We start from the raw sequence: 144,179 nt of genomic DNA, 5'->3' as shown, positions 1-144,179 counted from the left end.
TTTAGATAAAAAGAAATGAATCAAAAAATGAAGCTCAAAAAGTAAATAACAATTTTTTGAAAAAAAATTTTAAATATTCGGAATTAATTAGAAAAAAACAAATAAATCTTGAATTATAGCATATTTGATGCAAATATAAATTTGAATTATAGCTGAATTATAGATAAACGATTATATCTACAAATTAATAGGCATCGATTGCAAAATCAAAGATTTTAGAAAATTTAAAATTGGACACTGTTATTTCAGAGATTTTTTTTTCCAAATTGTTATTAATTTAATTACAGTAAAGAGTTAAAATTTTATGATTCAGTGAATTGAAATTTAAAAAAAAAAAAGTATTACTAAACCTGTAGTGGGAAGAAATGGTGATATCTTGGTGGAAAATTGAAAATTGAAATAACTTGACAGTGACGATGCAACTGTTGTTAATTCCAGTTCTTCGATATTTGAATTTGTAATTCTATTATCGGTAAAAGTATTAGTATCAGTTGTTAGTGCTATTCCACCATTTGCTGCTATCAAACACTACAATTATTATTTAACGAAATTTTGAAACTATTCAAAAAAAAGAAGAAAATATAATTTCGTCCATTTTCTTCTTTTTTTTTTTTTAAAAAAAAAAAGAAGGAATGAAATAATTTTTCTTGAAAAGAATGTAAAGTTTTATTCAAGTATACAAGTCAAAAATATTACAAAAAATATAATTCCTTCAAATTTATTTAAACAAATTATTATTTGTTTGCTTCCTAAAATAATTAATAGTATTATTTCCTTTCAAATAGTATTGCAAATTTCGAAAGTTTTTGATACAAATATTTTTTATTATTGTTTATTTAAAAAAAAAAAAAACTACAACAAAAGAGAAATTACATTCTCAGGTATTCTAGAGCATCTATTACTTGTCACATCCTGATATTTTGCTGCAGGTCGTCTGCAAATTTCACGTGGAAAGTTGCATACGTATGGTTTACAATCTCGTAAAGCAACTGCAGACCATTTATTATCTGAGAGAAAATCTTCACCTATAATTTGAATTAGATTATTATTATTATTATTATTATTACATTTCTAATGTTAAAAGATAAAAAAGTAATTGATACATGCAAACGCAACAGGCATGCATTTGCACTACAGTTGATATGCATGCAAGGATGCATGCAATCTAAGTTGCATAAGAATGCATTCAACGATATGTTTTATTTTGCAGTGTTTTTCAATCTTTAAGTTATCACATTTAAATTATTATATTTAAGTTTTTTTTAAATTATCATATTAGTCTATTACAAATAAATAAAAAAGAAATTTAGAAAATTTGTTAATTCCAGAAAGAAACAAAATAAAAAATGAAACAAATAATTATAAGTGAGAAAAAAATTTTTTATTAGTAAACAACAAATAAACTAACATTCTACATGTTCAAATAACATTTCGAGAAATGAGTCAAAATCATTTGGAAATGGTAATGCATCAATTGTGTTCTGAGAATTCATCGATCCAATCATCATTATCATCATCACCATCATCATCATCATCATCATCATCATTACTATTATTATCGCTATCATTAATATTGTTTTTAATACAGTTATGAGTAATATTATTCGTTTGTATTACCAATGTTAAATATCATATTATCATTTATTTCATTATTTAGGAAATACAACTCTAATAATAACTATCAGTAATAATAACAATAATAATAACAATAAATAAATAAATAAGAATAAATAAGTAATTTTTTTTATTTATTATTATATTATTATTGTTTTACTAATGTTTAATTTGTAAATAAACTACAATAAATAATAAGTAAATAAACAAATAATAAATAAGGAAAAAATAAACAAATAAATGAATACACGGTAAATAATAAATAATTTCATGTATAAATTCGACATGATTAGTTAGCAAAGATGGCTACATCACGAAATATAAACAGAATTTTTGACTACCTTTGTTGGAAAAATGTAGTTTGAAATAAAATCTTCTCTCCCTCTCTCTCCCTCTCTCTCTCTCTGTCTCTCCCTCTCTCTCTCTTATCTAACTGACATATGTGTATGCATACACATACGTACGTACGTCATAAAATCCTGTTTTGAAAGATGATTATTGAGCAATTCATTCATTAATTACACCTTTATTAACATTGCACAGGTAGACGACGATATTTTGTTGTATGCTTGGTTAATTATATACTTTTCAATTCATTTCATTGTGTATTTTATAGCAAAAAAAGATAAAAATTTGAAAAAAAAAAGGAAAATAACAATAAAGTAGAGAAGACAAAGAAGAAGAGAAAAGAAGGAAGAATAGAATAATGAGAGAGAAAAAGAGTGAAAAGGAAAAGAAAAATTGAAAAAGAAAAAAAAAACGAAATTTGCAAAAAAAAGATACAATTTTATTTAAAGCAAATTTCCTTTCGTAATTGTATCACTTCGTTTTTTTCTCTTTTTTATTCTTTCATTTAGATCATTTCTTCATTTCTTTGCTATTATTTATCTTTTCCTTCCCTCTCTCTCCCTCTCCCTCTCTCTCTCTCTCTCTCTCTCTCTTCACCTTCACCTCATTTATCATTTCCCTTAAATTTTATTTTTGCAATGTAATTAATCTATAATTATTTAATTAATTTCATTTATTTTAAAATAAAAATACTATTATTAGAATCAATTAAATATTAAAATTTCCTTTTCTTTTTCCTCTTTTTTGTCTCTTTTTTTCCATCTTTATAAGTTATCAATTTTCATTTCATAACATAAATAATCAGAATTTTTTTTTTTTTTGTTTAAATTGAAATGAATGGAAATGAATTGAAATGAATGGAAATGAATTGAAATGAATTATTGAAATGAATTATCAATGAAAATTTCACACAATCAAAGCGATTATAACAAATGGGAACAATGGAGAAAATTCACGAAAATATATTTATTAATTTCTGTAAACATAATAATGTCCTCTTTACCCTTTATTACTTCATTCCTCTTTCCTTCTTCCTTCCTCTCCTCCTCCTCCTTTTCCTTCTTCCTTCCTCTCCTCCTCCTCCTTTTCTTCTTCATCCTCTTTCCTCCTCCTTTTCTTCTTCCTTCCTCTCCTCCTCCTCCTTTCCTTCTTCCTTCCTCTTTCCTCCTCCTTTTCTTCTTCCTTCCTCTCCTCCTCCTCCTCCTTTTCCTCTTTCTTCTTCCCTTCCTCTTTCTCTTTCCATTCTTTTTCTTACAGATACAAAACAGATTCACAGATTAATTCTATTGATATTTCATTTTTCTAAAATTTATCGAATCATTTAAATTACTCATTTATAAAAACCTTCTTTTTTTCTTTCTCTCTCTCTCTCTCTCTCCCCTTTTTTATATTTTACTCTAACTTATAAAATGATTTATTAAAATATTAAATTCTTGTTTATTCATTAATTTTTTCTTTTCAGAACAAAAGTTCAACTTTAAACATGACACTTAATTTCTTGAAAAAATTAATTCGTTATTTTTTTTTTTTGAAAATTCTATTTCTTAAAAATTCTTTTCTCATTTTTTAATCGCTAAATTTTTATGTATTTGATTGATTACGGATTCAATATCGTGAAAGATTGATTTAATATTGTTTTCGAGAATAAAAATCAAATCAAATTGATCCCATTTCCCTGCTTACCTCTTTCTTATCTTTCATGTTTTTTTTCTTTTTTTTTTTTAAATTTATTGAATTTCTTGGCCGTTTCTTTTTTATTTTTTTATTTTTTCTAATTTTTGTGTCATAAATTCATTTCCAAGCATTCCGGACATTTTCTTTTTTATGCTATTTTAAATTTGTCCAATTTCTTTTCTTTTTTTTTTCAAACTTTCATAATGATTTGCGTTAAAATTGTAAATGATTATAAGGCAATTATTTAAAGATTTGTTTGAAACGACAGAATTATAGAAAAAATTATTATCAATTTAAAAATCTTCGAAATACTCTCATTTAAATTATCCATTCCTCTATACTCAAATTTAATAATACTAATAATATTGGCAATGAATTTAATATAAAAACTTTGAATTTAATTTGAAACTTTGTTTGAAATTAATAATATCAAAAAAAAAAAACAACTAGAAAAAGAAGGAAAGAAGCACTGTTAATAATACAAATATTAAAAGATAGAATTTATAATTTGTCATATTTTCATTTCAAAGAGAAAAAAAAAAACAAAATCAACTTTTTCTCTCTAAAAATTTTATTATATATAAAGAAAATAAAAAAATATATATATAAATAAAGTGTTCTCACTCATGATGAACAACTGAAAAAGGGAAATATTGAAAATTAAATGAGAGCAGTAAAATGTTCGATGACATTGACATGTACCCTTAAAATGTTATTGAAAAAAAGAAGGAAAAAATTTTTGGAAAGAAAATTAAACAAAAATTTATGTTTTCTTAAATAATTCCACTAATTGTATCAGTAATATATCGTTTCATTTGATTGACAATCATTTCATTTCATTTGCAAATTAAATAAAACGAAATAATAAAAAAGAGAAAAAAGAAGGAAAAGAAAAATATTATGATTGATATTTTTCTCGAAAAAAATTATAATTTGAAAAATGAAAGTAACTCATTCAATACTTCAAGAGAACTTCTATCTTAATGATACATTTATAAAATTTAGAAAACCAATTTAATAAAATATCATTCTATTGCAAAATTAAAAATAGCATTTATTTTATATATAAACGAGTAAATATAAACGAATAAACAAAAAGGAGAAAAATTAGGTCAGTAAATTTGGAAGATCAAAATTCAAAAGTTCAAATTTGGCATTTATTTCATTTAAAATTCGTTTAGTCAGAAAAAAACAAAACAAAACAAAACGAAAAGGAAAAACCATAATTTAATCATACTTGTAAAAATCATTATTAAATTACTTTTCATCATTTTCTTTTGCACATAACTCTAAATTCTATTTTGAACAAAAATTTATTGTAAACATTATGTTCTTCCAACTACAAAAAATTTAAATTTATCAATTTAAAAAAAAAAAAAAAAAAGAAAAAAACTTTTCCTGTTTCTTCAAAGTATGACACCATCATCCTTTTTTTTTGTCTTTCATTTTTTCTCATTTTTTAAAACAAAATAAAAGTGATTTCACGAAAAAAAAATTGCGCCAAATACAACAGTGGTCAAAGAATGATCCCGAAAAATTCAAAATATAATCCAAGATTAATTTGTTTTCAATTTATATAAAATTAATTAATCAGCTTGAACTTTAATGATTTTAAATCAAATAAATTAAAACAATAGCAAAAGAAAAAAAAACGAAATATGATTATAATCACTAGAAAAAAAAATTGTTTTAGCATTAGAAAATAAAAAATGAAACTAATAACAAATATTCTCTTATTTGAATTTGAATAATTTACTTTCAGCTTGTGTTTATTTCACTCTCTTAAATGCTTAATAAGTGACCATTCGTCGATTTTAAAGATATCTTATTAAGCAAAAATTAATTTGAAAAATTTAAATGCTTATAATATGAAACATTTCCATCAGTCCAGCAAAATGTATATTAATCGTATGAATGCATTTAAGAATGAATTTAAAAAAGTAAAAAGCAAAACTGAAATAACTTTAAAAGAAATAAAATTATACCAAATAGTTTTGCCAAAAGTGTAACATCTCTATCAAGAATAAAATTAAGGATTAAACGAAAACATTCAAATATATTTTAAATTCAAAAATAAAAGTTTACAAGCAGTTAAGTTTTATAAACAACAAACTATTGAAAAAAAAAAAAATGAAGAATAAACTGCTAATATATTTAAGCCTGTTATTTGAGAGAAAACAACAGATTTTATAATAAAAGAACTAATTAATAGTAAATTTATGTTTTAAAATTCATTCTTAAATGCATTCATACGACTAATGTTGATTTTGCTGGACTGATGGAAATGTTTCGTATTGTACAAAAATTAATTTGAAAAATTTAAATTGAAAAATTTAATGATTGTTTCAACGACTCGAAGACCCAAAACTGCATCCTGTCCACTTTTTTCTTTTATATTTACTTTCATTTCTGGAGTTTTCTGCGCTTCAGCTGCCACTTCCAGTTCTTTCTCCTCAGTACATGGCAAATGATACCCTTTTCCCGTTAATATACTCTTTCGAGTAATCAACCTGAAAACAATTTATTGAATAAATCCTTAAGCCACAGTTTTAAGAGTTTACTGAGTCACTGTCTAAGAAAAAAGTCTATATGTTAACTATAAAGTGTTTTATTCGGTTAGTTTATAAATTAATTCTGAGTGGGAATTTCTGAAAATCATCATCAACCCAACCATTTGACATGATCTAATTCCAGGTGAACAAAATTCGTCCATAAACTGCATTCTGTAGGATTCAACCGAATCCCCTCTTGCATTATACAACGTGCGCACTCTATTCTATGTTCGACTGAATATTCAAATCGAGCCGCTTGAATTCGTAAAGCAGAATTCCTTGGAAAGAGCTGGAACATATAATTTCATAAACTGGAACATATAATTTATTTGACGTTATATTCTGATCAGTCTAATTAAGACCACGTAATAAAAGTAATCATTTCTGACGCCGTGAGTAATTATTTACTTTCACGAAGGCCTAATTTTAATTCGCGCTTTACAAATTTACTAACCCTTGATTCTGCCCTTACAAAAAGAGATTCCTTTCAGAAACTTACCTGCATTGCGCGGAAATACGCTTTACTGCATCGGATATACATTTTCTCTTCCTTCAAAAATCCGATCAAATCAAACCAAAGCTCTGCCCGCCCCTGCAATCAAATGATCAGAGAAACCTAACAAGTTAATATGTTTTCATATTAACTTGTTAGGTTTCTCTGAACATAAACTGCACGTCATTTGAAAATATGAAGTTAAGTTAATATCAAAATATCAGCTATCATTTCAACAAATTATCGAATTTTTTCAGTTTTCAAAATTTGGCAGACATACCTATATTATAAAAAAGACTACACCAAAGTATACTCCTATTAAACAAAAAATGAAAAACCTGAAATCGTTCACAAACTGTCGCAGCAGATTGGCAACTTTGATGATGATTTTGCCTTCAATTTCATCTTCTCTCAACCTGTAATTCAATCGTTTCCGCCGCATTCGAACAAGCTTCATAATCGATCCCAAATAATCGGTATATCCTTTGAACGACGATGGATCTTTCCGCTGAAAATAATACGCATTGATTGGTACTTTCACCAAACACTAAATGATGCTAATGTTATAAAATTCCAATGAGTACCCAAAAATCAACTCTCTCTCTCTTGGACATTTGACGGACATACAGCATCAACTTATAGTAATACTTCAGGCTTTACACTGCGACATTTAAGCACTTCCACTGCGAAATCCAAACTAATTTAACAAATCCTGACAAATTCAGCAAGAAAGTCATTGTGATTAATAGTATAGCATAAGTTAAGTTGTCGAAGAAAAAGTTCTTACAGGCTTTTGAAGAAGATATTCGAAGAACTGGCAACGTTTGACAAATGCATCAATTTCAGTAGGTGATAATAACTGAACATCTTTTAATGTCTCGAAAACAGGAAGCAAACCTTCGATATATTCTTCCACAAATTCACTCATTCTTCACCCAGTGATCGGCACAAAAAAATAATTTCGTATTATTCTCGAAAGAACTACCATTGAAATTACCTCATATAAGATAATAGAAAAAGTAAAGATGATCCTACAAGTTACTGGTTATGCATAGAGTAAGATTAGTCCTATTTGAATCATCTTGATAATTTCAATCATTATCTAAGCAATTCTGGATTATCAACTAAAATAAAGGCAATATTTTAATAACATTTACTAGATTATATTTATGACGTTCCCGTGGAAAGAATTTCTCGGACAAATTCATTTATTTCTCAATAAAATATATATTAATGAATGAATCTAGACATTACCACACAATACAAACACCCCACCGAACAATATACGACCAAAACCAACAAAACACTACCACACCATTAACCCCTCAATTCCAACATTAAGCTAAAATTCCTCAAATGCAATATTTTTGAATTTAACGCGGTCCATTATGCTCTGAAAGCATCTCCGAAACTCTTCAATTTTATATAATTCTTCCGATCACTAGTGTAAAGGGTTTATTAGGGTTTATTATAGGAAGGAACTGCATAATTGAAGAGTATATAAGTAAATAGTATAACGGAAAATATCATGCCAAAATTATGAATTTGTTTGCGTCATTACGAGAGATCACGGATATATTACGTGATTATAAGCTGACGTAAGTGGTTTTTTTAACACAAGTATTTATTTCTCTTTTAAATCATTTCAGTTTCTTAATATTGTGATTTCAATGTGTTGAGAATGACTTCTAGTAGTACAGTATCAGTAACAATTTAGCGCTATGTGAACTATACGTGATAATTTCATGAAATTCGGATTCAAAATTTTTATGAACAAATGTAACTTAGATTAACGCTGTTAATATTGTAATAGGAATTCTGGATTTTAGCATAAGTTTATTTCAGTTCACACATTCATTGATTGCATTATCACAAGTAAAATTGTAAGTTGGTTAGAAAATCATATGGTATATCAAGTACATCAGCAATTATTAAAATTATCATTATTATTTGGTATATAGAAGTGATCTGTTAGCTAGAGTGATGATGTGTTAGTATCAGTCTTTGATATTCCCGCTTTACCAGAATTTCATTTCGTCTTTGTCATAAATTCTGCAACTTTATCGGCGATATGTAATTCCTTGATTACGCTTCATTCCTCTTCTTCGTCTGTAATTATCGCGAAATATCGCTTGGTGGAATTTTTGCTCAGAATCTGTTTCATCTGATTCGTTACAATCATCATCATCATCCTCACCATCATCACTGTCATCGTCATCGTCGTCGTCGTCCAATACATCAAAATTTGTCCCTATATATTAATGATGTATAAGTAAATTCGATATTTTTGTTCCTATTCTAGCTTTAGTTATAATTTCTTGTCTGTTTTTTAATGAAGAAATATTAATTTCGTATATTTGTACGTTCTCATCGACGTATATTTCATCTACGTATAGCACGCAAACGTAAAATATTAGGTAGAATGATTTCTTATTTCTGTATTAAAATTTTTAATTTTTTAAGAGTTGTAATCTTATTATCAAAATATTATAGTTTGTTAATTTTCGTCTATATGATAACTTGCCGCCAGTATTTTCGACTGTTATTTCGTTGCTATCATCATAATCATCACTAGTTGCATCACTTGTTGAATATAATTCACTCTTTTCATTACTATAGTCTCTTGATTCACTTTCCGTATCCGAATCACCATAAGCATCTTGAATAAGCGTTGATTCGGAATTTCTAATTTTGCTGCATCCAGTTTCTATTTTCATATTACCTTGCTCCAAACATCCGCTTAGATGACATTTCGATACATCAGTCTCATTCTTTAATTGTCTTGAACTACTACTACCAGCTTCTTCTGAACGTGAAACATTTAAATTTGTTTGTCCTACAAAATGCTGTGCATTTTCTGGTTTGTTTTCGCAGAATGGACAAAACCGGTCATTTTCCGGGATTCGCTCCAGTTTCTCCGGTAAGCAATAGCAATGATAGGCGACATTACAGCAAATCGTAGAACCATCAGCATTTTGACCAATGTTTCCGTCGCAGAGTAGCAGTAAATGTTCATTATCTGAACTTCTGCATGATCGGCAGTTTGCATATTCAATGGTAATATCTTCATTTGAAGGGCCGCCTTGATCATTTTCCAGTTGTTCTTGGGCAAGAAGCTTGAAAATTCAAAAATTTTGCAAAATTTTAAGCAAAAATGAAAAAAGATTTCAAAATAATTAACAACAAATAACATTGTTAATTCTTTATAGAATATGTTGCAACAAATGATTGTAATATTTCTTTTTTCTGAAAATTTAGAACAGAATTATGTCAAAAGGGATAAGACTCTAAAGGATAGATTTGAAATTCAAATTTTTTAAAAAATTACAATGAAGCTTGAAAGACTTCTGTTTATACAGAATAACATTATGAATTTTCACCTTTCCTCCAATTCAATCAAATTTCTTCTGATTTAAAAGCTTAATTTTAACTGCTTGGTAAATTCTAGGTTAAAAATTTCATATATGGTCCTAGACTAGAATCTTTATATAAAGACAGGTAAAGTGGAATATTTTCATGACCGTGTCCGGAAAAATTGTTTAAAATATTGAATTAATCAAACAAAGGACCATTTCACTATAATAATAACAATCATCATGTTAAATAAGTTTAAAAAAATTAATGATATAGACAATCAAATTAAAATATTTCATAGTGATGATATATTAATGATAACACTGATAACCTCATTTTTAAATTGTTCCTTTGTTCTTTTTTTTACTGGCACTTTTCTTTCATTTTTTGTTTCTTCAATTTTAATTAGATATTTTGGCTCTCCACCACAAAGTGGGCATTGTGATCGCTTTTTTAACCAATCGCGAATACATTTAAAACAGAATTTGTGCTTACAATTATCTGGTCTTCCAAGCGGATATTTTAATTGTTCCAAACATATGGCACAATTTGATTCCATTTTTTTTTTTTCTTTTTTTAAAAAAGTCTTGTTAGAATAACACTCCTTTTAATCGTCTGCAAAACTAACACTTCCAGTGGTTATGCGAACTCTTCACTAACAGATCCTGTAGCTAATACTAACTGATAAAATAATAAAATGATTATTTATAGTAAAGAAAATTTTTGAAAAATTTGCATATGCAAAAAATGTATTTAAAAAAATGGGAAAATTTATTGTGTTGAGAGGCATTTTAAAAAAGATGAAAGGACATAATTTCAATGAAAATTTATGAACTAAAAAAATTTCTTTCAACACAAGCAATAATTATAGCAATAAATTACTAAAGCAAATAGAACTAACTTTTAAAAAAAGATGAAAAAAAAGCAGGCAATAAGCAAAATAATATCACTCAAATAAAATTAATAGTTTAACAATGAGTTTTATATCAAAATGTGCAATAAATATGCTCAATAAAAAAAGCATGCAGTTGCGCGTAGTTAGCAAAAAAAGCATGCAGCAAAGAAAGCTAACCACCTGCTATTTTTTTTGCATGACCGATTAGAAATTAATTGCTGCTACAAAAAATAAATGATTTTGTGATACTAATTTTTACTTTCACAATAAATAATTGCTTTTTTTTTTCCTTATAATAATAAATAAATAAAACAAATATAATATGCCACAGATTATATAAACTTTTTTCTTTCATTCAAAGTAATTTTTCCAAGCGCAACTAAATTTGATAAAAATGAATACTTTTTCAAACTGCAATTAAATTTTATAAAATCTTGGAAAAGAAAAACTTTCAGGATGTAATTTTTTCAGGATGTGATTTCATCAAAATTGTCAATTAATCAAATCATTGGCTACTTTTTTTATATTTAGTAATAAATACAAAATTATTAGAAATAATTACTAAAACCGCACTTAAATTGTTTAATTTGTTAAATATTTGATTTAAGTTTTGTCGTTTTGACTTTCAAATTAGCTAAGTTTGATAGTTAATTAGATTAGATAATTAAATTATTTCCAATAAAAAACGAGGTAAAATATATCAAATGCTTCTGATTTGTTATTTCTGTTTGTTTGTTTGTTTTAGATGTTAAATCTGTGTATTTTGCAATTATTTATTCAATTACATGCAATGTAAACACATATAAAATTTACTAATTATTCGTAACATTGAAGAAAAAATTTGATAATTATTGAAATAATCGTCATCGATAATTATTAAAATTATTCATTAAAATAATCATTGAGATCATTCGATAACTATTAATTAAATAATTATTTAGTAATTACTGAAATATTTATTTAGTATTATTCATTGAAATTCAATAATTTTTGTCTAATTATTGGAATGAAGTTTAACATAAATAACGATTAATATGATTTGAGATTTTCAAATCCATTGGTTCACCAATCATGAAATAAATCGATTTCTTCTTATGATGGTATCTAAAAATTAACATTTTGAGAATGAGTTCAACATCTTATCAGTAACATTCATTACCATGTATCACATACTTATCCAAAATAGCATTTTTTTTCCTCCATAAAAAATTTTTTCTCATTATTGTCTCATTTTTATATACTGAACAATTGTAATTAAAAATTTGCGAGTGATAATAAGTTAGTTAATTATATCTTAATATGTTTATTTTGAGCTAAAAATTTTAAAGATTAATTGAAATGTAAGCATAAGATAATTCCCAAATGAAATAAAGTGATAGATTTAATTTTTTACTAGCTAGTGTTAACACACTATAGCTTGTTTATTTTTCTTTTCTTTTAGCAATAAAAGTGAATTTTATTGTTACATGAAGTTCTGGAATATTTTACAATCTCTTTAATTAATGGTGAGATAAATGATTCATTAATCGATGATAATTGTTCAAAGATTTCATGAAGCTCTATTTTTTTCTTTTAATATATGTATATATTTTTTCAACATTTCCAATGAGAGCATATTATTTTTTACTTCAAATTTTTGATTACAGAAGGGACATTATAACAATCCAGCAGTTATCAGGCGAACTTATCGAATAACCGGTCGTATTACTAATGGTGATATTGAAAATTTGCAGTCACCGATGATCATTCATCACTGTCAACATCGAACTGTTTTTGAACTTAATGAAGCTTCCAGATCTATGGAACGAGAACAATGGCATAGATACAAACGAGGTTAGACGTTACTTAAGATTGAATAGCTGATATTTTTAATAGAAGAAAGTTGAAAATGCACAGTCAGTTATTAAAAGAACTTTGCACTTCAAAGTTTGTTCTAAAAATTGTTCATGAAGGACAAAGTATTACCGTATAATTGAAATGACTGGAAATTTGTAAATTTAATCAATTTCATGCTAATTCTTTTTTTTCTCATTACTTGAAATCTCAAAATTCCAAAACATTCATTTTAAAACTTACTTGCGGTAAGCCTATTATATTACTAATGATGCGTAATTTCTTTCTAAGTAAATTTCACTTCTAGAAGTGTTTGAATCACTACAATTTGCCGTTCTCAGTGGTCAAGCAGTTGAAATGGATAAAATTATAATTAAGTGAAAGGAATACTATGTGTCTGAATCTGCTCTGAAAAATGATCGAAAATCATGACATTTGATTCGTTAAACCTTGTTGTGCATTCTTGTTTCATTTCTCGAGCTTCTTTTTCTAACTTTAAAGAGAAGATGGATCAAAGATTGTCATCCTAATGCACATATTAAATATGGCAGCAATAACAATAGTTATTGAATTGAGTGATATTTGTTCTGATAGTTTTTTTATAATATTACAAGCTTTGAATTATAGCATAAATAACGGCTCTTCTGGAATATTTTTAATTTTAACCAAAGTGAATGAAATTACGAAAATGAAAAAAAAATTATGTTTGCTTTGTGATTTTAAAATAAGTTTTGAAAAGAAATATAGGAAAATGAATTTTCTCACTGAATGTTCACATTTTCATGCAACGTAATTGATGCTATGATTTCATTATATCAAAATATTTAATTTATTTTTTGAGTTATAGCATGAATAACAGCTCATCTGGAATTTTTTTTAATTTTAACCGAAGTGAATGAAATTAGGAGAATTTAAAAAAAAAGAATCATACTTATTTATCTAAATGTTACGTATATGCTAATAGTAATAGTAAAAATTATACAACAGAAGAAGTTCTTTCAACAGATTTATTAAAAAAAAAAAAAAAAAACTTCAAATTTTCATATTCTTTCATGCAATCGAATGATAATGATAAAGGTCAATTTAATTGACGAAAGAAACTAATTATTATTTAAATTCTGGCTTACAAGTTTTGTTGTACTGATTTATATTATCTGCGGATAATATTTGAAATGTTTTATGCTTCTCAGTCCATTTGGTAAACATACAAATGAATCATAACAAGAATTTAACAGTCAATTCACTTCTATAATCTGACACTGTGAATTAATCATTATAACAAATTTTATGTGATGCAAGTAACTACTTCTGATTTAGCAGTAAATATCTCAAGTAATTGGTGCGGAGTTGTTGGTGGGGAAGATGAAATTTTAATTTCATAGAAAATAATGAAATTGAAATTATATTTTTAGATTGCAGGAAGTGCTTTATTTAAATGCAATTAGATAAAGAAATTCTCCTGTTTAAGTGAATCACTCTAGGTTTCTGCATAAAACAAATCAGTGCGAAGCATATTCAGTCACATCGTAAAATTAATTAGATCATATTCAAGTTCCAAGTCAAATTGATGTTGTCTATATCACATTTAGATTAAATAAGATAGTAATGAATTTTTATATAATGAATTTTTCTAGTGGATATTTGTAAAATTCCACAATATTCGGCTGTTGTTTCATTATTTTTTTAATATCAACGTAACCATTGGAATTAACCCAGTAATTGTTCGAATTGATTCATTTAACTAAAAAACGAATTTAAATTCATGACATCAGATATAGCACCATTCTTCTCTTTTAAACGCAGTATCTGTTTTTCATAACTGCTCAACTTTATCACTCGTTCCATCTCAAATTACATTAATTCTCGATGCAGAAAGGACGCAGAATCGTTGCAACATAATTCCAGTCAAAATTTTGTCAAAATTTTCATTTGCCTTGAGACTATTAATTATTCTGCAGCATAGTTTTCCCTGTTAATGTTTATTTTCCCTTTTGGAGTGTTACTTTATTCGATTCAAAATAAATGCCTCAGTAATAACTATTAAATATTGGCCTCGTGGAATGAAATTTTTATGATGAGTGATATTTTGGTGTTATTTTCTTTCTAATCTAGAAAAGCAGTGACATCAACTCAGCAGATGGAATGCAATTGTTAGATATTGTCCATGGTACTTCTGGTACCAGAAGTACCATGGACAAAAAAAATAAAAAAATTTAAATTTTATAAATTTAAAAAAAAATTTAAAAAATAAAAAATTTTTTAAAAAAAAAAAAAATTAAAAAAAAAAAAAAAAATTTAAAAAAATAAAAAAATTTAAATTTTTCAAATTAATTTTTGCTTAATCAGATATCTTTGAAGATGACGAATGATCACTTACTAAGCATTTAAGGGAATGAAATAAAGATAAACTAAAAGTAAATTATTCAAATTCAAATAAGAGAATATTTGATAATGATTAATTAATTTCATATTAAATGAAAGCCAGAAGTCAGTTGTAAATTAATCTTGGATGATATCTTCAATTATTCGGGAACATTCTTTGATCAATGTTATATTTTTTCAATTTTTTGTAAATGGAAATTTTCAAATAATTTAGCTCGGAAAATTAGGTACAAATGATAGTGCTATGAAGCGGAGTATTCCTTATTACGGAGAACCAACTAAAGTATTACTTATGATAAGTTATCATAAATGATTAGTAGAAAGGAAAAGAATTAAAAAGTGAAAAATCCAAAAAGAAATTTGATATTTATTGCTAATTGCTAAAAAGTAGTTTTGTAAGTTCAATAAAAATTGACCTAAACAACAAAAGATAAGAATTATATCATAAAAATTTAATAGATAGTGCTGCATTCCTATTTAATATATATTTAAAAATTAAATGAAAACTTCAGATATGCTTTTTTGAATTCAAATGAAAAGAAAAATTATTCAATAAATTGGAAAGTTAAAAAAATCAGTTTCTGTAATTAATATATTAATTATAGCAATTTAACCAATTTTAAAATATTTCAAACAATGTGCTGAATTTTATTTTTCTAATAATTTTACTAATTTGTTAATTTTAAAATAACAGAATATTGATAAAATTAATTCATATATAAAAAACTAATAAGTATGCAGTAAACGACATCTTCTTATCTTATCAATTATCATCACAGATAACACTTCATCTCTTTATCATTTATCAATGACGAGTTCAAAATTATCAAATTTTTAAAATATCAAATTATCAAAAATTTCCAAAATTAGGCAGAGCTAAAAAAGACACTTTGAACCTTTTCGATTTATCACTTATCAATGATAAGCTCAAATTTATAAATTCTGACGAAAGAAATAGAGCTGCAAAAGATAATTTACATCCTACAGCTAAGTCCATTTGTAGTTTTTCCTGAATTGCATGGAATAAATAGCCAAAACATTGAGAGAAAGAGAGAAAAAAGGGAGTACGAAATAGGAAGAAGGACAGAGAGTGCGAGTGTGTGCATAAAAAGCATTGCAAAAAGAATATTAGACAAAAAAGATATCATTTGAATTTTTTAAACAAATTTGATTTATGAAAAGTATTTTTAATAATAGTGAAAAATATTTGTAGCATAAAGATAACAGAGTGAGAGGAAAAACAGGTATGAATAGACAAGACAACAAAAATGAGTGGCGTAAAAGGGCTGTAAAAGGGATGAGATTAGACGAAATGCAAAAATGAAATAGTGTGGTGCGGGCATAAGGATGAATGATAAGATAGTCTACGAATAGTTTATTGGTTTTTGGCATTGCGCCCCTGAAACCTTGTGAAATGGAATTTGAGTGAATTTCTAGGTGGCAACGATGAATATCAGTGTATTTGTATTTGGTGCAGGATGATGTACGGGTTGTTTGGGTAAGTTGGTTTCCCGGTGAGTGGCGGTTAAGCAGATTGTTTGGGTAAGTTGGTTTCCCGGTGAGTGGCGGTTAAGCAGATTGTTTGGGTCGGTAAGTTGGTTTCCCGGTGAGTGAAGGGTAGGCAGGTTGTTTGAGCAGTTTGGTTTTCCGGTTAGTGGTGGGTGAGCGAATTGTTTGGGCAGGTTGGTTTCCTGTAGGTGACGGTTAAGTGGATTGTTTGGGTGAGTTGGTTTGCATGAGAAATCTGTAAAACGAATGAATTGCGAGTTTGATTTGCAAGAAATTGTTGCACTGTTTATAGCCAGTATGCCCAAATGTTTGATTAAATGAGACTATGAGTTTTTTTTTTTTTTTTTGAGGGGGCGGGGGGTAACACTTTTTTGTTATGTTACTGAACAATAGGAAATTGGGTAAATAGGCGTTTTGGTTCTCAAGAAGCATCTTTTATCTCTTTCTTCATACTCTCTTTCTTCGAACTAGCAAATATTAAAGAAATGCCGAAAGTTCTGGTTTTCTGCTTTTCTAAAATTAAAAACTTGTAGTCTTGGATTTTTTTGCGAATTTTTTATTGATGAAGGTTTGTTTTACACTGCATTTTTTTTTTTTTTTTTCAGAGCTCATTTTAATGGACCATTTACAAGCGTTAATTGATCCAAGCAAACAATTCGCGAAAGATTCAATTCGATTGGTGAAAAGGTGCACAAAACCAGATCGAAAAGGTAATATACTTAGATAGACTTAGATTTAATTGATCACATTTCTCATCCAGATCTTTGAGGTGTATGTGTCAGTTTGATTTAATTTACTGTTTTGGGGATTGTTTGTTGGCATTTTTTACACAGTGCTAACTCCTGTGCATTTACATTATAGTCTTTGTTGATTAATGATGACGTGGCATAACATTGCTAAGGCCTTAAATTATACAGTTTTTTTTTTGGTGATGCTGGGAAATTTTTATTTTAATCATAAACTATAGTATTAAATGTGAATGCGTTGAATAAGGCGGTTGAAATTCGTTAATGATACCGTAAAATTGAATTACTGATATCTAATTTTATTTCAAATGGCTGCAAATGAGTGTTTCAGAATATCAAAAAATTGCGGTAGCAACAGCAGTTGGTTTTGCCATAATGGGTTTTATCGGTTTCTTCGTCAAGCTTATCCACATTCCAATTAATAATATCATCGTTGGCGGATAATATAAATTTTTTGATAGGTTTATTAAACACACATATAATGAAGTAGTGTGATTAAAATGATATTCTATGCGAGAGTTACCAATAATTTATGTTATACAATGTGTTTGACAGTTGTATCATATCTTTGTTTCTTTTTTTATTTATTTTCTCACAGTGTTTGTGTTATATAATGATGAATTGATTAAAATAGATGTTTGAAATTTCAAATAAATTATTTCGAATCAGTAAAGTTAGTCGTTTTGTCTACTTTTTTAATTAATGAATTTTAAATAATGTTTTTTTTTTTTTACACCGAAATTCTGAGAGGTATAACTTGCTGCTTTCCCAAAATAAAAAATGGGAGATTTATTGATAAAGATGATGATTTATGATTGAAGAATTAAGACCTTCCTTTTTCCTTCATGTTATTTTTCCTCTGAAACAAATGAAATGATGCGGTTATTTCCTTGATTGGTGGAGGATTGCAACATTTTTTGTAGTTGAAGTATTTTGAACAACAAAAGCGGTAACTTAGCTTTCCTTACTTTTGGTATTTAACTGTCGTAGTAGTTGAATGCTACGTAAATAGTGTCATTATTTCAACTTTCCCATTCAACTCTTCCAGGAAAAGCTATATGATCCTATCTTATATACATATACAATCCGGTCACTACCGAAAGGTATACAACATTTTTGGACCGGATAAACCTGGTGAGTAGTAATGCTGTGATGGTCGAATTATTTGTTAAATATTATAAGAATTGCTGTTAATACATGAGAGGAGAGTTTTATAATTTTTTTTTTTTTTGAAAATCTAATCAAAATTATTGTAGGAAAATGACGCCTGTGGTCATTTGCCTTTCTGGTAAACGAAAATGTGGTAAAGATTTTGTTGGAAGTTTGTTGGCTAATCGGTTAGAAAGAATTGGTTATAAAGTTATCATTTGTGGTATAAGTTATCCACTAAAAGAGGAATATGCCCAGTTGAATGGTATTGATGCTGAACGATTGAAATATGATGCACAGTACAAGGAGATATATCGTCAAGATATGATTTCATGGGGTGAAGGGATACGAAGCAATGATTCTGGATATTTTTGCAGGTTAATCGGAATGGAAAATTACTTCCGTATATTGTTTAACAATTAATAAAATAGAAAATAAAATAGAAAATCCTAGATTTTACTTCTATTTTTATGTGATAAAAACAAAAACAAAAAAAAACATATAATTCTGATGGATGAAATTTTTCTGGAATTAAACTTCAAATATTTACGAAAGATTGAATAACTGAATCATTTTCAGGAAAGTTTTAGCAAAAGCAAATTCAGTTGATGTATTAATTGTGACTGATTGTCGACGACTTTCTGATGTTGAATTTTTTAAGATACATTGTGGTCCTCGTTTAAGGTTATATAATCTTATATAATCATCTATTATTATTTCTCATTAGAATATGATTTATATCATTAATTTATATGTTGAACAAAATGTTATTTTTTTCAGATTAGCTTAATTGGCATTGTTTTCTTTTTTTTTTTTTTTTTTGATTAATTAGGTTAAATTTATCCTAGAAATTTTCTTTTATTTTTATGCAAGCAAAAAACATTTTTCGTAGGTCTAATAATTTACAGATTGTTACGTATCGAAACAACTTTACCAGTCCGGGAAATGCGTGGTTTTGTATTTATCAAGGGAATTGATGATCAAATGACTGAGTGTGGTCTCGACGATTATACTGATTGGGATATTGTAATTACCAATGATGTTCAAATTGTAAATGGAATATTACCAACTAATTTAGAAGAATGCTTAACTGATCTTTCTTTTGAGATAAGTCAATTATTGTTGAGTCGAAAATGATTTCCTGCTTATTGATATCATTCCTGAAGTTTTGAAAAATTAAAAAATGAAAAAGAGAGAAGTTACATTAAGTACCTTTCATTTATATTTCATATAGATTATTTATTATTTTTTTGTTAACTTTTAATATTGCTTTAAATGAAACTAGTTGTTATCTAGTCTACATAATATTTCATTGTTGAATTTTTTTTTGTTTGATTCATGAATTATGCTCCATTCTTGATTTGATGTTGTAGATTCTGCTAGGATTGCTACCAAATTCAAATAAAATCTAAACAAGCTGTACAATTGAGCTAATGAGCTATGAGTGTTATTTACATCATCAAAGATATCACAGAGAAATTAATGTGTTTTATTTATTGCGATAAAAGCAAAAAATCTTCGAATTATATTTTAGAAAATATATGAATTTCTAAAATCAATAATTCTTTGATGTATTTCAATAGCAGAATGATTTAATTTTTAATTTTTTGGTATTGTGTATGTGCGTCAATCAGCAATAAAAATTAGTTTAATTAAAAGTGTTTATTCTATTTTTCCTAATTATCTATCAGTTAAGATTAAACTTTCTGCTGTATCTCATATTTTTGAATGAAAAGCAAATTCTTTAAATAAAAAAAAGTATGAAACAGTTGCAGAATGAACACAAAGAAATGTTTCTAAAAATAAGCAAAATAGAAAAATGAAATAGGTCATTAGAAAATATTATGTAATTTCTTGAATGAATTATTAATGAAGAATTTATCATTTTTTCAATTCATTTTTTTTTTTAATATTAAATTCTAAAAGAGAAAAAATTATACCGTAAATCAGTGATTTATGAGCTAATCATTTGCACACTTTTGAATATTTAAAGAAAAAACCAAAGAAAATTGAGCAATTAAACAGAAAATTTTATGTCAAAATCATTCATAGTTACATTTTTCAAATTTTTAAATACTAATATTTCTTCTAAAAATGATAATTTAGTAGCTGATGAAATCAGTTAAAGTTTTTTGCATAATTTCATTCATTTAACAAACTGGATTTTAAATAATCATAGATGGTTTACTTTTAGATGAATACCATATTGATTGATTTAATTGATTCTAGCAAATTCTTTAAATTATCACCAATGAAATAATTGCTTGATGATAATGTTGATTAGATTGATAACTGATAATAAAGCGATATTAATGGTTAGTAAGTGAACAGAATATTTTATGTCTAGTTATAATAGCAGTATGATAATTATTTAACTTTGCACTTAACTTTCAATATTTATCATTCATTACCTATAAATTAAAGTTTGTTCATATTTAATTTATATATGAAATATTGCATAAAAAAATATTTTATTAGTAGAACGTGAATTGCGTGAAATGCGAGCAAAAAATATGTAAAATAAATTTCAAAAAAAAAAGTCAAGATGCTAAGCATTTAGCTTATTTCCACTGTAATAATAAAAATGTTTAAAAAAATAAAAATAAAAATGAAAAGATTAATTCTTGAAAATATATGTGTAACTTTTTACTCATTTGTATGCATTATAAAACAAAAATTTTGGAATATTACAAACAAAAAAATTCTCTAATATTGAATTGTAATTTTGGGCAGCGTAAAATATTAATTTAAGTGTAAATTTCTTTCATACTATGATAAATTCCAAAATTTAAAATATATGTCAAAACTTAAAATATGTCAAAATTCCCTTTACAAGTCAAGAAAATTGATTAACTCATCCTTTTCCCACTTTTTTTCCCTTCTCTCTCTCTCTCTCTCTCTCTCTTCTTCCTCTCCTTTAAAACTCATAAAATGGTATGGCTTTGCTCACTTATTTCGAAAATTATTTTCTTCAGTTTCACATCTTTCTCTGTGTTACTTTTAAATATATTAAATTTAGCAAATGTGCATAAGTAATTAACACTATTATTATGATTGTTATCCTCATCAATATTATTATTATTATTTTATCATCATTATTGTTTTCATTATTATGTATTATCATTACCATTATTGTTATTATTAACACTATTATTATTATTTTCATTATTATACTTATTTATTATTATTATTATTACCACTATTATTATTATTATTATTGTTATTATTATTATTATTATTATTATTATGTTTTCTTTTTCTTCTTCTTCTTATTATTATTATTATGTTATTGTTTAATTTATGTTTTTAGAAAATATTTTAGGCAAAGACTGATTAGAAACGGAAACAAGAACAAAAAACGAATAATTTACGTTTCTCAAAAAAGTTACTTATATTGAATGAACAATTTTTATAATTTTGAAATGAAACGTAAAAAAAAAATGGAATAGAAATGAAAGCATTGAAGCAAAAGGAAAATAAAAAAGTTGTACTGAGATTTATATTATTATCACTGTTATTATTATTATTATTATTATTATTACTATTATTATAATTAATAATATATGCTTTTATTTATATTATTATCAGTGTTATTATCATTATTATTATTATTACTATTGTTATAATTAATAATATATGCTTTTATTTATATTATTATCATCGTTATTATCATTATTATTATTACTATTATTATTGTTCTTATTAATCATTAAATTGTCACTATTTACTAATTTTTTTTTAGAAAATATTTAAGGAAAAGATTGATTAGAAACGGAAGTAAAAACAAAGAAAAAAAAAAACAAATAATTTGCATTTCTCAAGAAAGTTACTTACATTTTTCATAATTTTGAAATGAAACATGCAGAAAAAAGAAAAAAAAAAGAATTGAAGTAAAAGCGTTAATGCAAAAAGAAAATAAAAAAATTTTACTTATAAGATTAATAATTAATATTATATATTTTTATTTATAATATTCAAATCTTTTGTTTTTCTTTTTCATTTATTTATTTGACCTTAAAATTTTACATTTACCATTAAATATAATTTATTTTGTTACATGGAATACATTTGGGGATAATTTCATTTCATTTTATTGTTATGGCAAATATATGGATGAGCAATAATGATTGTAAAGTTAATAGTATGAAAAGATTAGTAATATTAAAGTAAAGGAGAGAGAGAGAGAGGGACAGACGAAGAGAGAGAGGGAGAGAGAGAGGTTAATGGACGTAAGAAGGGTGAGAGAGAAATAGATGAGAAGAAAGGAAGAGTCAGTGAAAGGAAAGGAAAGAGAGGAAAAAAAGATTGTCAATACTGATAAAATATATTTTGTTCAAATATTTCTTTTCATTCATTTTAAAATCCCTTTTAGAGCATACTTCAAATGCATTATTATTGTTTTTCTCAAACTATCACTCTTTTTTTTTAAGAAAAAAAAAAGAGAAAAAAACTAAAACCAAAAACTCATCGTTTTTTGTTTTTTTTTAGTTTTTAGTTTTTTTTTTTTTTTTTTCATTTTTGTTTGGTTTTTTTTTTTTTTTACATCTTTCTTTCTATGTTTGAATAATAAAAAGATGATGAAGAAGAAATGGTTAAAGTGGAAGCTTAAAGCTTTACTAAATGGTAAAAAAAAAAAAAATTTCTCTTTTTTTTTTTTTGAAATATTTTCTAATCTATCAAATATAACTTACTTGTACACATTTATTTGACATTTTTCCAATTCAATTTTTTTTCCTTTTCTCTCTCCCTCTCTCTCTGTCTCTCTCTTTTTGTTTTAACTATAATTATTTTTAATTTTTGAAATTAAATTATTGTATTAAGAACAGTAATTTTGATCGGTTATTGTAATACGAACAACAACGATTTTAATCAATTATTGATAAGAGAAATTGTGATTTTAACTAATTATTGTGATAAGAGAAATTGTGATTTTAACTAATTATTGTGATAAGAGAAATTGTGATTTTAACTAATTATTGTGATAAGAGAAATTGTGATTTTAACTAATTATTGTGATAAGAGAAATTGTGATTTTAACTAATTATTGTGATAAGAGAAATTGTGATTTTAATGGATTATTTTTGATAAGAACTATAATGCAGATATTTGACTATTGTGATCAAAAAAGCGGTGACTTTGAAACGAATATTGCTGATAAGGACAATTATTCAAATCAATTATTGTGATAAGAAGTGATAATCACAAATCGATTATATCATTTCGTTTGGTGAAATATTATCAAAAGAGAATAACGAAAGGTATATGTGTATGAGTGTATGAAAAGTTATTTTGTTTGAAATATGTCACATACACCCATTTCAGGTTTGTTTGTTTACTTTTTTTCATTAATTAAAGGTTAATAATGAGTTCAATAAGTTTAATTTGAATGATTTTAATCGATAAAAGTATCTGTGATAAATTTGATATAATTAAACTAATTGTACGATTTAAAAAAAAAAATCAAAGTAAATAAAGGAATATGAAATATAATGAATCAATTTCTAATAATACTATAAATTAAAATTAAAAATATCAGTGAAATAATAAAAAAAAAAAAAAGGAATAAATGAAAAAAGTTAAAAACAAAGACAAAAACAATAAGATAAATTGAAATGCAAATGTTTTTTTTTTTTGCATTTAAAAAATTGTTATTATTATGATTTTTCTATTTTTCGTTTTCTCTTCTTTTCCTTTTAATAGAAGTGAAATTATAAGTTTTAATGTTTTGCTAAAAAACTTTACTTTAAAAAAAAGAGAAAAAGTTTTTTTTTCTTTTATCTAACTTATAATTTTATGTGGTGGAAAATTATTTATCATGAAAGACGTATGATGACAATTATGAAAAATTTATTAAATTTTAAAGTTTCATGATGCCGCAATTGTTTGGATTAATTTAATTAAAAATTTTCTGACCAAAATAATTTTAATCATAATTAGCAACATCGGATGCATTAAATGAAGTCATTATTAAGGAATAAAATCAATTTAAAAGTATTAATATTAATATTAATTATTTTAATTTAAGAATGAAAAAGTTTGAGTTTGAAAAAAAAAATAGTGTCTAATTGTTTGCATAATTATTTACTAGAATTTTCAATAAATGATGCATTATTTCAATATTTTGTTTTCAATTTTTATTACTTTTCAATAAGCAAATTTCTCTAACGAAATATTTGTTCAAAAATTTATTAATTTACTAACATTTATATTAATTTAACTTTGAAATGTTTCATCCGCTGGTCAACATTCAATGACCTCTATGATTGGTCAAAATTTGAAATTGTTTGGTTAATATTGAACTGACCCCTATGTTGATCAAAAATTTGAAATGTTTACCCAAGAATGATTATTATATTAGTTTCATAGCATCATTTATGCTTCACATTTTATTATCATAAAATAATTCCCATTCCTTTCCCGTGGGGAAAAATGGTAAAGACGGAAGTAGAAATTAGTCAGTTTTTTCTTCTTTTTTTTTGCCATTTGGAAAATTTTCATAAAATTTATAAATATTTTATAATTTATAAAATTCTATAAAATGCTTCTTGTTTCGTTTTTTTTTTTTTTTTTCTTGAAATGCATGACAAAAGGTTTTTATTTATAAAAGAAGGATGAAAAGTTGAAAATATTATATTAGTAGTCATCGCAACAACTTATTATTATTTATTAATATTAATTATTAATATCTTTATTATTACTGTTATCAATATTTTATTATTATTATTATATTGATTTAATTTTTTAATTAATAAATACTTTTCCTTTTATTTGCAATCTATAGGTATTTCTCTTTTTTTTTTTTTTTCTGTTTAATGCTGATAAGTTTTATTAGCAAATTTTACAGTTCTATTTCAAATCTTTTTAATTTTACTAATTCTGTATCATTCGATTTTTTTTTTTCATAAATTTACTTTTTTTTTCTAATTTATTTTTTTGTTATTGTTTATTTTTAAAGTATAAATTCAAATGCTATACAAACAAAAAAAAAAAAAAAAACTGTTGCGATTTCTGTTGTTGTTAAATTTAATTTTAAATTACTTTTGCACATCTTATAGTTTTAATAATTATTTATATCATTAATTAATTTATTTGTTTATTTTTTATATGCATGTCGAGAAATTACAAATTATTTCAAAAAAAAAAAAAAAAAAAATCAGAATGTATAATATAAAATGAAATATTTTTAAGTAAATTTGATAGGTATAAATTTGTTTTCTTTTTTTTTTGATTAGCTATTTTTATATTTTAGTTATAAAAGTAAAAATAAAAATGATGAAATTCAATTTTTTTTTTTCTTTTATAAAAATTTGATATATTCACAAAGTAATAAAAACAAAAATGAAATTTAATAGTATGTTGGTATCATTTACAAATCACATAAAACGATGTGAGAACAAATGAAACAAAATTGACGTAAATTAACAAAGAGAGAGAGAGAGAGAGAGAGGGAGAGGGAGAGAGGGAAAGAAAGAAGGGAAAAATTGGTTTCTTTTTTTGCTTTTATTTTTGTCATTTTCAAAGCAAAAAGAAAAAATATTTATTATAAGAAAATAATGAGCTTGAAGAGTGAATTTTATATGACTTTAATATAAAATATAATAAATAACTATTTTAAAAAAGAACAAAAAAAAAATTTTATAATGAAATTTTAATATTTTAGTTATATGTTATAGAAATTTTAATAAATATATTTTTGCTCTTTTCTTTTCTTTCGAAGATATTTTTGAAAATATTGAATTTTTCTCATAAATATTTTTTTAGAATGGATTAAACCGATAATTAATTAATATTTACTGCAAATGAAAACAAAAACTTTTTGCTTGCTGTTAAAATTTTTAATTCATAATTAATAAAAAAATAATCATTACATTTAAAAACTACTAATATATATGAAAAAAATATTTGAGATAAAAATCTTTACTAAATTATTGTAAAATTTTTGTAATTTTAAATTTTAAGTTAAAAAATTAATTTTTTAAATTAATTTATTTACATTTATTTATATTTAAATTAATTAATTAAATCAAAAAATTTTGAATTAACCAAGAAAAAAAAAAGAAAAATACTATCTGAACATTTTAATATTATTATGAATTGTTTTCTTTTTTTTTTTGACTAAAATTTTAAGCATAAATTTTCTTTTTTGTATAACATTTTTGCTTACAATCAGAAATGTCTTACTTATGCATTTTAAATAATTTTTTTTTTTTGGCTAAAATTTCAAACATACATTTTTTTATATAAAATTTTTGCATATTATATAATCAAATTATGATTTCAATTTTTGATAGTACTAGCAATTTAATTTTTTATTAAATTTTTCATCCTTTAATGAAATTATGATTATATTTTAGGAGTGCATAATCCATCGCCATATCTTCGTCGTTATCGCTTACCAGCAATTAATTCAAGTGCGACAGTTGCCGCTTACGATGATCTATTAAGCCCTATTGATAATTGCGCCAAATTAGCATTCATTTCGACGCTTAATTTTCAAAATAAGGTTTAGCAAAAGGATAAAATTCTTTTTAAATAATTTAAATTAAAAAATTAAATTTTTGATATGAAAATATTGAAAATTTGCGTACCATGTATGTGTAAGTTAAGAAATTATTTGATGAAAACTAATTTAAAATGATAATAATAAATAAAGGAAAAAAAATAAAAGTGTTAAAGAATAAAATTTGATATTTTTGAGAGGAAAAAATAAAACTGAAGATTAACAGTTTAAAATTTAACTTATGATTATGATTTTTATAATTTAATGAAAAGAATTTATAGAATATGACTGCGAGATCTGAGTGATTTTTTATAACTTTTATTTATATCAAAAAAGTGTGATAATAATTTTACATTAACTATAATTTAGATATTTTATTTGTTTACTATCCTAGTGTGATGCAGTAATTTGTAATTTTAATGCAAAAGTTAAATCCATTCTCTATTAATTCCTCTCAACTTTTCAAAAATTTTGTTTACGAAAAAATAGTTTTATTTTGTTTTTAATACTCGAAAATGACTATTATAATAAATATTGCATAAAATTACTGTTCAAATAGAATTGAAATTGGCAGTGTGAAAACACATTCCTTGCACATATTTTATTTTAATAATATATGAATTAACTCATATGTGAATTAATTTAAACAATTCATACATATGTGTATTTTTCATTTCTAATTTAAATTTCTTTAAATTTTCTGCCGATCACAGCTGATAATCCATATTCTAAATTATTATATTCTTATGCATTACTTAAAACTTCACTTTATTTATTCATAATTTGTTATTTATTCAGGCTATTTAAAAAGCAAGTAAGGTTATTTATTATCAATTTTTCAGTATTCAATAAAAAAAATTAGAAAATAATAAAAAAAATGAAAAAAATTTTTTGTGTTATTTTTATTTATATTTTATTTTTTGCTTTCTCAAAGCATATATTAAATAAAAATTAGAAGAAAAAATTATTCTTATAAAAATAAATAATGAAAGCAATTTTAAGAAATAGAATAAGATTTAGCAAAGTTTTGAAATATTGCAAATACTAAGTGCTAATGCATCTTATGAATAATCGCATATAACATTCATATTTTAATTCTATTATACTAATTAATTGTAATTAAAACTTTCAATTAATTATTTATACAAAAAATGATCTGTAATTGATCAAAATAATTTCTCTACTAATTTTTTTTTTTTTTTTTTAAGCAATTTTGTATTTCGAAACCAAATATACCACCAAATACCAGAATGATTGATGATAATAACATGGAGTTAAATTGCGACAAAACAAATTCTACTAGGACATCTGCCATTTCATATATGTTAGTCGTTTTTTCCTAAAACAATGGTATACTGTAATACAGTGAACAAGGGTGTACTGTAACTTACAGTAAAATGTTTAGCTTTATTATTATTCGTTCAATTCTTTCATATCTGAATTACGTATATTTGGTGAAGTTATACTACTTTATTCTACTTATTAATAGCTTCAAATAATAGCACCGTATGCAGCAATTTGATAAAGTTGTAATTGATTTATTAAATAGCAGTAGTAAATATATTAATTAAAATAAATACAACAATGAAAATAAGATATGTAAAAAAAGAGAAATATCGAATAGTTAGTTGGCATATTCTCGGTGAAATTTATTAAAAATTCACTCTTCTGCTTCTCATTGTACTTTTTATTTTCGGTATCGTAATCTTGTTTGGATACGGTAACTTCATTTTACTTTTTGCTACCGTAATTTGGTATCGTAACCACATTCTGTATTTATCATTGGTAAATGATAAAAATAAAATGAGAATGGTATATTTTGTTTAGTGATGACTGAAAAAAATGAAACTAATATTTTTTTTTTCTTCTTTTTCGTCATTTTATTTTTGGGATAAGCAATTGTAATAAATTAGAATAAGCACTTAATGGCTAATCATAATTAAAATCTTTGCACAAAAATTTTTTTTATTTTTATGTTTTTTGTTGCATGAAATAAAAAAGAAAAGAAGAAAAGTATATTAGTAAAAAGCTAAAAAAATTTTTTTTATTTTGTTTTCACAGTAAAAATATTTTGAAATATTATAGTAGCATATATCAAAGCATTTATTTTATCTCCTTTTTTGTCCTTTTTTTCTTTCTCCTAAAAAATTTTTTAAGCATAAATTTTAAATTTGAGCATAATAAATCCAAATGAGGAAAGAAATAAATGGAGATGAAATTTTGCTTGATGAAATTTTCATTCCATATGAAATTTATATAGGAAAATGAATGAATAGATGAGGGAGAAGGAAAGAGAAAGAAAGGAAACAATTTCATATTTTTTTAAAGTAATAGAATTTCAATACAATCAATATTTTGAAACTGGTAGTAGCTAAGTTGCTAACTTTTAGTTCTACTTTTAGTGATTCTTCATCACCCGATCAAGGTAATCCATTGACTAAATCAGCGATTGATTTTGAATTTCGATTTGTTGCAACGGAACTGGAAAAGAAATGTCATGAATACGATCGGATTGCCCAAATGACAAGTATGACAATAGGTAATACTACTAATGGAACACGGAAAAGTGATGAGAAAATGTTGTAAATATTTTGCGAATAAATATTGCTAAAATATGAAATAAAATTTATATTACTGGTAATTTACAAAGAGAGAATGATATAAATGATAAAAAATACAAATTGATTTGCATAAATTCTGATAATGGATATAAATTCTTCATTTTTATCACTTTTTTAATATTTCAAATCCGATATGGATTTATAAACATATTTGCAGTGCAAAAAAAGAACAAATTTTATATGATAGAAAAAAATAATAAAAAAAAAACAAAGAGGAAAAGACAAGGGAAAGAGGAATTGCATTAATTTAAAATGTTCACATTTATTTTTGTTTTTATTTTTTCAAAATAATAAATAAATGAACATAAAAAGAAAAAAAATTTTCCTGAATACAAAATGATAACTTCCTCTATTTCATGATTCTAAAATTGAAATTTTGGATGGAAATAAATCTTTGATAAGAATGGTTAAAGTAAAATTAGGGTTTGCTTCATTTTGAAATTATCATCAAATTTCATACTTCTTTATTTCCATTAAATCGTAAAAAATGCAATTATCATAAACAACATACATTTATCATTCGAAAATACCTAATAAGAGAAGAAAAAAAAATACTCGAATAATTTGTTTGTTTTCATTTACTTCATTATTTACAGAATTACTTATCAGTAATACTTTTTTAATGGTACAATTTTGCTCATTATGTCTTTTTTACCATTGTCTGATTAATGCATTGATAAAATTTAACTCAAATGCTTCATGATGAAGTGATAAGCAAATTTAGTGAAATTACATATGTAACAATCTTGACAAAATAATAGCAGTGTATGATAATCCTGATAATTTCAATCAAAATGATGCTTTAATATGGTTATCCTGATATATTATGATATCCTGATAAGTTTAAACTTTAAATGTTAAAATTTAATTTAATATCTAAAAATGATATCATCGTAATTTATCATTTTCAGCAATCATTTGACCAATATTACTGCTTATATTATATGTTGAAAAATATCTTTCCTTCAAATCAGTAGTTTTTTGTGCAGTAGCAGTGGAAAGTGGTTGATGTAAGGGTGATTTTCTAATTTTTGATTCAATATTTGTTGAAATGAATGATGCTCGAGTTGGTACTGGCGCTATTGTCGTTGGACAATGATCACGTTCATAGCATTCACGTGATTCATAACTTTTTCCTTGACATCCTTTTACAAGAAATGACGTTTCATAGTGACATACTCGTGTACGAATTTGTTTTCCACAAAAACATCGTTGCCAATTTGTCCATTCTGACCAATTTGATGCTAAAAAATTTGGAAAAAATAAATTTTAATTAAAAAAACAAACAAACAAACACATAAAAACAAAAGGAAAAAAAAAATATGAAATTTAATTATTTTATTGCGCTGAAAAATAAGAAAAAACATTTATTTATTTTTAAAAAAGAAAAAAATTTATTTTTTCAAAAATACGAATTGCATGATATTTAAATTATTTGATATTTATATAAGCTATTTCTATCATTGTTGTTAATACTTGTTATTATCATCTTATTATTAACCTACTGTTAATATTAACATTAAATACCTTATTATAACATATTACTCCTAATCATATTATGAAAAATATATAGATAAAATCATATAAATAAAAAAAAATATGAAATATGATAAAAAATATATGATTTGAAAATTTTAAGAAATAAAATTATTGTTGACATAAAATTTGCATTAGTTTAATTGTTGACATTTTAATGTTTTGTTGTCATTTATGAATGAAATAATCGAATTTTGATTTTTTCTTGTGATATCAGTATATTTAGCAGCTTATCAAATGTTAAAATTATTCAATGAATAGATGAATAAACTTTATTCATTTCATTTATTCCTTTGGGTTAATTTGAATTTTCCCAAATGTATTTGTAAGCAATCATTTGTTTATTATGCAAAATGTTAAATTATAATGAATCTCAAACATTTTAGCATAAAACATTCAAAAACATATATCAGACAAAAAAAATCAATAATTTTAAATTAAAAATATTTAGAAACTAACTAGCATTTTCATTCATTGAAACTAAAAATATTCGAGATTGATCAATAACCGTAGGCGCTGTTGTCGGCGTAAAAGTTGACGTTAATGGTCCTCTGGGTACTAAATTCAGATTCATCGCTTTCCAGTGTGATTCCATTTTATTATTATTTTCCTTATTTAACTCCTATAATTTAATTTTATTTATGTTTTTTTTTTTTTTTTTTTATTTTTAATTTTAATTTTCAAAATAACTTTTGTTTAAACATTCGTTTTTCGAATTTGCAAAAAAAAAAAAAATTGCAAATATTTGTGAAAAAAGAATGATTGACAAATAAAAAAAGAATATATTTTTATATTTTTCATCAATATTACATTTTTGTGAAACATTTATTAGTCAGTGAAATGCATAAACATTAATTTATTCAATTTTCCATTACTTCGGTAGTTTTTTTCAAACTTTTTGAGCTTTCCACATTTTTGTTTATTTCCTCCAATTCTATTTCAGTATTGCTTGATTCCTTAACGTATAAATTCTGAAATAAAAACAAAAACAAAAAAAGGAAGAAAGAAAGAAAGAAAAAAGGAAGAATTGAAATGAAGCTAATAATTGATATTATATAATTTTTCAGCACTTATATCTTATTAAATTAATTTATAATTTCACTAAATTAATTTAATTTCTTCCAGAAACTTTATATTAAAGGATGGATTACTTCAAAGCTAATAATCAGTGTACAAAAGTAAGTAATATAATGCTGTAGTAAGTGAGAAATATTTTTACATTCTGAATAAAGTAAAAGTAATTATAGCAGAAATAATAATAAACAATAATAATGAAAGCAATGATAACGATAATAGTAATAATAACAATAATATTAGTAATAATCATATGGATAGTAATAATGCCAATAATAATAACAGTGATAATTTCCCAATAATAATAGTAGTAGTAATAGTAATAATAATAATAGCATTGATAAATATTGCAGTAATAATTATTAAACGTTAGAATTTTGAAATTTAATCATATGCAAATTAACAATTACTTTTGATTAAATAGCAAAATTTGCTATGCTAAAACTAAATTATGGAAGAATGTGAAATGATAATTTGTATCAAAAATGAAAATACAATAATATCGGTGTAATTGTTATCATTGTTCAATTCTCATTATTTTTAGATAATATTGCTGATAATAATATGATTAACTATGATAAAATAGTACCATAGAATATGATAGATTTAATTAAGTATAAATATTGCTAAATATACAAATTAAAATTTCTATTTCTAATCAATACTGCAATTATTATTTATACCTTTTCCTCTTTTAATTTTGAGTTTGAATATTCAAATATAAATAATTCGAAGAAATATTAATATTCGAAAATTACTTAATTATTGGATAACTAGTAACTTTATTAGGTAATGATTTCTTTGTCGGTTGATCGATATTATCATTATTATTTCCATCATCATCATCGTCATCAGAGGACATCGCTTTCAATAATAAATCCAATGCTTTATCAGCAGCAGCTCTATCATTATCACTTGCCTATCACAAAATATTTTCATTTTTGTATACCATATTTTTAAAAATTTTTTAAAAAAATTTTTCACCAAAAAAATGAAGTTTTAAAAAAAAAAATTTACGCATGCAACAACAATGCTAATAGTTTATTTATTAACTTAATCGGAATTCAATACTGCAATACTTGTATTTGATATTATAATGTCTTGAAAAAAGAAATCATTGAATAATTGCTTATCTCTTCAACAAATTAAATTTTGATTTCCTTTCATAAATTTTTACTAAAAATAGTTGTTTAAACATGAAATTTAGTACTGCAATATTTTAAATAATTTAACTATTAAACTTTAAATATTTAATATATAATAATTAAACTCAAATTATGTCTTTGAAATTTTGTAACAATTATTATAAAAGAAAAAAAAAGTTCATATATCATTTTTATTCATACATTCATCCAAGAAATTGAAAATTATTTCAAAAATAGGAATCAAAATTTTAGAAATGAAAAAGTAATAATTATATTTACATTTTATAGTAATTCAAAAAAAAAAAATGATAAGATAATAAATGATAAGAGTGATTTACCTGATGAAAATTACCATTTTGTAATATTTTGCGTGATTGATCGGCAACGTATGTTTTTGATGCTGATGCTAATGCGTCTGATATTTTACGTGGCGCATATTTCAAATTGTTATTATCAGTGATAACATGTTCAGGTAGAATATCAAATGATGATAATCCTTGTTGATCTTCTTCTCTATTTCATGTTTCTTTGATGAATTATTTGATTTTTTATTTTTTTAAAACAATTTTTAAACAAACAATTTAAACAATTTTTTTTTTTTGTTCGTATTTTCGAAAAAAAAAATTTTTTTTTTATTTTTGTGAACATTTTTTTTTATTTTTTATAACAAAAATGATAACAAATAAAAGCAAAATAAAACAAACAAAAAAATTTTTTTTAAAAATGAATATTTAAATATACATCATTTTAAATAAAAATAAAACAAAAGTAAAATCCAAAAAATAAAGAATTAGGAAAATGGATATATATATATTACTTAGATAAATAAAAATACTAATAATTAATTATACTATTTCATCGTGATAATTAAAATATTAATTTAATAAAAGTAAATAATGAAAAAATTAACTTACAGTTGGTCGAATTTCTTTAATGATATTCCATAATTGGAAATTTTTGGTTTGATATTTACAGGATTTGAGTGAATTTTTAAACTTTTTAATCTTAACGTATTCGATTCCGGAAATGCAGATTGTGTTTTATCATCAGTAAATTCATTACGACGTATCATTGCTTCGCTCTTATCAATTGGTGTTAATGCTTTAGCAATTGGTATTGATATGGACGAATGATAATTTGATGGAATTTTCGCTTCAACTTTTGACATTTTCATTGTATTCGTTGTTGTTATTGGTATTGTTGTTGATAATGATGATATTTTATTCATTTCTGATATAAATGTTTTAGATTTAATCGAATTTAATAAATTATTACTAGTTGTTGTTGTTGTTGTGATAATATTAGGAAAGTTATCATTAGCATTGGTTGTCTCATGTGAAATCCATGTAGTAATACCAGGTGGCATCCATACTAAAACTTTTGATGGTATTGCTGCTGTGTTCATTTCATTATCATTAACTGATAAAATTGGTTCATTTTCATGTTCATCAATTAAAATTCGTTCTGTTGCTGTAAAAAGCACTGATCGTTCATTCTGATCAAATTGTGCTGATTTTGATCCATCCGACAAATGTGAAATTTGCGGTGACCGATGGACTGATTGCATAAGTGATGACTCAGATGCAACTGGTGATTGTCGTCTGATCGATGCTGGTACAGGTATTTGATCAAGTGATTCAGAAGGATGTTGCTTTTGTTGTTGTTGTTTATTAGTATTAGATGATAATGGCATATCAGTGGTAATTATAGCATTTGATAATGATGGTGATAATGATTGTCCTATTGTTTTAGTATTGAAATCTCGAGTAGTAGCTAATGTTGATGCTGAAATTTGTAGGAAAATTTATTTATTTTCTTTTTTTTAAATTCATTAATTTATTTACATTGTTTATGCATTTGCGTTCAAATTTGTTTAATTTTTCTGTTACTGCTATTTGTTATTGTTTTACTAAATTGGAAAAGCAAACATTTGCGAATAGTTAATAAAATAATTAATTGAAATAGACAAAATTTTTCATTTTAATTTTTAATTTTTTAAGAAATTTAAGTTTGTAATCAAAATTATGGCTTGAAAAACTGATCAAATTTTTAATAAAAGAACCAAAAAGACAAATTAATGAAAAAAGCTAAACAAAACAACAATAATTAATTTGTTGCCATACTAAAATTCTAAAATACACAATTCAAATCATTTCGTATTTGAATTAATAAATTAAACTGACTATAAATAAATAAATTAATCTCTCTGTTTTATTCTCTTATTATTTAATTTATAAATTAATAGCATAAAATTAATAATTAAAATAGTTTAAAAAATTTTTTCTTTGAAAAAAAAACGAATTTTATCTCTTAAATGAAATAAAAATTGAAAATAAATATTTTTGGCTAAAAAAAGATAAAATTAAAGTTTCTTTTTTTTTTTAAATGATTAACAATTGACATCGTAAATTAATAGCAAATAGGAGAAAAATTTTTAGAAATATTGTCAAACTAACTGATTTGTTTATCATTTAACACTGCTTCTTGCGTCATCGACTGATAATCATTATGAGATTCTTTTGTTGTTACTCTCACTAAAAAAAATAATTATCATTATCATTTATCACTTCAAACAATCATATTAATTGTGATCTAAATTTTTTTTTGTTTTACAAATTGCTAAATGTTTAAGTAAACCTTTTTGTTCTTTTCGTTCAAATTATTCTTTTTTATCTTTCCATTTTCATTTTATCATTCTCGAAAAAAAAACTTTTTTTTTTTAAAAACATAAATATTTTATGTCTATCATTTTTAATCAAATTTAAATAATTTTGATTAGAATTTGTAAACTTAAAAAATTCTATTAATATAATTTTGAGATAAAAGAAATTGATCATTTCTTTAATAATTATTTATATCACTTATAATTTTAGCCAATTAAATAGAATAAATATTTTTTTTTTCTCATTTCTTTTTCTTTTCTGTTTTTAACGAAAAGTTTTTGTTTTTGTTTTCTTTCTATCTTATTTTTAGATAATAAATTTTTTTTTGAAAAAATATTTTTTAGATTTATTTTAATGTAAAAACTAAAAAATAAATAAATTTAACTCTTATCTTTCTTTCTAATAATAATAAATAATTTTTGAAAATATATTTTTTCTAGATTTAATTTTGATGTAAAATTTATAGAAAATAATGAAACCTCGTTCACGTCGACGTATTTCTGATTCACGTGGAATAAATTTATTTTTATTCTCATCTGAATTCACTTTTTCTGATTGATCTGATGAATATTTATGAGAATAAAGTTGCTTCATAGCTTCTTTTCGATCTTCTTCCCATGGATCAACTGCCGTATAGTCGGATTCTTGTACTGCTGGTTGCATATAATCTAAGTCACATTCCATGAATTCCTTTAAAAAACAAAAAACCAAAAAATTATGCTAATTTAATTTTATATTGTAAATTATAAAATTAAAAAAAAAATTTTTTCAAAATAAAGTTTAAATTTCAAAAAAAAAAAAAATTATATTTGAAAACAGAAAACAAAGAAATTACATATGCAGACTGGATGAAAATTTTGGATTTTTTTTCTTTAAATTGATAATGTAGCATACAAATTACCTGCTTTTTACCAAGACATGAAAATCCTCGTACTGTATTACACGCACGTACACGTACACGTACCTTGTTCACGCAAAATGACCATGCTGACCATGATGCCCACACCGAACCATATACTAGAATTTGACTTATCTTTTACTAATTTATCCTTCACTGTTAACTATTTTTTTAAATGGAAATAAAATAAAAAATCGAAAAAAAAAAGGCTATTATCATTTTAAAATAAAATCTTTAAAGTAAAATTAGAACAGTAACTTTTAAAAATCAGAAAATTGATATATTCTGCTGTTAGATTATCCAGTATTAAATTTAGTTTAATAAATTATAAAAGAATAAAATCTGCAAATTTTTTATTTACAAACTAAAATAGTGTAATGCAATTATGTCTCTTGAATGATTGATTAAATTCTTGAATGACTAAACTCTTGAATGATGATTAAACTCTCGAACACAATAAAATTTTAATTTTTGGTTATCGTAATTTTCATAGAATATTTCAATCAATTAATTATTGTTTCAATTAGTAGCATAATTATTTGCCATTAATAAAGCGATGTTCAATTTGAATTCTGTTTTTTTACAGTTTAAAATTTTAAAATGTAAGAAAAGGATGTAAAAACACAGTTTACATCAATGCAAACATTTTGTTGCTAAAAATGAAATTTTTTAAAAAAAAAAACAAGAAAATAGGTCAAATTGTCGTTCCACTATTTTTGGCATAATGTATGTTTGCATGTGTGTAAATAAATATGTGTGGTGTGCGTGTACGTGTATATATGCCCAGGCGTGCGTGGACTACGTACGTACGTGTGTATGCGTATGTGTGTCCATTGTGCATCAATGCAAAACAATTTGTTGCTAAAAATTAAGCCAAAAAAAAGTGAATAAAATATTAATTAAATTTTTTTCCACTTATTGATTATTCGTAACAAATATTTGAATTTGGTCAAAAAAATAAAAAATGTTGCTAAATTTTTTTCAAAAAAATAAATAAAAAAAAAGGAAATAATAAATGAATAAAAATTTTTATATGAATCTTTTAAAACTTTCTTATAAGTATACACTTTTGTTTTTTGTTTTTTTCTTTCTACAATTTAAGTTTCTTTTTTCAAAAAAAGTTTTTCCAAAAAAAAAAAAAAATTTTTTTTGAAAAAGAATTTAAAAAAATTTTTGAAATCATTGTTTATTTTTTGCTCCAATGGAAAAAAGATATTAATTTATTAGTTCATATTATTAATTAATACTAAGTAACTGTGCATTTTCTTCTAAAATTAATTTACATTAGGTACTTACTAAATGGACCATTAGTTGGTGGTGGAGAATGTGGTGTTGCAAATCCGACAAACTGATTTAATTTACCGGTCCGATAATTAAACGGAAATTCTGTTACTTCATTGCCAAATACTACTAAAATTTACGTTTGACTAAAAAAGAAAAGAACGAAAGATAGAAAAAATTATTGTTTTTTGTTTTTTTAAGTAAAATATTAAAATTAAATTAAAATATTAAAATTAACAAAGTAACAAAATTAAATGAAATTATTATTATCCAAAAAAAAAAAATTTGGCAAACAAATAAGAAAAGAAAAACCATTTAAATAAGTGAAATTTTAAAAGAATAAAAAAATAAATTGCGAAAATATTACAAATTTTATAATTCCTTATTTTATACTTCAAAATTAATTATGTTTTGTTTTTCTTCAAAAATAATTTTTTAAGCTAAAATAGTATAACAGATATGATTAAAATATATTTTAATATTATTTGAGAATTATTAATTTTAGTCTACCTATAATAATTCGATCATAATTCAACGGTTGGATTAAATTTTAACTCATTTTTTTCAAAAAAACAAAAAAAATTTTCTTTTTGTAGAATTTCTTCTAATTTCATTTTAAAAAATTGTTTCAAATTAGGAGGCTATTTGTTAAGTTCCAATCAAAAAAAAAAATTTTTTTTGAAAGCTGATAATTATTTAAAACAAATGCAAAATTTAATAATAATAAAATAATAGTAGGAATATGATAATCATAATTTGAATCATTAAATTATATCTATTTTCTTTGTGATAAAGAATTTGTTTCAATGATTACAATGATATTAACATTGAATAATGAGTAAAAACTGCAGTAATTTAATCATAATATTATTAAAATATTTGTGAACATAATCACAATAATACAGTGAATGATATATGATATAAATAATCAAAAAAAAAAATTAATTCAATTTCAAATATATTTTAAATTTTAAATATTTTTAATTTCAGTACGTTTAAATCAAATGTTATTCAATGTTTTTTATTTTATCAATGATAAGATGTTTTTTTTTTTCACAATATTTAAAATTTATTAATTCAATTATTTGCAAATGTGATATAAAATTTTATAATACAAAATGATATGATATAAAATTTTATAATAAAAAATGATATGATATAAAATTTTATAATACAAAATGATATGATATAAAATTTTATAATAAAAAATGATATGATATAAAATTTTATAATACAAAATGATATGTATAAAAAAAAAACATTAGTTGAATGAATTTTATATTTCACTTTTCTTTATAAAACTCTTACAAATCATTTAAAAAAAAATGAAAATTTAAATACTTTCTAATCATATTGTGATAGCATTGATATTTGATAATTAGAAATATTTTATCAAAGCAAACCTTTAGCAAGTGATAAAAGAGTAAGCAATAATAATTGCTTAATTAAGAACGATATCATTCGATGTGATTTTTATTTACTTTTTTTTTCAAATCTGTTTATGTTCAATTATACTATCCAATCGTTCACGTTGATAACAAATACCTGATCAAAATAAATTTAAAAAACAACAAAAAAAAGAAACTATTTCAGATTACAAAACAAAAAAAAAAAAAAGAAACGAATCTTTAGCGACAATTGTGACAGCAATACTAATATAAAATAATAATGATAATAATGTAACTTTTTGATATTAATAAAATAAATGACAATTGAAGTGATGATTAAAAGTGGAAAATGAAATGCTTTTAGATGGTTAGGATTGAAAGATTAAAATTTATCAAGAATTTTCGAAAAGACAATTGGGTCACAGTTCACAATCATTAGGACAAAAGGAAGTCAATCATTATTATTTCAGTTTTGGGGGGGGGGGGGGGGGGGAACATAAAAAAATACCACTGTAAGTAATGAGAATGAGATGATGAAGAAATGAAAAGAGAGAGAGAGAGAGAGAGGGAGAGATAAAATTGAAATAAATTTTGATACAAAATTTTCGAAATAGAAAGATTAAAATTTTTGAAGTGGTAAAGTTAAATTGGATAGAAATTTGAACCATTTTCATTCAATCATCATTATCTCTTCTCTTCTTTTATTAATTCATTCTCTTCAACAATCTATCATATAACATAATTTTATTTTATCTTTTAAATCCTCTTATTTCCTCTTTCTCCTCTCTCTCTCTCCCTCTCTCTGTCTTTTTTCTTTTTTACTCTTTCTATCTCTTTCTTTTTACATTTTAAATTATTTCTCAAATCTTTCATACTTATCATTTTCTTTTGCCTCTTTTTATTTTCCTCTCATATCTAATAATTGATAATAATGATTTGATAATTATCACAATTAACGATAATTAGTAATTTCTAACAACAGAAAAAAACTTATTTACCTTATGAAATTGCATATTAACTTGTTTTTTTTTTTTTTCAATCGTTTTATTCTATATTTATGTCATTAAATTTATTCTCTAAAAAAAAAATTTCTTTTCTCTCTCTCTCTCTGTCTGTCTCTTTTCCCTTTCTTTTTGCATTCTTTCTTCCTATTCCTCTTTCATATCCTAAATCAATTCAAATACAAAGTTCTCATTTCAGTAAAATGAATGAAAAGAAATTTCGATGTGTATTTATCGATGATTTTGAAATTTTATCGAAGGATTTTACCATTTTATCATTCCTTTTTGAATTCCATAAATTTAACCGAAAAACTAATACAATTTAATCCATTTCGTTCAATAAATTTGTGCCAATTACTTAGTTTTAAAGAAATAAAATTAACAAATTATATTATATGTAAAAAATGTAAATTGTTTGTATTAGTTTTAATATTTTCATATTAAAATTTCAAGAAAAAAAATGAATAAATAAATTAAAATGATTGGTAAATAATTTAAAATTAAAAAAAAGAATCGCAAAATGTTGTGTAAATTTGAAGACTAAAATCAAATGTGAAAATTTTCATGTCAATATGTCAACAAGATGAAAAAAGAAAAAAAAAACATACATATTTATGCAAAATTTATTTAATATTTAAAATTTGAAAATTTGTTTATTGAAATTAAAAAGAAAATATTCATTTCAGTATTTCAGTAATATGCAATTATTTACAAAAATAAATTTACTAAGTACAAATTACAAAAATGCTTATATATCAAATAATATCAAATTTTTCTTCCTATCTTTTTAATTCTGTTAATTAGTATTTCGTTATTACTTTTTTTAAAAATATCATCAAAATAACAAAAAAATACTTTCTACAGACAATGAAATTAACAATTTGAATAAATAAAATCATAAATGAAAAAAATTTTTAAAATTTAATTAATTAAAACAAAATTGGTTTAAAGAAAAAAAAACTCTTTTTTTAAACAAAAATCATTTCCTTTTTATGTTTTATTCATTTATATTTCTACGCCTTTTTTTCTTTTATACTCATTTTTTAAAAAAAAAAAAAAAAAAAAAAAAATCACTTGTAAAATTGAAAAAAAAATTTTTTCAATTACGTTGAATTTTGACTATTTTAATTGGTTCAGGATTAATCTTCGGTCGTTTCAAATATGTCGCAGTAATTTCTTCTTCAATCATAAATGGATTTAAATTAACTAACTTTTCATTTTTATTTGCTTTAAAACAAATTTGCTTTTCAGTTTCAATTTTGTTTAATTCACAAATTGTTAACAAATTCATTTCAATTGTTGCATTATTATTATTATTATTATTATTGAAATTAGTACTATTAATAATCATTGTATCATTAGTAAATTGTGATGTTGATGATGATGATGATGATACTGCTGATGATAATGTTGATAACGGTGATAATGGTGATAATGGTGATACACACAAACGAAATCTTGTACGTTCATCATTCCTACATTTACTCCAATTACTCCATTCTTGCCAATTTGTTGACAACATTGAATCTGTAATTTAATCAGTAAAAGATTATTTATTAATTTTAGAATTAAAAAAAAAAAAAAAAAACAGAAAAATTGTTAATGAAATTTAATATGAATAAACTTCAAAAATAAGCATCAAAGTTTGAAAAAAAAATCATCAAGAAAACATAATAGATTTTAAAATTAAAAAAAAAAGTCATTAATGAAACTTAATAAACCTTCAAACTTTAAGATTTTAATTAAAGTAAACACAATACATTCAATACATTTTAATTATAGAAATTTGTGAATGCATTATTTAAAAAAAAAAAAAAAAACTGAAAACATTTATGTAATATGTAAAATGCAAATTTAAGAGAAACATAAAAAAAAAACAAAAATGGAATGAATGAATTAATAAATAGTAAATAGTCATCAATACTTAATGAAAAGTGCAAAAATTAGCAAAAAATAAAATTTGATAAAAATATCAAAATTTAAACAATCAGAAAAAAAATAGAGAAAATGAATTTAAACAACGATTAAATTTTCCCAAAAAAACAAAATTATATTTACCGTAAACAAGAAAATGCTCAAGAAAATTTAAAAACAAATATTATCACTGATATTTTCATTAATTCTAATTCCAAAATTATTTAATCATCCAATTAAAAAAAAAAGACAAAGTTCTTTAATACTTTAAAAAATTTATATTTGGTGCTATTATTATAATCAAATTTTTTTTTTTTTTTTTTTGAAATTATCTCATCGTTGTAAAACTTAAATTTTAAAATTTATAGTTTTTCTTTTTTTTAATCATACAAAGCTAAAAAAAAAGTTTAATAAATTCTCTTTCACATTTCTTTTTTTGCGTTTTTTCTGGCTTATTTTTTTTAAAATTTAATTTAAAAAATATATTACAAAATATATATTAAGTTAATGAACGATTGTTAAAAGAAAAAATAAAGAATTTTAAAAGAAATTAGAGACTTAGAAGAGATTATTTGACTATAATTAATATCTAATGATAAGAAAATTGAAACAGACAAAGCTTGAAAAGAACATTTTAAAATTTCTTACTTTAATATTAAAATCTTTTCTCTCCAATTTTTTTTTCTTTTTTCATTAATCTATAAGCCTTCGCCTATATTATTGAAAATTTTATTAAAATTCTAGCTATTATCAAAAATTTAAAAAACAAAAAAAGAAAAAACGAAATACTAATAAAAAACTTTTTTTTGTTACTTTAAATTAGATACTACAAATTTAGTATCATTAATGAGTTAAACTATTTTAAAATTAATTTCAAAAATCATTTCAATATTTTCAGAACACCATATCGAATAGTCAGTGATTATTTTCGTTTACTTTTATATTTACATATTTTTTAAAAATAAAGCATAGCATTTTCAATTTATTGCTATCGTTTTTAAAAAATAAATTATCAAATTAAAAATTTTTTATGATTATCATTTTTTATTAAAATTAAATAAATAAAGAAAAATTTTGCAACAATTCGGTTTATGTTTTTAATTAATTGATATTTTCTTAATTATTAAACCACCGATTAATTTATCTTTGTTATTTTAAACAAAAAAAATTTCGTCAGTCAATTCAAAAAAAAAATTTTCCTGAATGAAAAATAAAAAAATATAATATTTAAAAGTATGATAACAAACATTCTCATTTTTTTTTCTTTTAAAATCAAACAGATATAGGCTTAAATAAAAGCTCACTATCATATTTAATTTTGAGATTAAAATTTTTTAATTTAAAATTTAGTTTTTCAAGATTAGATTTAATTAATTAAAATGGATGCAATTATATCAGAAATGGAAATAATAAAATTTTGATTTAATTTTTTTCTTATATCTATAAAAATGAAAAATTGTTTGATTTTACTTAAAAAATTGATAAAATAATTTATTTCTAAATTAGTATTATTTCTATATTATACCATAGGATCGGAATGAGAATCAATCAATTCCTGAAATAATTTGTGATCCGGTTTTCCTGTAGAAATTTGTTCTTTTATGATAGAAAATTAATTTAACCTTTTTTATTTTTCTTTTGAAGTCAAATTTTCCTTTTCGCTGGAATAAATAACTTAAAAACAACTTAACAAATTGTTACTTATAATTTAAAAAACAAAATTTTTTTTATTTTATAAATATATTTTTAAAAAAAATAAAATATTTCTTATTTATTTAAAATGAATAAATAAATTGCATATAAAAATTAATTAATTAATTTTATCATTTATAATTTATTCTCGCCATCTTGTTTTCTTCTTCTTTTTTCTTTTGATGCAAAATTTTTCGAAATGAAATTTAATTGACTTGTTATTCGATTGTTGTTGTTGTTGTTTATGACAAAGAAATGAAATGTGCTTTAATCATATTATCAACATTTTAATGAATTTAATTTTTTTATTGCTGCAACAATTTCTTTAATTTTATCTTTTTTCCCTTCCTAATTGTTTTTTTCAACTTTTAAATTTTGATATTTCATTTTTTTTTTTTAAAAAAAAGATTTTTTCCTTCAATTTACATTGAAATTAGAATGATTTTTTGTGACAATGATTGAAATGAAAATTAAAATTTGTTACATCCAAAAAAAAAACAATTGCCAAAAATTTGAATGAATAATATTGAATATATGACAATCATTTTTCACATTTCACTTTTTTTTTTTCATAAAGTGCGAAAGAGATATTTTTAAATTAGTAAATTTGAAAATTTTTTTTGTTTAAAATTTTATTATCCTTTGCGCATCGCTTTTTCATATTTTTCGAAGAAAAAAAAACCAAAATTTCTCTTTCCATCATTATATTTAGGACATTTGGTAATTTTTTTAATTTTTATTCATTTCTAAATTTTTTTTTTCCTTAAATTTTACAAACAAACAAAAAAACGAAAAAAAGATTTGTAATTTTTAAACATTAATTATTTTTTTTTGCCATTTTATGTTTTCATAACTTTTCTCAAAACATTCATTTTAATTTCTGCAAAATTTCTTCTCAACAAATTTTATAAAACATTTAAATTTATTTCGGTAATTATATATGTTTACACAATTAAAATGCATATAACAAAGGATTATTGAAATATTTAATTAATTTCACAAAGAATTAAAATTATTTTAAATTGTTAGCAACGATTTAAATTATATGTTAATAATTAAAATGATAATAACATTAATAAAAAGAATTAAATATAATTGAATAATCTTAATGATTCAAATCTGCATGCATGCAAACACGCATGCATGCATTTGTGCATGCAAGAAAAGATAATCTATTTTTTTTTCCTTTTCAGTTGTTGAAAATATTTTTTTAAAAAAAAATTCGCACTATTAAATTTTTTTTTCTCGATTAAAATTGTCAAATTATTTCGTGAAAAAGCAAAATATCATTTTTGAACAAAAAAAATTTTATTAAATACATTTTAGTTATATAATATTATTAAATATGCTTAAATATTTAAATAAGTTTATAATAAAATGAAATTTAATAAATTACAATTATGCTTTTAAATTTTTTTTTAAAAACAATTTAAAACTTTTCTTTATTTTTTGATGTTAAATTTTAACAAATGCAAAATATTCACGAATGTTTTCCATTTTTCTTTTCTCAATTATATTTTCCCTTAAAAAAAAAAAAAAAAAAAAAATAAATAAATAAAAATATTTGAAGTGTTGTTTACATAAACAATTTGCCAAAGAATAGCAAAATTTGTTTTCTTATTTTGAATTGTATTATTTAATTATTTCGTTGCTTTTACTGCAAATCAATTTCATTCGATACACATTTATATTTTCAAGTTTTTATTAAATTAAGGCTATCCGATATTTTCTGATTTATTTCATTGCAATAAATTTCATTCAGTAAATATTTTAAGTATAATAATAAAGAAAAAAATTATTCATTTTATTGTTTTATTGACATTTTATCAACTATTTCACTTTTTCTTTTTTTATTTACATCATAACTTTTCTTTTTAATTTCAATTTTATTCTTTCTCTCTTTATCGTTTTTTCATCCTTTTCTTTTGTTTTCTCTTTTTTTTTTCTCTCTTTAATTTCATTTTTTATTAAAATAACATAATATTTTAAAATAAATAATAATAAAATTTAAATAATTTTACTGATTCAAAATGTATAATAAAAAACAAAATTTAAATTTTACTGGCAAAAAAATAAAAATTTACTGATTCAATCAAAGATAATTTTATTTTCTGAAATAAATGTAAAAATTTATTTATAAAAATTCAAAATCCATACTAATATTTGAAATTATATTAATTATTGTATATTAAAATTAAAAATTTTTTGCTAAAAATTAGTAAATTATGAAATCGCATTAACATTGAAAGTTTTTAAATATTTTTAGACATTTAAATATTTCAAAATATAAATTAAATTTAATAAATAGCAATGCTAAAAATAGAAAAAAGAAGAAAAGTTTTTTTAATTTTTCTTATATTTTTATGTTTATTTGTTTGTTTGTTTGTTTTTTAAATCATTTCTAACATTACTTTTTATTATCGTTAAAAGCATAAAAATGTAAAAATATGAATTATAACAATGATAATTTCTTTTATCTCTAATCACTCCTGATAATTCTTATCAGCAAAACTTCTCTTATTCATTTTTACGACTAATTTTTATTGTTACTGTTTGTTTTGCTACTATTGATTTATCATTGCTATAATTATCAGTGGTGTTATTCTTATCACTAACGTTATCAGTGGTTAAAATTATATTTTTGAGTGTTCGCTATTTATTTCTTCAATATTTTAAAATATATTTTTAATTCTTATTTTTTTCTTCTTATTTTATTTATCATTTTTTTGAACATTTCACTATATATAACATTTATTTATTTACTTATTAACCTACTTTTTCATTTCCCCTCTCTCCCTCCCTCTATCCCTCTCTCTCTCTCCCTCTCTCCATATTTTTCTCTTTCTCAAATTTGAAAATAAAAATATTTAAATCATAATTTTTAGCATTTTTTTTTGTTTTTTTTTTATATAAGATACAAAAATATTGTATAGTAAATGTGAAAAAAAAAACGAAAAGAAATTTTTTAAATTTTCATTTTAATAAAATTTTCTCACAAAATATTTTTGTAAATTTTAGAAAATAATTATGTTTCCATTATTTGCATAAACTTTGCTAAATATTTGAATATATTTATAATTGTTTTTTTTCCATTCTCTATATTAGTTTTTTTAAACTCTTATTACACTCATTAGACGCAACACTAATTAATTAATTTAAAACATTTAATTTCTACAAAAATAGAAAATAGAAATTTTAATAGATTGATATGATAAAGATGTGACAAATGTTCCAATCATGGTGATATAATTAATTGTAAATATACTTCTGATAAATGTTTTGTGATAACCATTTCTTAATTTCGAATTTCAGCAATTTCAATAATTCAATAATTGATAATTTCAGTAATTGCAATTAAGAAACGATTAAAATAATTGTGAATACTCTTTGATAATGATAATGATTTTTTTAATTTCATGATAATGATTTTTAATTTCAATAATTAATTAATGAATAGTAATTAAATAATTATTTGTAGAAATGATAAGTATGATAAATTTTAAAATATAATCAAAATAACAAAAAGAAAGAAGAAAAAACAGAACAAAAAATCAATATAAACGTTAAAAAAGAAAGAAAAATTATTGGAATAAAATGATTTGTTTAATTTTAGACATTTTTCTTTCTTTTTCTTTCTTTTTTTTTTTTTTTGTATTACTTTAAAATTTGAAATTTAATATGAAAATAGCATACGAAAATTTCCACTGATTTGTTGAAGTGATTTTGCACTTGCAATAGGCGAATATATTTCCATTTGATGAATTTGCGTCTCATTTTTGTCACTTTCCTAAAATTAAAAATAAACAAACAAATAAAATTTCATACATTTTACAAACATTTCTTCTTATAAGTATTTTATTTTATGTAAATTCATTACATGTATTTAATTTATATTAAATTAATTCAAAATATTATTAGTTTAAAATTATTACTGTGAAAAAAAAAAATAAATTTTTTTTTTTTGAAAGAAATAAATATGAGTGCAACTTTAAGTAAGTAAAAAATAAAAAAACTTATTATGAAGTTGAAATATAAGATAAAACATAATAATATATACAATTAGCTAATTAACATTTTCTTTCAAAAAAAAAAAAAAAAAAAAGGAAAAAAGAAAGAAATTCTTTTAATGCAATTAAAAAATTCAAAATATTATTAAAACTAAAATTATTACTGAAAAAAAAAATTAAATATAAACATATTATAGAATTAAAAAGATAAGATAAAATACGATAATCTGAGTTAATTAAGATTTTCATTCAACAAAAAAATTAATAAATAAAATGAAAAAAAAAAATTCTTTTAAACTAATTGTTTTAACAAAATAATTCATTTTAATATGCAAATTACTTTACATTCTTTATTCATAATTTTTTTTTTTTAATTTAAAAAAAAAATTTTTTTTTTCATTGATTATTTTTTAATCTTTTTTTTTTCATTTTTTTTTTAAAAAAAAAAAAACTAAATGCATTGATGTTATATTTGTTAGCTAATGCTTGCATTTACGGATGAATAATTCTCTAATTTTTTTTTTTTTCTTCTATTTCACTAAAAATGTTTTAAAAATTTGAAAAAAGAAAGAGAAGAGAGGGGAAGGGAAGAGAAGAAGAGAGATGAAAGAAATAAAATGTATTTATTTAGAATGAAAATGGAAAGAAAGAAAAAAAGGAAACAAAAATAGAACTTTTTTCTTTTTTTGTTGAAAAAAAAAAGTGCAAAAATAAAAATGAAAATTTCAGCTTTTAACAATTTGTTATTCACTAATAACTATTTCCTTTCATTCGTTTTTTTTTTTTTTTTCCTAAGTTAAAATTGTTAAAGAGCAAATAAAAAAAAAAAGAAAAATTTTAAAAAATATATAAGTTTTTCAGTTTTATATTTTTCATTGTTTTTTAAAATTTAAATACTTTGTAGAAGAAAAAAAAAACAAAGATGAAAAAATGATTTAAGATAATTTTGATGAAAATGATGATAAGTGATAATGATAAAGCTAATTTAAAATTGATTATTTGTTTAAATGTAACAAATTCATATATGTCTAATTATGGTTTATTATAATTAAGTTTTGAATATTATAATGATTAAGCATAAATTACAATTAAACAAAAAAGTTCAAATATGAGACGTTAAATTGAAATCAATTACTTAAATGTAGATAGCATTTAAAGAATAAACAATTAATTAATTAAAAGCAACATATATGCAAATTTAATTCTACAAATGAATTTCATTATAAGAGCAACTACTAATCATAATTAAATATTAATTAATGCAGTACATTAATTATTATTAATTGGAAATGTATTAATAGAATAATAATTATTTTTTCTAATTAATATATTAAGAAAACGATTAAAACCTGCTAACTAAATAATCTTTATGCTATCAATTAAATTTGAAAAAACGAAAAATGAAATTAAAAGTTAATTAAGTTTATTTTATTAATACTTTAATACTTTTTATCGATTGTGCGAATATGTATAATTGGCAAACTAATAAAATATGTTATTTTTAAGAAATTATTAGTGTAATTTGAAAATTTAATTAATATCATAAAATGGTAATTTTAATCAAATTATTGACATAATTTGAAAACTTAATTAATATTAGAAGAACTGTTTAAAAAATCTTTAAAAAATGTAGGTAATTGAACGAGTAGCTAAGGAAAAGAAAGAAAAAATGAAAAGTAGAAATGATGAAAGAAAAAAAATGAATAAATTTATTCAACAAATTGATTATTTAGTAAATTTCTGTTATTTTTCAAAAATTAATAAATTTATAATTTAAAAAAAAAAATCTAAAAATTCAAATAACAATTTAATAAAACTTACATTTGTATCAATAATAATTTCTATTGATGACTTTTTTGTTGGTGATCCATGTGCTGTAATTATGAAAATTTTTTTACTAAATTTTTTTTACTAAAAAAAGCTTTTAAAAACCAAAATATATGTTAAAATGATAATTTATAAAACATTTAAATGTTTAATAAATTTTTTGCTCAGCAAAGTTCAATTGTTTATAATTTTCAGATTGTTATCATAAATTTGATAATTGTTAAGACAACTAAAATAAAAGAAAAAAAAATAAATATAAATAAACTAAAAGAAAAAAAGAATGATTTATCAGCAATATAAACTGTGAAAAATTATCAGTAAAACGTAGTCATTATCATTTGTCCATTGTATTCTATACTATTCCTTTATCACTGATAACACTGTTTATACGTGATCCTTATCACTAGCATTAATTGATTGTTACGAATAGCAGTATTATCAGTAATCTGTCATTGCTTATCATTGTCATAGTCAATTTCCTACTATTATCATTATTATTACTATTATTACCGTGAAGTATAAATGTTATCATTAATAACTTAATTCTTATCAATTATTACTTTAATTGTTACTCTTTTTATCTTTCCCTTTTTTTCGTGAATTTTGGTTTCGTTTTTTTTTAAAATTCAAATACGATGGTTAATAGGAAAAATAAAATTGATTTTTGCTTTTCATTTGGAAGAATATCGGAACAAAAAATTCTATACTAGTTGTAAAATTTAAAAAATAAAAAAAAAAAAAATAACGAAAATAAAATCTAAACACATCCGTTTTCCGGAGAAGAAAAACGGTTGTAAAATATTAATTCGCTCTCATAAATAATTACGTCGATCATAAAATATTTTCAATATAAATCTTTTCTGAAGCTAACAAAAAAATAAAACCAAAAATTGAAAGACTGGCAGAGAGGAATAAATGCAATTACTTTCTTATCTTTTCTTTTATTTTGCTTATTTATTTTTTTATTTAGTTAATAATTTCTTATTTAATTATTTTTAATTAAAAATAATTAAATTTGAAAAAGTGCGAAAAAAAATTTTAATCATAAAATCAACAAAACAAACAAAAAATTAGCATATCGATTATTTATTCTTTCTTTCTCACTTTCCCTTTTCAATTACTATTATTATTATATTAATTACTACTACTCTTAATATTTTTATTAAAAATACCAGGAAAAATTCATTAAAATCTGTTAAAATTAATTTGCTAAACGAGAAAAAAAATTTTTTTTTTTTTAATTAAAAAATAAAAAAATTGACAAATATGCTATCAAATATTATATAATATTTCATTAATTTTCACATTTTAGAAATTAATTCCATTTGATGAAATAAATTTCATTCGCTTCATTCATCTGAAAAATTTATAAAAAAGAAAAAAGAAAAAAAAAATTTTTTATTTCTAATATTTTCTTTTAGGTATTTAGTGCAAAGATGCATTTTCATATTTTAATGACTCACTTTAGGCCTAAATATCTTTCATCATTTTGCGCCGCGCTGCTCTATTTACCGCCTACTTTTAACTTTTTTCTTTTAGCATCATACAATCAAATTTTGAATGTTTCTTTTATTATATAATATATTCCAATTTTCATTTCATCTATTTTAACTGTGTGAATATAAAATCTATTAGTATTTATATTTATGATTAATTGAGTTCTGTTCTAAAATTTTCAATATCTATCACATTTTTATCTCATTTAAATTTAATTATTAATCATTTAGCAATTAAATTTGTCCTTGTTTTCTTTTTTTTTTTGTTAAAAATTTAAAAAAAAAAATTATTTTTTTTTTCATTTGCTTTACGCATATTATGTATTTCATAAAAAAAAAAAAGAAGAATATCTAATTCGTATTTAATTACTATTTTAAATATTTAATTAATATTTGACGTAATAAACGAATTCCATTTTCATACGCTCATATTATTATTATTATTATTTTAGTTATAGTTTAACTTTTCCTTTTCCATACTTTTCATTTCATTTCCGAATTTCACATCCGTTTTAGCTACTATATTTAAAAAATTTTCCGAATTTATAGGAGAATTTTATTTGTAGCAGTAAAACAAAACAAAAAAAGTTTTTCTAATAAATAATTATAGTAATTCAAATATTTTAATTTCTAATTTCTAATATTATTTCTTCATAGCATACATGTATATTTGTTAAAATTAATGTGAAATTTATCATTTTTTTTAATCAAAAATTCTTTTATTTAATTATTAATTGAAATGTTGAAAAGATTTTACACTTTTCATTCAAAAGTTAAAAAATGAATGTTAGAAATAATTTAAAATTTTTTTAGCTAAAAAATGAAAAAAATGAAAAAAAAAACAGAAATTAATTAATTTATAGCACTCTTTGCAGACAATAATTAATGACATCCAATTATTATCATTTTTTTATTATTATTTTTTCATTCTTATATTGGATTATCATTCAATTTCATTATTATTTATTAATTAAAACTAAAAGCTTTTAAAATAATTAAAAAAAAAAAAAATTCATAAATGGACAATCTAAAAGTTTTATAAGAAAAATTTCTTTTTCTTCTATTTTTTTTTTTTGATAATAATAATAAAGAAATAAATTCAAAAGATGAAAAATAATTTCATTTTATGGAAAGTTTTTTTCCATTTTTTTTTTTTTTTTTTTAAAATAAGAATTTAAATTTATTACATAAAAAGAAAACGAAAAAAAAAGAATTATGAAAAGAAGCAAATGTGTTGATTTTCTAGAAATTACCATAAAAAGCATTCAAAATACCACCCAAATAATTTCTTCTCACATTGTTTTGATTTAAAAATTATTAATTAATAAATTTAATTCATCAAAATTCTTTAAGTAATTCGAATAAATTAAAGAAAAAAGAAACGATTTATCAGTTTCTTAAGATTTTGAAAAGAAAAAAAAAATAAAAGTTTAAAATTTGATAAATATTTAGCAAATTTGATTTACCAAAATGATAAATAACTTTTTTACTTTCTTTTTTTTTGTTTTTTTTCTTGTTTATTTAGTAAAATAATAATTAAAATGGACGATTTTAATTTATTTTATTTCATTCTTTCCAATTTGTTATTTATTAATTTCTATTTTACTACAATTTCAGTTCGTATTTCATACATTCCTATTCCAAATTATTACTCTCTCTTTCTCTCTTTCTCCCTCTCTCCCTCTCTCCCTCTCTCTCTCTCTTTAATTTTTATCAATTAATGTATATTTGAATATTCAATTTTTCTAAATTTAAATTGATTTCAACTTTTTTCATTTGAGCAGAAATTATTTCCTTTTTACAAATAAAACTTATTTTTCTGCTTGAACAAGAATATTCTTCGGTTTTTTAATTTATAATTTTTTTTTATTTTTTATTTTCTATCAATGTAACAATTTTTATTTTTATAAATTTATGATAAAATACTTTATTTTACACTTTTTTTCGATTTATTTTTTTCTTTTTTGAAATCAACAATTTATCAAAGCCTAAAATTGCTTTTTTTTTCGTGAAAAAATTGATATTTTATAAAAAAGTTTCTACCATTTTTCAATTATTATGTAATAGAACCAAAGTCTATGATTTTTTTGAAAGAAAAATAATAATTTAAAAATGCTATCAGAATTTTCTTATCATTTTATAGCACTAAATAATATTATTTTAAAATGTTTTATATTGAAAGAGAAAAATAAGTAATATAGATTGATAAAAAAAAAAAAAAAATATGATTAGATTCATTTAGATAAGTAATAATAAATCTAAGTGAACATTTAAAATTATTTTGTCTCTGTAAATTATTTAAAAAAATTTTTTATCTTTCATCCAAATTCATTTTAGTTTGTTTTTTGTTTTAATTTTGAATTTATCAAAGAAAAAGAAACGAAAAAACTTTTTTTTTCTCTCTATTTCATTATCACTAAAATAAAAAAATCTAAATTTACATTTCTTCTCTTTTGGAAAAAAAATAAAAAAATTTTTTTTTTGTTAATTAAAATAAAAAATTTTTCATTAAATGCTAATATAATATGATAAAGTATAGAAATTATCAGATTACCTGTATTTATCATAAAGAAAGCGATGATAATATATACAATTGTAAGGCGAGTCATTATCAGCATAGTGGCAATTGATAAGGTCAAAAGTTGTGATAAACTGACCAAATGGACGACGACGTTGTGGACGATTGAATTAGTCGTACAACTTATCATAGTCATTCTATCATCTATCAATTGCAATTTTCAAATTACACTAATGAGAGGAAATCGCTGATAACAACATTTTATCATTCATTACTGATTTGTTTAGCAATAATCATAAATATCTATCATATTTGTTAAGAAACATATATTACTACGATTATCAATTATTTATCAGTAATTTTATTTCATGTTTATCAGTGACCTTATTTTTATCATACTAATTAAATAAATATTATATTTATCAATAATCTTTTAAATATCAATAATGTAATATGCACTATACCATTATTTATCTTTAAAAAAAAGTCAAAAATTCATTATTGCATTAAAATTATCTTATCAATATTTATCACTAGTCATATTTTTATCAGCATTAGTATATACGTGAAGCAAAAAAGAAAAAGAAATTTGATTTAATAAAATGAACATTTATCATTTTTTTAAAAGATATTAAATGAACAATGAACTATAACACTATGATTTTAAATTATAGAAAACTAATCAGTGCTTTAATTAATTAATTATTGAATTTAAAAAATAATCAAAACTTAGTCTTATCATTTGATAAGAGTTTTAGTAAACATATGCATGTCAATTTAGCTTTTTAATTTATTGTCAGACTGTTTTTATCACGAACTGTTGTTGTTACATCTATTGCTATGTGATTCATTTGCACGAAGCCAACTGATAACAAAACAAAATTTTAAACTTTCGAAACTAATAAAAGTAAATAAGTAAATTTTAAAAAATTTTCTTCCTCGAACAACAACAAAAAAAAAAAAAAAAATGGAAATTAATGAAATTTTAAGCTAATAGGAAAAAACAAAAGGAAAAAAAAATTTACCTAATGTTTTTCTTTTTTTTGAAGTAAATAAGAAATTGATGCCAAGCAGAGAAATGATTAATTTTAAAATTAAAATTTTAATTTCTTTTATGTTTTTTAGCAAATGTATGGGAATTGTTTTGTTTTGTTTTTTTTTTTCTTTTAAATTAGAATAATAGTTATTTATGATAATAATTCAAATTATATTTCTAAAATATGAAAAAATTTGAAAGTTAAATTGAAAAATTATTTATTTTCTTAAATTAAATTATTTATTTTTTAAAAAATTAAAGTATTTATTTATAAAACTTTTTTTTTATTTATAAAACTAAGAAAAACCTTTCATATTTTTACTTTTTAAAATAATATGAGTAGTTTTTTTTTATTCAGTTTTTTTATTTTTCTGTTTTATCTATATTTTTTGTGAGAATTAAATTACTTTATTATGATTTCAAATTTTTTTTTAAAAAAAACAATTTTAACGTTTTTTTCCCATTTTTATTTCAATTTCTGAATTATTTTATCATTAGTCTGATTATTCGCGTTGAAATTATCGTTGAATGGAATTTAAATAATTTTTGTTCAATCAATTTTTTTTGAACTTTTTTTTATTTTAAGTGTTTAATACACGATTAATTTTATAATATTTAACTACCACTACTATTATTATTTTAATATTTGCTATTATTATTTTAATATTTAATCAGCAAATTTTACTTATTATCTGTATTTATATATTTAATGATTAAATTACTTATTAATTAAAAATATGTACAAATAAAATTATTTTATTTTTTAGGCAAAAATATTATTCGATTTAACAAATATTTGCAGGAAAATGAAAAGAACTTATGTATTTTTTAATAATTATACGATAATATTTGCAATGTGCTTAATTAATAAATTTACTGATTAATTAATTAATTAAAATATATATTTTGTTTTCAAGTTAAAATTATTAGATAATCAATATTATATTATTTATTTTATACTTATTTAATGTCAATTATTTATAATATATATAATTTGTATTTCGACTAATTTTTTTTTGTCCTTCATTACTTGTTACTGTTACACGTACTGTGTAAGTATTTACGTCCACATCTATTTTTACGTAAGTACACGTTTACTTGAGAAATTTACGTTTTCATTTTACTTATTAAATGTCAATTAATTTTATACATGTTAACATTACACACATATAATTTACTTTCGTTCGTACCATTTATTTTTTGGTACAAATTAAAAATAAATTTTCAACTTTTCGCAAATTATATTTAAATTTATTCATTTAATAAATAAAAAAAGCAAAAAGGAAATAAATTAAATAAATTATAGAGTTAAATAATTTATTTAACAAATTACAATTTATTTAATAAATTAATTAAATTTTAGTTAATTAAATTATATATGTTTCGTGTCATTGTTTTCAAAATTTTCATTACAAAATGTGCGAGGAAGAAAATAAAAAATGACAAAAAATTTTCTTTTTTTTTTAAAAAATAAATATATGATTTATCATATTGGAATAGCTGAAAATATACAAAAATAAAATTAATTTTTCTTTCTTTTTTTTTGTCAATGCTTTCTAGAAAAAAAATCAAATATTACTCTTTAATAACAAATAATTAAATGAAAAACAATAAATTTCAATAAAAAAAAATGAGAGAAAAAGGAAGCAAAAAAAAAGTTAACAATGATAAAATTAGTAATTTATTTGAAGTAATTTGTGATAAATGATAATGTTATCAGAAGTAATACAAAATGAAAAAGAAAAAAACGAAACAAAATTATAAGTAAAAATAGGTGTAAACAAGTATGAATGCATGGAATATAAGTATATAAGTTCCAATATTTAAAAAATAATTTTCTAAGTTGCAAAAAAAAGTCAAAAAAAAAATATATTTGTTTCATTTTCTTTTTTTTCTTCCTTCCAAACTATTTATTTTTCTTATTGTATTTTTAAATAGAAAAAAAAAAAAAAAAAGAGTGAGGAAAAATAAACAAATTTATTTTTGTTTGTTTTTTGTAGGATTCTTTTTTACCATTTGATTATTTATTTGTAAACATTTCAATATATCATTTTTATTAATTTCTTCTTCGTTCGTATTTTGTTTTTATAGCGAATTAATAACAAAAACTTTTATATTAGATTTTTTTTTAAAAAAAGTAAATAAAAATGCTAATTTATAATTTGAACAAAAGCCTTCCCTTGCTAATTTGATTAATTTGATAATGATAATGTAATTAATAATTCGCACTCTTTTGCTTTTTCATATCTCAAATTTTGCAAACATTTTTCATAAATCAATGATTTTCCAATTTGAAATATTATACTAGAAAGTTTTTTCTTTATATTGTTCAAAATTAATTATTAATTAATCTTACATTATCTGACATAAAAAACATGAAAAAAAAATGATTCAATGCCTAATTTTATTGCCTATTTTCATTAATTTCCTCATTAATTTAATTATGCTTATCAATACTTTTTTGATTTAGCTGCTAATGAATCTTGCAAATTTTAAATAAATTTAAACATTAAAAAATTGTTCAAAAATTTATTTGTTGCTATGAAAACAAAAATTTTCAATAATTCTGCGTTATTTCAATTTTTTAAACTCTCAAACATTCTTTTTTCTTCGCTTAAATAACAATTTCTGATTAAAATTAGAATCAAACAAAAAACGAAACATTGAAATGAATTCGTTGTTATTTTAAATAAATCAATAAGTAAATGAAAAAAATGGACAAATTAATGTCTTATGTGCTAAACAAAATGATAAATGATAAAGCTAAACTAAATGATAAATGATAAGGCTCATTAAATGATAAAGCTAAATGAAATGATAAATGATAAAGCTCAAAAATTCTTTCATTCTACCTTTTCTAATGTATTTTATTTCAGAAGAAAAAATCGACAAATCCCTTATCATTTTTATTATTTATCCAATGTTCTTCAATTTATATTATATTTTAATTAATTCTATAATATTTTCAATTTCTTTTCAATTTTTAATTAGTAAAAATTTTAAATTTTTCATTATTTTTCTTTTTCTTATGTACTTTTTCGTGCAAAAAAAATTAAAAAATAAATTGTTTTGATTAAAACTAATTTTTAAATTTGATAAAACAACAAATATTGTTTTAAAATTGGAAATTTTTAAATTAAGCACAATGAAAAAGAAATTTTAAACTAAGGCTTAGGATAAAAAGATTTTAATTATATCATTTTTTAATAAATATTATTTGTATATTTTGTCTAATTATCAATCAATAAATTGATATATGATAAAATTTTTAAATATTATCACAATTGTGATTTAGTAAGTGGCAATATTCTATCCTTTTTTTTTAAAAAAAAAAAAAAGAATTTTGTTTTCAAACATTTTTAAGTGTGAAAAACTGGAAAGGCACTTTTGGGATTTCCCTAAAATCTGAAAAGTGAAAAAAAAATGATTGGTTTTTGTCACTGTTTATTGCTGATTTCACTTTTTTTTTCCTTTCTTTTCCTTTCTCTTTTTTTTTGTTTCAATATTTATAAAATTTTTGAACAAAAAATTTTTATTTTTGCAATAACTAAAATTTAGAAACAATTTTAATAAATTTAAATAAAAAGAGAAAGCGACAAAAGTAGGAACAATAGATTGAAATAGTATGAAATTACAATCCAAAATGGTATGTATGGGTATTTGCTAATAAAATAAAAATATTCAATATTCCAATCTATCAGTTGCTATCAATCATTATTAATTAAGTTAACAACTTGAAAGATTAACTTAATTAAACAGAATGTAATTTTCTAATCATTTTCATTTATTTGAAACAAAAAACTAACATTTCAAATTATCTTTCATATGTTTTAATTGTTATCAATTTATTTGAACTTGTTATCACAATTAATTGATATCATTTTATCAAACATTCGTTGTGATTTCTTGAATTATACTGAAATCCTATTGAAATCACCAAGAAAAAAAAATATGAATAAATTTTTCTTTTTAAATTGACAAGTAATAAAAGTTATTATTATAGTCAAAATATTCTTAATCATTTGCTATGGATTTGAAATGCAAATAAAAAATCTAAAAATATTTTTTTTTAACTAACCAGTTTTATTGTCTTCTCCTTGAAAAAAGTTTAAGTTTATTTTTTCTCCTATATCAATTTCCAATATTCAATAATAAAATATTTGAATATAAAATCAAAAAATAATAGGCAGTTAAAACACAAAAAAAGGAAGCTTAAATTGAGGAAATTATTATCAAAATTTTGTTTCCGGAACTTTTGCTTTGCATTTTTCTTGATAATTTATCATGAAAATAAAAATAAAATTTCATTTTTTTCTTTGAAAATTTATGAATTTTTTATAAATTCATTATAATTAAATTTTTTATTTTTTTCTGTTTGTTTTTCTCCTTCATCACTTAATTTTTTCCTTTTGTTTTGAAAACAAAACATGAGAGAGAAAAGAAATGAAAACAAAAAAAACTTCAATTTCTTGAATTGAAAACTTATTTCGCTCTATAGCTCTAACAATTCATTTTTCCTCAAACAAATCCATTATATCTCGCGTTTTTTTTTTTCTATTTCGGTCAATTTTTTTTTTAATTTATTAAATATCAAAGCAAAAAAAAAAAAAAAAGAAAAGTTAAAAACGGAAAAGCAATCCTTTTTCTCGCTTTTAAAATGAACTGATAACAATTTATAAAACTGATTCTTTATTTTTAACCTTTTTCTTTGTATTGTTCTCTTTAATTTTACTATCCTGTTTTGTTTTTCAAATTCCCTGTTTTCGTTATCCCCGCGTTTTTCTTTCACTTTTCCCGATTTTTCATTAATTGATGACTTTTCTGATTTTTTTTTTTTGCCTTTCCTAATTCTTACTTACTTCTCTCCTCTAAGTCATACTTTTTTTTTTGCCTCTCTCTCTTTCCGCTTAATTTTAGACTTGTTAATTTTATTTTGGCTATTTACCATGTTCTCTTCATCTGCGCTCCCATATTCTCGTCATTTCCGCACTTTCTTCCTCCCCATCGTATTCATTTAATTATTGAATTATTGGCTGAGAACATCAATGACGATAACCAGGTAGCAAATAATCATTTTTACTTAAGTGTTTTGTTTTTTGTTCATTTCTTTAATAAGCTAAAAAAAAGAGTTGAAAATAATATATAGTTAAGATACTGTATTTCGAGAATAAAATACTGTAACTAAAATACAGTAAGAAAATGTAACTTGAAGGCTGTGATACCATATCCTAAATGTGGTCTATTCGAGTGTACTGTAATGGTTGGCCTAATTTCTACAGTATGGTTTAGTTGAAATTATTTCATTAAAACTTTCAGATGGCTTACATAAACTAGCAGTACGATTAAGTTAATTTTATTATGCATATATTTTATTACGCTGATATTATCACCATCATCATTATAAATAAGATATTGTCATCACTATCATTAAAAATGAGATATTATCACCACTATCATTAAAAATAAGATATTATCACCACTATCATTATAAATAAGATATTATCATCACTATCATTATAAATAAGATATTATCACCACTATCATTATAAATAAGATATTATCACCACTATCATTAAAAATAAGATATTATCACCACTATCATTAAAAATAAGATATTATCATCACTATCATTATAAATAAGATATTATCACCACTATCATTATAAATAAGATATTATCACCACTATCATTAAAAATAAGATATTATCACCACTATCATTAAAATAAGATATTATCACCACTATCATTATAAATAGGATATTATCATCACTATCATTAAAAATGAGATATTATCACCACTATCATTATAAATAAGATATTATCACCACTATCATTATAAATAGGATATTATCATCACTATCATTAAAAATGAGATATTATCACCACTATCATTATAAATAAGATATTATCACCACTATCATTATAAATAAGATATTATCACCACTATCATTATAAATAAGATATTATCACCACTATCATTATAAATAAGATATTATCACCACTATCATTATAAATAAGATATTATCACCACTATCATTAAAAATAAGATATTATCACCACTATCATTATAAATAGATATTATCACCACTATCATTATAAATAAGATATTATCACCACTATCATTATAAATAAGATATTATCACCACTATCATTATAAATAAGATATTATCACCACTATCATTAAAAATAAGATATTATCACCACTATCATTATAAATAGGATATTATCATCACTATCATTAAAAATGAGATATTATCACCACTATCATTATAAATAAGATATTATCACCACTATCATTAAAAATAAGATATTATCACCACTATCATTATAAATAGGATATTATCATCACTATCATTAAAAATGAGATATTATCACCACTATCATTATAAATAAGATATTATCACCACTATCATTATAAATAAGATATTATCACCACTATCATTAAAAATAAGATATTATCACCACTATCATTATAAATAAGATATTATCATCACTATCATTAAAAATAAGATATTATCACCACTATCATTATAAATAAGTTTTATTGTTGTCTTTATCGTCGCCACTAATGCTGTGCTTATGTATTTATTGCCCTACAAGTTTCTTCTTTTTCTTTTAACTATAATTTAAACTTTAAAAAGAAATTTATCATACTGTGAAAAAAGGAAAGGAATTTCTTTAAGAATTAATATGTAAGTTAAAAGATAAAAGAAGGAGTTTTTCTCTTATTTTTCTGTTAATATCCAAATTTTTAAAATTTTGAACTTAAAACACTCTTACCTTATATATTTCAGGTTTAAAATTCTCAAGATGTTTCTTATTTCTGTAATCCTAAGAAAGAAGCAAAATAATTTGCCCATATAATAACTTAAATATGAAATAATTCGTATAAGTTAGGAAAATATTTTCTTATCTTTACTTTTGCATAAACTCTCACCGCGCTGATCGCATTGACATTAGATAGGTAAAATTTTTCCCAACAGTACTATTATTATTTGTCAATAATTATATGAATTTATAATAATTTATAGTAATTAATTCACAAAATTAGAGGATATTTTAATTGCATAATTTAGCATTTATTTTTGCTTCTCTGTCTATTGCTTTTTCTTTTTAATTTCATCTATTCCACTTATTTCTTACATCAAATTTAATTTACTTATCAATTTATTCACTTTATATTTTCACATTACTTTTACTTAGATTCTTCATTTTTTAGCATTTGTAGTAAAAACTGCATAGAGTACTATAAAAAAAAAGTTTTGCGTAAAATTTTAGCATAAATTAGTAGCTTATATAGCTTATACATTTAGTAAATAGTTGTATTAGCGTAGCAAAGCGTAAAATGAATAGTTTCAATGAGACGAGCAAGAGTATAAGTATAAATAATTAGGTTAACATAATTGTAGAGATAGAAAAGAAAATAATAACTTAAATATGAAATGAAATAAACATTTAGTAATTTATATTAACGAAACTGATAGCTAATTAACTAAAAAAAGCTGTCATAAACTTGAAGTATGGAATAAATTGAACAGAAATAAAATATTTAAGTATTGCTGCTATTTGTAAATTATTCTCATTAAAATGACCACTGCTTATAGTGGACTTCATAAATGGTCAGTAAATGTGAAAATGATAAATGCTTCAATTTCTTTTCACACTAATAGTTTATAATTGAAAAAATTTTATGCATATTTTAGATGTGATTGAAGTAAACAGAAAATCATTGCCAATTTATTGAATTTATATGAAATTAATTCTTTTTGCTTACAGACAAAAAAAAGAAAGAAGGATAACAAGAAATATTTTATGAACAAAAATTTTGTAAAATTTTTTAAGCCAATTATTTTATAATCTTAAGAGCATATTATAATTTATTAAAGTTCGAAATTACAATACGAATTAAGAAAATTAGGTTAAAAAGTATAATAGTAGAACCAATGATATTTGTATATTTTTTGTAATATTTAATAAGTAAATTGGTCAAAATCATTTTTTTTTTTTTTTTTTAAATAAAGAAAAAACAGAAGGAATAATGTTCAAATTGGAATCATTTATCAATTTAAATGATAATTAATGGTTTAGAATATTGATATTCCTATTTTGTCATTCAATTTTTATTGCCTATAGAATATATTCTTAACTTCGTTTCATCTTTTCATCATTCTTTTTTCGTTTTCAATCGTAATCAAAATGAAAAAAAAAAAAAAGCTGAAGCAAAAAAGGAAATCGAATGATGTATATTGAGGTTTGCCATAGAGCTTTTTTGACTTGATTAAATTGAAAAAATGCTGAGCATAGGTTGTTAGCCTTGCTTGATAATAATTTTCATATTCCTTTCTTGCCAGCAAGTTTCTCTTCTTATAATATTGACATATGTATATATTTGTTTATACATATGTGCAAACAAGCATTTGAATATTACAACTAATATTATTATTATTATTAATAGCAATGCTAATGATAATGATAATAATGAAAACATTAATAGTACTAAAATGATAATAGTTATAATAGTGACAATAATGATGACAAAATAATAGCAATATTAGTAGTATTTAAAATTATAATAATTATGTATACACATGCGCATATGCGTAGATCAATATTATAGCTAGTTTAACTATTATTGGTAATAATAGTAATAGTGATAATAATGAAAATAATAATAGCAATAATAATGATAATAACAAAAATAGTAATAACAGGAATGATAATAACAACAATATTAATATTTATAATCATAATTAATATATAAACGTACGCACATATATGCTTGTCAATATTATAAATAATATTATCATTAACAGTAATAATAATAATAGTAATAACAGTGATGATAATAAGAGTAACAATATCAATAGTAATTATATTTATCACTGTCTATATCTTTCCATTACTAGAATATCAGCAATAATAGCAGTAATAATTATATAAAATTATGCATTTATACATTTGTATATAATGCAGTATAATAGCAACAACAATAATAAGATTAATAATAATAACATTAGGTATTAGTAATTTAATAATTATGATGAATAATGTATTAGTGATAATAATGATGATTGAGAATGATGCATGATAATTACTAGACATCATGATGTTAAGTGATTGATGGTGATTGATAACAATGATGTGTGATGCATATTTGCGACATTATTTTATTAGTTTGAAGTTCGAAAACAATTTTGTCAAATTTTTTAATCTGACGCTTCCAGTTACTTATCACTTTACAACTTTCGTCATATTGTGTTGATTGATTTGTTTCGTATATTATTCTGATTGATATTATAAGCTGAAATTTTGAGTGAAACAATCATCCACTTGAAATTGTTTATTATTCACATTTTATAATTCTATTCTCATTTATAACTTATAATTTTTGTAAATAAAAGAGCGCATCGTTTCATTTTATTTATTTTTCTTTCACTTTTTTTTTTTTTTTGATTATTTTGTTTTCTTTCTTAAAACAAAAGAAAACAAAACTTTTTTTTTTATTGCTTTGATAAAAATTTATTCTAAAGGAAAGAAAAAAAAAGTGAAAATAATTCGACATAATAGTTTTGTTTTCTTTTTTGTTCTTTAATTGTTCTATAAAATGATGTAAATTAATAAAAAATAAAATCAAAATCAATTGATTTCATCGTTTCATAAAGATTAATTGGAAATTTATATCATAAAACCTGTAAATTTACATATTATCAGAGTTATTTATACTGCAAATTTCAAAAAATAATTCTATTTATCATTTCGTTTCTTTTCTTTTTTCACTTTTTTTTTTCTTGCTTTAAACTATAATTTTATTTAAATTATAAAATTTTCACCGTATGAATGCAGCTAATAAATAGAACCAAATTTTATATGGAAAATATTTGAATTTGCAAAAGGAGCAAACAATTCTGAGAAAAAATCAAATATTTCTAAATCCTAAAAAAAAAAAAAAATTTTGTTTAAAAAAAACCAAAAATTGATGAAAAGCATAAAACAAAAAGAAGAATAAATAAAAACTAACCCTTTAACTTAAAAATTTTGTTGAGAAAAAAGTCTTTTTAAAAAAAAAAAAAAAAATTGGCAGGTAGTAAAATTATTTCAATCTATCCAATTAATTAATGATTAAAATATAATTTAATTACATTTTACATAATATCATCAATGAATGTAAATCAATTTTTTCAATTATTGTAAAAATAATTTTCAAAAATTACCTATTCAAGAAACACTTCCAAAATTTGCCATAAAAATAATTTTGAAATTTACACATATTATAAATTTTTAATATAATACTTCAAAAATGTTTCTTTTTTCTATTTGCATATATATCGATTGTAAATTTTAATATATTTATATAATATCAAAAATATATAATACCAAAAATATGTATAATATTTATATGATATTAAAATATAATAGTAAATTTCAATATATCACATAATATCATTTAAAATTTAAATTTCATTTCCAACTTTCTTTTCTTCCTCCACTTTTCATTTTTTTCCCTTTTTTTTTTTCACATTTCAAACTATTACAAATTTAACCAATTCCTCCTCACAAACTTTATTTTCATTCAATTTCATTTTTAAAATATTTATGAAATCATCCAATCCGTTTTAATATATTATCTTTGCTGCTTTACTTCAATATCGATTCCTCATTCTTTTGTTCAAACTCTCTTCACATTCTTCATTTTACCACCATCAATTTGCATAAGCAGCAAAAAAGGATAAACACAAATTACACACTTCAAAAATATTCATTTCCTTTTATTTCATTTTCGAATTATTATTTATTTTCATATTTATATCTAAACCAATTCAATCATTTATTATTGTTATAGAACAAATTTTTTTTTGTTTTTTTCGAAAAAAAAAGAATGAAAATGAATTAAAAAAGAAAAAATTGTTAATACTAATTGCATTTTGTTTTTTTTTTTCTTTCTTTTTTTATTATTTTACTGTTTGTTTGTTTATTTTCATTTTTATATTTTCAATTTCAATTCATTTGTTTTATTATTATTTTTTTTTTTTTTTGCATGCATTTTTCTTCCATTTTACCCTTTCATTTCATTCCTTTTTCATATATAAAATGAATTTAATATAATAAAGTAACAGTAGAAATGAAAAAAGAAAAAAAAAAAAAGAAAGGTAAATAAATGCAATATATATAAATGATAAGCTTAATCAATCCTACTGCATAATTTAACTTTTCTTTTTAAATTAATCAATTTGTTCGTTCTTTCCTTTTTCTTTCAAATTTTCCCTGCGATTTTCTTTTCTTTCTCTTTCTTTCCCTTTTCACATTTTTTTCAATTTTTATCATAAGAAATTTTCGCATTTTTTGAAATTTTATTCATAGCTAAAAAGCTAACTAAATAAACTGCTAAACGATATTATATTTTTTGATATTTCAATATTTTATAAAATTTGACATTTTATCGTTTAATATTCCAATTATCAATTTTTTTCTTACGGTTATCAAAAATTTTTTAGATTAAAATATTTAAACTTATCCAAGAAATTGTTGTAATTTAAACATTAAAATGCTTATTAACAATGAATTTAGCTGAATAAATTTCATATTTTAGTTATTATTGAATTTTATTTTTTTGAATTCCAATTAATGTAAATTTTAAATGCATAAATGTTTTGTTTTCCTATGTTTATTAACTATTATTACATAAAATTTTATTTAACTAAGTATTATCATTGAAAGATAAAAAATATTTGTGTTATAAAATAAAATTAGTTTTCTATTATTTTGATTTTTTCATTTCATATCAGTATTTATTAACATTTGTCATGTTTAATTAATTAATTAAATGATATAATCAGTATTTATTATTCTTCCATTCAATAATTTAATCAAATTTAATTCAGTATTTTTTATAACTTTTCTTTTCTTGGTAATTGATATTATTATTGGCTGTTGTTATTACTATTAACATTATCATTATCATTAATTTTTTTTTTTTTAATGGCGTAAATATTGATCTTGAAATATTATAAAATAATTTTATTGACAATAAAGTCAAATATCATTATTATTACTTCGATAGATGCATGCATGCATGCATCACAATCATTTGAGTAAGTACATGCAAAGTTTTATTTTTGGAAAAATAAAAATAAATAAAATAATTAAGCAGAAAAAAAAAAGTTCACAAATAAATAGAAAAGTTTGCCTGAAAAAAAAATTCAGAATTATATTCATATAATGCTTCAATTCATTTAATTTTCAATATTATTCGGATAATAATTTAAATATTTTCTTGCAAAAAAAAAAAAAAAAAAAAAAAAACATCGTAATAAATAAATAATTAATAATGGTAACTAAATAAAAATATATTAAGAAATAAATAGAAATGAAGTATATATTTTAAACCTAGAAAAAAAAAAAAAAAAAAAAAAAACTAAATTTGCTGAGTAAAAAATTACTAAAAATTTGCTTAATTATAATTTAAATTTATTAATTTCGTTGAGTTTTAATAATAATTTCTCAATTTATAACAAAAATAAAATAAAATGGATACTATTAATGAATTTATTACAAAATAAATAATATTTTGTTTTTTGTTTTTTTTTTCATCCATCATATTATAATAATTAAAATTCAAACACTAAAAAGGTATGCGTAAGAGTAATTTTTAACGGAATTTTTTTTATAAAATGAATCATTGAAGAAAAAAAATTCTTTTTTTTTTTTATCCAATTAAAAATTAAATAAAAAAAATGATTAAAAAAGAAAAAAAGTTCAATTGAATATAAAATGTTTTCAAACTTTTTTCTATTACTTATGCTATTTACCCTCCTTACCGTAATTTAAATTTGAAAAGAAAGAAAAGAAGAAAGATTGTTAATTGTTGATCAAAAATTCATCAACAATTAATTGACAACAATTAATTGATAATTCAAAATTGAAAAAGAAAAATAATTGTATGATAAAAGGAAGAAAAAAAGAAAGGGAAAGAGAGAGAGAGAGGGACAGAGAGTAAGAAGAAAGAGAATAAAAGAACAAAAAGAAGAAAAGACAGGTATAATGAATGAGATTTAAAAAAAAAAATTAATTATGTTTTTGCAGACGAAAAAAATATGAAAGAAAGAAATGAAAAAAAAAAAGCGAAAACAGGCATATAATTCATAATGATAGAATAAAAAATTATTATTATTATTTTGAGAGAAAAGAAAAATAAATAAAATATCAAAAAAAAAAAAAAAAAAAGGAAAGAAATGGAAATTCAACCAAGCGGAATGTTTTTTTTTTTTAAATAAATGAATTGAAAAAAAAAAATTTTTTTTTTTTATTGTCAAATTTTCATTCATTTTTTTTTCTTTTCGTTTATTTTCTTTTTTTTTTATGTTTTTCAAAATTTGTCGCCTTTTTCTATTTAATTTGTACTACTTTTTTCTCTCTTTTTTTTTTGCTATTTCTTTTGAATAATTGTTTATTTATTCATTTTTCTTTTTTCGTTTTGTTTTGTTTTTTGTTTTTCTTTTTTTTTTTTTTTTTTTTTTTTTTTTTTGAAATTTATAAGTTAAAAGTATTATTATATTTTTTCCTTTTTGAAATTTAAAATTTAAATTATATCAGAATGCAAAATTATCAATAAACATAACATATAATTTCACATACAACGCATACACAGGCATTCATGCAGACACACACGTACACGTATACGTGGACATACACGAACACACACATACGTAACATACACAAACATGCACATTTATATACTATAATTTGTAATATATGGAATAAAGTTCTTGAAAAAGAAAAAAATTTATAAGAAATTTACAAATTGTATTACTCATTTATGCTAACTAATAGTTAGTTACCTTCCTTCTTTTTTCTTTCTTTCTTTCACTAAGCTTATTATATATATCAGCTTTGGTCGTTTCAAAAAAATCGAAATTCAAAAATTAAATATGCTAATTATTTAAGCCTCTTTTTTTTTTTTTCTAATCCTTTTCATCATTTTCATTTATTATTTATTTGTTTATTTCTTTATTTTTATACATGTCATCGCGTTTTGTTCCTTTTCTTTCTTTTATTTTTTTTTTTTGCTTAAAATTAGCATATTTTTAATAAATTATAGATTAACTTAATTCTTTCCTTTTATTTTTAGTAATTATATCTTTTTCTCTTTTCATCTAAGACAAGAAAGGAGAGACAGAGAGACAGGGAGAGAGAGAGAGAAAGGGAAAAAGAAAAAAGGAAGAAATTTGATATGTAACAAATCGCAGTTGCAGTTTTCATCATTTTCACAACATACACACTTTTTTTTTTTGAGTAACTTTGACATTTAAATTATTCTTGTATTTAATAAAAAAACGAATTACAAAACTAATATTATTAGCAATTTTTAATTCAATAAAATTATAAAATTTCTATTTTTTTTAATTATTTTTAATCATTATTTACTAACATTAATTTCTTTATTTTTTCTCAACCTATTAATTAATTAACGTCTATTTACTTCTTTTTTCTTTTCTTTTTTTTTTTTTTCTTGATATTAATTAATTTTTCTAGAAGTAATATTATGGATAGTGAATATCGTGTTATTCTAAATGTTGGTGGTGTACGACATGAAACATATAAACATACACTTAAAAAAATTCCGGCTACACGTTTAAGTCGTTTAACGCAAAATTTGGCTAATTATGATCCGGTTCTTAATGAATACTTCTTTGATCGTCATCCTGGCGTTTTTGCGCTTATTTTAAATTATTATCGTACTGGTAAATTACATTATCCATTGGATGTTTGTGGACCACTTTTTGAGGAAGAATTAAAGGTATATTATTTGCTTACTTATTTTTGAATTCTTATTTTTTTGATCATTTTTTACGAAAATAAGAAAAATAAAATAAAATATATTTATGGGCAAATTTTTATTATAATTTATTCTTTAGTTTTTATTCTATATTTTATTTTAATAGTTTATTTATTTATTTATCTATTTTTTAATTTTTTTGATTATCTTATACGAAAATAAGAAATTTTTATTTGATTAGATAGCTTATTTGTGACTATATGATTAGGAAAATTTGAAATAATTTTGCTATTTTTTTTTTCTCTACTTCATTAAAAACTTTATTACAACATTTTTATTAATTATCAAATTCAGTGAGAAATTGTGTTTTAACAATAATAGGATTTCAATAGTTGAATTAATTAGTTATGAAATTTAAATTTAATAAGAAGCAATATTGAATGAGAATGAAATAAAGTGAGATAATGTATGGTTATTAAGTAATTCATTAATTAAAAAATAAATTCTTAACTTATGCAAATAATACTTTTATCTTTATTACATCGAATATTAAATATGCTAATTAATGCTTATCATATTTCAGTATTGGGGTTTAGATGCTAATGAAGTTGAGCCATGTTGTTGGATGACATACACACAACATCGTGACACACAAGAAGTGTTGACCACTCTCGACAAACTTGACATCGATTTTGATGAAAATCGCCTAAAAGATCCGGAAGAAGTCTATCGGCGGTATATTTATTTATTTACTTATTTATTGTATTATATCATTTATTTATTTATTTATTCCGTTTGTTTGCCCACTTATTTATTTGTTTACTTATTTGCTGTATTATATCATTTATTTAATAAATTTATTTGTTCATTTACTTATTTGTTTATTCATTCGGTATCTTACTACATTATTTATTCGTTTTTTATTTGTTTGTTTATTCATTTATTTATTTATCTATTTATTGACATATCTATTTTAAGGCTTACTACATTAGTTATTTAGACATTTATGAAATTTTCTATAAAAAACCAACTAAATTTCACTACTTTAAACAAATAAATATCATGCATATTTCATTGCTATATTATAGTTTTAAACATTAAATGAAAAATTAAAACTGCAAAATTATTTTAAATTTCAGATATTAACGATGAAAAATGAAAAAATATCTTTGTTTAAAATTTGTGTATGTTTATAAGGCTGTACAATTTTGACGATAATTTTAATGTGTTATTTTTGAAAATAAAGCTTCAATTCTATTTTCTTTTATAATTTAATCCACATTTTATTTTTTGTGTGTTTTTTTTTAAAAAAAAAAAAAAAAAAAACAAAATATTGCAGAAAATTTTAATTTTTCTTTTCATTTTTTTAAGATTTGGTTGGGAGGATGATTATCATAATCAATCACTATCAAAATGGCAAAAATTAAAACCAAAAATTTGGCATTTATTCGATGAGCCTTATTCATCTCATGGAGCAAAAGTTTGTTCATTTCATTTGTTTTTATCTTTTTTATTCGTTTCTTTTTTTTTTTTTTTGTTTTTGTTTTTTTGGTTTATCACAATTTATAACAAATTTGTGTTTTTCAAAAGTTTTCATCAATTTTTTCTTTTCAGCATTGAAATTAAATTAATTGCAAAAGATTTTAAATTGGCTGAAAAACAAATAAATTGTCAGTTGAAGCAAAAAATCTCTAAAAACTTAATTTGAGCAAAACAAAAAAAAAAAAAAAAATTTATTCATAGTGTATTTTTCTTCTTGAATTCAAAAATAAGTAATTACTAGGTGAGTAAATAAGATTAAAGTATTATAATTTAGCAACAAAGTAAATTTGGAAAAAAATAATTAATTAGATAATAGTTTAGAAGAAATGAATTTAGTGTATCATCGTGTTTAGATTCAAATTTAAACTATATTTTATATTTTTATTTTTGATTTTTTATATTTTATTTTACAAATAATATCTATTTGAATCTCTTATTTAAATTGATTTTATTGTATTATTTGTTTCTTCTTTTATGACAATTAATTAAAAAAAAAAATAATAATGAATAAAAAGTTTTTTTTTCTTTTTTTAAAAAAAGGAATTAAATGAAATACTTTTGATAAGTTTAACTTTTTCGTCTTTCCTTTTTTTTTACTTTATATTTATAAATTTTGTAAATTTTTTTTTTTTTGCAAATTTTGTAAAAATAGTTACATACTCACAATTTATTTATGAGTATGTAACTATTTAAAATTATGTTTTGTTTGTTTGTTTGTTTATTTCAGGTAATTGCAGTTGTATCAGTTTTCTTTTTAATAATAGCAATCATCGTTTTTTGTCTTAAAACACATCCCGGTTTACGGGTTGCCGAATTGAATGATATGCAAATTAATATTACTTCCGGTCGTTATTATCGTTCTGTTGGTTTTTCAAATAAATATCGTACCGGAGCAATTGGTATTGATAAACTAAATTCCAAACCACATCCGGGTTTTTTGGTAAATTCATTTCTAAATTTTTAATATATGTATTTTGTTTTCTTGAAACTTGTTGTTAATATTATCGTTTTCTTTTTTTTTTTTTTTTCGAACTAATTTTTTACTTTTTCTTTTATTTTTAAATTTTTATTATAATTGATTTAAACAAATAAAAATTAATTCTCATTATTTCAGATAGTTGAAGCAATATGTAATGTATGGTTTACAATAGAAATATTAATTCGATTTATAACTTGCCCTAGCAAAATTAAATATTTTAAAACACCGGTAAGCTAATAATTTATGAAAAAGAAATGGATGATTAAGCATTCAAATTCTAATATATATTTACCTGGCTTATAAAAATAGACAAAAAAAGACAAATTGAAACTTTCACCTTACTTTTTTTTTGAAAAAAAAAAAAACATTATTATTTCAATTTAAGTATCATTGTTCACTTTTCCTTTCAAATTAGAAAAAATAAAAATAAATTTTAAATTATTTCTTTGTTTTTTATTAGTAATATTTACAGAAAAAAGGAAAAAAAAATGTTATATATATATATTAAAATAAATTATGCTAGCATTTTAATTCAACCTTTTTTTTTTTTTTTTTTTTTTAATTTTAAATTTATATTATTCACAGGTGAATATAATAGATTTGATAGCTACACTAACATTTTATTTGGATTTACTAATGACAACATACGGTTCAACAGCAGATCTCGAATTCTTTTCAATTATTCGAATTATGCGTCTATTCAAACTTACCCAACATTCTAGTGGCCTCAAAATTCTCATGCATACTTTCAGGTTTTGCTTTTTTAATTAATTAATTCAAAACTTATCAAACATTCTCGGTTTTTTAATTAATATTATGACAATTCAATATTACGATAATCCAAAACTTACCCAACATTTTAGGTTTTCTAATTAATATTACGATAATCCAAAACTTACCCAACATTCTAGGTTTTCTAATTAATATTACGATAATCCAAAACTTACCCAACATTTTAGGTTTTCTAATTAATATTACGATAATTCAGAATTTCCAAACATTTTAGGTTTTTCAATTAATATTACAAGAATACAATACTTGCCCAACATTCTAGGTTTTTTAATTAATATTACAATAACTCAAAACTTGCCCGACATTCCAAGTGTTTTAGCTAATATTACAATAATTCAATACTTGCCAAATATTCTGACTTTTTTAAATAATATTACAATAATTCAGAACTTGCCCAACATTCCAGGTTTTTTAATTAATAATACGATAATTCAGAATTTACCAAACAATCTAGTTGCCTCATAACTATTATTCATACCTTAAAAATTTTTAATTAATATTACAATAATTAGTCATGCGTGTCATTTTGATGATAATATTTGTTTTCTTTTAAGTTATTTTTAATATATAACCATTCATGCGTATACGTACATAAACATTTTAATTACATCCATTTAATAATTATGGATGTAATTAAAATGTTTATTTATTCAAAACTTTTATTTATTCAAATATTTGCATTGACATTTTCATTATTATACACACATTTACTAACTATAATCATTTCATTTAATAATTATACAAAATAAAAATAAAATTTTAAAAATTGAATAAATAATTTTAAATAAATAAAAAATTTTTCATTTAGAGCAAGTGCTAAAGAATTAATGTTATTGGTATTTTTTCTTGTTCTTGGTATTGTCGTATTTGCATCATTGGTTTATTATGCAGAACGAATTGAAGTAAATCCTGAAAATCAATTTCAAAGTATTCCATTGGGTTTATGGTGGGCTGTAAGTGAATAATATATTTTGTTTTGTTTTGTTTTGTTTTTTTTTTTTTTTCGAATTTTTTTAGTTTTCTTTTTTTATTGATAAATCATAAAGTTTGCTTGTTTGTTTGTTTGTTTTTATTTTAAATTTTATGGCTTTTTTTCATGATAATTCATAATATCTGCTTTTTTCTTTTCATTTCTCAAAGGAGAAAGATATTTTTGACAATTCATTTTATGACTTTTCTTTTTTTTTAAAAAAAAAAATTCCTCTTATAAAATGTAAAATAGTAATAAATGAAATGGAAAATTTTCGATCATAAATAATTAAAAATTAAAATTAAATTATTTTTATTAAACAACCAAACAAATATATGCATATATATATATTTGTTTATTAATTTACTTTTTTTTATTCTAGATAGTGACAATGACAACAATTGGTTATGGTGATATGACACCACATACATATTTGGGACGTATTATTGGTTCAGTATGTGCAGTTGCTGGTGTTCTAACTATTGCGTTACCTGTTCCTGTAAACATTTCAACTTTATATCATTAAGAATACAAAGAATAATAATTAATAATGATAATGATAATATAATAGTAACAATGATAACATAATAATACCTGTAATAATGATAATAATTATTACAATAATAATTATAAAATGTATAATAATAATAATAGTATGTACAATAATAATAGTGATAATATTTTCTAATAATATTTTTTTATAATAATAACAGTAATGATAATGATAATGGTAATGATAATAATAATAATAATAATAATAATAATAATAATAATAATAACAATAATTAACAGTGGTAATAGTAATATAATAATGAAAATGATGAAATGAAAATATTTTATAAGGCGAAAAAAAAAATCACAAATTTATATAAATATTTTGAGCTGTAAATTATTAATCACATCGACAGATCAATTGATAGAAATAAGATTTATTCGAATTGATCAATTATTATTATTCCCTCTATATCATTATCCATTTCCTCCATATTTACATATATTATATTGTAATAGTTAATTATATTTGTACTTAAATTATATTCTTTTCAATGATTATTTACTAACCTTCAAGTTATTGATTAAATCAAATATCAAATTAATATATTATTAAATTAAATTAATATAATGGTTCTATTTATTCTTTTTCTTTCATTCTTTTCTATTTCAGGTAATAGTCAGTAATTTTGCTCTATTTTACTCTCATACACAAGCTCGTTCTAAATTACCCAAAAAACGTCGTGGTGTACTAAGTATTGATCAGGTAGGCTTTTTATTTTCGTTTTCTTCTTTTTTTTTTTTTTTTATTTCATTAGTATAGTTTTTCATATAAAAGGAAAAAAAAAGAGAGAAAAGAAGGAAATAATCACTGAAATATGTATAAATTATGCATTGAAATAGCGAAAAAAAAAATCCTGAAAAAAATTTCAAATATTTCAATATTTTATCATTTTTTCATTGCTAATAAAATAGTAACTCAAAAAAAAAAGAATCTCCTCTCTTTTCACTCAAATTTATTGCAATAACTTATTTAAATAATTGTGAAGAAACATGAAAAGTTTAGATTTTGAAAATAAAAAAGGAAGCATAATTTAGAAAAGTAAAGCAGCAAGCTTTCTCATAAAATTTCAGGTAAAACAACAACCGGTTATGGCACAAAAACGTGTTCAGGTGTTACGTGAAAAACAACCGGTAAAAGAACCATTAATGGTAAAACACAATGGTCCACCTGATACAACAACAAAATGAAAGAACTATTGCTTGCATTTTATAAATTGCACTCTAATGTAAGCTTTCTCTTTCTTCATTTAAGTTGCAATATCTTACAAATAAGTCTCTTCAAGCAATTAATTAACAGTTTCAAAATCATTTTAGGATTATTTTATCGCATATTAATATTTTCATTTCATATTATCCTTAACCATTGGAAAAACAAGAGAGAAAAAAAAGAAAGAAATCATTTCTTTATTTCACTGTTGCATTTCAGAAATAATCAAGGAGATAACAAATGAATTTTATCACTGTTATCAATCCTGTTGTTCATGCATATTGCATATCAAATTCTGCTCAGCATCAGATCATGAAAATTTTCAACGAAAATCACAGAAATTCCAATTTTAGAAACTAACAAAAGGCGATTGATCAATTCATAATACAAAATAAAGTATATTGCAGTCCATGGAAGCAAATTTATGAATGTATGAACTATAATTAACTATGCTATTTTATTTGGACCAAAAAAAAAAAAAAAAAAAAAAAAGAAATTTGACCAAATCGATTTCATCAAATAGCTAAATATAAGTATTCTAGGAAGCATCGAATTAATTTCAGTTATTCCATTATTCATTTAAGTTATACGAATTTCATTATGCTTCTAGTAATAACTGTACTCTTTCACCTAGAATTCGATGTAAAGCAAGTAAATTTTCCTAGTAACTTATAGTAAAAGTATTATAAAGGTACTGGAATGTAGGTCTTTCCTTTTGAAATCGTACCATTCTTTATCAAATCGTACTTAATACTGATGTTTATAATATTCACATAAATCTTAAAATGCAATTCCGATTTTGTCGACTTTTCTTTTCTTTCTGATGTTCCTCATTTTCTATATGAAATATGTACCAGTTTTCAGGGAGAAATTCCAGTACTACGTTTTAATTTTATGAATATGAACTGATTACAAGTGCTTAAATAATGCCATATGTTATCGATCAATGCAATAAAGCTTGTTCTACTTTGGCTTTTTCAAATTCAAAAAATAAGATACCAATATGTAACTTCTATAAATTATTCTATAAATACATCAGCAAATATATTCATGTTATATACTGCAGTAGAAAGATTTATCTCTAGACAAAAACAATACCACAAAAAAAACTGGAAATTTATGAAAATGGAATAAAATGGAATACAACGTATGCAATCTGAACTGTAAGTTGGTCAGAAAAAAATTTCAAATGTCCATAAAAGTAAATAATTCAAATTGATATTAAAACAGACTGCAGTTAACTTTCCATTGTGTAACTAGTACTAAAAAAACAAATGACAAAACTTCATTTTTTTTTCTTTCTTTTTTGAAGGAAAATAATATAGAAATAAGCAAAAGGTTGCTTACTGAACAAAACAGTAACGCTGCAACAGTAATACACATTCCGAATGTCATGATGACGGTATTATTAATTGAAGTTATTGAGCTGTAAAGAAATAACAGCTGAAAAGAATGTTAAAATGAAAAAAAAAAAAAAAAAAAAAAAACCTATGGAACCTGAAATATATTATCAGGATAAATAATTACTAAGAATCTTAGGTTCTCACAAAACAAAAATAACCGAACCAAGAAATAAATGGACAGGAAATGATGTATCAAAAAATCACATTTCCTAAAACAAACTAGAATTGGCTGATGAAGATTTTCTTCTAGTAAGAATGAAGCTCCTCCAAATACTACAATATTTCATTTTATAATCATATTATCATTTTTACAAAGATAATATATTTCTTCCATGGGTAATGAATAATCACTTAATCACTGCTGAATTCCTAAATCATCCCGTGTTAAAAATTGGAGCCATTTGTAAAATAAACTTCACAAGAACACTTACTCGAAACCTTTATATCATTAATCATCATCGTCATGGAAGTCACCATCCTGATCAATTTCAGCTTCATCACCTGGTGGCTCACTGTCACTACGACTATTATCCTTACCTGTTTCTTGCTCATCCTCATCCACTTGTTTTCGCCCTTTTCTTTCATCGCCATTCATACATTCTTCTCCGAAGTTCTAAAACAGAAAAGGAAAAAAAAGTGTGTGAAATATTCAAAAATATTTCATGTAAATTGGAGGTTAAATTTTGCAATTGTTTAAAATTAATTTTAACAATAGAATGGTAATATACGAGTTTTTCAGCATTAAATTCAGGAATAATTTAAAAAAAAAGGCACCGAAATTACACTTACTTCCGTTTATTAAATTATTATCGGTATAATCAAAATACTAGGCATGATAAGATAGCTAACTCTGAAAAATACCTGCAGTGAAGATTCCATGGATACTCCTCCCACTATTTCTGTTTCCTTAATTTCATCATCATCCAACTTTTTGTCGCCAATTTCACTATCTGAAGGCTTATTTGCTTCTGTTGTGTTCGATTTTGCGGTAGAGCGCTTTGCTGCTGAAGTTTCAGAATGTTCACCATCAGATTCGCCCTCATCCACTTGTTTGTCTTCTGGTATTTTCAAATCAGCCTCCATTTGTTGCCGACGATGATCAATAAGCTCTGCAAATGAAAACTGAAAATCACATTAAAAACTTTATGAAAGTAATTTATTATCGTTAAAATCTCTTTTAACACATGTTCTACAACAAATGACACAAATATTTCTGTCAAAAACATATGACAAGTACCATCAATCTTCTTTGAAGATACTTTCAGTAGTTCGAGAGTTCGTAATGTGTGTTTTGCGGGCAAATAAAATACAGGTGGCTTTGCTTGAGTCTGGATAAAATTCTGCAATTTGCGATAATGCTCCTGTTTTTGCTCTGCCTGAAAGAGAACACCAGTAAACTATTTCATACAATTTATTACAACAAAGTACTAATCAAATATCTTTTAGTCTAATAAATCCGAGTTGTTTTGTTATTGTATAATCCATTTCTAAGGAGTATTATCAAAAGGAATACCAGATTTGCGAGATTTATCTTGCTTAAATCCAATCAAAAATAAAAAAAGAAAAAGAATTTTTCCTGTTTTCTACTTGTTATTTTTGCAAATCAATAAAGTAACATGCTCTTTGTGAAATAACTTTAGAGCCTTTTCTAATTCCACACTCCGACGGAATTTTGAATCGGGAAAAACAATAAGTTCTAGAGCATTGAAACGATAATAATTATCTATTTTTAATCTACACTTCCTCACAAAACGACACAAAATTAATTGGCATGTATTTTACTTTTGGAGCTACCTCTTCTTTTGAAACTTACATATTGTATAATCGCTTTCCTTCGCTGCAACGATTTGATCAAACGTTCCTTTTCACGTCGTTTTACAAGTAGGGCAGCTTTCTCTCTAGCTAATCTTTCGCGTTCTTCTTCTTCAGATTCCCTTAAACGCCTTTCAACTTCCTTTTGTTTTTCAGCCTGCAAATTTGGTATACTAAATTATTGGAAAAATTATGCGGTTAAATATATAAACAAATTACAAATGATACCTGAACTTTTTCAACATTCGATATTTTCTTTTCCTCCATTTGAAAACGCTGCAAAGTTCCAAGCAACAAATTCGAAAACATTCGGCGATTCCTAAAAATTATCAAATTAAACTATCATGTCCCATTTTTAACTTTTTTTTTAAATGTATTTTCTAAATACTAAATGACCATGTATTTTTGTTTCAAAATGTATATTTCTGTTCCGAACATATATTAATATAAATTAAAGCAGGATATAAATCTATCAGATCTCAACTACATTATTAGCCAAAACAACGAGTCAACCGCACAGTTTACATGCAGAAGTTATTTGTGTTTCAATGCCGAATTCTAAATTCTTGATCAAAATTATTTGAATTAATTCTTTGAAGGTAATGTAAAGCCGACTGAAAAAATTCATCCTAACTGACTTCATGAAGCATTAATTAAGAAATCTATAACCCCGAAGCTTTCCAAATCTAAGAAATGCTATCAAACACCTGAAATGGCAAAATAGATTTAATTTTCGTTGTTAAAATTGACAACCATGATCTTCATTCCTTTATCTTCACTCTTGATTTAACGCGACTACGCTTCTTATCAATCCGTTATTGCCTTATTCATAGGAATGAATCTTAAAAGCTTTCCCTATACATATTTGTAATAACTATAAAATATCATACAAAATCTAACCTGACATTAACTTCCTTCTTTTCTGCTCCTTTCAGCTCAGATATAGCAGCTTTACGTGATTTTGTCTCAATAGCAGGCATAACAACTGATGACTGCACGGTACGTCGTACAGCCTCGTCTTCTCTGTCATCATATCGTGCCCGCTTGTCCGAACCCTCGTATAAACTGTAAATCATTCCTTTCTGTTAAATTTTTATGAGTGCATCAAGCACAACTAGTTCAAATAATAAAAAAACTTACTCATTTTCAGCAGATATAACTAGACGACGTTTATTCGGTCCCGAAGAATCCAAGCTTACTACACGTGCATCGCGTCTGCAAAATAACTCTTCGCATAAGTTCTAAAAGTGATAGAATCAATGAAATGATAAACACACCTTTCAAATCCGTAATTACCAAGACGGCCACTAGAATCCAGAATACGTCTCCTGCCCGTACCAAACCTTTAAAATCAAAAGTGTTCGGAAAAAAACAAAAATTCAACATAAATATTTCTCTGTAGAAATTCTTTATATAATAAAATTTATTTAATGCTCAAGTTCATTGGGAATCTTGAAAAAAAGAAGAGCTACAAAAATTTCCTTCTCCTTACCCGCAAACAAACAACAACCTTTAAAATCAAAGTGATTTGCAAAAAAAAAAAAAACTAAAAGAAGTCTAAGAAGTGATAAGCACTTTATTCACTTAAAAAAATAACCCTAAAAAGTTACCTTTCCTTTCCCGACAATGAAATGATTGATTCCTCGATAGTCCGTAAATCGTCGTATGCCTTCGATATATCAGCGCTTAATGTATCTAATTCCATCATTTTTCTGCAAAAAGAACACAAAATTTCAAAAACTCCTACTAAAAAAAACCAATATACTATTGTGTAGTGACATAGATATGGTCGCTATTACAACTTAAACATCATAAAAAAAAATTAAAATTATAAAATGCTAAGAAACAAAATACTCATTTCTATCAACAATAGTGATAAAAGCATAAAAAACTTCTAGAATTCACCCCTCTGAATCATTCTCATCAATTTCAAGATATATACTAATTCAATTTTTTTTTTTTTACCATCTCCGCACCTTTCATTCCACTTCTTTCTTTTCCAGTCATCAAACCATGGAATACCACAATTTGTAATTTATACAAAAATAATCTAGTTTTATCTTAATTTTAATTCGTGTAAGCTTTTCGTTTTTCCTTTCTCAATTGAAATAAAATTTTTTGTTGAAAACTTTTAACTAATTTTTAGCATACATTTCTATGATTCGTTTTTTTTTTTTTTTTTTTTTTTGGAAAAAAATATTCGAGAAAGAAACAAAAAAAAAAGCGCGTCAAATATACCTAATTAACTACGAACAACAAACAATCTCAAACCTAATTCTTCCTTCCTTTACCTATCTGTTTAGTCATGCATGCTGGGAAATCTGCCAGCAATCTTCACAATTCAACTGCTGCAGCACAAAAACTCAAATAGCACTTCTCGTCAAACCGTTTCTTTACTATGTTTATATTAGGTAGGCATTTTAATATAAAATATAAGTGAATTGTGCAAATAATACATTGTTATTTGATTAAATCAAATTTATCAAAGTAATTTATATGCGTGAAATACATTGAAAAAAAAAAGGACATTAGAATCAAAAATTAAATCATATGATGCTGAAATCAAAAATTAAATCATATGATGAAATTAATTATAGGTTTGATAGATTTGTCACATATTATCATATTTTTATTCGTCCTCGTGATCATCCGTCATTCCTTCATACATTTCACCTACGTCTTCTTCATCATTTGCATCTTCCTCGTTTGGTGCCCACCACAATACACATCCTAATCCAGTTTCAGCCATTGATCCGATAATTTGATATGATTTCTCTCGTTTCAATTCATCCTGGTTACTATTAGGATCTACATCTCTGGAATATCAAAATTACTGCTCCATGAAATTTTTACTTTTCAATAATCTAGTTGTCAACCTATGTATTTTCCTTCATATGACTCATGTTTTCTCTCTCATCTCTTCTAAAATTGATTGATGCAACTATATTTTACTACATCACTCATGATCACTGATATTTTAAGCGTATCTCTTAGACAAACACTCCAAACTGATAATTGTTATTACTAGTCCATAATGCTATTTTTCGTAAACACAAAAGATTTAGAAAATAATTTTACTTCAGATTTTGGAAGCCTACTTTAAGGCTTCATCTACGTTAAGGGTGAAAGTATTCTGTAATGAGTGTAATTCTGTAATCTGTAATGAGAAAGAAATCACTTGAAAATATTGTCAATAACTCGGAACCGAACAGTTTTACCAGGATCCATATACAGTTTTGCAGACTGCCCATCTTCAGGTTGATAATCCCAGTACCAAATCTGCAATTAAACGAAAATTTTCCATTCTGATAGAATAAAACCTAAAAAGAAAAGTGACAGTTTAAGCACAATATTACATCAAAAAAAAAGAAAGAAAAACCACACATTATGCAAAAAAGAATGCTTATATTAATTGTTACTTTTGCATTTCCCTTCCTGTGTATAATGACTAAGAAATTTAATTTTTCAACCTGCTCTTCCTCTTCGAAAATAGACGGTTGTGGCAGACGATGTGCCGGTATAAAGATATCCTCGAAAAATATTACTGATAACATCAATCCTTCTGCATTACTTGATAACACTTTTGCTTCAATGATTTCATCAATAAAAGGTCGAAATACAACATAACGAAACTGAAACAATCCAAAATTCATCATGTTAATTGCAAACAAATCAGACATTTATTATTGATTAAGCATTTTCCAATTTTACTTTTCCAGTGCTATCTTAATTGTCCAATATTTGAACATTTTTCATAGTAAATGAATAGCTTAAAAAGAAAAAATTTCTTCCACTCCATTCACTGACATATTTAAACAAACAGTGAAATCCAATATTCTTCAAATATGATATTGTTCCATTTCAAATAATAATTAATATGGCTAGGGATTGTTATAAAATCGCAGGAATATTTCATAAATTCAACTTCAAATTTCAAAAACAACTAAAGTTCAGTTTACCTTAACTTTTGTATGCGTGCTGCCATCACCCGGTAGTATATACGAAACACCAACATCAAGGAGATCATAAATTATAATACAAAGACCTAACCCTGGGACGATTTTGTTAGCGAGTTGTTCATTCAGACGTTTCATTAACATCTAAAAATAATTAAAATCATCATCTTTAAAATCTATTTCGCTAACGGTGCAATGGATGCATCAGATACATCAAGAATTTGACAAAATTTGCCTTTTGTCAAATTCCATTTTCACCCAGCTATATTATAATTTGAATGTAATTGATTAAGGTAACACAGTAGAAAATAATTAATAATTAAAAAAAAGTAAAAATAATCAACTCAATTACTACCAACTAACTTGTCAAAAATCATTCCCTTACTGTCAAAATATTGTTATAATCTCACATTATGTAAGATATTTAAAAGAAATATTTAAAAAGTCGAACAAATTATTTGACTATTTCATTTTCTCTTTGTGCAAAACATACTACTAAGTCATATCAGAAGATATGCAAAAGATTTACCGGTTCAAAAGATTCGCCGAACTGATGCGGTTTAATTCGTACAGTATCTTCCAACACAGCCAATACAAACATAGCCCTATATTAATTTTGTTGCTGGGCAAAAGTTGTTGAAATTTTTGCATATGACCGATTACGTTTACTTGGGATGGAAAAATGTTCCAAATCCGCAAAATATAAACCTGCAAATAGTCCATTAAAGATAAATAAATAAGATAATCAAAATTAAATATCAACATTTAAAAAGACTGACAGTAATAAATAAGACAGTAATTTATATTTGTCTATGATGATAAATAATGCCTAAAACAAACATACATAATCAAAGAGATTAAATATTGACCAAAGCACTATTACTCTTTTTGATTACACTAATTAAAAACGACAGTTTAATTACGAATTCTACCTCATTTCTTCGCATAAAGGGAACACTTACATTAAAACTGTATCAGAATCATGTTAGAATTGCCATTTTCGAACAGAAGTTTTGCAGAAAATTATAACTGCGTTAAGAAAATTAAATTCGCAAATGTATCATCATAATTTATTGTTTGAGTAAATAAACTTCAACCACCAATTATCAATTAAAGAAACTCTATAATTAATATGAAATTTCGAAAATTTATTTAGCAGAAAATCAAGAGACCACAAACATAATACATGTACATATATGAAAATAAAATTTGCACCTTTATCTTTTCTTTTCTTCCAAATTTCACATTAACTGAAAAAATTAACGCAATATAAAAGCAAAGCATTCACTTATGTCGTTCTTATACATTAGTTTTTCCATGACGTCAATTCGTAGGTATTTTTCTACTTTTCAAAAAAAAAAAAACAAGAGTAAGAAATCAAAAAAAAAAAGTTGCGTGACAATTTAAAATTTAAAAAACATGTTCACGTAAATATGATCTTTACTTGAAATGTTTTGGTGGTAATAAGTGACTTAACTAACTGTCCAAAGAATACAATTTTATGACGTCAAATGACGTCCATATGTAGTGAATATTCCAAATATACAAAACTGAAATTGACTTCCTGGATTATTATACAATAATTAAAGCCTATAGAAGCATAATTTATAACTCTTTACTACCGACTCGAATTACAGGATAAAATCTCTTTATTTTCAAAAAAAGGACTGCAGGTATACTTACATAATTAGCATCTTTCAAAATATTTGTTTCAGTTATTTTAAAAACAAACGTTACTTGCACACTGATAAGAAAAATTATTTTGCAAAAACAAGTTACATACAACCAATAAAATCAGTAAAATTTAAAGTATATAATACAAGTGGAACAAGATAAAAGCAGGTGGAAAAGCTACAATTGTAATTGTTCTGCAAACAACTCTTCTATCGAAATGACCTAAAAAAGAATATTGTATGCAATTTATTCATTCAAGAAAAAATAAAAGAAAAAGATTAGTTACTTTCTACCACTTCTGATATCTTATTATTCATTTCTCATCTAGATTAACCTTTTGTATTATATAGATGACTTTGCTAGAAAAATCACATTACTTCAATTCAAATGAACTGGAAAATAGATAAATAATATTCAATAAGTAAAATCATCTTAATTCAACTGCTCATCCAGTTTATAACTACAAAATAAATCAGAAAAAAGTTATAAAATATTTTTTTATCTCTCAACCTTATTTGATATAAGTAGGCGTGTATGTTTATTCGCTTGCTTTCGATCCTTCGCCTCTTCACAATTTTCATTGAAAACCTGAAAATCAAATTCAATCAATAATTAAAATTATAAAATAAATAAACTTCATACAAAGCGGAAATTTCCAATAAAAGCAGATCATAATAAATTTAATTGAAATTCTTTCAAATAAAATTACTAGTAACCGTGAAATCAGCTCGATGTGTTTCATTTCTTTTTTTTGGTATACCATCAATTCGTGCATCGCTCCATTTCGTTGGATCCCAACTGTTTTGCACAAATGCTACATGAGCTAAGTTATCACCGAAATTTTTTGGTACCAGCAAATTTTCATCATCAAATCTTTCTTCACCCTAAATCAGAACTTTTTTTTAAACTGCCCCGAGAATCTTTAAAAATTAAACAACAGTCAACACTGATATGTGAAATATGTGTGTTTTGGAGAAAAAAAAAAATGTTGTCGCGAATTATAATTTCGCGAAAATTTCTATCTAAAAACAATCCCATAATATCATAAATTAACTCTACATAAATCTAGTTCCTCAAGATTTTTCACATGTGATTTTCATCTTAGATACGTTCAATTCTCACATATGTAAAACAATCTTTACAGTATCTCTCCTTAAATCTAGTTTTTTAAGATTTATTACACATGTAATCTCACATCACAAATTCTCAGTTCTCATGAACATCTCCGATTCTTCACACATATGATTTTTATCTTGGACAATTACCACTCATATAAAATTCAATCCTAAAAAATTACATAAATTATTGTCTTGAAGGCCGACTACTACTCGGTTAACCAATTTCAATTCCTCCGGTCTTCTTTTATAAATTTCTTCGCTTTTTATTGCTCGTTTATTAATATTATGTTTTCGAAAAATACAGGTTTATTAATCTTCCTAATGTATTGCAACTATTCAAATATCAACCAGACAATCTTTCAAGACAAAAAGCAAAAATTTAGACTGAACATCTAAAGGTCGCCGGTTCGATCCCGACTCGTGGCACCAATAATTTTTTGTTGTGAAAGATTGTCTGGTTGATATTTGAATAGTTGCAATGCGGCAGGAAGATTAATAAACCTTTATTTTTCGAAAACGTAATATTAATAAACGAGCAATAAAAAGCGAAGAAATTTATAAAAGAAGACCGGAGGAATTGAAATTGGTTAACCGAGTAGTAGTCAACCTTCAAGACAATAATTCATGTAATTTTTTAGGATTGAATTTTATATGAGTGGTAATTGTCCAAGATAAAAATCATATGTGTGAAGAATCGGAGATGTTCATGAGAACTGAGAATTTGTGATGTGAGATTACATGTGTAATAAATCTTAAAAAACTAGATTTAAAGAGAGATAATTTAAGATACTGTAAGATTGTTTTACACATGTGAGAATTGAACGTATCTAAGATGAAAATCACATGTGAAACTAGATTTATGTAGAGATAATTTATGATATTATGGGACTGTTTTTAGATAGAAGTTTTTGCGAAATTATAATTCGCGACAAATGTATAGAAAATAATTGGAACCATTACGTGTTGAACGTGAGAAAGATGTAGAAAATGATCTCATAACGTCTGCATTTCCCGCTAATAAAAGTTTACAATTTTTCAATTTTATTGCAAATCTCTAGTAAAAAATTATGTTTTACAGCATAAATTGTAACCAAGCTCGAATTTCTAGTTTTTTCTTTTTCAAACTTATTTTACTTATTCACCTGATAGATTTGAAAAGCATTTCCTGTCCTTCCACTTTCCAAACGACATGGCCGAGTACCAGGATGCAAATTACCTGGTCTTTTCGATGAATTTCGAAAGACTGGAGCTTCATGATTTGGTCCCAAACCTGAAATTTGAAATTTCAATAGTAAATAAAATATGAATTTTGAATTATTTTTCTTCTGATAACAAATTCGTTGAAGTTATAATAGAAACTTAATCCTTATCTAAATAATATGCATACCAGTCAACTGGCCAAGTGCTAATCGTTGAGCACTTAATTCAATTTCATCAACAAAGTCATTTTCGCTATCACTGAAATTTTGTAATGCTCGCATCTGCCGCATTTCTAGGGCATCTGATGCTTCATTTAATAAATCTAATGGTTCAGCACATTGTTCACGACCACGTTTAAGGACTACTCGTGCTCCATTTATATCATGAGAAATTTCACGGATCTGGAAAAATCACATAAGTGAATTTCATAGTGCTAACGACAACTAATAGTTCTAAAAGAATGATAAAGATCAAAGTTCAACTACAATTGCAATTTTGTTTTGGTTTTATATCCCAGATTGCAAAATGTTCCAATTATTTCTAATGAAAAGATAATTACAAGCAAATTTACTGGAAATTTTCTTTGAAAAATGCAATTAGCAAATTGAGTAATTAGAAATCAGAAATGGAATAATTTATTTGGAAAATTACAATAGGTTATTACTTACTTCAGCCCATCTAACATAAAATTTAGCCAAACGACGACAACACCCTGCAAGATAAGCACGTTCAAAAAATGCATCCACATTAGCATCAGATTTGTTCTCGATTAATTTTATCCAAAATTTTAACATCCTTTCATCGTTTAAAAACTCTTCACGGTAACCAAAAGTGTTAATTATGCGTGTTAGTATCGAAAAAAGATGTGACTGCTTCCCTATAAAATTAACAAATTTTTTTCATAAGAAATCAATTCAGGTTATCATTTGATAACTTAATACATTTCATTCATTGCTATCTTTACGACCAAAGTACTAAATATGGTGCTGCAAGATTCTTTGGCAGGGATACAAAACATTGAAGATTATGATATTTCAATATTACTAATGATTACTAGCCTCAATTAACTAAAAATTAATGAATGATTAACTTGAAAACAAATCAAGACAATCTATTACGTGAAAAAAAAAACTGCAATTTTAGTGCTGATAAAGCTTAGATTCCATTTTTTTTTTCTACAAAATTTAAAATTGAACATTAGATAAATTAAAAACCTGTTGGGAAATGCTCTTCGAACCAAGTTATATAATGCAAGCATATATCTAATGGATCATCTGATGCTTTTGCTCGTTCGAAGTCATTCTCGAAACGTTCCTCTGCTTCCACAATTGTAATTTTGACACCTGATAATACAGTTTATTAAATTTATCTGCAGTACATTCTCGATTCTCGAAAGTGATATTAATTTTAGCAATAGTACAAAATATTTTTAGTATGGATAAAATAAAACTATAGTTGTACAAACACGGAGCATATCTAACATCCTTATATATGATGACGGATATGATCATACACAAATTTAAACGTAATTATAACATAAGCAAGAACATATGTAATATTGATGTCAAACCTTGGAAACTCAAAAAACATAGCTTTGCTGTCAATACTTACTGCTTATAAATGAAAACTTACCACCAAAAACATTATTTAGAGATTTCACCTTTCGGCCACTTCTAAGCGGTCGGATATTTTCACGACTTAATTCCCATTCATGTTCTGCTGCATCAGTCATGTTTGCTTCTGATATTAATATACTCACAAATATCTTAAATCAGTAATAAAAACAAATACATACATACACACACAGAAACACAATTTCAACCTAAAAATTTATCCTCAATTTTTAATTTATGGTGTCAATAACTCGAACAATTAACAGTTACTTAGACTGAACTCTACAGTTCGCAACATAACTCATTAATACAAACAATTTCTAAGATATGTTACTCACAACTATTCAACTCAACCAACAACCATGGATAATATTATTTCACAAAAATTAATCCAAACCTACTTACAAACAATCCATAAATATAAGTATTGCAATAATCAATAGTCAGCAAACAAACAGAATACAAATTAAGCTAACAAATTTATTTCTCCATATTTTTTCAAATGAATATTACATCAATCCTTAGGCCATCACTGGAATACAATCATTAATAGTTCCACATCAATTTATAGCAATCAATTACACAAACATAGCATGAGTTAACGAATCAATAAAATACAGATTTGAACAACTGAGACGAGAAACAATCAAATAAACAGTAAAAACAATATGCACGAAATATCGCTCACAAAAAACTGATATTAAAAACCCAAAAGATAGTGTAATACCGTATAAAGTTCATTAAAATTTTTCATAATTCAACATGAAAATAATATGTACCATTGATTAAATTTTTAGTACATAACTGTCAATATCAAATGAATAGCTTCAATCCAATAAAAATTCATTCCACGCAGCAATATCTTTCTAATAAATTCCTCGCAACATAATGATTACCACTCGCCAAATAGATCAATGCCAAATTATGCGCAGCCATAGGTCGAAGATTATATCTGAATCAAATTAAATTATTAAACTCGAAAAAATAAAATAGATTATGTGCTATATCATTCTGCGTTAAATTAGACATGTTATAAAAAACATAAACAGCTTATAGATGAAAGAAACATAATAGAAATATTTTTAGTCGTGTGCTAAATGTATTTTTTTAATAAGAATAATTTAAATATAACTGCAAGAGCAAAAAAAAAAAAAAAAAAATTAATATCTTTCAATGTCTAAATTAAAATAAATGAACAAAATTTACTCTTTAGCTTCCACTGCATATTCCTTACCAGTGGCTTTATCTGTTATCACAATTTTCGGAATATTAGCCTGCAAAATTGAAATCACAGCGTTTCTGACCACACATAATTTCAAACAATCTTACCTTCCTTATTTTGATAACCATAAATTTAAAGTGCAATACCAGTATAATAATAAGCGTATAAACAACGTGCACAATTGCAATTTACCTTCAAACATTTTTCGTAAAAATGCATAGCCAAAGGCAGAATGTTCATTTGGTGAAACATGCGTCCAATGTTGTAGTATGTTTCCTGATTGTCACCGCGTAATTTTTGATAACGATTCATGAATGCTAGACCCTTTGAAGATCATTGAGATATATTTCATTTCTTATTTATTTACTTTTTTCTGTTATTATTATTATTATTATTATTATTATTATTATTATTCACGCAGAAGACCTTATATGAAGCAATAATAATTTTGCTTTTCTTCATTGTACTTTATTTACAGATATGAAAACACAGTTTATGAAAACACAGATATGAAAAACATAATTTTAATTTTCACACAACGAAGTATCCTTTCTTTATCATTCCGCAATTTCTCTCCAATTAACAGAAATTTTTCTTTTCAGTCAAATAGAAAAAAGAAAATATTAAGAAAGAAAACATACTCTAAGAGCCACCATATGGCGACTAAATATATCTTTTTTGCAGGACATGTGAATAAATGTAAGACCGATGAGCATACAAACAAGTGGATTATCAGGAATTTGAACCCAAACATGTAAATATTCACCTGTAATCAATTTTATTTTTTACATTGTCCTATGCGTACTAATAACTCATTTTCCTCTCTCTCTCCCTGTTCTGAAATCGTTCGGCGAAACCTTTAAAAATTCTTGAGGAGAAACTTCCCCTCCTCATACCATAACAAAACAAAAAAAAAAAAATCATTACTCACCAAGAGCATGACGATATGCACCAGTAATTAAGGAATTATTTCCTGAAATCATTTGAAGCGCTAAACTCCCTGAGGTACGTGATAGTGCTCTCATTATGTATCGATGATAGCTAACATTTTGAGAATGACAGAAAACAAAATTCATTGCATTGAAAATACGAGTGAATAATAGATCACGATCTGATGGTGACAAGAGCGCATTATTGTTCTATAAAAAATAGTGTGATTTCGGAATAATTAGACAAATATTAAGATGAAACATCTCAGTGACTATAACTGAATTGAATCTTCTTCACGACTTACAGCTTTGATTAAGCAATTAAATCATTCCTAACAACAATATTTTTTTTTTTTTTCTGAGTAAGATAAATATGATAATGGTGTTTGTATTAAAAAATCTCTATCCGATCCGGCCAATGTAAAATAATAAAGTAATCACATAAAATTATATCTTTATTACAAAGTTTAATTATATTTAATAATTTTTAAATTATGAGAACTATCTAACCACAGAAAGTGTATGAAACCATCGAAGATATTCGAATGCAAGTGGCCAAACATGTGCTCGTAATGAGCAGTACAGCAAAAGATTCTGGAACGTTTCCAAAGTTCTAAAAAATGAAACGATTCATACAAATAATTGGCTGCAAGTGATACAGTTAGTAGAACTTTAAAATTCAATCTTATGCAATTTTAATTTTACCATTTGAAAGAGCACTCACTTAACACTTTTGCTGATGAGCGGTTGTAAGTAAGCAAAACAACAGACATGTAACGCATCCAAGCATCTTTTTTGCTGCAGCAATGTTTCCAATAACTTGAAGCAATAATCATGAAGCTGAAAATGAAACATATTATGAAATAAAAGTGAAAAAATTTGAAAAAATATCAAAAAGCCATTGAAAACGATCGTTAATTTCAGATGACAGAGGCTATGATCGATTCATTTGTCTCATCTGTTGATGTCAGCTACTAATATAAATAAAAATCGTTCTGACATTTTTAAATGAAATAGCTAGGATATGTTATTCTTAAATCATTTAAAAAAATATAAATGGGAACTAAACATTTTGTAATGACTTAATCCTGACAGAATGTAAGAAGGAATGGAGATTTGAACAGGAATTGAGATTAATCAATTATTGTAAAAATTCATGTAACTTCACTTTAAAGATAAGGAAATAAAGAATCTGAATTATTTATCCACTAAAAGTATTTTTATAATTCAGTTATGTCGCTATGATATTACCTATAAATTTTGAAATTGATACTGAAGGAAAAACAGAATTTACCTGTGTACCAGTAATCTCGCTTGGTGCACGCTCTTCTGCTGCTGCAAGTTGTCCAACACGTTTCACGTATTTTTCGAATGCTGAGCCACGCACTGCATTAAATGCTTGTACGCGAATACCATGGTAAACAGCTAGAATTATTATCTGTGAATTGATCAAAGTTCATGAAATATAAGTTCATGAAAAAAAAAAAAAATGTAGAATGAAATATAAGAAATATTCCTAGACATAAGGTTTTTCAACAATAACTTTAGAAATTACATTTTGCTTAAGAAAAAAGTACAATTTTATAAAAATGTGCAAAATGCAAAAAGGAAAATACTTCCTCGTTCGCTCGCTGGTAACCTCCTCTTCAATAAAGCCATATTGTTTAAGTAAATTTCGTAAAAATGAGGAGCAAGTAACATTCGAACACAACGAGCAAATTCATCCATTCGTTTCCGCTCAAATAAGAAATCAGCCTGACGCACCAACAATCTTTCATCCTAGAAAATGAAAAATAAACTAAACAATCAGTACAATTTAGCAGTGGAAAAAGACGACTTGACTACAATGATATTAAAAAAAAAACTAAGTTGATATCAAAATTAATTTGATTAATTTTTTTATTACTAAAATTAATATGACTAAAATTAATTTAGTAAAACTAAGTTATAATTATGTAATTATTTAAAACAAATCTAAAAGATGTAACCATAGGAAAAATGGCAAAACTTTCGAATCATTAAACTTGACGAACGAATTAACAAATGATGGAATATTACGGGTTTTACTTTTATTTTTTATTTTTTTTTTTTAAAGAATATAATAAATAACTTGCCGGTAAACTGCTCCCAGCATCCAATACATACTCACGCAAAGTTTCAAATGCTTCATCAACCATACCCAAACGCTGCTGAATTGACGAATAATTGATACGTGCGTCAACATGTGACGGCTGAAGATCCAGTGCATGCTGATAAGCTTCACATGCTTCTTCATATTTCTTACGAATCTAAAAAATTACTTATACATCTACAATAAACGTACGTCATTCTTATCAGCAAATATTGAAAATATAAGTGAAAAATTGAATCCGATTTGACTTAATCGTTTAAGAAATTATCAAAATGGATGGGAAAACATACGGAAAGAAAGAGACCGTAAAGGTACCACGCTTCAGCAACATCCAGAAAATGTGGACGAGCCAAAAGATGTTCCATGTATTTTTGGGCATGTGCTACACAATCGACAGCATGATAAGCACGTGCTATGTCCAAATAGACTTGTTGATCTTCCGGTACAATAGCCCTTTCGAAAAGCTTGTCTACGAGAGTCTGTAAATATCCGCAATTTAATATATAACCACATTTTTGTTTAACGTTTTCTCAGTAAAAAAAAAAAAAAAAAGTGATTTTTATTAATTTGAAAATGCTTTTCAAAAACGGTTGAGATGCACATAATCAAAAATCAGGTGAAATAACGACCTATAAATAAACTTTATAAAAACTAACTTCCACTCAGCTGCAACTTATTTTATCTAATGTCTTAATTAAAAATGAAATTTTCATCTGCTACATTATAGCGTTGGATATGAAACAAGCCTAACAACCTGTTTGAAAATAAATTTCACAATTTTTGATAATTCAATTTATAATATAAACTGGTAAATATACAGTATTGAAAATAAATTGATTGCTAATATTCAAGAAGCAATTCAGGATCTTACCGGAGCCAGATCTTTACGACCAAGTCTAATGAAACAAATAACAAGCCGTGCCAGAAAAATTGTTGGTAAGCTTTCACCAACAACAAAACGATGCACTTTTTCTGGAGGAAATGGTCTCACTGTATAACTTGCATTGTTGTACTTAATCTAAAATTTAGCAATTCCATTATTCGGCTCTGTATTGATCAATTATTCGGCATAACAGCTTACTGATAGTAATGAAACAATAGAGAAATAATCACCATTAGGTTAATGATTCAACTCCATGCAATATCTTCTAACTAATTTTATGGTTAACCTAATAACGAGTTTTGATTTAAAACTTTTACTGATAGTATGAAATTGCTTACATCAACAGCAAAACGTCCCATTTCATCAAGAGCAGTAATTCCAGGACAGAGAGCAAAGACAGACTTTGATGCATCCTCGAAACGATGGCTGTTCATCAGTAAACCTGAAACTTGTCATTTGCTGTCTAGAAAATAGCAATATTCCAAATATTCCATAAATTACTAAAAATAAAATATTCCATAAAATAAATTACTAAATCATCAATGAAACTTACGAACGACAGTTTTATGTTGCTCAGTAGCATCACGATTATATTCACGACTACGAAGAACAAACGTTTCTAATGCTGCTATTGCTTTTTCTTCATCATTCATTTTAATATAGTGATCGGCAGCCTGAAGTTTATATATTTATTATTCATTTTTTTTTTTTATTCTTTTCCTTATTAAACTGCAGCACTGCAATGATTTCTAAATATCAGCTTTTTAAAATTTCCTACGTTATTTGGATTGCAATTACTGGTTTTTACATATCCTTCGATATTTCTTTCTTTTTTTTTATATAATCAATATAATCTAGCTTACAATTGTTATCATATTTCTAAACCACTCGAAATCCACTTGTCCTCGATCAACTGACTGCATAGCCATAAATCGTGTTCGCATTGCAAGAACATTAAGTCCGACTTTCTCAAGTGCATTAATCCTTTTTTCATAGTAAAAATGATTGGACGAATCGGCTCGTATTGCTGAAAAATGTTCGTATAAAAAAAAAAAAAAAACATGAAAGAATAACGATGGAAATTTTTCGATATTTCTTCATAGTATTCAGAAAACAGTTAAAAAAATCTGTTTGTAAAAGATTTAAGTATCCGAAGTTTTGCATCAAATAATATAGGCGATAACATCATTGTATCTATAACAATAGTAATAGAAAAGTAAAAGAAAGAAAGAGAGAGAAAGAGAAAGAAGCAAGAAAAGCGAACTCAAATAATCATATCAAATACTAACCTCGTCCATAACATGCGGCAGCTTCTTCGTTTTTATCCAATTTTAAAGCATAATCACCCAAATCTGCCCATTCTACAGCAGATGTACGACTACCGTTCAAATGAGCAGCCAACAAACCGTATTGTAGAGATTTTTGAGGCCGATTAAGATCGTTGTAGATGTCAGCTACCTGCCGATATGGTTCCGGATTTCGTGGTTCTTGTCTGATTACCTAAAGAACAACGTTGAAACAAACTCAAATCTCTGCTAAAATTACACTAGTAATTCTGATTTACTAAAACTATCTGTTAACTATCATAAGTCATTATCTTTAATAAACCAAATTATAATACCTCTAACAGCATAGTTAAAGCTTCTTTTGTTTGTCCTTTCGCATAAATAACATTTGCCTGACCAATCAAAGCATCCAATGTCCTAAAAAGCAGTGGTCAATCTTTATATAATCAGCTAAGCTTATACTGCCAACATTATCATTAATTTAGTGATAATTCGAATCTTCACTGCTCACAATTTTACAGAAGAAAAAATATTCATAGTTCTCAAAAAAAAAAGAATGTGTATGTACAAAATATAAAAATAACTTGTTCGTTTTCATTCGCCTTTCACCACCAAATCCAGCAACTTTTGCCCCTGGTGCTGTTTCACCAAATGATTCACTGTTTCTGAGTTCAAGTGGTATGCCCAGTAACCGATCTTCATCAACTTCCTCCAAAGAACGTTCGTGTGGTGCTATTTTTGAGATCGGTGATTCCTAAAGACAAGATTACTGAAAGAATATCAAAATATTAGTTGAATATTCTTCAACAATAAAAGATGAATTTCAGTGAACTAACAATGATGAACGATGTACTTGGTATTTCTCCAGATTCAGCAAAATCATCGTATACATCAGGCGATGATTCCTTTTCAGCTTCAATCTCAACACTTTGGCTAAACGATGAAGAAAAGTTATATTTCTGTTTAAAAATGATACTGACTGGCTTATTTGATTGTGTTTTAATTTCCATTGCTGATAATAATTAAGACAGTAACTTATAACATTTGAACAAAGTATGGGTAGAGGACAGATTATAAAACAAGCTCAACAAGATTTCAGAAAAAAAAAGATGAGTTAATCTATGAATAAATCTCACAAATAATTTATTGTATTAAAAAAAAAAAAAAAAAAACCAACTCTTGCGAAGCAAGTTGCGTTCGTGATCTTTTCTTATACGCAACAACACCTGGAAAAAAAAAAAGGAAATTTAAATTTGAGGAGCAACCAAGAGTCTGAAAAAATTTTAATATTACCTTCATTAACATCGTAACCTGCTTCTTCTTCATCCAATCCAACACCACCTGAAAAATATCTTTTCTTTAAGCCTCAAACTTAAATAATTGCAATCAACTAAACAACAAACTTAAATTTTTGTATGAAAATAAAATAACGGTGAGGCATGTTTTTTTCTTACTTTTTTTGCTTGCATTTCCTACACTGAAATGTGAAACAATTACTTATACAGTATTTATTTACAGATGTTTAATTTCTTTCTTTCTGAAGTAGCTATTAATGTATGAATAATAGAAAAATGAAAATGCAAAACAAATGAAAACAAAATCATATCAAGTTAATCAACTTAACCTGTAGTAAATGCAGAGAATTAAATTACCTGTCATTTGCATGAACTCATTATAGGCAATTTCATTACGCATAAATCGTTCTAATGGTTCATTAAATTCAAAGTTATCAGTGGTTTCTCCAGCAGCTGATGCAGAAGTGCCCGATGGTTCGAAAAATGCCGATACATTAACTTCACCGATTATACCATCGGATTCCAAATGATCCGACTGTGAGCAACGTCTCGCTTCATGTGCCAAGTCTACATAACTCAGATAATTATCTTTCGTAAATTTCAAACAATTAAAGATAAATATATGTTTCGTATTTTCATTAAATTTTCCAACCTTATAAGCTATGCAGTTCAAAGCTTCTCTATGCATTTTTTTTTCTTTCTACGCTTTCTACGCATAACAATATGAGTTTAGGAATATCTCTGAGAATATTCGATAGCAAACTTATACAATAATGAATATGAATGTACTAAAAATTATATCCATGTGAATTTTAATTTTCCAAGCAAAAAAAAAATAAATAGTAAATAAAACTTACAATCAGCAATAGTTGACTGTACGCTATCACGCCGCACTCGCATCGGTGTTAAATTTACAAGTTCTTCACAATTATCTTCCATTATTTTCACTTAAATTTTAATTTGCATTTTTTTTTTTTTTTTTTCACTGCACAATTCAATTCACTTATGTGAATTTTAAACGTTAAAAATTTGTTACCTAGATTGAACTATAGATCCTTTTTAGACCAAACCCATACGTCTAGGTCCTTTCTAAATCAAACCCATGCCTAGGACCTTTCTAGATCAAACTCACACGTCTAGATCCTTTCTAGATCAAACCCATACATCTGGATCCTTTCTAGATCAAACCCATATTCCCGTAACTGAGCTAAACAATATTAATTGAACCATTTAAAACATACATTCAACATGCTTCAATGCAAATTGAGAAATGCAAGCATGGGGATAAAGACTGTGTTTTTGAGGAGAATCAGACGACGGAAGACTGTTTAAGCATAATGTAAAACAGAGAAACACGTAATAGCGCTAAAAAATTATTTCAATGAAATGTCACGCTAGAAACGTTAAAATTGTTTCACCCGTTACATTACGTGACACACGTGACTGATCGTAATGTGACGGGTGATACGTCAACTCGTGCGTAATATGGTTTTAACCGTTTTATGTGTAAAATGAAATATATATTTAGCGATGATAGAAAAACTATATTTTTGTTTTAGTTTTAAATTTCTTTTGAAAACAAATTAATTTATTTGAAATATTATTAAAAACGTACATATAATAATTGTAAATATATTTTTTTATTTAAAAAAAAAATTCAGAAATTCATATAATTTAAAAAAGGAAACCCATTTTATACTTTCTTTGAAAACAGTGAAAAAGGAAAATTGGATGCGTATATGATTTCAAATTATACTTTTTATTAAACATTTTTTTTTGTTTACTTTTATATTTGTTAAAAAAAATACATATAAGCAAAGTACATGTAATTTGTTTAGAAAATTACATATTAATTACTCGTAGAATTTGCCTAAATTATATATTCTTTAAAATATATACAAATTTGCGAAAAATAATCCATTGCAACCAGTAGAATTAGTTAATTAAAAAAAGGAGAACTAAGTTGTTTAAAATTCTTTAAAGACTTCTAAATGCTTAGAAGCTGACAAATTGGTAAATTATAACGATTAATTATATATTGTAAAAAAAAAAAAACTTGTAAAAAAAGAAAATTTAAAAGAAAATCAATCTATAAGAACACACTTTCTGCTTATGATATCTAAACTTCTTCCATTTATCATAATTATTATTTATTGCATTATTTTCAATTATATCATTTTTTTAACAGTGATAATTTTTCTTTTTTCATAATATTGGAATTAATATTGCAAGCAATTTATGTAATACTTAAAATAATTATCTCATAAATTCATGGAAATTTCTTTGGATAATTTTCACCAAACATAAAATTGTTATCATCAATTAAATTTATAAAATTTTTATCAATGCCGATCTTATTTATGATATTACAATTACTTCAATATTATAAGAATTTTTATAGCACCTATTAGGTGTACTTTAATATTTGATAGTATATTTAATAATATTTGGTAAAGATTTTATAATATATTTGATTTTATCAGTGGAGAATTTATCATTCTTAATATAATTGATTTTATCACTGTATATAAATGCTTCATTCTAGGATATTATTTTTGATTTCATTATGTTGATTAATTTATCATATTTTTAACTGATAAATTTTTAAGTTCAATCATTTCTTTAATATTTTATGTACGTATATTTACTAATCGATAAAAAGGAAATTTATAATATATGCAAGTAATTTTATTAATAAATAATATGAAAATAAACTGCACAAAATGTTAAAAGTAGCAATATTTTAATATTAAACATTAAAAAAAAAAAGAAAAAATTATTTGCGTCTCTCATATTTGTAAATTTGAAATGACGAAAAAAAATTTTGCCAAAAAAAAAGTGAAAAAACAAAAATTTTCTTTAGTATTTGTAAAAACTTAAAAAGATGAAAAAAAAAAAAAAAAAAAATTAGTTTCTTTTTCTTTCTTCCTTAAAATGCGGTCAATAACATTTTTGCCCAATTAAATGACTTTAAAAATAAAAAATTAAAAAAGAATAAATTGCTAACAGTTTATCAAAGTTAATTTTGAACTTTTCTTTCATTTAACAACAAAATTTAAACTCTTCATCTCAAGAACATTTTTGTTTAATTACATAGTTTGAAAAAAAAAAAATTAAAAAAATAGAAAAATTTAAAAAAAAAAACCAAATTGTTAATAGTTCATCCGAATTAATTTTGAACACCTCTTTCATTTAACGACAAGTTTTTTGATTAAACAAAAAATTTTCTTCAAATTGTTAAATTATATTTTAAACTCTTTTTATCACACCATTATTATATTAATGAAACTTAAAATTAATATAAAAAATGTACCAAAGTATATATTAGTTTTAATATGAAAAGTTCACTAAATTAGATATTAGTTAGTTTCAGTAAAAAATTGTTTTTTATTATTTTATTTTTTCAAAAAAAGAAAATTTAAAAAAAAAAGTTTTTCTAGTGTTATTTTTTATGTTTGATTGAAATGTTTTGGAAAAAAAAAATTTTTTTTTTCCTTTTTTTTTTAAATTTCATTTTTTGTTAATAACAAATGATTAATGAATGAAAAAACTTTTGTTGTACCTAATATTTCATTTCAATATTTGACTGTGCACTTTTTATCAATAATATAATTTTTATTACCAACTGATTTTTATTTATTTTTTTTTCTTTTAAACTTATAATCTATTGATTATAATTTTTTTTTGGTTTAGCTATCAGAATTTTGAATTTACTTAAACTTAATTTATATTTCAGTTCAACAAAAAAAATTTCAGCTTTTAGCTTTATGAAATTTTTACCACTGTTGTAAAATTATAAAATCATTTCAAGTGTGATTGATATGCCTAAGGTTGTACTAAAAATTATAGTTATAAAAAATTTACATTAATTCTGTATTATTTTATAACATTTTAAATTTTCAAAAATTCTTGAAAAATACAAACAAACAAATTGTTTTTTAATGCTTAATTATTTAAATTAACCATAAGAGTATATATGCGACATAAATGAAAATTTATGCATTTTGTCTTAATTGATATGCAAATTTAAAAATTCATTTTTATAATTATGCTTAATTTTAATTTAAACTATTTTCATTTATATTTTCATTTCCATTTCACTAAATTCAAGTGTCAGTAACAATTTTATCATCAATTCTTTTCTAATAATCAATTAACTCCCTTACTATAAAATGTTAAATTTAATTTTAATTAATGATTTAACCCACTTACTGTTTATTTTTTTAATAATTAATTAGTTTACTTATTATTAACGTTAAATTTCACCGACTTACTATTTATTAAAAACATTAAATTTCATTTTCATTATTCATTTTTTGCATATTTGATTAAATATATGCCAAAAAAATGTTAATGCCAATGAGAGATGATAAGCGATTTTTTTTTTTTTCATTTTATTTTAAAAAAATTTTGCTTTTCTCATATGCATAAAAATGATGCTATCAAAATGTTAGTCAAAAATGTATTACAACATTTCAAATTTGAAATTTGCTTTACTTTTTCACTTTTATTTCGTTTTTTTTTTGAAATTCTTTCTTCCATTTTAATTCATTCCTTTTTTTCCTTTTATGTTTTCCTCATTAAAATATCAAAAGAAAAGTTTTTTTTAAATTTCAAATTTAAAAATGAGAATTTTTGTTTTTTTTTTTTGCTGAAGCTCTTTTGAAAAATAGAAAAATATAAAAAGGGATTCAGTATTAATTTTTTATCATATTCAAGTATGTAAATTCGAAATTTTCCATTTCTTTTAGTCTCAATAATAAATTTTACTTTTATTTTAATTATTTATCCACTTGTTAAGTTTTTATTTCGACTATTCGTTTGTTACACAATAATTATAATTGTTGAATTATCTTTTTTTAATCTTATAGTTAATTATATTTATTATATTGAAAATGATTAATTGAGAAATTCATTCACTGATTACTGTATTTGATTTATTTGATTGAAATAATTTAAAATCATAATTTTATAATTTCATTTTTTTTTTTTTTTTGGTTTTTTTCCCTTACTTTTTTCAATTAAAAATTATTAAAATATTTTCCATTGTATTTTTTTGGTATGCTATTAAAACATTTTCCATTTACATTGAATGCTAATGTTTGTTGTTCTGTTTCAGAAATATGCTTAAATCAATTTGATGGATTTAAATAATTGAATTCATTTGATATCAATCAGAAATTTGAAATTGAATTACTAATGGCAAATTTTTCTTTTTACATTATTTTGCCATATAATAAAATGCATTGTTGTATAATTTTCTATTTTTTTTTCTGATTTTTTTTTTCGTTGTGTTATTGTTAAAAATTGATAAAATTGAAATTTTTATCATTTTTATTGATAATATTAGTTAGTGTCATCAAAAGTAAATAGAATAATTTCAGAGCTATAATTATTATCAACATTATCAATTAATCAACTAGGCTTAGATTCATTTTATCAGTATACACAATTGTCATTTTTACTCCTATAAATTATTTTAATAACTGATAATCGTATTAAAATATTTTCTTTCTTTTTCTTTTATTTATTTTATCTAATTTTTTCTTTTAGAACTAATCATCTATTCAGGATTTATTTTATCACTGTTATAATTATATTTATTTTAATTTTGGTGAACAATTAAAAAATTTCACTGGTTGAATTTATTATTTAAATTTTGGTAAGCAATTAAAGAAATTTATGACTTAAATCTAATAAATTTCACTTTCTGATCTATTAATATAGATCGAATTAATTATTAATATAATTAATTACAACAATACTCATAATAAATAATAAAAATAAAAATTTACAAAATTATTTTATTCTCTTCTCTTATTTTTTTTTTAAGTCATACAAAAAAAAATAGAAAAATACATTATAAAAAAAAAAAAAAATATTTTATTTGTTACATTTTCTTGTATCCTATTTAAAATTGAGGTTTATTCTATTTAAAAACCAGTAATAAAATATTTGTTTTTTTTTTCTTTTTTATTTTATTTAAATTTTATCTGTAGGATATGTTAAACTTTTTTTTTATTTTATTTTAAATCTTATCTGTAGAATATGTTAAATGTATGATAAAGTAGGAACAATTAGTCTTTGTGTTATTCAAATCGATTGAATTAATTCAATTTACTACTTTTCAATTTTTCATTTCCTACTTTTTTCATCTAATCAGGCGGATTTCAACAAGGAATTCAATTTTTCTTTTAACTAATTTATCACTTTTTATCTTTTTCTATTTCTTCTATTTTTTTTTTAATTCTTTAGTAGTTTTAAATAAATAAATACAATAATCATTTCTTTACTTATTTGTATAAAAAATATAGCGCAGCAATGTGTTAGCTAAATAATGAATAAATAAATTTTATACAAAATAATGGAATTTAAAAGAAAAAGCGAAAAAAAAAAGAAAAAAAAAATTAAAGATGGAAGTGATTAGATCAGTTAATTATTAATTATCATACTATTGTGCTACAAATTCTTTTTCTTTTAAAATCTTTTAAAAACAAGAAAAAAGGAAACGGAATTAAACTGTTTACTAAACTGTTTCCTGTTTAAATTTTTGTTATCTTATCATCTATAATTTAAAAAAAAAAAGGAGAAGGAAAGTGAAGTGATAAATGATTGGATAAATAGATAACTTACAGGATATGAATAACCAGTTTTTCATTTCATTTTGCATTTGATTTTTTTATTTACTTGTTTATTTATTTATTTATTTATTTGTCCTATTTGTACCAAAATCATTTCGTCTCTTTTCTTTTTGCCATATATTATTTTGTTTCATTTTTATTTTTCTATTTTTTTTTTCCCAACAACATTTAGCAAATTTATCATTTGCTTCATTGTGTGTATCAATCATTTAAAAAAAAATGAGAAAAAAAGAAAAAAGAAAGACTGAAAATTAAGAATCAAGAATCACGAATCGAGAATCAAGAATCGAGAATCACGAATCGATAAAGCTAAGTGTAAAATGATGGAAAGTGGAAAAAGTGCAATTAAATTAGCAAATGATCCATTTAAAATGGATTCATTCGGTTATGGATGTTTTGAAAAGCTACAAAATAGCACCAATAGCAGGTCATTTTTTCTTTCTCTTTTTTTTTTTTTAAAAAAAAAAGTTATTTGGAATTAATTTTTTTTTTCAAATATTATTTTAAAAAAATTTAGCTGTTACCTTATATTATTATATTAAATATTGTATTAAAATAGTATTATGTTTGAAATTAATTTTTCTTTCCACCATTTTCCTATATTAAAATAAAAATATGAAGAAATATTAATAATTCTAATTGATATAGCTAAAATTAAATCATTAAGAAATGCATAAAAGAATAATCGTTTGAAATATATTTGCTAAAAGTTAAAAATGAAAAGAAAAATTAAAATTTAAACTGAAAAGAATTATGATGCAAAATGTTAATATTTTAATTTTATTTTATTATAAATTAGAAAATAATGAATTTTTAATTTAAATTTAATCAATGCATAAAAATTGTATTTTATATATAAGTATGATATCAATCAATAATATATGAAATTGAAATTAGATGGAATTTTGTGTAATAGAAATAACTTTATTATCAATTATTATATTTTTCCACTTCCAGTAATATTTTATTTGTTCAATATCAAATTAATATAAAATAAAACAAAAAAAAAAAAAAACAAAAAGTAAAAAGAAACCGAAAAAAAAAATAAAAACCTAAACAGGAAATTGAAATTTTAAAATGAGCAAAAAAACAAAATAGTATTTTGTTTTGTCTTTGTTTTTTAGAAAATTACATTCAATTTACTACCTTAATTCTCCCTTTTCCCTCTTCTTTCTTTCTTTTCCTCCCTCCCTCCCTCTCTCTCTCTCTCTCTCTCTCTGTTCGTCTTTCTTTGTCATATTTTCTCTCTCCCTCTCTCTCTCTCTCTCCAAAAATTCCCAACAAAAGATATCAGACAAATAATTATTTCATTTGTCTACTTGAAACTTGTCCCCCTGTCCTTGTTCAAATTATATTGTTGACAATAAATTCAACAATCATTTTTATTCATTTCAAACAATTGACATTACAATCGTTTTTTTTTTTCATCTTTTCATTATTTATTTCGCATATCGTTGACATTTTTTTCCCTTTTCATTTCAATCAATTTAAATCATTTCATTCCTTATCACCGTATTATCACTATCACTTATCATCTTATCATTACACTTATCATTCAATAATATATATTAGACATGCATATATATTTATATATGCATAGACATACATATACATATGCATCAATGACATAAACATACACATTTATATACATGCAGACATACACACATACATTATTAGACGTATACGTATACATACACACATACACAACACAGACATACACACGCACTTATATATAATCAATAGGTCAACGGTTTTTTTTTCTCCTCTACCATTAATCGATGATAGTCTTTTGCATAATTTTACTCTCTTAGAAGTAATCACTTATAGTAGTAATATGTGTATGTGTATGTATGTGTGTATGTGTGTATGTATGTATGTATGTATGTATGTATGTATGAATTTGTATGTGATTATTTACTAAAATGAAATTAATTAATCAATTTGTTAGGAAATGAATATTTTATGGAATCTAATATATTTTATATTAACTTATCTTTTTCTCAAATTTATTTCATTTATAAAATGAATTTGGTTATTTATACACTTTTTTTTTTCTTTTTCAGTCTAACAAATATTTTTGTATTTATTTAATAAAAATTAAATTAATTAAAATGAAAAAGAAAAAAGAGAAAGGAAATTTAAAAAAAAAAAGAAAAAACGAGAAATTTTTTTCTTTCATTCATTTCTTTCTTCCATCTTTTTTTTTTTTTTTGTTTCTTTTCAAATTTTTTTTTTCAATTTTTACAAGTGTTACACTATTAATTGTCTACTCTTCATATCTTACCATTTTACCTTTTAATTTTTAATTATTATTTTTGCATAAAAAATTTCTAACATATTATAAACAAATTTATGTATAAAATTTAACTGAAAAATGCATTTAACATTTTGAAATATAAATTATAAAATATTTAATGACCAAATAATCTTGTAAATAATTTAATTAATCATTTAATTAATTAATTTTTCACATTAAAAAAAATAGGAAATGTTTTTTTTTTTTAAATTATTTACTTTAGATACACACATACATATAATATACCAGAAAGAAAGACAAATGACAGTAATGCATCTTTTACAATTTATTTTAAAAAAAAGATTTTATTTTAAAAAAAAAGAACAAATCATTTTTTTTTTTTTTTTTTAATTGACAATTTTAATAGAGAAATTAATAATTTATCTATAATATTTGTTATCAAAAAAATCAAAAAAAATAAATAAAACTGAAATATAACAAATAGTTAATGTATTTGTACACATATATAAATAACATTTACTTGATATTTTTCATTTAATTTTAATTAAAAATTTATTTTGCTATTTTAATAGTAAAATTAAAAGTTTTATTTCCTTCTTATCATTTCTTTAAATTAATGCTTATTTTATTAAATTATTTTTTCTTCCTTTTTTTTTTTTTTTTGAGAATAATTTCAATCACTTTTTTTTTCTTATTTTATTACTAAAGTTTTATAATTTTTTTTAGATACCATTAAAATTCTATGAATTTTAATAAATTTCAAATTCACACAATTTCATATGGAAATGAGTAAATGCAAAATGTTTTCATGTCGGAAAAAAAAATTACTTTTTTTCAATATCTAATATCAATATAATTTCAATGAATTCTGATTTTTTCCTTAAAAATTGAAAAAAAAAAAATATTTTAATATTTAGATTGATGGAATTTTGACTTATTAAATTATTTAAATTTAAATATTCAAAAATTCGATATATTTAAACTAAAGAATCTGAATGGATTATATATATACGTTGACGTAGTGACGTAGACACGTATGTAAGTGACGTAGACAAACATCTAAGATTACACCTAAATCACTGATTGTAGTTTTTCATAAGTTAGATAGTTTCATCAAGATTCCTTTGCTATATTTCACACATTAACATTTTGCATTCTATTAATGGAATCTTGCATTCCGGTAGTTGAATCCTGTTTTCCGGTCGTAACAAACACAATTCAATAATGTAGTTTTGATGATAATCTATTCAGGTACATGTAATTCACATATTCTGATATATGCATATGAATAGAAAAATATGTACATACGTGTTCTAACGTATATTTCATAAGTATTTTTTTAAATTATATCATCAAGTTATCATATTTAAATTTATCTCCTATTTTTTTTTGATCAATTTTATAATAATTATTAGTAATTATTTTTTTTAAAATTATTTTACGAAAATCAGAAATGCTAAAATTAACGTAAATTGAATCAATTACTTGAATTGAAATGAAATATTTATGGAGAAATGAATCAATTGATTTCAACAAATAATAATTAATTAAAATTAATTACTAATAATTATTAGGTGTTGTCATTTGTTTTTATGTAAATGAATTGTAAACAACAACAAATAATACCGTAGTGGTCAATGGGATCAATAGGTCACATAATAAACATAAAATGTTGATAGTTTATTATTTACTAATTTATATAATAACAATAATAACTGTGGTTTGATATAATATTAAATTAATTTAATCTGCGTTGTATGAGATATGAAAATATGATAACCTAATCAAAATATATCATATCTTCCTGGAATGATTATTTTAATGTGTTTCAATTCATCTGTTAATCATAATGTTATTATTGTTAGTAGAATAGTTAAGATCAACTTCTTTTTAAGTATAATTTAAGAAGGAATTTATGTAATTCGAGAAGAATCAAAAAATCAAAATCCGTATAATCTTTTTTTTTCTTTACTTTTTAAATTATTACAAATGTTGTTTTTTTTTTTTTGTTTTTGTATTTTACAGCAACTCAATGTCTTCCGAAAGGCTGAAAGTTAAAAATGGACCACGTGATTATATTTGCTTAATTCTTTTGTTTATTATTAATTTAATTAATTACATGGATCGATTTACAGTTGCAGGTGACTAAAATAAATATTCTTCATTCTTTTTTTTTCACATTTATTCGTACATTTATTATGATTTAATTTTTTTTTTTTTTTTGCTGAATTAAATTTTATAATCATAATTGTCAATCGAGTCATCAGTCATAATCAGAACATCATAATTACTATTTTTATTACTACTGTAGAAGTACTGTAACAACGATGATAGCTAATTACGGTAGTGAATTACAGTAACAAATTATGACATTCTTGATAACAACAAATTAATTATTTATTCTATTCATTTTGTTTTCTCATTTAACGCTTAATTCAAATGTACTGATTAGATTATTAACTTAAATTATTGATTATAATTCATTGATATATGCCAAATTCAAATTAAATAATTTAATTTCTAAATTTAATTATGTTATAAGTAAATTGCAAAATGCATACAAAGTAAATGTTAGAAATGGTAAATTTATGACTATTTTTTTTTTTAAATCTACGAATTTTAAGGTGTTTTGACACAAGTTCAAGCATTTTTCTCGATTGATGACACCGGAGCAGGTTTATTACAAACAGTATTTATTATATTTTATATGGTAGTTGCACCCTTATGTGGTTTTCTTGGCGATCGATATAATCGGAAATGGATAATGGTTATTGGTATAGCAGTTTGGATTATTGCTGTAATGGCATCATCTTTTGTACCTGCTAATGTTTGTTCTTTAATAAATATGAAAAAATTCAAATTCTAATTTAAACTTTTAATTTTTAGTTTTTGATTAAAATTTATACTTTTGGCTCATTTATAGATAAAATTTTCAAATCACTTGCTTTATTTCATTTTAATAAGAAATGATTTTTAGCTATTTTGGTTATTTCTATTATTAAGAGGTGTTGTTGGTATTGGTGAAGCATCATATGCGACAATTGCGCCAACAATAATTGCTGATATATTTTCAATACCAATACGCAGTCGAGCAATTATGTTTTTCTACTTTGCTATACCAATTGGAAGGTTAATTATTTGTACAATGTATATGAGCAAACTTTCTGATATTTTTTTTTTTTTGTAGAAATATTTTAATTCTTAATAAATTTAAGTTCTTATTAAGAAAAATTATTATCACTGGTCCTAATCATCAATTCTAATTAATCTGATTAATTAATTCACGAAAATTATTATTATATTCTTGTTTTATCTCCGTGATTAGTGAACTTTTCTGGAAATAATAACTTTTAAATATTTCAACGACAATTAATTATTTTATTTCAACAATAAATAACCATCGATTTTTGTTGAAGAAAAAAAAAAGTGCGAAAATTACCAGAGATAATTATAAAACTTGATTGAATAGTTAAACATAATCAAATGTTATTCGTAGCAAAAATATGTAATTTTAAAAAAAAAAATTTTGAATAATTTATTTGAAAATTTTTTTTTTTTAGTTAATTAAAATTAATGAAAAGAAAAATTTCAGTGGTATGGGTTATATTGTATCATCGAATATTTCCTCATTACTTGGTGGTTGGCAATGGGGCATTCGAGTGACACCATTTCTAGGAGTTTTATCTATTGTATTTATCATTTTGATTATGAATGAACCAAAACGTGGCGAAGCAGAAAGTGTTGTTACTAATAATATAAAACGAACATCATATTGGGAAGATATTAAAGCAATTTGTAAAATGTAAATTTACTTTTATTTATTTTTTGAAACAAATTAATTAAATTTTTTCAAAATTTAAAATGTATATTTAGTTTCTTTCTTTTCTTTTTCTTTTTCTTTCTTGGAAAGATTGTTTAAAATATTTAAGTTTTAAAATATGATATTTTTATATTATGTTTTTAAAATTTCTCAAATATAATATTGCAATTTTATTCACTTTGTACATAAAAATTTGCTCATATAACAAACAGTATTTAATGCGCAAATAATTTTTACGATTAATTTTATAAATTTTATTGCTAAATGATATGACATTTTAATGATAATGGATAATTTTTTCATAGAAAAAGTTGAAATTTGTGATTTGAACTCGAATTCGAAAAGTTTTGAACTTGAAAATTTGAAATTTAAACACGAAATTTATATTAAAGAATGTATTAATGATTATCTTAATTGCATTAAATGGTTGTAATTAAATTATTATTGATATATCAATTAAATATTGCATCTAAAAATATACATAATATAAGAAAACGATTTGATTTAATCATTTTACCACATTGTTAAAAATTCTTACTCAACTAAAAAATTATTTGTTATATGAATTTATCAAAAAATAAAATACAAATTTTTATTTGTTTCAGTCCAACATATGTTAATGCGACACTTGCTTATACATCAGTAATATTTGCAACTGGGACATTGTCATGGTGGGGACCAGCAGCTGTTGAACATTCTATTGCTATGAAAGAAAATTTAAATAGTACTAGTGAACTTAGCAGTGAACAAAAAAATAGGTAATTTTGTTTTCAAATTCTTTTTTTCTTCTTTTGTTTTTTAAATGTAATATAAAAATATTTGTTTATGAAAGAGAAAAAAATTTATTATTATTATTAAATTTCTTTTAAAATGATTTAATTATGAAAAAGTATAATGAAAAAAACAAAAAGAAAAAAAAAAAAGATATGAAATTATATTCCACTATTTGAATTTAATAATAGTTTAATAAGTTGGAGTTGGAAGTGTAAAACAAATGTGACAAACGTGGGATGTGCCGAGAAGCGGAGAAATGTGAAACATATGAAGAAATGTTAAAAATACGAGAAACGTGAGAAGTACGAGGAATGTGAAAAAATATGGGAAACGTGAGAAGTACGAGGAGTGTGAAAAAGGATGAGAAACGTGAGAAGTACGAGGAGTGTCGTGAAACCTCAAACCTGGGTAATTAAAACCGACAAATCAATATTATAACAATGCGTAACGAAAGATATAAATTATAAAACATTAAAATGATATCAAAACTACCCCAAAATGCAGAATGAACAACCGTATGGAGGACGATTGTTTATATGCAGAACTGAACTGACCAGATATCCGGCAGAGGATATTTAACTGATGTGAAACAAAGACTGCTAATAAAGGGTTTTGCTAACAAAGGGTTTGCTAACAAAGGGTTTTTGTTGTGTGAGGAAAAGGAATTAGATAAGAGGAATTTGTTAGTTTTGGATATAATAATTTAAATATTTCGTCTTTCACGACAAGGAGTGTGAAAAAATATGGGAAACGTGAGAAGTACGAGGAGTGTGAAAAAGGATGAGAAACGTGAGAAGTACGAGAAGTGTGAAAAAGGATGAGAAACGTGAGAAGTACGAGAAGTGTGAAAAAGGATGAGAAACGTGAGAAGTACAAAGTATAAGAAATAATAAAATAGTTTTTCTAGAAACTACCAAAATATAACAAAAAAAAGCATTTTAATCAGTGTTAATTCATCCGACAGACGTATATATCTTATGAATTTTCATAAAAAATTGATCAATTTGAAGATTAACTGAAATTTTTTTTTTCTCCGTCTCTTAAATAAAAATTTTAAGATTATTTAATTGTTTAAAAAGATATGTAATGTTTAAATATATAAAAAATTATTGGGAAAAATTTTAACTTTTGTTATCAAAATATTAACGCATTTATCACTGAACTTGTCTAATTCTATTCCATTAATTCATAAAATTATTAAAATGTATAACTTTTATAATTGTTATTTATTCTGTTAAATTATTATTGATTATTAATCAAATCAGCATAGACAATAGCGCCCAATAATGTTAACAAAATCGCACAATAATAATGAAATAATAACAGTTATAATCTTATTTACTTATTATATCATACAATTCTTTTATATTATTTCCATTCACTTTAATGCGGTGTTTGTTATCAAATGCCATTTCCGCCACTTTAAGTTATTTTACATTTGCAAATCCATCCAAATGCAATTATAGAATGTATAGAAAAGATTCCATTTTAATCATACCAACAAACAAAAAAGAAAAAATTATTCAGTTAAAAATAAGAAATATAATAAATCATAGCACAAGAAAGAAAAATTATTAAATTGATAAAAATTTGTTAAATTTTGATGATAAGGCAGTGATAAATAGGTGTAATTAAGATACTTTGATAAAATAATATGAAATTTAATTAAATAAATATGAATTAAATATTATGATAAGATGTGAAATTATTACAACATTTGTTAAAAATCGATCGATTGATTTTTAACAAATTATTATAAAATTAGCATTAAAAAAATTATCTAAAACAATTTTTATTTATCTAAATTACTGATAAGTAATATTTCTATTTTTACATAAATTTTTCAAGAAAATTATTTGTAAATTATATAATATTTATTCAATTTCCCAATATTATATTTAAATGAAATGTAAAATTTGTTTAACAAATTGAAATTTTTAAAGAAAAAAAACTAAAATTTTGATAATATTTCAGTATAACACTTAGTTTTGGCATAATAACAGTAGCTGGTGGTATTTTGGGTGTTTCAACTGGTACAATGCTATCACAGGTTTGTTTTAAAATATAATCAAAAAAAGAAATCGATCGATCAATCGATCAGCAAATTGATCAATGGATAACACAATTTACAAAATGTTATAAAATTCAAAGCAATTCTGTAAAATTAATAATTTTAAATATTTAAAATAATATTTGTCATAAAATTATATCAAAAATTTAAATTATTACATTGAATCAAATTCATATTATTAATTTGTTTAATATTAATTACTGAAATGCTATCATTATTCAAAATTAAATTTTCATCATAAAATATTATCCTAATCAAATATTAAATTTCTCAATTTATTCTATTTATTATTATTTTTTTTTTAAAATTATTTTCATTTTAAAATAAAAAAAAGGAAAAACTCGAATGTTTATTGATTGTTTTTGCTAGATTTTAACAAAACAATTCATTTCATTCTCAATTTGTTTTCTTTTCTTTTGTTTGTTTGTTTGTTTGTTTGTCTGTTTATTGAATTCTATAAATTTTTAATAAAATTTAGCTTTGGTCACAAGGTAAATTATGCTGTAAACCTATTAAAACAGTTCGATCTGATGCATTAGTATGCGCTATTGGATCATTATTTGCTATACCATTTCTATTTATGGGCTTACATTTTTGCGCCACAAACATTACTCTTGCATGGGTATAATTATTATTTTTCACTTAATTGTTTATTTAATTATTTTCAAATCAATATTTTACGAATTTTTTAGTGTAAGAAAATATTTTCATTGTAAATTTCTCAAAAAAAAAAAAAAAAAAAAATAAATAAAATAATAAATTTAATTGTAAGAATGTTGATTAAGATTAGATTAATTAATACTAGCTGTTATTTGATGATTAAATGATAATTAAACAATAGATATTTTACTAATTTTACAATGATTAAATTAAATCTTTTTTTTCTTCAATTATAATAAAGTTAATCAATCTTTGACCCTTCAATCAGTTTTATCTTTCTATTCTTTCCCTTCAATTAATTTTTGCATTAATTTTATTTGCTATATGATAATTTTTAAATTCTAAAATTTTCCTTTAGCAAAATTATGTTTTTATTTTTTTTTATAATTAGCCAAAGAATTTTGATTTCATTTACCTTTACAGATATTCATCTTTTTGGCAGTCGTATCATTATGCTTAAATTGGGCTATAATTATCGATATGCTTCTTGTAAGTCTAATTTTTCCTTATTTTCTCTTTTACAAAAAAAAAAGAAATAATAAATAAATTTATTTAAGAATAATTACAAAGTCTAAATAAAAATTAAATAATGTAGAAAAAAATTTTTTTTCCATTAAAAATTAAAATAAATTCAAAAAAAAAAAATTATGGTTTAAAATTTTATTATTATGAGATAATAAATAAATGTATTTGTAATGAAATATGGTTAGAATTAAATGAATTTTTAAGCATAACTCTTTATTTAATATAATAAATAAAAGAAATTTAAATAAATTTGGTAAAACAAAGTTATTTTTTTTTTTTTTAAATTAATTTTTTTGTTAGGATATAATTGTACCACAGCGACGATCAATTGCAAATTCATGGCAAATTCTTATATCACATTTATTTGGTGATGCTTCTGGACCATATATTGTTGGCTTGGTTAAAATATTTTTCATTTTATTTTAGCTAATTTTAATTTTTTTTTTTTTTTAATAAATTATTTGTATAATATATTATGTTGAAATAAAATATTATCATTACATTTAGAAATTAATTCAATAAAATAAAATATTAATATTTCATTTGTAAGTGAGAAAATTAAATAAAATAAAATAGCTATCATTTCATTTATAAAAATACTGAAATAAAAATAAAAATAAATTAAAATATCATTTACATTTCATTTCTAAGTCATAAAAATTTGTAAATAACGTTGCAAATAATTAATAAATAATATTGTTATTTATTAATTAAAAAGAAAAGACATTCAAATTTTTACTTACTTTTCATTTTCTTCATGTTTTTCTTTTTTCTTGTTTTCTCAATTTTTATATAATAGTTTAATTAAATATAATAATTAAAAATTTTAGGTATCTGATTGGATACGAGGCTCAGATGACACACCAACTGCATGTTTTCAATCATTAATTAAAGCATTTTATATACCTAATATTATATTAATTATTAGTGTTTTATTATTCGTTGGTGCTGCAATATCATTTGTTCATGATCGAAATAAATTTTTACAACAAATAGGTTATTAAGTTTTTTTTTTTTAAATTGAAAAATTTTTATATCAAATATATTTGATATAATATTAATTTTTATTTTTTTTTTTTTTTTAATTCTTATACTGTTTTTATTAAAATATTTATATTTTTAAAATATTTTATTATATATTTGATATATTATTAGACTTTAATTTTTTTTTTGTTTTAATTTTTATTAAAGTATTTTTATTCTTTTTTTATCTTTTTTAAAAAATGAAAATTTATTTTATTTTATCAATATTAAAGAAAAGTAAACTTTGTATTAATATTAAATAAATCAATTTGTTAGATTTAATTAATACGCAAAATTTTAATGTGATAATATGTTATCAGGTACACTGCTTAACATTCAATGATAAGAATTTAATACTTTTTTGATAGGGAAATATATATTTGCAGTTATGTTCAAATGAAATTGTTTACAAGTTTAATTAATTTACAGCTATTTTGTTTACCGTAATAAATATGCATGAAAAATTTCTAAAAATTTTGTTTTTTTTTTTTTTTTTATTAAAATTTCTTTTTTCACATAAAGATACAAAATTTGTTTTTTTAAAAAAATAAAAATATTTTCTTTTTTTTTTCAACCAATCGTATTGGTTTTTCAATAATTTCATGATAAAGTTGAATTTGATATTTTTTAACTATTTTTTTTTTAAATGAAAATAGAAGTATTAGGTTTGTTTTTGTTTTTGTATTTTTTTTTTTTTTTTAATAATAATAATAATAATAAATTTGTAAACAATGATATCTTCTTTTTTTTCAAATTTCATTTTCAGGTTATTATTCAAAATATGATTATTCGAGTGCAAAATTTAATGGCAACGAAGTGAAAATTGGAAATGGTGCAAGAAATGATGCATTTCAATAATTATTAATTATATTTATAATTAATAATTTAGTAATTATTCAAGTTTCCTCATTTCCTGTTTTGCTTGTGTAATTGTTATCCGAAATTTTATTACTCAAAATGTTTACTTAATTTAAGTACCAAAGATAAGATTTTTTGAATAAGGTATATTTTTGAATGATTGTAATTTTGAAATGCTTATGAATTAATTTTTTATTTCATTGTTTTTTTTTTCTTTCTTTCTCTCTCTCTCTCTTCCTCTCTGTCTCTCTGACTAATTAAAGTAATTTGTTATTCGCTGAAAGATTTATAAAATTTTTCATTTTCAAAATATTATGTAATTTGTAATATCTGTTGACAAATGTAATTAATTGCCAGCAAATTGCATTAAATTTTTACCTCTCTTCTCTCATTTAAAAATTATTCATAAAAATTTTACCAAAAAAATAAAAAATAAAAATTAAAACAAGTTAGAAATACTATTTTAAATTTTTAAAAATTATGCATTCCTATATAATTTGATTTTTAACATTTCAAATGCTAATTAATTTCAGCATTTCAACATATTTCAATATCAGTTAATTTAAATTAGTAATTAATTGCATCAATCATAATTAATTTTGACACTTTGAAATTTCTTTTCTTTTTTTTTTTGTTTCAAATCAGTAATCATTAATATGTTTTTCTTTTTTTTTAAATATATTTTTACACTATGCTATCATAAAAATTTTGTTACCAAAATTTGTACTTCTATAATTGTATATTTATGACATTAATAATCAAATCAGTAACATAAAAAAAGTAAAAAAAAAAAAAAAAAAATTGATAAAATGCTATGAATTATTGTAGAACCAACAATCAAATTATACATTGATTTTTAAATTTTAAAATTTTGTAATCAAATTTATAATATATTATTATTCGTAGTCTTTGTTTTTCGTTGTTTTCTTTTTCTTTTTTTTTTTTTTTTGAAAGGAAATTATTTGATCATAGTTACTCTTAATTATATAAATAACAAGTTAAAATCCTACCTTAATAAATTATAATTTATTTCAAATCTAATTAAATAGCTAGCTTAATAATTTGTTTATTTATTCTTTTTTTTTTTTTTTATAATAAATAGAAAATGAAATATAATTGTCACACAAAATTTGATAATATTTTGTTAATGTTTGCAAATTATCGGATAATCTGAAATGATTTATTTTGATGTATTATTCATTTTGAAAAATGAAAAATTACATATTCAAAAAAAAAGTGATAATACTTTTTATATGTCTGATCTATTAATTGACATTGTCATATTCCGTTGAAAGATTTTGAAAATATAAACATTGAAAAAAACAAAATCAATTGATCGAAGTGAACATTTAAATTTCAAACCTTCTTTTTTACTTCTGTTTATTTATTTATTGATTTTATTTTTTGTGATCTGTTAACGATATAAGAATTAGTATGAAATGTTTATTATCTATGCAAATTTAGTAGTCTTTCCTCTTTTTTTTCAAATTTATTTCAGATTTATTATCAAAATGTAATTATTTCACAGTTTAAACATTATAATTAGTCTATTTCGTGTTAATTTAATAATGTTAAATTATTTTTAAGATATATAAGTGATAAAGAAAAATTTCAATATAAGTTACTTGTTGGCTTAACATGAAATTATTCAAAATATTACGGAAAATTTTGAATGTTTTAACATTGTTTTGTTATCATATCATCAGACAAAATTATTTATACATTACTGTTTACATTAATAACTCGAATAAATTCCAACTAATTAATAAACTTTAATATAAACAGCGATTTATTTATTAATTCAATTATTTAATTAGCAAATATTGCATAAATTTTGTTAATCATTTCCAATTGATATGATATTCAGCAAATATTGGTTGTTTGTCTAACAAGTAAATGATATCTTCTCGATAATAATAATAGCAATAATTTCTTCAACAATATTAACATTAAAATACATGAAAATAAACTTATTATTTTCATTTATTATTATCATTATTATTATTATTGATTATTATCATTGTTATTGCTATTGTTATTGTCATTATCATTATTATTATTATTATTGCTATCAGTTATTATTATTATCATTAATACTATAATTATATTATTTTATTATTTTTTATTATTTTTTATTATTATTTTATTTTTATTTTATTTTATTTTTTTATTTTTATTTTATTTTTTTTATTATTATTTTTTATATTATTATCATTGTTATTGCTATTGTTATTGTCATTATCATTATTATTATTATTATTGCTATCAGTTATTATTATTATCATTAATACTATAATTGTCATTATCATTACTATTATTATCATTATTAATTAATGTTATATAATGAGTGAAGGGAAGTAATAATTGTACAGGAAAATGTGATGTTTACAGAATTTGTATATGCCAATAATAATGCTTATTGATACTAATATTGGTGAGAAATTATATTGATTTTTTTATTATCATTACCTTTTGTCTAACAATGACTAATAGTGTGACTTTATATTCATATTTGTTTACATATTAATGATTTGATAATTTATGAAAAAAAAATCACAACATGTCGTCAATAAGTTATGCCATAACTTTTCATCTTGGCATTAAGCATTGTTTTTTTTTTATTATAAAAATGTGTAACAATAATTCTTAATCTTTCATTCAAACAACGATCTTTAATTTTCAATCAGAATTGTTATATTTGTTTACAAAAAAAGCAAATTATTTGACCTTCCGTTTCAAGGCAAATGTGACTTTATATTCAAAATGGCATTAGACCTTCAATCTTCAATCACAGTTGTTATATTTGTCTACAAAAAAAAAAAAAAAAAAACAGCAAATTATTTCAGAAATTTATGCCTGAAAAATTTACAACCAAAATTTTCGTGAAAAAATTTCACTCCTCTTTTTTATGAATTTAAAAATTTGTAAACGACTTGTTGGAAATAAAGTATTTCATTTTGGGCAGTGGGCAAACTGCCAAACTGCTGTTATTGCTGCTAAAAAAATTTGAAGCGAAATTGAGAAGTTTGCAAGGTAGTTGTTTGGTTGGTTTCTTTTTTTTTTAACTTATTACAATTGATTCTTTTTTTTTTTCAGTTTATCGTGATTAATTATCACAATTATTCCGAATATGAAAAAAATTTTTCATTTATGAAATGATATCATTGATAACATTGATAGAAACTGTTTATCACTGACATGAATATGATAAGTTAGTATTCCTTATCAGTGGTATTATTTATTTAGCATTACTTTATTATTATTTATTGATGATATTCTATGCTTGTTTGTGATTAAGCATTTAGCTAAAAGAAAAAATAAGAATGAATAATTTTGAAAATTTTACAAATAAATATCACAGTTTTTTCCTCTTCCTTTTTTTTAAGTATTTGATTAATTGCTTTATTTTCATTGCTTATTTTTTCTTGCATTCGAAACAAAGATCTTCAAAGAAAAAAAAAGAAATGGTGGTTATAAATAATAATGCTTACATCTACAATATATATGAATGTAAACTTTTTTTAGTGATTCATAATGAATCATTATTGTTCCAAAAAATTCATCCTCCTTCCTGTCCTTTTCCATTTTTTTCTTCTTTTACTAATAATTTTAATCATTCATTTACTTATCTCTTTGCTTTTATTTATTTATTTATATGCTTAATTATTTATTAACCCTCTTTCATTCTTCACTTCTTTTACTAAACGTTTTTGCTTTTATTTGTTTATTTATTTATATGTTTAATTATTTTCTATGCATTTATTTTCATTTGTTTGTTATTATTAATTGTTGACGTTATTGGTAGCACATTACGAATATCACTTGTACGGTATAGTATAAATCGAACTTACAGTATTGTTAATGAATAAGTTAATAGTAGGTTTTTTTATAATTGATAAATTTTTGCATCATTTTTTTCTTTACTATATTAAAGTTTTTTTTATTGTCAATATCGTTGTGGTGGAAGAACTCAGTATTTTTGATAACACGATTAATTTTTTCAAATTTCTTATAAAATCGTCATATTTTTCATTGTCTGTTATTATCGTGAAGAATTATCGCAATGTAAACATTGTAGTTCTTGCATTTTGAGGATTTTATAAAAGATTGCTAGATGATACATAAAAGTATTACCTTAAAAATTTCCTGGTTTTATTTAACAAATTTTCGGGTTAACATAAAATATATATATATAATTCGAAATCAATGTGATTTTCTTGATTTCAAAATACAAAAAATGATATCGAAAAGTTCAATAAAAAATTTGAATTCCAGTTATTCAATTCGAATGATTAATTTTTCAGTTCTAATGGATTCAGAATTGGACGAAGTTGAGATTGTTTTTGCACAGAAGTTAGCATCCGGTGAGCCGATCATTCGTCGACGAGCATTTCGAACACTATGTGATTGGATTCGAACTGAATCAGCCAAGCGAGGTTTGTTTTTTTTTCTCAGTTTTTTTTACTAATTTACTTATTATTAGATAGAATCGCTAGTATTATCAAAACACATGCGATGTGCTTAAAAAGCTTATATCACCTTTCTGTTGACTTCATGAAAAGTTTTTCACAGCATCTGATAAGATAGTTTAGAAAAGTTATCATTAAAAAAAAGTAAAACCTCATAATGATAACCATTATGCTGTGGAATCACTTCGATTTTTTTAGCGATATTCAAGGATTGATTAGTTGATCAGGTTGAAAAAGACGAGATAGAAAAAGTAGAATGTTAATAATACTATAAATTGAGCTAAATAATGAAGTCAGATTCTTACTTTTCTTTCTTTCAGAATTTGATTATAAAGCGATGTCACATTTGACGAAAGGGTTGCATTATGCAATGTGGATGCAAGATAAAATGTTATGGCAAGAGCAACTTGCTGATAACATTGCTTCTTTGATAAATTTATTTGAAAGAGAAAAGGAATCTGTTTCGTTCATCAAATCTATGTTAGTAACAATTTCTAATGAATGGCCACGAATCGATCGTTGGAGAATGGATAAGTTTCTTATGGTTAGTCTCTCTCCCTCTCTCTGCTTTAATTATTTGGAGAAAATGTAATTTTATAAATGATTGAAAGTGGTGAGGAAATCATTGATAAAATTAAAGTTAGTTAAACTATCAATAGAAGCTTAGCTACAAATTAACTTATAGAAGAATTATTAATTTACATTGGAGTATAAGCAAACTAGTGACGATGTGCTTTTATTTTTTACTTTCACTTTTATTCTTCTAGAATTTATTATTCCCAGTCACTAAAGTGTTATCTAACTTTGGTGAGGAATGTATTAAGCTGAAGTACAAATATTTACTTTTAATAGAAAAAAAATATATTAATCTGTGATGCTGATCTGAAATTCTAAGTTCCAATTCATTTTACTTTGTATTTCTGAGTAGTAGAATATTTTTTCACAGTATTATGTAACCATTCAAGGAAACAGTAGTAACTTGGATTATAATTCTATAAATTGGTATAATCAACCAAATTTGCATGACATTTTTGTTGTTTGTCATAAGTTTTGTTGATCTTTGATGATCTTGTTATCATTTCAGATTTTCAGTATTGCTTTTTTGCTTGCTGTTTTAGCCATTTTTTTTTTTTTTTAATCTGTGTATTTAAAAAAATGGGATTGTAAAATTACTGAATGCTTCTGGATTTAATAATATTAAAATAAATATAATGATTGCAGTTGATACGTCGTCTTGTTCGTGCTCTTTTCCATCGATTACGTTCGAAGGATTGGAAAACAACAATTACTGATATGTATATCAGTGCTTTCAAAGATTGTGTTATTTCAAATGGTTAGATATAAAGTTTCACTTTAAAGAAAAAAGATAAAAAAAATTTTAATATAGAGGCAAATAAGCAAGCAACAAATCTTTGGTCAGCTACTTCTATTTCTTTTTTATAAACACATTTTTTCCATATTTGTCTTTTTCACATTTTTTCTTTTTCAGATAAATCATTTTCGGAAGGACTGAAATTTCATTTCGCATCCGTTTATTTGGATGAATTAGATGGTGCCGGTTAGTTTTTATGTTTAAAATTTTTTTTTCTCTCTCCATTTATTTATCTATTTGTACTGATTAATTTTTGCTATAAACATCAAAACTCTAGAAATTTTTCATTGGTATTTTTGAAAATTATGGATTTTTTTTCTTTTTCAGGTGGCTTGGGACGAGATCAGGTAACGGAACTTTTGAAACCATACGCTGAGCTTCTTGGTGATGGAAAAATATCGTAAGTTGTTCCCTACTATCATAGTAATTTATACGAACTAAACTTATATAGATTTTATCTTTAATAGATTGTAATAATACTTTTTCATAGCGATTTTACTGTCATTTTTCGTCTTGCTTTGGTTTCTTCCTTTTTTTTTTAATTAACTTTAATATAAGATATTAGTGAGTAGTGAACTTCTTTTAAAGAATTGTCATGTGCTCGGAGTTTTTCATCTCATCATTTTTGAAGTCTTATTATATCGAACAATGGGACAATTCTTATTTCCAATTTTCTTATGTTAATTATGAATAAAAATAATTATAAAAACAATCACTGCCTAAAAATATACCATAGAGAGCACTAAAGTTCGTAACATATTTTCCTCGAATAATATCTGTGACATAGCCTTTATTGTATTATTCGTCAAAGGTAGTCAATCAGTTTAATGCTGTTCATTTAATATTTTTAGGAATTATCTTTTTGATTCCATTATACAAGAAATATTCCTATCAATTTTACATCAATATGCTGAAGACAAAGTGGGGAAGAATGGAGCTGATGAATTAGCTACAGAAAGTGCTAGTGATCAAGGGATTAAAGTAAATTTCTGAAAGCTGTTCTTTTTTTGTCAATAAGTTTTAAAGCATTATTGTTTTAATTACATCGCTTAGAATTTCTGCTTAATTTTCATTTAGCTTTAATTGAGCTCATATTCTAAAATGTATTATAGCATTGGCTATCCGTTGTAATAACTGTATAAACATTAAAATACAACTTTAATTTGAATATAAATTTTGTATTTTAGTTCGATTATGCAGAAATAAGTCAATTATTGCTTGAAATTGGGAAGAAACCTGGCGTAAAAAGTGCTCGCAGAAAACGATTATATGATGTATCAAAAAAGTAAATATTATTAGTATGGAATTTGTCCATGTATTTATTAATTTCAACAATTTAAAAAATAAATAAAATATACTGACTGTGAAGATATGATTTCAAGAATTATAGAATTTCTATAAAATACGAAAAATAAATCAATCAGATTTATTCAGCTAATACTTTCTCTTCTCAGTGTTTCATTTTTCTCATCTTTTTTCTTTTTTTTTTTTTTACAAATAATTTTTTTATTTTAAAGGGACACTGAGACGACCTATGCAAATATAATGGAGCATTGCTCAGATTATATTAGTCTTTAGAAATAGTAATGAAATGAAGGAAAGTCATAAAATTTTTTGTTGAGTATTTATATGCTGAAATATAAATTGATGTAAAATATATGATTTTGAAGATTTAAAGCAGTTGAAAATGGTGAGATTCCCTTTGTTATGGTTACAAAAGCACAAACACGATTGAGGACAGATATACCAAAGTCTGAAATAGTAAGCGCTGTTTCACGACTTATGAATGAAGTGGAAAAAGACAAATTAATGAACAAGAAAGCAAAATTGGCTTTAAAAAAGAAAGCATCATTGAGGTAATTTGTTTGTTTTCAAACGTTTTGAATTTTGGTTCATAATGAATTATGAAAAAAATATCAGGAATAAAGATTAAGAAATTGTTTTTTTTTTTTCGAATTATATTTTATTACATTACCTGCTATGTTTTTTCATCTAAAAAAATTTGTGAATTTTTTTCAGAATTATTCTCCTATCCTTTTTAATCTACATATTTTTAGGAGTGCTTCTCAACCTACGAAAGTCCTTAGAAGTACTAAGAAAACGAAGATTGATAAAAAAATGCGCCACCGAAGTGGTGTGATTCGTAAAAAGCGCAAGCAACAAAAGCTCTGAAGTGTCAAATATTTATTGAAATATTTCTTTGACTGTATTGGCATGTTTTTAATGTTTTTTTTTTTTTTTTTCTCTTTTCTTTAGATCAGAAAAATCTAATAAAAAAGGAAGTTTGAAGTTGCAACAATACCAGCTATAAAATAGTTTGATGTTAGTCAGAAAAGTTGGAAAATAAAAGTGGGATAAGTTCTATTCGAATTGCCATTTCCTTTCGGTATCATTTTACGAAAAATGTTGTAATTTGAAAAGGTGTCTTTGTTTCTATTTCACTAAATTTTTTCAAGTGAGTTAAAAATTTTAATCTGAGAAATATATTGTCTAAATATTTTTCATGAAGCATTTTATACTACAATTTATTGCCATTTATCAAAATTGTTTCCTTTTTTTTTCTGCTTAATAAATTTGTTGAATTATATTTTCAATAACAAATGATTATTTTTGCGATTACTTTTGCGAACATAATCCCTTTTTTTAAAAAAATTTATTTTGTATCATTACTATAGGATTTGTATATCTTTAAAGAAAAAATTGAACTATAAATCAAATATTTATTTTACAGAGTAATTTACAAATGTTTATATTGAATACAACGTATCGTAATTGCATGAACGTTTCACTCTCTATTACTCTCATATTTCTTGAATTACTTTCAAAAAAAAAAAAAATAAATATCACCTGATGCTTCACACATTTCATTAATCATTTCGAATTTTAAACACATATGAGGTTTGATGAAATGTAACAAACATTTTCATCATATCTGTTAGTTATTATTAAAATTTTATGATAGACAAAGAAGTATAGCACATTCAAATATTCATTTTAATTTAATAAATTATTGTGTTAAACTTTCTTATTCATTCTATATTTTTGAGTATGAAAATGGTACTGGAATGAAGTAAAATAATAAATTATTCATTTTCTTATTTTAATAGATAAAAGAAATGCTTAGGTATAGAAATGGAAATCGGAAATCAAAAATAACACTAGGCATTTGATTTTTAACAAAATTTGCTGAATTAAAAAAAAAAATCCATTAGACTATTTAGTTTTTCGCAAGATTACAATAACATAAGCTCATTACCATTAAATCATCTTAGGTTTTTAATTGTCTTAGATTAAATTATCTTAGATGGTGCTAGTTATATTTATCAGTATATGCATAGTTTTGTTATTTTTCAATAAATAGATATTACACATAAAATATTGCACATGTAGATTCATCAGTTAATAATCTTAATACATGGAAAAAGAAAGTTAATAAATTTAGATTATCATTTTTCATGTATTTAAGGAATTAGGAAAAAAGAAAAACGGTCGTCTTTACGACTGATTAAATTTATGTGTTCCATTTGAAATGCTATTTTTGTCATCATTTGATTGCCAAAGCTTCACAAGTACCTAAATTAAGAGAAATTAAATAAATTTATGCTTCGTCCACTAATTACTTAGATAATTTTTATGAATTCATGAATTCCTTCTCTCTCTTTACTTACAATTCTTCCTGTTCTATAAGAATTATTTTTTGCTAAATTTTTGAAAAGAATGAAACAATGCCAATTATTTAACAGTTCTACCTATATCAATAATAATGGGTACTCTTGCTAAAATTTTTACTCATAATTATAATGTAAGAAAAAATATATTCCAATATTTATGTTTTATAGTTAGCTGAAGTATTACCATAGTTTTGAGAGAATTTGTAACTATGCTATTTAACGAATATTAATGTTAGAAAGAAACAATCTTACCTTCTCATTTACGTATCCTGTTTCAGGTACTGAATCTGGACTTTCTTCCTTTGAATTGCTAGGAATTATCATATCTTTTTTCTCCGCACTGCTTCGAAGAGATGGCATCTAAAATTTTATCAATGGAATTTGGAATTTTCAAAAATTTTTTGTTTTCAAAATTTTTGTGATGTTGTACTTCATTTTCCAAATGCATAAATGATAAATAAAACGCAATTTTGGAAATGAATGTGTAAGATTTTTGTCGCGCCACAATATTTCATCTTTATTGTTAAAAGGATATAAGAAATTTTCATGCTTATATTTGTTAATATCTTTTCATTTGTTTAATTCAATTATAAAATATATAAAAGTATATTCCTCTCCTTATTTTACCATCATGGTAAATATTTTGAACTATATTGTATAAATATAAATGTAGTAATGCCTAAATAAACATATGTATTGTATATATCATCCTAATTACTTATGCATTTAATACAAAGTAAGATTTAAAATTGATAATGAAATTTCCTTCACCCTAAAAAACATCAATTACTTTGCTTAAATTTATGTCTCCAGTAATTTTTTGAAGGAAAAAATAGTACTTGAAGTCAATTTTTTCAAATAATTCTCAAAATATTGATTAAATATTTTGCAAATTAGATTAACCTACTTCATGATGTTTGTTTTTGCAATGAACCGCTAGATGACGACGTTCGCTGCATCGTTTGTCGCATGTTCCGCATGCAAAAGCAAGCTCTGAGATGCCAAGATGTCGTCGACGATGTTTTACAAATGCAGCTCGATTTTTCAATGGTTTTGCGCAAACATTGCATAGAATTGAGCTGTTTTTCTGTTTTGAAATATAAAAATTCAAAAATATTGCATAATGAATTTATAAATAGAAGTTCATAAATAGAACATATCATAAGTTCATTTTGCAAACCAATCACAGTGCAATATAATGACCACTTTTAGATAGCATAAAATACAATGAGACATTTTTTAAAAGTTTTGCATAAATGAAAAATAATTCAACTATACCAGTTTTAATAAAAAATAGACTATGATTTGGGAAATTTACCAGAATTTTTATCAGAAAAACAACAAATAATTTGCATTTGGCATATATCTTGATAACGCTTCGTTCTTTAAATCAAACCTATTTAGATATTTTCATCTGATTAGTATTTAAATTAATACTTGAAATTTCAATGATTGAAATTCCAGTTGAAAGTTTGAAATAGATTATGGATTAAGTTAAATTTATAGCAAACTTAGTAATATCTAACATTTTCAGTACGATTTGCACTTCGGGTTCGTTTATCAGTATTATTATTCAACTGATTAGGCACTCGTTGATTGCACTGCTGAGGATTAGGTACATTCTGCATACTGCAATATATTTCTCCTTTAGATAAAGTTCCAATGAATGAAAAGTTTTGAAAAAAAAAAAGTTTAACAAAATGACATGAAATTACCTGTTATTCGCTGTTTTAATCTTATCCAACATATCTCCCATAATTTTTTGTAAATCATCAGCAGATATTGGCAGATCATGAGCAGATAAATTCAAGTTTGCAACTGGACTAATAGCCAATAACGGATTAACCAACAAACTCCATAATACATTGGTAAAGAGAGGAAGGATCAAATTAGGCTAAAAAGCATCAAATTAAAGGATTTAAAAAAAAAAAAAAAAAAAAAATAAAGGATTTAAAAAAAATATCGTATGGATAAAAAGAGAGAGGAAAAGAGACTACTGACACAAATGAAGTAACCTTGAAATAGGACATGAATTGAATTCGAGATAAATTTGAAAATTAGATTGGCAATTACAAAAACTGATATTATTTGATAACTATAAATAACTATAGGCTATAAAGTTGGAATTACATATAAATCACTTATTACACTGCTTTTCATATACTAAATTAATCAATTATTATATTGTTTTTCCATGTTTTAAGTAAATATCATTAAGACATTCTCTTGCTAATAAGTTGAAGTGAGAAATTTCAAAGCAACCTGTTCTTCAAGGAAATGTTTGAGAGCATCTTTTGTTGCATTATATTGGATCTCATATACAAGCATTAATTCATTAAAAAGAGGTATTTCGAGCAAAGACGCCAAGTCGATCATGGATTGATTGAGAAACTGAAAAAACAAAGTCATTCTATAAAATATTGATTACTTTTAGGATTTCATTAATACATTAATGTTTGCCATTAGCTTATTTCATTTCTATTTTAAACCTATGTTAACTTAAGAACCAGAAGAGCTATGCCAAAGAATAGCAAATTTGAAATTTGATTATTCTATTCATATAATTACAAGAGATCACACTCAACAATAATTCAAGTTCAAATCTTTTTACCGGTTTCCATCTATTTTTCAACCATGAATTAATTTCGTAAACTGTATATTAAGAAAAAAAAATAATAAAAAATAGGTAAAATGATTTTTGCTTACTTCAATTTGATACAAATTTTTTTATTCATGCAATGATTACAAATTTTATGTTTTTACAATTTTAAACTTGGTTGACCATTAAAGAACTGATTGGGAAAAACACTGATGAAAACCAATTTCTCGTAATTTCCTATACCTCTTTCATCTTTTTGGCACTATTTTTTGTTTTTGGTATAGTAAATTTTAAAAATTTTGCTCATATCAACAATAAAATATGATAAGTTTTACTTAAAATTATTTGATAATCATTTATATTATTAGTAGAATAACATTATTATCAATTACATTGTTACTGGTATTTGAAGATTGTGGTTGATTATCAACTTTTGAAGTACTATTATTATCGCTTGCAAATGCTGATATATGCTGTTGTTGATTGCTATTAGCCATTAATAACTGCAAAACACAATGTTAATTATCCAGAAATGAAAATATCAGCACTTATCAAATAAATTACTTTATCAGGTACTCTTAAAATTTCCAGTTTATTTTAACTCCTTGATTACCAAAAATTAAGAGAATCATGTCTAAAGAAAATTTATCCGTTCTTTTTTTTTTTCCTTTTTTTGAAAAATTTGATCAGATTTCTAATTATGAATTAATAATTTTTGATTTCTTAAATACTAAAATAAAAATCAAAAAATGGAACTAACTAAACCTATCACTTAGCTAACAATCAATGACATCAATTTTTTGTATGTAAAGCTGAAACGGAACAAACCTTCGTTGCAGCTAACAACCGATGAAACAAGAAAGAAATGTATAATTGACGATAATGAAGAGCAACTCGATAACGCCGTAAAACTTCGAGCTGTAGATGACTGAGACTGAGCATACTTCCTTTCCTGATATGCAAATTTTGATTAGTCAAAACTATGAACATATTCTGGATATATACAGAAAGAGAGAGGGAGAAGGAGAAAGAGGTAGAAAGGGATAGTTATACTTACAATCAACCAATCACAATTACTAAAGATTCTACCTCATTACAAAACATATTACTGCTATTGTAATCAAAAATGAATTTTGTAAGGAATTTTGCATAATGATTGTTATAGGTAATATCGAGAAGGTATATCGTTACTATTATTCAAATATTGTTACAAATGTAAGTTTTGTTGTAAATATCACCAAAATACACCTTAACAGTTTCTTCTATAGATAATAAACAAAAATAGCACCATCACAACTCAGATAATCATCATAAGCAATAGATTATTCTATAGCTATGCTATGGCAACCTGAAGAGGTACCATTCAATCATAGGTTCCATCATAGATTGCTGTCACTATAGCTTAAATACTACCATAAACATAATTTCTGCCATCAATATTATAAAAGTAGTGCTACCGTAACTAGGATGGTACCACAAATACAGCTACTATTACTATCATTAGCTACCATTAGCGCACCACAATTATTAGATACCACCATTATTATTAAATGCCACCAGAACTACAGGTTTCGTCATAGACATTAATCACCAAAGCTATTTAATAATAAAAATATTACCGCAAATATGCTAACAACCGGATTATTAGCATATCTAACCGGAAGAGCTAGTCTTCCGGTCTGTTCAAGTTGAAGATAAAAATACTAAAAGTACTATCAGAACAGCTTATCAACTAGATTTATCGCAATAAGCAATCATCAAATTTCGAACAGATATATAGAACAGCGAACGTGCAATTTCGAAAAATGAATTTGAAATTAAAGGCGCCAATTTGTGGGACAATTTCTCTTGGAATGAATTACAGTATGGACCTTGGTATTTTGGTACCTTGGTACCAAGGTGTCAGTATTACCAATATATATGGTACCTTATATGACGCCTTAATTCTTTTTTATTTAATACTTTATATCATTTGATATAACTATCAATCAATCAATCAATCAATCAATCGTTTTATCATTTTCATATCATTGTAAAATTGATAATTGATATCACATAGTATTATATGAAAAAAAAAAATTTACTTTACTTAGATATTATAATTTTAACAAATATTTGAAATAAATTTTTTTTCATTTTAACAAATATTTGAAATAAATTTATTTAATTGTGTTATATTTTCTAAATAAAATTTAAAAAAAAAAAAAATCAGAAATTTTTTTTTAATGCAAAAAAACATTTTATTTAATTATCATTTATATTTGTGTTTGGTGTTTTCTACGTTTATCACTTTCTTTTTTTTTTTTTTAAATTAATTTTTATTTTACTGTTAATTGTTTTTAGTTTTCTTCAATAATAAATTTTTATTTTTATTCATTCCTTTCTGATATTTTTTTTTTTTAATATTTTAATTACTATTTTAAATTGTTTATTCATTTTTTTAAAACAGTTTTACAGCATTTACTTGTTTACTTCTTCTTTTTACATTAAAATTTTTTTTTTGTTCTTTATTTTCACAATATATTTTATACTTTTATTTGATTTTTTCTATAGTTATTATTTTTTTTTTTCAAATTTAATTTTTCTTTATTGTTAATTGTTGATGACTAAATTGCTAGCAAAAATTGATTGAATTAAGTTTAATGTTTGTGAAATTTTTTTAGCGATAATTTTCTAAAAAAATTTTTAAACTATCAACGAAATAAGTGAATAGTGAAATACTCAACAAATTTACAAATTCAATTATTTCAAAAAAACAAAAAAAATTTTTTTCTTAATGAAATTTTTTTTTTGATGCAATAAATGTCCATAGAAGGCTCAAATCAAAGAAAAAAAAATCACTTAGAACTGATAATTAAAAATTTTAAAGAATTTTAAATTTACAGTTAGCAATTTTTACTATCTTATCTTAATTGAAATTAATGAGTTTAAAATTTTTTTTAATCATTTATTTCTTTTATTGTTAAATGAATTCACAGCTGTTAATAAATTTGATCAAATTAAATTGTGTCAATTGTCTTGAAACCTTAAAGTAAGTCAAAGTTATATGAAATGAATGCGATAACTGATTAGATTGCTGATAGCTGTCAAATTATTTCTGATAATAATCAGTAATCAATTATTATTACTGTAAAATTTATCACTTTGTATATTTATCATTAATTGCTGAAATTACAACCAACTTTTTTTCTTTAAATTTCTTCTGTCTGCTTATTATGCATTTCATCGCTTTATTATGTTAGTAAAGTAAAGTAAAGTAGAGTAAAGTAGAGTAAAGTAAACTAGATTATATTATAACTTAAATAAAGATTATATTATAACATAAATAATACATCATAACTTAAACGAATGTTTTACAAATATAAATTTTTTAATGAAAAAAAAGATTCAATTAATTTATTCATCTTTCAATTATTAAATTTAAATATTATATATTTCACAAATTGTTTTTACATTAATTTTCATAGTTGACGGATTAATTCTTTCATCAGCAAATTGCATACATTACTGTATTATTTTCAATAACTTTAGGTTTAATGAATAAATAATTTTCACTTCTAATTGATCAGTTGACTTTGTGGACAAATTTCCATTTCAAATTTACAAACAGCTCTGCTTCCTTTAACAATTTTCATCAATGAGATTAAAGACAAAATTAAAGAAAAAAAAAAATTAAACCACAAATTGATTTAATCAATAATCTATAAATCCAATTATCTAATAATTAAAGTTAAAGTTATTAAATTTAACAAAATGCAAATGTGAAAATTTTTATTTCAATATTATAAAATATATAAATTTAATAATATGCTATCTTATTTCAAAACAGAAATAAAGCGAAAAAAAGGAGATGTAAAACTTTCTAAATGTGTTTATTTTAGTCACAAAAATAATTTTTTTTTTTTTATTTTAGTTTAACCAATAAGTGTTTTTCTTTGTTTAATTCAATAGTTTATCAATTATATTTGCTTATCAGTAAAAATCCAAAATAATCTCTTTATTGTTGTTTATTATGCAGATGACAAACTTTTACAGAACAATGAAATTGATAAAATTAAGAAAAATAATTTATTCAAGAAAAAAAAAATTTGTTTTTTACCCGTCTTAGTGTTAAATTCATTTAATTAGCATAATTTTTTTTTTAGAATTTTTCTTTTTATCAACTGCGTTGTGATGATATGGGAAAGCGTAATGCAGATGATATACGAGATTTTGCTGAATTTGATAAATATTTACGTGGTGATATGTTATCACCACGTAAAAATGGGTATTCGAATGTATGACGTATTGTTATAGCTGCTGCTGTTAATGTTCCACTATAAGCCTATAAATTAATGATAATTAGATTAAAAAAAAATGAATTATCATTTTCTATAATTGGAAGATAATAGTTCCTTTTTTTTTTCTCTTTCCGTTTTTTTGTATTATTTTAAAATGTCATATAGAAAAGAAAAAAAAAAAACATTTGAGAAAAGTTAGTGAAAAAAAAAAAAACAAAATTGAAGTTGCATTTTGCATCATTTTTTAAAATCATATTAAAATTATTTAAAGAAGTAGTGAAAATGAAAAAGCAAAATTAAATTGAATGATTTATTTGCAAAAAAAAAATCAACGACCTATTATAAAATGAAATATAGTAATTTGAATTTTGATATACAAAAAAATTATTTTAAGATAAAACATGGTGAAACAAATATTTTATTTTATTTTATTTTTTTGGCTTATCAGTTCAATTATTTGATTTTTTTCTTGTTTTCTCTTGAATTATCTATTTTATAATGGATCTTGAAATGTTTATTTTATAATAATTATAATAAATTTTGTTTATTTTTTTTGTTTATTTTCCTATCTATTATCTGAATTATATGTTCTTTCTTACTTAAATTATAACTTTTAATTTTGTGCTGAAAATGTACTTATCACTTGTGCTAGAATTTAAAATGTAATGTAAATGATAATAAGTGATAAATTTAAATTGTTTAGTTTTGGTTGTAATTTAGGGAGCACAAAAGTATATAATTTAAAAAAAAAAAAAAAAAAAACAGGTAGCAAGCTAAATAATCCCAGTTACTAATAGTTAATAATAAATGATAATTTAAAAATTTTTTGTTCAACAAATTTTTTGGTAATAAATAATTTTATATTATTTTTACATCTAATATCCAGTAAAAAATTGTAATCTTTTAAAAACTATGAAATTTTTAAAATGAACTTCAAATTTATTTATAAAAAAAAAAAAAATGAAAAATATCAGGCTAAAAAAAATTTTTATTTTATCAAAAAAGAAAAATACTTTTTTTTAACTTACTTTATCAGTATTTTTTAAACCAAGATACTCTTTCACAATGATACGATATTTAGAGCTAAAGATGAGATAAATGAAGATTGATGTTGATGAATTTAATGACACTAAAATATTGGCAATCTCGACACTTTTCTCGAATGCGCTCTCGTTCTCACTGTTATCAATTTTATCCACAAACATTAATATTTCGATGATATTGTTGCAAAATGCTAGGCCTATAAATTAGTGTTAAATAAATAAATTTAACAAAATTATTTCAATTATTTTTCATCTTTTTTTTTTTTGGATTCATAATGATGTAAATAAAATTTAAAACTTTTTTTTTTTCTTCAAATTTTAACATTGTTTTTTTTTTTTCAAGTTTTAACATAAAACATTGTTTTTTCTTTAAGTTACTAAAGTCAATAATAGCACATAAATCAACTAAAAAAAATTAATAAATATATAAACAAATAAACGAAAAAATAATTTTAAATTTCAAATTAAATGATCATTGAATCAAATCAATCAGTTATTTAAAAAATAAAAAATTTAAAGAAAGATTTTTATGGTTTAGCGACATACACATATGTATCAATAAATAAATAAATACTAGATCTAATTATTTATCCATTTTTAATTTAATTTATTAAGATGAAAGGATAAATTGTATAAGTTTCAGTTCAACAAAAGAAGAAAAAAACTATGAATATTAATTTAAATCAAAATTTTGATAGATTAAAATTTAAAATGAAACAAACAAACTGACCATTACAAGTGAGAAACATAGCAACAATAGCTAAAAGCATTAATGTCACCGAACTGTCACGAGTTGACGAATGGAAATTCGATGCTGGTTTAATTGATCTCATAGCCATCGGTCGAAAACTGCAAATATATATTAATGCCAAAGTATTCTCAAAATTTTATTTAAGTTCAAATTGAATAATCAATCAATCGATCAATCGATTAGATATTAGAACAGGAATTTCGAGAAAAAGATTTTTTATGGTTTAGCAAAATACACATTGAACTAATTATTGGAATATAATTGAGAAAATCTTTTTGTCATATTAATTTAATTTGTCTGATCAAATAGGAAAGAAAAATTTGATAAATTAAATTAATATTTACCTGGTAGAATTAGCTGAAGAAAACTGTGAACCAGTAGTTGCAGATGATGAATTTAATATCACTGCCATTTCATTTTGAGCATATTTCTGACTAAAATTATTTATTTTTGTAATTTAAACTTTTGTAACTAATACTTTTCAAACATTATTAATTAACAAATTTGCAAATAATTTCAAAATATAAATTATACTATAATTAAAAAATGTGAGAAAAAATTTTTCTTTTCAAACATTTTAAACAATAATCATATTTTTTTGATTGAGGAATACATTTCAACCAACAAAAAATTTTCTCTTTTCATTTTCTTTCAAAATAAAAAGTAAAAAAAAATTTTTTTTTTTCTAACAATAAAATAAGAGTAAATAAGTACAAACCTGTTATTTGTTTTTGATAAGGATGATTTACCACCTGTATGCAATGCTCTCATATTTGTGCTATGTTTAAGAGCAACAATAATGCATGTGTTGACAATAATTAGAATTACAAATGGAAAAATAAACATAACTAATGTATAGGTAATTACTTTCATAATAATTCCATATGTATAATCCATTTGTAATTCAGTTAATTGAATATGTCTAAAAAATTTTTTTTTACCATTTTTTTTGGTTTAAATTTTAATTTTCTTTTTTGAAAAAAAAAAAAACAATTATTTATAAGTAATGAATTAATAAATAGAATTTATTGAGATTTGAATCACATAAAATCATATTATTGCATATCATTGCTAAATTGAAATTATATGTCATATACATTAAGCATTAATCTTAATTTGCATTTTATTATAATTTATTAATTTCATAGTATAATCTGACTTTAACTTTTTCAAAAAAAAACACTGACAATTTGTTTTTTCTGAAAAAAAAAAATTCAAAATTTTGATAAAAATTTAACCTTGACAATCGATGAAATTGTTTACTGTAACATGGAACAACAGTAAGTTCAAGCCATGTTGTCGCATTGATAACAAATGAAAATACAACAGAACCAAAAATAGCACATTTTACAGGTTTCCTAATCAGAAAAAAAAAGTAAATTAATTAGCTTATATTTAATTAGAGAATTACTTTTAAAATATTTCGTTTATTGTAATGTTTTCTCATTTTTGTATAATTCATGCAAATTAAAAATTGTAAATTTTACACAAAAATTACAGTCGCTGTAACTATATATGTATACAAATTTATAAACAAACACTTTTTATGCATTGAAATAAAAAAAATTATATATGAATGAAAATAATTTGTGAGTAAAAAATAAAGTAAAAATATTTTGATGAAAAAAAAAAAAAAGAAATGAAATTATCGTATGCATAAATTACAGTAATAATTTGCAATGATACTGTAGCACAAATGTCTTAATTATGATCCATACTGTAACATTCATTTTTTTTTTTTTTTTTTTTTTTTTTTTTCCTTTAAGAAAATGAAAATTAAAACCCTGTAATCCATCGTTTTGCTTGAAATGGATGACAAACACCGAGATAACGATGTACTGATACAAATAAGGTTAAATAAACACCGCATGTTTGTGCTATCCTTGCTAATGGATAACTAAACCTGAAATGCATGTATCTCATTTATTATTGCTTATCTTGTTTGTTTGTGTGTTTTTTTTTTTGTTTGCTTGTTTACCCATCTGTTTGTTTATTTATTTATTTGTTTGCTTATTTATCTGTGTTTCTGTTTGTTTGCTTGCTTATCTGTTTATTTTGGTTACCATTCATTCATCCTTTTGTTATCATTGTTATTTGTTTATTTACACCATTAATTATTATTGCCGAAGTTAGCACATTTTTTTTGGATAACATTGGATTGAATTGATAATTTATTATTATAAAAAAACACAACAGCAATTTTCTCTTATGAAAATTGTTTGTTTCTGATTTTTTTTTACTATAGTTATTTTTATGATAATTTCGAATTTCAAATTCTCATTTTTTAACTTCTTATAGGATAATAGCACAAATTTTGAGTTCAAAATAGAAATTCAAAATCCTTCTTATCGATTTATTTTTTTTTTCTTTACTAATTTCTCTTTTTTTTTTTTCTTGAGTAACTTCCAGGGCAAAAAAGCTTTTCTCATCTTTTTGATTTATGAAACTGCACTCTCGAGAAATACTGAAAATGTTATTTTTGACAAAATTGCTTGAAATAACATTTTCCAACTAACATTAAATAAAATTGAACAGTTGGACGAAAAAAAAAAATGAAACAAAAACAAAAAAAAAGACACTTCTAATAACTTTTTGTTGAAATCCAACGAATTTTTATTTGGTTTTTTTCATTCAGTTAAATCAGTCATTCAACAAAATCTTTTAAATTACCTTAGAAAATGTTTTTCTTCAAAAGTTATTTCAGTTGCGAAAAAAATAATAGCATTTTTTTTTGATTTCAAATATTTTGAAAAATCATCAAAAAAGAAAGTATATCAAAACTTTATTAAAAAGTTTTTTATATATATTTTTTTTTTTGCAAAAAAAATATTGTACTAAGTTTTATGTTTTATTAAATTCACTATTTAAATTTTATTTTCGTCCAATTCAGAATAATCTTATAAAGGCATAATAGGTAAAATAAAATAAATAATTAAAATAAATAAAATTTAATTTTTAGTTATCGCTGTTTGCTTCTGATCTAATGACTTTTAAGTTTGAATATGTATAATGTTTTTGAAATTTGTAATCAAAATGTTGTATTGCTGAAATTGGTAAGCTGTAAATTTTTTAATGTCTATTTTAAACTACAAATTATTTGTGCTATAAATGGCTAAATGTCTCTTTTCATTTTTAAATTCATTATTGTTTTAAATACCTATCAAAAAAAAAAATTTCAATCTGTGATCATTGATTTATTTAATCTGCTATTTATTATAGATTTATAACAATTTCGAATTTTAGGTTGAATTCAGGTTGAATTCAATTAAATCATTATAAATATTTAATTTTTTTTGCAAATTTTATGCTTAGTAATAAAAATAATGAATGGCGATAAGTAATGAAATGTCATTAATGGTATTTTTAAAAATATTTAGCAATTTCTTTCTTTTTTTTCTTGCTTTTTAGAATTATTTAAAAGTTAAAAAGATGAATGCAATAAATGAATGATTTATTTTTTAAAAAAAACGCGAGAGAGGAAACTTGCAAAAAAAAACTAAGTAAACAAAATAACAAAAAAAAAAGAAAAATCTTTTAAAATTTGAAACAGAAAAAAATGTATTAAATTATAATTTTAAAAACAATTCTTTTGCAATTTCTTTTTTTGACGCTTTTTTCTTTTCTTTCGATTTTTTTAAAATTAATGAAAGAAAAAATGTAAACAAACCTGAGTATTACAGGATAAATATCTTGCAGTGTAAAAGAATTAGAAAATAATGCAATTACTGGAAATAGAAGAAAGAAGAAATTAAAAATAAGCAATAGCAAATCAGTAATGCTAATTGTAAGCAAAAATAAATTTACCAAACTGCGTCGCATATCAGCATGCGAAAAAATAATTATATTAATTAGATTAATAATAATACCAAATATTGAAATTGGTAAATTACCATATAAACGATAATCTATTTGATCATTTGTAAAAATACTATCTAAGCAATATGCTATACTATAATTATGGATTAATGATTTATTCTCGAATAATTCCATTTTCTTATTTCGTTTCTTTTTTTTCCTTTTCTTTCCTCTCTTTTTGTTTTCTCTTTCTCACATCCTGAAAATTTATTTATTTACTTACACATATAATTAATTAATTAATTAAAAACATTATTATACTATCATTTACATTGTAATGATTTTTACTGTAGTGCAATTGCTTTTTTTTTTTTTTGCCTTTTTAAAACCAAAATGATATGAAATATAATTTAATTTTTTGTGTTTTAATTAATTTTTTTTTTTAAAAAAAGAAGAATAAACTAAATGTAAATGAATTTTAAATTATTTAAGCTGAACAATAATAGAAAAATAAAATTGCATGGAATTTTTAACATTTATTTCACACAGTTGATAAATAATTTAGTCCAGGATTACTTTTAATGATATTTGTCATATTTAGAAAAAAACAAACAAACAAACAAAATAAAAAACAAAAGCTTTGTTTATTTATTTTTTTTCTGTACAATTTAATTTTTTCATTTTAAATTTAATCTAATTTAATTTACTTAAAGCAAAAAATTAGCAAAAAGGAAAAAATTATTTCATCGTGATGCATAAAATATTCCAAATGTTATGATGAAAAATTCAATTTAAATTTATGAAAAATATGTCAAATGCATCATGCATGTTAAATTACGGTAGTAGCAATTTAAAATAAATTTACGTGTTACGTGAAAAGTTAAATTAACTAGCAATATCATTATTGAAATTGATGAAGAAATAAACATAGTTAAATATATAAATGATATTAATGATTAGTAATATTGCATGAATATATACATGAAATGAATTTAAAACGAATGCTAAAATTTTAGCGTAAACATTTCTCAGAGAATTAAGAACTTTTTCAGAATTATTTGAATAATTTAATAGATTATAGCAGATTTAATTTTTTTTTTTCTAATTTCTTTTTCAGTTTCAACAATTTTTATTTGATAAATGATAAAGAATTACATTGGTTTAATTATTTGGTAATTCTGATGAAAATTTTGACAAATTAATTATGTGATAACTCCGCAATTAATGATTTTATTGTTCAATTAATATAATAATCATTAATTAATCAATAAATAGTAACCGATGAAAAACTATTATCAAGGAATGGATGTAAATCATAATTAATAATAGATTATGTTGTTTATATCGATCACATGAATGATTGAGTTTATATTTAATTCTTATTATATTTAATCATTTGATATTTTTCGAAAAACAAAAATGCAAGGATATATTTGAAATATACAAATCAAAAAAAAGCGAAGAAATCAACTTATATGCTAATTCAATTTAATATTAAAGCATTTCAATTGGCATAGGAATCATTAATTAATTAATAAATAGTAACCTGTTGGAAAATAAATAACTACCTTGTCAAACAAAATTGCTGATAATGAATAATAATTTTTTTTTGTAGATTTTTTTATCAAAATATATTTTAAAACAAATTTATTCAAATTTTAGCAATAATAAAATAAAGGAATTGATAAATTAAATTTAATTTATCCTTGATACAAAATTATGATAGTGATAAAAGAAAATATTGTTATTACTCTATCACTATCACAATATCTAGTGAAACATAATAATTATACTACATTAATATGTGGAGTAATACTTTTTCTCACTTTTTCCTATCATATTTTTTTCGCCTAGAAAAGGTTCAATTTAATTAAATATTTGAACTACCACTTTCTATCGCATTCTATTTCCCTCGGGAAATAAAGCAAATAAAAGAAGAAGCAGAATGGATCAATTCTTAACTATATTTTAAATTTATCATGAAAATTTTGCAGCTTCAATTAAAATTACACTATATTAATTTTCATGTTTTTCTGAGCTAAATTAATCTTTTAATAAAGGAAAAAAAAATTTTTTTCAATAATTAAGCATTAATTACTTTTATTATATCTTTTAATAGTATTTTTTATTTTTTTAAAAAAAAGACTTTATAACCAAATTCTGATTTCTATTTTTTAAATTTATATTTTAAAAAAATCTATTTTTTAAAAGAGCATATCAAAAAATTAAATATGTTTATAAATGCGGTAAGACATTTATTTAAACAAAAATTTCAATGTGTTCTTTTTTTTTTTTTTCATTTGCAATTTATCCCATTCACTTCTTTTTCATTGAAAGCTCTTCAATAACAAAAAAAAAAGGAAAACGAAAGGCACCAAAACTATATTTGCATTCTTGAGATCAAAAAAGAACAAAAAAAAATTTTTTTTGAAAGTTTTGGCAAAGATGAGTGTTTCAGAAAAGAGTAAAAAATAAATTTTAAGAGGAAAAATTGAATTCTTTTATTGAAAAGCTTTTAGTTCGAAATATTTTATTCATTGATGTTCAAGAATTACATACTTGTAAAATGAATCGAAATTATAAAATAAATTTGAATATTATTAAAGAATTAATTGGGATAACCAAAAGAAAAAGAAAAAAGAAAGAAAAAACGAAAGGATTAATTTATGAAAATGAAGAATGCTAAAATGTAAACAAAATTTTGATGAATCAACAAAAAAATTTATTAATTATGGAAAAAACAAAAATTTAATATGCATTATTTATGAAATATTCTGAAGTACCACGATTAAATACATAAATAAGTTGAAAATTATACAAATTAACAGTGAAAATTTAAAAATAAATCAGTTTAAAAAAATAAATTTAAATGATAGTTATGGAATTTAAAAATGAAACGACAAAAAGGATAATGGAAAACAATTGCAATATTCAGGAAAGGAGAAATTATGAGAAAAAAATGAAAAATGAAATAATGGAATTTCAACAGATTTTTTAAATTTGAAAAAGAAATAGAAGTCGCACATAGATGATGGAAAAGGGAAAGAAAAATTGATAATTTGAATAAAAATTGTTGAAGTGTAACATATTTCCATTGATTTACATCATTTTTTCATATCATTTCAATTATTTTTTCTTTATTTTTTTGAAAACACGCAATTTTTCCTTTCCAATGGTATTGCTTGTTACTTAATACTTATCATTTAAATCTGAATCAAAATGAACTTGTATTGATAGTTAATGTTGAGAGAGTGCAAATTTTAAGCATGTTTTGAGTAGAGAGAAAAAAAAAAAACTTCCGAAGTGTCAAATTTAAGCTAAAAAGAACTTAGATTGATAAATGGATGTGAAATAATACAAACTTCCAATATATTTTTGAAAAAAAAATTTTTTTGGAAATATCAGATTTCAGTTATAATGAACTTTTATTGATAAAAAATTTTGAGAATATTCTTTTTTTGTGTGTGCTTTAGATGGATGAGAAAACTTTAGAAGTAACAAGTTTATACTAAAAATGGATTTATGCTGATAAATGAATGCTGAAAGATACCAAATTTCATACATTTAATAAAAAAAAAAAAATTAGAGTGTCAAATAAAAACACTGTGCTGATTCAATCGCTTTTTTCTCAAGAGTTTAAAAATGTTAAATCAAAATTAACATGAAGCTTTTTTTTGATGAATAAATGGCAATATCATACGAATTTCAGAAGCATTTTTCCAAGAAATTCAAAAATATCAATCTTAGGCCGAAATGAACATACATTGATAATAAGTGTCAAAATTGGTGTTAATAAGAATTTCATTTTTTTTTAGAAAAACTTTAATAATATAAAAATTGAAGAAAATTAAAACTTTGTTGATAAATAAATCTTGACAAAAGTAATAAATTTTTTAAGAAAAAAATAATTGCATAACTATATCAGTTATTTATTAGCGCAATATTTATGAAAATCATTTATCTAACATTTTTTGTTTAAGAGAAATATTTGGATGTTGAATATTGCATACTGTATATATACCGTATCGTGTACAGTATGTCATACCGTAACGTGCTATTAGTTTGTGCGGCAGTGCGGCATACAGAATATATTAATACAACAATTAGTTTGTGAAAAAAATAACAATGCAAGAAATAGTTCGTTTTTTACATAAAACTCTTACGTTGCTTTTTTAATGATAAATTTAATTCATGTAATTGTTGAGCAGAAAGTTTTCAGGAAAAAAAAGAAAATTTTCAAAAATCATTACTTGAATAAAAGAATTGAATAAAAAAAATAAAAAGCTATATCCGGTTTTTCTTTCTTTTTACGTCATTTTCTTATCATGAAATAATATTAGTTTTGGAAATATTTTGTTAAATCACTGTGCAAAATAATAGCCTAAAAATAGTGCAAATTTGAAAATATTTATGAAATTGCTTTATTTATCAAAACTTTATAAATTCATATATTTAAACGGTTTCAGTTTCTTTTTTCTTTTTTTTTTTTTTTTTTTGAAAATAAGTAATTTGAGTATATTTTTTATAGTTTGTAATGTTGATTTTTTCCTTTTATTGATACTTTTCTTTTTAAATTAAAAATTTTTTTGCTAATATGTAAAGGAATGATAGAAATTCCCCTTTTGCAAATTTTGTAAAAAATTAACAAAGAAATTGCAAAATGAGGAAACAAAATTTAAAGGGACTCAAATTTCCTGCATTTTCTTCGTAGTTGGAAAATTATAATTTTAATTCTAACTTTCATTAATTCTTTCAACAAAAAGAAAGAAAACGGAAGATAGCAAAAATATGACTAAACTCATTTAATTAACACTAAAAAAAAATATAAAAAGAAAAAACAGATTTAAATAAGAATAAGTCAATGTAAAAAAAAAAAAAAAAAAACATGAACTAACATACCAAATTATTTCTAAAATTATTTGATGTAAATCTTTTAAATCAAAATAATAATCATTGGATTTCATTTGAAACTCAAATGCAATTCTCATTAAAGTAATGAAATGCAACCAATCATAGCATAATAAAAATAAATTTATTATCAAAATAACGTAACATATAAACTGATAGAATTTGCTTACTAACATTTAATAAGAATATTAATAGTGTTAGTGATAATAGCAATGATAATAAAAAGCTTTAGTAATATGTAGTAACAATGATTATAACATGTAGTAATAATGATAATAGTAATAACTATAATTCTGTCATTAACTTTTGAGCACTTTTTTCTTTCAATGTTTGTTTTATTTGATAATTATTAATAAGGCTATTATTGTTACCAGTTGTCTTTACTGCTATCACTATTTTACTATCGTTATTATCCTATCGCATATTATAATAACATTATTATCACCACCACTATCATTATCTTATCCAACTAACGCATATTATTATAAAGGTATAATTATCATTACTGTTACTTTTGTTATCATTATTATCTTATCATCATTAACGCATATTATTACTACTATTATCGTCATTACTATTATTGCTACTGTTAGTATTGCTTCTAACTTCTTATTATCATTATCGCTTATGTTTATTAATACTATTATTACTATCATTAGTGCTACTGTTATCATTACATACTGTTATTATCAGTATTGTTATCATTAATAGTAGTCTCATTGATACAATGAATAAACAGTGATCGTTTTAGCTAAGATAGGACAAATTCTCGAAAACTAACTGCACTACTCTTATCTTATAGAATCGTCGAGATTGTTAGTTTCTTAGTGGAAATAAATAAGTCCCAATAGAATTATTCGCTCCTATCAGTTATTACTATTATTTAAATGGCTCGTTTTAAATAGCTTAGACAATTTTTTTTAGCTTTTTTTTTTTTTTAAAGCCACCAACAAAATATATAAAATTTCGTTGTTGATTAAATGACTTCATTGTATAGTTAAATTAAAGAAAGAAATGAAAACAAAAAAAAAATGCCTTTAAGCAATTTTATTGCTTATTTATATGCTTTTTATTTCCTTATTATTTATTTCAAATAATTAGTGCAATTCAAAAAAATTTATAAATCAAGATCAAAATTTGAATTGAACATATGTGACATTTTGAAATTACAATAAGCAATGTTAAATTGTCTAATGATGATAAAATCATTATCAACATCATCAGTTAACATTATTATTATTATTATGATAGTCATTATCATCAATGATATTAAGACAATTCGTATTCGAATCTTTCTTTCTCTTTTGCTTTCATATTTTCCAATCTAATGAAATGAAAATAATTCTGATTTATTAATTAATAATAATATCCTTAGATTATAACTATTAAGCAATAAATAAACGCTTAATGCTTGCTTCTTCTTCTTTTTTCTTCCCTTTAATGACATTTTACTAATTAATACTAAAAATTGATTCGATGATTTTATGGGTGAAAGAATAAATGAAAGGGAAAGTAAAATGGATGGTTGAATTTAAACAGACCACAAATAATTGTCTTTTTTAATTCCTTAATTTATGTGTGTGTGTGTGTGTGTGTCTGTACGGACGGAGTGTATTTGTATTTGTAAACATTTATAAATAATTTACACATATGTTTGTATTTATATCAAAATAAATATTAAAAAAAAAAATTGAACTCGTAAAAAAAAAGAAAAAAAATAAAAAGTAAGAAAGAAATGAAAAATATTACATTGATATAACATTGAAAAAGTATTGAAAAATGAAAAATCTCTCAGAGGAAAATTCAATCACTGAAAAAAAGAAAAAAAAAAAACAAAATGAAAAAAAAGATAGAAAACAGCAAATGAATCCTTCAATAATTTGTAGAGATAAAGAAAAAGAGAAAAAAGAGAGAAAAGGGAAAGAAAAAAAAAAAAGATTTTGGTGAAATTTTGTTTCATTTATAAAATTTATTTTGTTAAAACATTTCTCTCAATTTGATGGATTACTTTAAACATTTACAAAACTTTTCAGTTTTACTTTCATTTTATTAAATCTTTTGCCAAAAAAAAGTAAAAAAAAAAAATTCATACAAATTGTTTGTTTCTACAAATAAAAAAAAAATTTAAAATTGAAAACAATTAAAAGAACGAAAAATTTTTCGTAAAAATTCATTTT

At 23.0% G+C, this 144,179-nt stretch overlaps 18 protein-coding genes across 21 annotated transcripts in view; 7 read left to right on the top strand and 11 right to left on the bottom strand.

Moving 5' to 3' along the window:
* Positions 1-1,547, bottom strand: part of Bm3764 (Uncharacterized protein) — a gene marked incomplete at both ends in the record, with an annotated part of 3,039 nt that extends 1,492 nt beyond the window's left edge. The window contains 3 exons of the mRNA XM_043081532.1: positions 351-528; positions 874-1,025; positions 1,409-1,547. Of these exons, the coding sequence (XP_042937466.1) occupies positions 351-528; positions 874-1,025; positions 1,409-1,547 (469 nt within the window). The remainder of the gene's footprint in view (positions 1-350; positions 529-873; positions 1,026-1,408) is intronic.
* Positions 1,548-5,941: 4,394 nt separating this feature from the next.
* On the bottom strand, positions 5,942-7,609 carry Bm8679 (Uncharacterized protein; the record flags this gene model as incomplete). The annotated part of the gene is given in 6 exon segments (XM_043081531.1): positions 5,942-6,146; positions 6,308-6,477; positions 6,688-6,760; positions 6,763-6,780; positions 7,020-7,189; positions 7,469-7,609. Coding segments are annotated over 6 exon segments (777 nt in total).
* Positions 7,610-8,741: 1,132 nt separating this feature from the next.
* Positions 8,742-10,594, bottom strand: Bm17747 (Uncharacterized protein; the record flags this gene model as incomplete). Its single annotated transcript, XM_043081530.1, has 3 exons — positions 8,742-8,932; positions 9,284-9,797; positions 10,367-10,594. The coding sequence occupies 3 exons, from the start codon at positions 10,592-10,594 to the stop codon at positions 8,742-8,744; spliced, it is 933 nt and encodes a 310-aa protein (XP_042937464.1).
* Positions 10,595-12,432: 1,838 nt separating this feature from the next.
* Bm17746 (Uncharacterized protein) lies at positions 12,433-13,144 on the top strand (the record flags this gene model as incomplete). The annotated part of the gene is made up of 3 exons (XM_043081529.1): positions 12,433-12,435; positions 12,577-12,763; positions 13,071-13,144. 3 exons carry the CDS (start codon positions 12,433-12,435, stop codon positions 13,142-13,144), a joined length of 264 nt encoding a protein of 87 aa, XP_042937463.1.
* A 4,072-nt stretch (positions 13,145-17,216) lies between these two features.
* Bma-emo-1.1 (Protein transport protein SEC61 gamma subunit, putative) lies at positions 17,217-17,844 on the top strand (the record flags this gene model as incomplete). The annotated part of the gene is made up of 2 exons (XM_043081528.1): positions 17,217-17,364; positions 17,732-17,844. The coding sequence occupies 2 exons, from the start codon at positions 17,217-17,219 to the stop codon at positions 17,842-17,844; spliced, it is 261 nt and encodes an 86-aa protein (XP_042937462.1).
* Positions 17,845-18,660: 816 nt separating this feature from the next.
* Bm3767 (phosphomevalonate kinase, putative) lies at positions 18,661-19,686 on the top strand (the record flags this gene model as incomplete). Its single annotated transcript, XM_043081527.1, has 3 exons — positions 18,661-18,926; positions 19,129-19,233; positions 19,458-19,686. 3 exons carry the CDS (start codon positions 18,661-18,663, stop codon positions 19,684-19,686), a joined length of 600 nt encoding a protein of 199 aa, XP_042937461.1.
* A 4,163-nt stretch (positions 19,687-23,849) lies between these two features.
* Bm1072 (Uncharacterized protein) lies at positions 23,850-29,635 on the top strand (the record flags this gene model as incomplete). 2 transcript variants are annotated; one of them, XM_043081525.1, is made up of 4 exons in its annotated part: positions 23,850-23,871; positions 26,904-27,052; positions 28,258-28,373; positions 29,452-29,635. In XM_043081525.1, 4 exons carry the CDS (start codon positions 23,850-23,852, stop codon positions 29,633-29,635), a joined length of 471 nt encoding a protein of 156 aa, XP_042937459.1. The 2 variants fall into 2 exon arrangements, with proteins under 2 accessions (XP_042937459.1, XP_042937460.1); XM_043081526.1 differs by lacking the exon at positions 23,850-23,871 and adding an exon at positions 24,979-25,003.
* A 923-nt stretch (positions 29,636-30,558) lies between these two features.
* On the bottom strand, positions 30,559-39,728 carry Bm3310 (Uncharacterized protein; the record flags this gene model as incomplete). The annotated part of the gene is made up of 11 exons (XM_043081524.1): positions 30,559-30,914; positions 31,666-31,828; positions 32,082-32,177; positions 33,062-33,199; positions 33,764-33,938; positions 34,340-35,210; positions 35,882-35,959; positions 36,568-36,778; positions 36,990-37,105; positions 38,283-38,396; positions 39,671-39,728. The coding sequence occupies 11 exons, from the start codon at positions 39,726-39,728 to the stop codon at positions 30,559-30,561; spliced, it is 2,376 nt and encodes a 791-aa protein (XP_042937458.1).
* Positions 39,729-41,755: 2,027 nt separating this feature from the next.
* Bm17745 (Uncharacterized protein) lies at positions 41,756-48,016 on the bottom strand (the record flags this gene model as incomplete). Its single annotated transcript, XM_043081523.1, has 2 exons — positions 41,756-42,183; positions 47,956-48,016. 2 exons carry the CDS (start codon positions 48,014-48,016, stop codon positions 41,756-41,758), a joined length of 489 nt encoding a protein of 162 aa, XP_042937457.1.
* A 21,668-nt stretch (positions 48,017-69,684) lies between these two features.
* Bma-shw-3 (voltage-dependent potassium channel alpha subunit, putative) lies at positions 69,685-75,944 on the top strand (the record flags this gene model as incomplete). Its single annotated transcript, XM_043081522.1, has 10 exons — positions 69,685-69,939; positions 70,502-70,653; positions 71,290-71,398; positions 72,188-72,400; positions 72,575-72,667; positions 73,025-73,191; positions 74,040-74,184; positions 74,584-74,700; positions 75,367-75,459; positions 75,828-75,944. 10 exons carry the CDS (start codon positions 69,685-69,687, stop codon positions 75,942-75,944), a joined length of 1,461 nt encoding a protein of 486 aa, XP_042937456.1.
* A 1,870-nt stretch (positions 75,945-77,814) lies between these two features.
* Positions 77,815-80,886, bottom strand: Bma-pnn-1 (pinin/SDK/memA/ protein conserved region containing protein; the record flags this gene model as incomplete). The annotated part of the gene is made up of 9 exons (XM_001902297.1): positions 77,815-77,979; positions 78,228-78,475; positions 78,604-78,742; positions 79,180-79,335; positions 79,407-79,497; positions 80,079-80,243; positions 80,319-80,393; positions 80,456-80,521; positions 80,789-80,886. The coding sequence occupies 9 exons, from the start codon at positions 80,884-80,886 to the stop codon at positions 77,815-77,817; spliced, it is 1,203 nt and encodes a 400-aa protein (XP_001902332.1).
* A 921-nt stretch (positions 80,887-81,807) lies between these two features.
* On the bottom strand, positions 81,808-83,735 carry Bma-rpc-25 (RNA polymerase Rpb7, N-terminal domain containing protein; the record flags this gene model as incomplete). Of its 2 annotated transcripts, XM_001902296.2 has the most annotated exons (5): positions 81,808-81,994; positions 82,357-82,457; positions 82,649-82,810; positions 83,138-83,278; positions 83,664-83,735. In XM_001902296.2, 5 exons carry the CDS (start codon positions 83,733-83,735, stop codon positions 81,808-81,810), a joined length of 663 nt encoding a protein of 220 aa, XP_001902331.1. The 2 variants fall into 2 exon arrangements, with proteins under 2 accessions (XP_001902331.1, XP_042937455.1); XM_043081521.1 differs by lacking the exon at positions 83,664-83,735.
* A 1,250-nt stretch (positions 83,736-84,985) lies between these two features.
* On the bottom strand, positions 84,986-88,858 carry Bma-san-1 (Mitotic checkpoint serine/threonine-protein kinase BUB1 beta, putative; the record flags this gene model as incomplete). Its single annotated transcript, XM_001902295.2, has 8 exons — positions 84,986-85,030; positions 85,319-85,396; positions 85,525-85,692; positions 87,069-87,196; positions 87,314-87,527; positions 87,795-88,003; positions 88,341-88,469; positions 88,759-88,858. 8 exons carry the CDS (start codon positions 88,856-88,858, stop codon positions 84,986-84,988), a joined length of 1,071 nt encoding a protein of 356 aa, XP_001902330.2.
* A 724-nt stretch (positions 88,859-89,582) lies between these two features.
* Positions 89,583-97,424, bottom strand: Bma-tftc-3 (TPR Domain containing protein; the record flags this gene model as incomplete). The annotated part of the gene is made up of 23 exons (XM_001902294.2): positions 89,583-89,691; positions 89,946-90,013; positions 90,154-90,285; positions 90,603-90,727; positions 90,893-91,100; positions 91,401-91,503; positions 91,615-91,730; positions 92,185-92,315; positions 92,507-92,669; positions 93,032-93,178; positions 93,312-93,500; positions 93,893-94,039; positions 94,243-94,346; positions 94,458-94,578; positions 94,768-94,931; positions 95,194-95,404; positions 95,526-95,607; positions 95,775-95,944; positions 96,027-96,123; positions 96,368-96,416; positions 96,484-96,531; positions 96,843-97,052; positions 97,343-97,424. The coding sequence occupies 23 exons, from the start codon at positions 97,422-97,424 to the stop codon at positions 89,583-89,585; spliced, it is 2,976 nt and encodes a 991-aa protein (XP_001902329.2).
* A 9,991-nt stretch (positions 97,425-107,415) lies between these two features.
* Bm11550 (Uncharacterized protein) lies at positions 107,416-115,114 on the top strand (the record flags this gene model as incomplete). Its single annotated transcript, XM_043081520.1, has 11 exons — positions 107,416-107,524; positions 108,008-108,210; positions 108,361-108,512; positions 108,976-109,185; positions 109,809-109,961; positions 111,952-112,027; positions 112,527-112,670; positions 113,132-113,197; positions 113,534-113,632; positions 114,064-114,229; positions 115,023-115,114. 11 exons carry the CDS (start codon positions 107,416-107,418, stop codon positions 115,112-115,114), a joined length of 1,470 nt encoding a protein of 489 aa, XP_042937454.1.
* Positions 115,115-119,423: 4,309 nt separating this feature from the next.
* Bm2820 (Nucleolar protein,Nop52 containing protein) lies at positions 119,424-123,127 on the top strand (the record flags this gene model as incomplete). Its single annotated transcript, XM_043081519.1, has 9 exons — positions 119,424-119,550; positions 119,904-120,127; positions 120,805-120,916; positions 121,073-121,141; positions 121,283-121,355; positions 121,807-121,936; positions 122,143-122,240; positions 122,626-122,811; positions 123,013-123,127. 9 exons carry the CDS (start codon positions 119,424-119,426, stop codon positions 123,125-123,127), a joined length of 1,134 nt encoding a protein of 377 aa, XP_042937453.1.
* Positions 123,128-124,450: 1,323 nt separating this feature from the next.
* Bm12308 (Zinc finger, C2H2 type family protein) lies at positions 124,451-128,167 on the bottom strand (the record flags this gene model as incomplete). Of its 2 annotated transcripts, XM_001902186.2 has the most annotated exons (8): positions 124,451-124,528; positions 124,879-124,986; positions 125,534-125,713; positions 126,153-126,255; positions 126,342-126,520; positions 126,889-127,017; positions 127,618-127,728; positions 128,054-128,167. In XM_001902186.2, the coding sequence occupies 8 exons, from the start codon at positions 128,165-128,167 to the stop codon at positions 124,451-124,453; spliced, it is 1,002 nt and encodes a 333-aa protein (XP_001902221.2). The 2 variants fall into 2 exon arrangements, with proteins under 2 accessions (XP_001902221.2, XP_042937452.1); XM_043081518.1 differs by lacking the exons at positions 124,451-124,528; positions 124,879-124,986; positions 125,534-125,713; positions 127,618-127,728; positions 128,054-128,167 and having other exon boundaries at positions 126,138-126,255; positions 126,889-127,002.
* Positions 128,168-131,384: 3,217 nt separating this feature from the next.
* On the bottom strand, positions 131,385-137,118 carry Bma-frpr-9 (Uncharacterized protein; the record flags this gene model as incomplete). Its single annotated transcript, XM_043081517.1, has 8 exons — positions 131,385-131,549; positions 132,534-132,745; positions 133,279-133,397; positions 133,644-133,733; positions 134,018-134,221; positions 134,538-134,657; positions 135,083-135,202; positions 136,967-137,118. 8 exons carry the CDS (start codon positions 137,116-137,118, stop codon positions 131,385-131,387), a joined length of 1,182 nt encoding a protein of 393 aa, XP_042937451.1.
* Positions 137,119-144,179: the final 7,061 nt, after the last annotated feature.

The sequence above is a fragment of the Brugia malayi genome (genome assembly GCF_000002995.4).
Source record: "Brugia malayi strain FR3 genome assembly, contig: Bm_v4_Chr4_scaffold_001, whole genome shotgun sequence".
Lineage (NCBI taxonomy): Eukaryota > Metazoa > Nematoda > Chromadorea > Rhabditida > Onchocercidae > Brugia > Brugia malayi.
Note: the sequence above shows the minus strand (reverse complement) of the source record. Positions and strands in the feature narration are given on the sequence as shown.